Source organism: Rhamphochromis sp. 'chilingali' (assembly GCF_963969265.1).
Source record: "Rhamphochromis sp. 'chilingali' genome assembly, chromosome: 18".
Classification (NCBI taxonomy): Eukaryota; Metazoa; Chordata; class Actinopteri; order Cichliformes; family Cichlidae; genus Rhamphochromis; species Rhamphochromis sp. 'chilingali'.
Window position 1 is genome coordinate 28,831,941 of NC_137945.1, and position 129,377 is coordinate 28,961,317.

At 41.4% G+C, this 129,377-nt stretch overlaps 1 protein-coding gene and 1 long non-coding RNA gene across 14 annotated transcripts; both read left to right on the forward strand.

Moving 5' to 3' along the window:
• Nucleotides 1–21,670: 21,670 nt before the first annotated feature.
• On the forward strand, nt 21,671–100,910 carry svila (supervillin a). 12 transcript variants are annotated; one of them, XM_080866017.1, is made up of 42 exons: nt 21,671–21,756; nt 27,519–27,583; nt 56,138–56,201; nt 58,535–58,626; nt 60,190–60,253; nt 60,351–60,484; nt 60,563–61,292; nt 65,288–66,157; nt 66,617–66,784; nt 67,361–67,395; nt 69,388–69,452; nt 70,054–70,190; nt 71,079–71,174; nt 71,607–71,913; nt 73,304–73,793; nt 74,869–75,028; nt 76,854–76,986; nt 79,441–79,494; nt 81,022–81,093; nt 81,628–81,684; nt 83,006–83,171; nt 83,677–83,760; nt 84,423–84,509; nt 85,041–85,218; nt 85,313–85,485; nt 86,270–86,425; nt 87,409–87,545; nt 88,204–88,348; nt 88,428–88,573; nt 88,738–88,913; nt 89,168–89,321; nt 89,435–89,714; nt 91,633–91,787; nt 91,921–92,026; nt 92,130–92,337; nt 92,417–92,550; nt 96,672–96,827; nt 98,312–98,455; nt 98,621–98,742; nt 98,855–99,010; nt 100,134–100,154; nt 100,471–100,910. In XM_080866017.1, the coding sequence occupies exons 5-42, from the start codon at nt 60,246–60,248 to the stop codon at nt 100,555–100,557; spliced, it is 6,687 nt and encodes a 2,228-aa protein (XP_080722143.1). In that variant the 5' UTR covers nt 21,671–21,756; nt 27,519–27,583; nt 56,138–56,201; nt 58,535–58,626; nt 60,190–60,245; the 3' UTR covers nt 100,558–100,910. The 12 variants fall into 12 exon arrangements, with proteins under 12 accessions (XP_080722143.1, XP_080722146.1, XP_080722145.1 ...); XM_080866020.1 differs by lacking the exons at nt 21,671–21,756; nt 27,519–27,583 and adding an exon at nt 34,613–34,779; XM_080866019.1 differs by lacking the exons at nt 21,671–21,756; nt 27,519–27,583 and adding an exon at nt 35,408–35,575.
• Nucleotides 100,911–105,334: 4,424 nt separating this feature from the next.
• Nucleotides 105,335–109,784, forward strand: LOC308386057. Of its 2 annotated transcripts, XR_013969702.1 has the most exons (4): nt 105,335–105,467; nt 105,541–105,711; nt 107,809–107,940; nt 108,052–109,784. It is a non-coding gene; the product is annotated as an uncharacterized lncRNA (long non-coding RNA). The 2 variants fall into 2 exon arrangements; XR_013969703.1 differs by lacking the exon at nt 108,052–109,784 and having other exon boundaries at nt 107,809–108,040.
• Nucleotides 109,785–129,377: the final 19,593 nt, after the last annotated feature.

Sequence of the window (129,377 nt, forward strand, 5' to 3'; positions counted from 1 at the left end):
TTTGGTGAGTGAGCACTTCAGGATTAGTAGGATGTGAGAGAAGATTTTGGTTTCTAACTGAAGCAAGCATCACTCAACACTTCACTTCTCTTCTCTTGCTTTGTTCCTCCTTGTTTCCACTCCCCTCCTCTCTCAGCCGTGTAAAGCCCCGGCTGAAATGCTGCCTGAACAGCAGCCTGATTCCAGATGTGTATCAGGCGATGGTGGTATAGTGGTAAGCATAGCTGCCTTCCAAGCAGTTGACCCGGGTTCGATTCCCGGCCATCGCAGCTCTCTTTTTGTCACAGAACAATAATGGAAGAAAGTCATTTTATATCAAAGATAAGACAATATGTGTAATAAGGGGATATTCCTTAGATCTAATTTCATAATCTTCTCCCATCATTACTACAGTGCGTCATTACAGACCTTTATTACTTCAGAAATGCTTTTATTCTGATCACTCAAGCATGCTTATATGTCCCAGCCCCTCAAACAAGTTAAAGCTATGGCAGTCTGAATGTAACTCACCTGTATGAAGCTTTAGAGCTGCATATATATAATGCCAGAGAGAGCAGAACAGTTACTCTTATGCAAAACATTAAGTCACATGTCAGTCTGCAGTGGTCACAATCTACGAAAAGTGGTCCAAGGAAGAAACAGTGGTGAACCAGCAACAGGGTCATGGGTGGACAAAGCTTACTGATGCTCATGGGGACCCAAGGCTGGCCTCTGTGCTGTGATCCAACAAACAAGCTGCTAAAGGTCAAATTGCAGAAAAGTGTCATGGTAATTCTGATAGAAAAGAGTCAGAATACACAGTGCATCACAGTTTGTTAGTATGGGGCTGCATAGCTGCACAGCAGTCAGGGTTCCCATGGTGACTCATGTCCACCAACAGTAGCGCCAAAAATGGGCACGTGAATATGAGAACTGGACCACAGAGAAATGATGGACCAGGTGGCCTGGTCTAAAGAATCACTTTCTTTTTTACATCAACCTGGATGGTTGCATTGCTTACCTGGGGAACCCCTGGCACCAAGATGCACTAAAGGAGGCCAGCCATCAGGAGGCCAGCCTTGGGTCCTGTCAACCATATGGATTTTACTTTGACACCTACCAAACCATTGTTGCAGAGCACCTTGCCATGGACACAGTATTCCCTGATGGCTGTGGTTTGAGGAGCACCACAATGAGTTTGAGGTGTTGACTTAGCCTCCAAATTCTCCACAGTTGAAATCCAATTGAGCATCTGTGGGATGTGCTGGACAAACAAGTCGGATCCACATAGGTCAGTGATCCCATCTCTCTTATTTGTTGTGCATCTTAAACTGCAGAAATGATGTGGCAGCTTATATGTTGGGTTCCTTTGACCCATGAACATAAGGAGAGTATCTAGTGCAATACAATAAAAGATGAGAGGAAAACAGCAAGTGACATGATTACATTTCTCATTTGAGGCATAAGAAATGCATTGTGTTAGCTCTCATAACAGGAAGAAACTCTGAATCCAGCACACTGCTGTCATGAGAAAACTTGAGCACTTTATCAGCAGATCCCTCTGAGAAAGGATAGCCTCGACTGTATTCAGCAGATCTCAGGGACACATGGATGACCCATGTGTCCCTGAGATCTGCTAAATAATTTAACATTTCAGAATTCTGCTCCTTTGTAAATAGGAATTTTAGTGTCATGATTTCAAATAGTAAATAAATACTTTACACCTACTATGTACTGACACAACAACCTGAAATATGATTTAAAGAACAGGGTGTGCCATTAAGAAGAAAGCTAGCCTAGACCTTCTAAACAGATGACACATGCCACCATGTAGCCCAAATTTACGAATGAGTGTTCATTTAATGTTTCAGCAGTGCTGCCCTAATGCCCTTGCTGTTTTCTAATGTTCTCCTTCAAAGAAAAATAATTTCACTAAAAGACTCCTTCTCCTCAGGGCTGTGGACAATAAATGTTTTTAGATATGTGGGAATCTACACAAAATGAATCCAGCTGGAATGATTTGCAGCTCTACCTAATCTTGTGGCTGCCATTCAGGAACATACCTGATGTAAGCATAATACTGTGCAGCAACATTCAAGATATTTAGCACAGTAGCACAGGGAAAGTTCTGAATGTAGCTTTTTGCAACAGACATGGCCGCCACCATAACGTAGTTTATGTAGATTCAGTCTCGATAAAGATCGGACAAAAACAGAGTCACGTTGTCGGCAGGATTCGAACCTGCGCGGGGAGACCCCAATGGATTTCTAGTCCATCGCCTTAACCACTCGGCCACGACAACTTATACTACGTCACCGTCGTGCATCGCTTGTTAGCTCAGCCGAGCATTAGTTGCTAAGCCTCCGTATATCCTCTGTATATTTATTGAACGTCTAATACTTTTTTAGATGAACATCATAAACAAACATATAATGAAATGATAATGGAAGATTAACTCCAGAGTTACTAACAAAAGTCTATATTTGTTTTCTTTTTGCTCCAAAGGTAAAACCTGATGGATGCGGGGTTTTAACATTTTGTTAAAAGTATTTTTAATGCCGATATTTCGATTTATTTGACAACATTGTCGACTATGTATGTAGATAAATACGAAATAAAGAAAGCGCAGATTCCTTTGACTTCCAATACCACAAGATGGCAGTAATTCACATTTCTTAAAAGGTTCCTTTGAAGTACACACAGAACGTCAGATCAAGTATTTACAAGTCTTCCAGAAACGTAAACCGGAGAGCTTTACAGTGTGAACATCTCTCTCATAAATACTACACATCAAGTCTACAGTCACTGTCCAAAAGTGTGTCAGTTAACTCTGAGATCACTTACCTGTTAGTTCTTTAAACGGATGTTTCAAGTTCTCCAGGAAGAACTTGCAGAATTTGTATAGTCCAGTGTCACATATAGAAGTTCAAAGGCTTCACAACCTTGATTTTGGTATCTAAACCGTCATTATATAATGCTGATTATTTTACACAGGTTGCGCTTCTTCTTACGTGTTGCTTTTGTCTATGTTGCCTGTTTTAATAAGTACACTGAGAACAATCCCAGTTCCTTGCATGTGTACACAGACAGGATTCTGGTTTTCATTCGGTTCTTATGTGTTTATACAACACTCTGCATTTAATCATTACTTTTTATTCATTTCTGGCTGTCTTCCACAGGGTGTCGTTTGTTCTGTCCTCGTGCCCTCACTCGCAACTGAATTCCACATTAGATAAGAGTAAGACCTTGAGATATGTAGAGTAGATGGTAAAGTGATTAATAATAATGCTGGCTGGCTGCTCAGAGCTGAGATTGGCAGTGTCAGATTTGAGTCCTAGTCCTGGATATCGGTGTTGAGTAAATGTCATAGGATTACGAGATGAGAGGGCATATGTGGGCTGTTTCAGTTGGGGATAGATTGCAAAAATGTATCCCCAACTTAAACCTCAGTAAAAGGTTTCAGAACAGAGATGTGTGAGCCTGCAGGTAAAGCTGAGCTCGGATTGCTGTTTCACATGGTTCAGTAATTACCACAATTTAGCAAGAATTCTTCCCAATAATTTTAATTTATGATCCACTTTTAAGAACTCGAAACACTGAGGTGGAAATGATCTTACCCTCTAATAGTGCAATCAAGCTTCATTCAGTCTCCAATAGGTGTAGAATGATAGCCTCCACCCTTCTAACTACACTGACATTTGTGGGGATGTTATTCCAGATGTAAATACAGCGCCTGGGAGGGTTGTGAAAATTAGCCATGGCGAGATGTGAGGATACACCATTTTCCTCCAAACCACGTGGACAGCAAACAGCTGGCTGCAAGCTCTGTTTTTACCGGGGGAGCGGTGATGTGGAGGCTACCACAGGAAATCTGTATTCCTGTTGACAAAAGGATGATAGTTTTTATCCAGCTTTAATGAGCTAAGTGTCTCTTTGGTTTTTACACAATATGTGTCTGTCTGCACAGCGTTTCAGCTCCAGTGTGCGTCACTTGACCAAAAAGATCCAGCTGTTGTTAAACCGCTGCGGTCTATCCACAGAGGAATTTTACTGAATGTTTCCAGCGTCTCAGTAAGAAAGCTCAAAGATCCACTGCTCTAACTAACATCCTCCTCCTCCTCTACACCCTCTGTCTCTCCATTGTGACCAAAAATCAGAGAAAAAAAGTAAGCATTGCAACGCTAAGACTGTCGCTGTGGCAAGCAGTATTTTTTTATTTGCCGGACTGAAAGAGTAGAAAATCAAGAGTGAGAGGAACATCTGGCACAGATCAAGCGAAGAAACTGAAGAAAGGCTCTGTGTGGATTTTCTGGAATGAAAATTTCCAGAACAGCCTCACTTGAAATGACATTGCAAAATTATTTGAGAGTTTTGGGAGCACACAGTGAAAAACATGACTTCACTTTGGGGAAGGTACGCCCAGATGAGCATCATGAATGCCTGGCCAGCTGAGAGACTTTGTGCTTTGTACCATCACCAGCTGCTGCATTCATAAGTCCTGCATAACAGGCCATTATTTAGTAGGAAGCCTCCTTTTGCATCTGACCAATTATGTAAATTACCAAAGTATATACTGTATGGCAGTGGAAAGGAAAACTGCTTTTAATTATTCAGCCTGGATAACAGTTGGCCATAAACATTACAAGGCCTAACCATCAATTATGGATGAAGGTTAGAGACCTGAGTGGCACCAGAGCTGCTTTGAGGAGACGGAGTGCTGAAGGTTTATCCTGTCAAAACAACAGATAAACCTGTTATATATATATACATGTAAAGGCCCATGTATTATGTTGAAAAGATATCAGCCTAAGTTTAACTGGGCTGAGTTTTACTTTTGTCGTTATACAGATATATACCATGATGGTGCAGCGACTCAGTGTAACCTTTGAAGTGAGGAAGATTTGTCTATTCCTGTGACAGAGGTGGCAAAAAGGACCCAAACACAGGACTCACAGACAAAAACAAAGTAAATGAAAACTAACATGTAATTAGGGTTGAAAATGAATGAATAAAAGTTGCAAAATCCACAGTGGCACATACAATATATTGCCAAAAGTATTGACTCATCCATCCGAATCTTTGAATTCAGGTGTTCCAGTCACTTCTGTGGCCACAGGTGTATAAAGCAAACAAGTCCAGACAAAGCTGATGAGTGTTCAGTGAGTCGATCTGGTCATGGGGCAATGCACAGGAGCATTTCTGTGGGTCAGCCTGAGCCAGGGAGCACTGAAGACCAGTTCAGAAGTTTGACCCAGAGGATGAGCTAGGTTGAAAAACCCTTCAGGCAGCAACCCACAGGCTGAGCATAGCAAACAGACCTCTCTGGAGGGCAAAGACCTCTGGGGCTGGCCCTGTTTCCAGGCAGCATCATTTCTGTCAGGCCAGGCAGCTGCAAGGTTTGGTACTGAGTTACTGCTGCTCAGACGAGGCTTCGGTGCTGGACTGCCACAGCGACAAAGAGGAAAGTGGAATTTGCACAAAAAATAATAGAGAAGGGATGTAAAACTAATTTTACATCGTGGGCCACATGTGGGGCAGACTCCAATTTCTGTCAGGGTAAAGTTTAAATACACATTTAATCTCTGCAAAATTTTAATATAAGACAAAGAATTGCAACATCAATAGTATGTCTCAGTTTTTCTGCATGATAAAGAAATGGTAGTGTAGTAAATGAAAGAAAGCTGTCAGCACAGCTGACTGGGCTTAACTTGTATGTAAATGTGCAAAATGACAGAAATCTATCATTAGATTACTTTTTGATTGTTGTGGATGACCACAGGGGAGCGCTGTATCTATAGGAAAAGCTGGAAAACGTGAAAATACAGCTAAAAGTCCACAATTTATGTCTCCCTTACATTTTCCAAAGCCATCCAGTGGGCTGGACTGGAGTCTTTGCAGGGCTGATTATGGCTCCAGGCCTTTTGTTGCTACCAGAATATAAAAATAAATAGGAAGCAACAAACAGGATGCAAATACTAGAGACCACTGGGGAAGAGAAATAAATACAAACCAGTACTCCAAATGTGAACAGAACCAAGAGAAGAAAAGGATCCAAAGCTAAAGGCTAAAAATCCAAACAACTAAACTGAGAATACAAAACTCAAAACCCTGAGTCCAAGACACAGGACCATGACAATTCCTCAGTTATTGTTAATGAATAAGCTTTGAGGTAAAAGGTTAAAGAATTCATCCAGGCCTGCTGCGCGGCTACTGAATTCATTCAAATGAATTCATCTTGACAGTGTCCACATTTTTGCACGTACAGTATGTCCAGTGTGCACAGTAAGCTACTGTTGATGTGTATCATGTGTTCGTGTGGGCTGAACGCACTGGAAACTGAGCTCGACTGACCACAAGCAAATCCTTCAAGTTGTTGCCATGTGGTGATTAAACCTGGTCTTCTTTTCCACATAACTGGCCGATTACAGTCATCAGCAGGTTCATCGCATGTCCTGAGTCTGCCTGCTGCACTCCAGAAGTCCTGTTCCTCTGAATCTACGAGGGTCGTGCGTATGAAACTGAAAATGCTGACTTTAGAAAAGAACTTTTATGGGGACATGAAGATCAGAGCAGGCAAAGAATTTATCTGAAAGCTTTCTAGCCGGCCTGCAGAGGACTGAAATGTTGTCTGTGCTGACCACAAAGTTAGTTTAATTAAGTTGCCATGACAACTGCGACCTCCCCCAGTATCCTCTTTGCCCAGGGAACAGAGAAACCACAAGTTTGTAATCTTTCCCCCAAAGCCAAACCTTTCATTTACTTAAAATAATTTGTGTTCCCATTCCAGCCAGCTCACATTCCCAGGGTGTCAAATACTGCTGTTCTGGCTGTATCTCTGCTGTTTCTGAGGCATGTATTTGTATCTACATGTATCTGTTTTGACATCTGTGCCATAACTCACCAGATTATCGCACTCCAATCTAATGACTTGGCTTCTCGTGTAAACGCGCTGGGTAGCTTTACGCATCATTTTTTCACATCAGGGAAAAATTTTCCATTTGTTGAACAAGGACAACTGTGACACACGACAGCACGTCGGCATTAGAAATTCCAATTGTACAGAAGATAAACGATAAACTTCTTGAAAACCAAATGCCAAGCAAAGCCTGCCTTGTGTTACAGTTGATGGAGATAAATATTCAGTCCAGCAACAACAGGCGTCTGCATCCTTCAACATCAAAAGAGCCACTTTAGTTCTTCCTACCAAACAACGGGAGAAAAAGAGCAGCACACGCAGGTGACAGGGGACATATAGTATGTATTACCCTAGTTCTAACCCATGGCAGGTTGCTGACCACTGAACTAGGACAATGCGTAAAAGCAATACCTGGAATCAAGTTACAATAAGATTTTCAGAGTTCGAGAGTGGCTGTAGCTCAGAAGGTAGAGCATGTTGTCTGCTAATCAGAAGCATGCATCCACCTGTGTGTAAATGTTAGATAGAAACCACTAAGGCATTGCAAAATGAGGTAAGCTAAGTAAAGTGCTTTTCTACTCAGAGTAGAAAAGCACTATAAAAGAACACATAAAGCTACCAACAACTCAACAATCTGGTCTCCTTTCAAAAAAAATTGGAGACAATAACTCTATGAATTATGGCTTCAGCAGCTTCCAGCATCAGGCAGATTTTACACTTAAGTTAAAAACCTTTCCACTTGTGCAGACGTTTATTTGCCTCTTTTTACATGTCCCAGTGTGCATCAATTCATGATTCACATTTGGTTTGAAAAAAAAAACACTTCCAAAGAACACTTGGCTGTCTGTTAGCTTTGATACACATGCAAAATAAGTACTCTGGTATATTTACATTGACTATAAATAGGTTGTGATCAGTTGCACCACTCAAAGTCTACTACAAGTCTATGAAAATGTTTCTAAAGACTTATTATTCTTACAGTGTGGACACTGCTGTGTGTCATGACCAGAGAAGCTTTGTTATAAATGTATGGCAGCAGTGGGGTTGAGAAGAGGAGAGGATGGATGTACTGAGAGGTGGGAAGGAGTGAGGTAGTACTAGTAAATCAACATAATCACGCTGACAACAGGGGCGGATGAGTTGGATGACTGCGGTTGTAGAGACCACCCTGGATCTGGCAACCCAACAGACAGAGTCAGTGACCGAGAGGCCGGGCTACTGCTGTGTCGCTGACAGAATCTGACAGTGACCGAGCAGCTGTGGTGCCACAGAGGTTGGGTTTCTGTTGAGACAAACACTCACGCGCATAGAAGCCGGGGAGACATAAACTAGGTCACACAAACAGGCAAAATAAGACACAAACAAAGGCACAAAATAGCTCCAGGCAAATAGATTAGTGCAACTATACACTATGTCTATGACTCTTTCATTTATACGAAAAAACACAAGAGCCAATCGGGGCTTGGGAAGCAGCAGATGATATTTCACTGTAAGGAGGTAACTGAGATTTATGTTTCTCCACAAGGTGTCACAAGTACAGACATGGTACTTCTTAATTCTCAGTTAGATACAGGCTAAACAGTCTACATACCTTCCACCTTTAGTAGCATGTTCCCAAACATTTGGTCTGTTAGTTTGTCTCATTCAGGAATAATGCAGCACTTGTACAGTTTAATCAGTTATGCCAGATTTGTAACTGTTTATTTTGGGTACAATCCTTTACACTTGTGCCATATTTGACTATTTCAGACATCACAAGCTCTAAAAAGTATTTTATAAACACATTACGAACTCAGGATTTTTCATAATTATTTTAACTTGAGGAGAGGTGTAGATTGAAGTGATGATATGTTGCCTGGGGTTTAAAATTACACAGAAACATTTAAAGCATTTTGGAATTTTCAGTGAAGTAATCATGAAGAAGGAAATCAGTCATGAAACCAAAAGCATTTTTGTGCCAGGCTGCTGACATGTCTATTACCTCCGCCAAGGAGGTTGTGTTTTTGCTAGCATTTGTGTGCAGGCGTGTTATTCTTTCTGTCTGTAAACACAATAAAGTTATGAATAAATTCTGATAAAATTTTGTGGGGGTGTAGAGTCGGGGTCACATTAACAATTTTGCCTTATATACACCAAGGTCCTCAAAAACTGAAAAGAAAAGTGTGATAACTTGGGAACTCTGAAACTCTAAAAGTGTTGGTGTGTATTGTCAACATATTTAAAATACTATAAGTATTTAAATATCATGTCACACTTGACCTCTGACCTTTCCTTCAGGGTCTAGATTGGAGGTCAAAGTACTAATAATGCTAGAAAGAGCTATTTAAAAATCTATTTCAATTCAATTTTATTTATATAGCGCCAAATCACAACAACAGTCGCCTCAAAGCGCTTTATGACAATAATAAAATGACAATAAGTTTTCACACTGACAAGAACATGCTGGCCTTGGATACTTTTCTCATTTGTATGAGTTTATGTGCGTTACAGTGATACTTCAAAACCATACAGTAAAATGTGTTTCTGAATATTTATTTATGAAAAAAAACAAACTTGTGATCAAAAACCTTTTTCATTTATTATTTATTACTAAACATTTAAATGAATTATGCTAAACAATGAAATGAATGCTAAACATGTACAGTATCCACATGAATGAAAAAATGAAGTATAATAAAATGGGTTTCAACAAAGCAAACAAAAAGCCTGCCTCAAGTGGTCATTTGAGGAACTGCACTCATGTTATTAGCTCCATGTTGCGATACTGTATGTTATCTTGTCTTGGAGTTTGCTGCGAATTCTGCAAGACTGATGTTACAGTTTATTTACTAGGAACATTTGATGTTTCTTCTTAATTTCTGGTCATTTTCTGACTTAACACCTGCCTTACCTTTAGGCCCGCAAAAGAGAAAACAAAGCCTCTCATTTCACAGGCTTGGTCTTCACAACCATAGAAATACTGGATTACACACATGCAAACACGTTGTTTTGATAATCAGCTCATGCAGCTGTCTTTCACTTGTGTTTCCTCCCCGTTTTCCTGTTCTCATCTTGTTATCCTCTCCATTCCGTCATGTTTTCTGTTGTCCTCTGTCTCTTGCGTGCAAAGATTTGCATCAACACAAGTCTCACTTGTAAGCAACAGGAAAATTGTTTTCTGTTCCCTCTTTAATCTGCACAGCCCGCTGAGCTGTTGCATTATTTATATGTTTGTCATTATTCTCCCTTTGAGCCCCAGAGGCACACGCTTTTCTCAAATATTGTTCATTTTTCCATGTGACTCTGGCAAGAGAAGAATACCAGGCGTGGTTACACAGATACTGATTGACTGTGGCATGGAGAGTTACAAAGGCTGAAAAGGTTGTGTACAATGTAGCAACGGGACAGCTAATTAATGCCATCCACCCATTTGCATAGATCAGGCTGAGAGTGTATCCAGCTGCTACTCGTTAGTCTCCAAAAATTTACTTTAAAGGTAAAAACAAACACACTTTCTCATAACTTCTGTGCTTATGAAATCGATTGTGCTCTATTTGAGAATAGGCCTAATATAGTAGTTTTAACCGTGTATTGGTTAAACAAGGTCTTCTGCCGCAATCACCTCTCAAAAGTCTGTGATTATCCGTGAACCACGACCTTACTTAAAGTGACTGCACATTATATCATCCGCTCCTTCCAGCCCACATCCCAGCCATCTCACATAGTTTGTTGTTACTTCACAATAATCAGCTGCAGATGTGAAATTCTCATGGCCTGGCCTCATCGCAGGGTTGTAATCTTAGAAAAACACAACCTTAAGAAAAGCCCTATGACATACAGTTTCCTTAATTCGCTAGCACGTAGGACTCACAGTTTTTACACCTGTTTTTCATTTCTACCCACACTAAAGGATGACATATGCACTATGATTCGTCATGCTAACTCTGACGCAATACATCAAAGGGCTAACAATCATGTTTAACATAGTACAGGGTCTGTTATTAGCCAACTAAATAATTGTGAAAATCACAGTACTAGAGCAGCATTCAAAGCTGAATCAGTTTATTATTAATGCACACATGAAAAAACACAGTTATGTATCCGTTCTGTTTAAGTCTTGGTCTTCACGTAATGCGTACAAAATGTAATCCAACAAATGCTATCGTATCAAATTCTTTCCTGTTTGAGTCAAATATTCCACACACAATTAGTTCAAATAGGACTATTTTAATGCCACTCAAACTTTTGATCTCACAGATTAACGTGAAATGACCGCAACCTCTTTCAAACGCGTTATGTGCTGGTGGCATGTATTGTTTTACAATTATGTTGGTACACCACAGAATAAAAGGCAGTCAGTTCACAGCATTGTTGTGGTGGATGCATGAATTCCCTGGTGGTGATGCAACATAATAAAAAACAGTTGTCAGTAAGAGGTGCAGCATGCAAATGCACGACTCACACCTTGGAGAACTGGGTCAAAATCCCTTCTGGGGACGTAATAATTAGGTGGAAGCAGTTTTTACTGTTGGGTTTGTAGAGGTTTGGGAAACAGAACCATTAAAGTGTGGTCATGTGAGTGAACTGATTTCCACAGCGCAGGCATGGAAGTGTGGTCTTTTCATGTATTTCTGAGAAAACAAAACATTTTTAGCAGATACTGCACATACTTATGCAGCTAGCAGCTAGTTAGCCTATAGTACTTTATCCTCTTGGCTGACTGGCCTCTTGATTGCGTCACATGCTTTCATAATTTCTGAGCCTAATTTAATAAGGAGAAATGTGCTACAGGAATAGCTAACAAGGATTGATACATTATTTTTTCACCATCAGCCTGTAACAGTGACAAACTGATTGATTAAAGACTAGGCTACCTAGCCTAAAGATCAAGCAGGTTTAGCTATCCAACAACTTTTTCTGCATATCGAGTCAGAGTCATGTATAGTCTGGAGCCTACCCAGTATATCATAGGCTGAGATGAAGGGCACAGCCTGGACACTGCATCTTTACCAGTCAATCACAGGACTAATTGAGAAAAAGAAAAGTTTTCATGCATAGATTTAGAGTTAGACAGATTTAGGCCTTGAGAGAGCCTTCACAGGCACAGGAAGAAGAACATCACACAGAAACACCACAGCCACCTGGATTCAAACCCAAGACCTTGATATGAGGCATTAGTGCTAACCACCACTCTGCCATGCTGCCCAAAGTTAAACACTTTGCCTTAATCTGTCAAAGACGCATGACTCTTTCTTCAGCCGGCTGGTTGCTATCTCCTTTTTCCCCAAGGCTATGCTAATATAGCCCTGTGATATCTCCAGCTTCACATTAAAAGCACAGATACTATATAAGAAAGTTTGTGAGCTCCTATTAAAATTCTCTACAGGAAAGTCATTTAAAGACTAAAAGTTAAAGGCCCAGAAAATCAAAATGATAGATGTTAAAAATATTTAGTAAAAGTTACTTTGGTGTAAGGGCCTCCTGCTTACACCAAAGTAACGAATGCTCTCTCAGTCAGATTAATACCCGATCAACTGAACCATCTCTTTCAATATATATGTTAAACAGTTATGAAAACATGTTGGGAAATAAAGCATTTATGTTATAGTATTGGGTCAGTTTGATGCACTTTTATGTTTCAGTACCACATTATTTACCTAATTTTCCATTAAAACAATTCTGAAAGTGACAAGTTGAATTGGATTTTTTTTTCCTGCACCATCACCTCGAACCAGTACTGTTACCAAAGGCCATTGAAAGCATGCAGATGTAATTTGTAGGGCTTAATAAGTGGAACAAATTTATGGGGTCAGTCTGGAATTAAATCCTAACAGCCAGTGACTTACAATAGGTCACTTCCACCCCCTGCCTTTATCCTCCAGTCAGTGATATAAAGTGGGTACATTCAGAACCTTCATGGAAACAGTTAAGGAATCTAACAACATCCGCATGTATTCCAAAACTGTAAGTATTTTCAGGCTTAAATAATGTCAGATATGCAGGTTATTGGCTTTGATTTGATTAATGAGATTAGATTAGAGCTTTATGTTAAACTCTCTTTCTGTCCCAATTATTCTGCATAGTTCAGAGAACATAGTGAGTTCTCTAATCACTATAATCACTGTTTACAAGATCTGGGTCAACATCATGATAGGGTCATGACATTGTAAGGTCATAGTTTTAAAGCAAGTTCTCATGGAATTGCTAAACACATAAAGTATCTTTATGAATAAATTATAAATTCACACAAATTTAAACATTATGCCATATACAACTTTACACTGCTGACCAAAATATTAATATTAATATTAATATTAATAATAATAATAATAATAATAATAATAATAATAATAATAATAATAATAATAATAATAATAATAATAATAATCTCTCTTCATCACAGGGCCAGAGATTGTTAGTTTTGTTGCTGTTGTACATTTGAAGGTCTAAACTCCAAAAATGGAAATGGTTTGCTGACAGCATTTTGGCTGGAGTCCATTTAACAAGCGCATCATTTATGTGAGAACTTATCGTCATATTAGCAACCAAGCTATCAAGCTAGCTGCAACCTAGATGGCCGTGTGTTAGCTTATCTGTATGTTATAAATATATAAATAAGTACATCACTTGAATAAATTGTGTGAACCAGTTAGAATGTAAACTTGCTATAATGTTAGAGCCAGGTTACTTGCTAGTGGGTTAGCCATTGGGAGCTAAAAGTCCATCCATTAAAAAAAAGACTTCCATTTTCACCATAGGAATTTCATATATAGGAAGATTTATAGTACTGCTAAAGTCTTAAGGCACATAGATGTAATGATTTTTTGGTATATGAACCAAATAAGCTCAATAAGAACTTTTGCCACTGATTTTGTGACTTGCAGAGCTTCCAAAGCAATGTGGTGCCTTTTGCAAGCTCAGGGCAAACAAGTTACATACAAAACCTTTTGCTTATTTTTATGTTTTAAAACACAATAAACATCTTAACTGTGGCAGATTCAAACCTTTTGATGATTTTTTAGGCACGTATCAAAGTTAGGCTAAGTTCAGCTTGCTCAGTGTGTTTGTTCAGAGTTACACTATACTGCATACAGGCTGTGGCTGAGAGCTTGATATATTATTGCTGCGCAAAACTAAACTGTGAAAATGTGTTGTTCTTCTTCTAAAACATAAAGAAGGTCAACTGGAAGACAAAGTTCTGAGCTACACAATGTGGTGTGCAAACAAAGCTCCACTAAAGTCCAAGATGACACTCATTAGAGTACATCATCGGCCTTGAATAACATCTCATTCAGGCCAACTTAGGCATCCACTATAATTTAAATGCAGAATATAGATTGCACTGGGTGAATTTGTTTAGCTTGAAAAAGGCAAAATGTTGTACCTAATGGTGGGGTTTTTTCTCTCGTTAGGCCATTGCCTGCTCTCATGCCGATGGAGGTCCATCATCAGGCATACTGATGATGAAGAAAGTTTTCTTGAAATCTATTCCTTATATAATTTCTCTGTGATAACCATTATGAGTCCTAAATGCTGCATTTTTCTCCACAATAGGCACAAAAGCTTCTGCTCTCAATCGATATTTTCGGTGGAAATTAAAAGCAATAAAGGGTAAAGGCCTTTGAAAAAACATGGCTATAAGGTAAACAACACTGAGTCTAGTCCATCCAAAGATACAACAAAAGGGAATAAAAGAGGTCTTGTTAGTGTTTCTGAAGCTGCCAGAGTACATTGCTACTTTGACCTCATTACTGGGGGCTTACTAGTCACGGGGTTGATGAGGGGCAGAGCGGCACAGTTAAATGCCCAAGAATGCATACTCATTTACAATGCAGCAATGAGACAGACCCACGCAAACCCAGCTCGACCATTGCTCTGAAACCTCCCAAACATGACTATATACAGCAAGGGCCTGAAACATTACTGAATAACATGCAAGGCTATGAACATAAGAGCAAATACAGTCTTTGTATTTCAGGTGACTTGTTCAGATAAACTTTCAAACTATAAAGTGGCTGTTTAACTCATCACAGAGTTTTTACTGGTGGAAAAATGCACAGTGTTGGTGCATTAAGTCTGTAACCACATGTTATCATCAACATGATGGGAAAGAGATCTCCTAACTGTGTCTCTGGAGTCACATTTGAAAACCTCGCATTACTCTACTCTTTGAAGCCTTCCCAGTTTGGTTGGATGTCCTGACATACATTCCAAGAGCCCAGTCTTATCATTTTTTCCATCGTAGCCCATGGTGGGCCTTTTTGAATTGGACTTATCCTTTCTGGTATTACATTAGGTGCAAAACTGTTTTTGTGTTTTTGCTTTTTTCACTTCTTTGAACCAATGGTCTGGAGGGCTTCAACCATGCACCCAAGCCTGCTTTGAACCATGAAGATGCAGAAGCCTGCTAGTGGAACCCTGCCTCTGCCCAAAAAGCAAGAAAATACCCTGTTGTTCAAAAAAATCTATTTTTTCCTTAAATCCAAAAATAAAAGTGTTGCATCTTGTTCAGTGGTGCTTGTGTTTCAGCCTTCCTTACTTCGGCCATGTCCCTGGGTACTGAGCATCTTTGCTTCTGGAAGCTATTAGCTACTTCAAAAGACTGTTACAATTTTTGAGCTATCTGTGTCCATTATGTCCCCTTTTTGACCCATTTTGCCTGAAGTAAAGAAGCTGCCTAATAACAGTGCACACTTTGATATAAGATGTTCAGCATTCTGGGCCACATTACACAAATAAATATCACCGGAGAATGTTTAAATCCAACAAGTATTGCGGTTTATGTAGCTTGGAGTGAAAAAATATGCATAGAAATAAAGACGAGGTCAAAATACTCACTTAATAATTTTGCACAAAGTGTATATGCCATAAAAGCATTATGGCCCTGCCTTGCCTACTGTAATAACACAGAAATAGGTTATAGCCTTCATTAGCAACTTGGAGTTAGCGAGAATAGCCTTGAGGTACCTGCAGCATCTGAGACAGTGTAAGCCACCTGCAACAGATCAGATGTTTCTGTACAAGTGCAGTTATACAGCGTTTTTTTAAGATATTGCATCTAAGCAAATTTTTGTACCATTTCCTGACATTGCATTTCCCGGGAAATGGTCACAGTTGTATTTTCAGAGGATTACATTTTCCAGGATTAATCCATATTGTGTCCAACTTGAAAAGCTCTGAAAGTTTCCTGTGAATTTGTGAACTTCTTAAGCATATCAATCTTTTCGACTGAAGGTATTTCCTTCAGTGACACTCTCAGGAAAGACGTATTTTTAACTCCGTTGCTTGTAACACTCTAAGAATGGACAGAAAAAGATCATTGTTCTCTGCATCCGTTCATCCAACGCATGACAAATTTCAGGATGTAAAGAAATGACAGCCTGCAGGGACCACTAGAGGTGCTTTTGACTTTTAATTTTACTTAAGTTTACTTAACTAACATCATGTCCGTTTGGTTTGTCTGATCTTTATAAAATCATAGAAAACTTCTTTGGAGGTAATTTTTTTTAAATCATAAATTGTTTCTTAATTCTTTTGCTTTGACAAGATTTTGACAAGATGTACAAGATGATGATGTTTTTCAGATGGCTTCTACTCAGCATGTCTCTGTTTTATGTAAAGGCTGAGAACATCGAGGTTACTCAGGCTGTTCAACAGATGTCAGAATCATGTGTGCAACATGACAGCCTCAAAGGTCAGCTGGAGCCACATGTGGATCTTGTGGAGTGAGTGCCAAATGGAATTGCCATCAAACCAGTCCTGAAGTGCTGGAGAACCTGGTTTTGCTTATAGACCATAACACTCCGTATTTCTGTCAGACTAAAGGGTTACAGTTAGAACAACAATATGGATCTTGTGATATGCTTTCCCACCATTAAAAAAGGTAAAATTAGTATTACTGGCCTTCATCTTTTTCCAAGAAACAGTGCTGGTAGAGTGCACACACATGCACACAAAGGTGCTCGCTTGAAATGCAATATGGCAAAAGGGAAAAAGGGGGGAAGCATTACTGTAACCTAGATGTACTGTGATAATGTTTTGTGAAAACAGCTTCAACCCTGGTGTAAACCTGGGGAGCTGGGGAAGGGGGAGAAAGAATTCCCGTGATGGTTGGTGGTCCTCTTACAGACAAAAATGGACCCGGTGGGTTGTTTTTCCCCTGAAGCTCTACTGACAGAAGGTAGGATTCTCATATTTGAACGACTTTGGTTTGTTAAAATTAAAAGTAAATACATTATTTTAAAAAGCAGAAGTTTACACTGAATATTTCACTGAGAATATTTCACTTAATTTGCTGTGGCTAATTATTTCCCCACCCTCAGAAGTAGTAACACAAGCTTCTAACTTAAACTTTCTTACTTTCTTACATTTTTTAAGGATTTTTTCAACAAGTGGAACCGATAAAGTACATAAATCATCTTCAGATTGTTTGATTTGATTTTAATCCAAGTTTATAATTAATGTTAGTTTAGAATTTTGATTGCTGCACCATTTATACCAATTTGGTATGTTTCTAAAGTCCCATCTAGTCTGAGATCAGGCTTAAGTATTGCTATAACTACCAGCTGGACTGACATAAAATATCCACCAATAAATGCTTTGCTGCTTTTAAAATGTTTGAACTAATGTTTTTTTAGAGACCTCAGAGATTAAAATCCCAGGCCCTTCATTTAGCAGCATTGTTTGGTCTAAATTTTAACCCTTTTGCCATCCAAATACCTGTTTTCCATTAAGTTATTGCTAATTAGCATGTTAGTATAGCGCACATAACATGATATTTACATGTTATCATTGTTCTAAGCTTGTTAGCATTTAGCTAATAGCTGTGCGTACGAGTGAAAGCTGTTTGCTGGTCTAAAGTCTTGTGTCTTCTGTACCTTTTTAGGCCATTTTGAATACAAGACAGTAGTTCTTCTACAGTGTTGGGTCCCTGGCACCCCCTTCAGGATAATATCACACTGTTTATGAAAGATGGTAAGGTACTGGGTATAAATACTCGGTCTTTGCCGAGTCTTGCAAAGAATTTAAATTTATTACTAACCTAATCTGACACAGGAGCCATCTAACCAGACAAAATATATTATATCTTTTGAACAAGATATTAGAAATAAGGCATAGTCAGCATGAAGCATGTCCAGCTTATTAAGTAACCATTTGCACAACTGCTTGATGGACCCTAGTCAACCTGTTTTGATTATCAGGTAAATGGTAAATGGCCTGTATTTGTATAGCGCTTTTACTAGTCCCCCCTAGGGACCCCAAAGCGCTTTACACACCCAGTCATCCACCCATTCACACACTGGTGGAGGCAGCTACAGTTGTAGCCACAGCTGCCCTGGGGCAGACTGACAGAAGCGAGGCTGCCATATCGCACCATCGGCCCTTCTGGCCAACACCAGTAAGCGGTAGGTGAAGTGTCTTGCCCAAGGACACAGCGACCGAGACAGACCAAGCCGGGGCTCGAACCGGCAACCTTCCGATTACAAGGCGAATTCCCAACTCTTGAGCCACTCATTCTTTCGTCAATAATTAGAGAAATCATATAGGAACAGGTGCATGTACACAGACTTGCCTTACTGAATAAATAAATATCACAGCTTCACTAAAAGCTTAAAATTATATAATATTAATAAACTGTTTCCTAATAGTTTTTATATGGATGATACTGTAATATTAATATGTTTAATGTGTCCTTTTGCTCTTTCTTTCTCTCTCACACACACACACAGTTGTTGTTGTCCTCCTTTCCTTTTTTCCTTTTTTAAGCACCTCTTGTACCGTTTCTCTCTCGCTGTCTGTTACTCATATGTAACTCACGCTCATGATAAAAATGACTCTTTTGTTATCTGTCCACTTCAAAAAGGAATGAACACTTTTATGTTTGTATTTTTGTCAGGAAAATGAAAAAATTAATAATAATAATAATAATAATAATAATAAAGGCAAATAAACTTCCTCTACACTTGTTTTTCTTTTTTTTTTGCGAGGGGCAGCACTGATGACTGTCTTCATTTCGGTCCGGCCAGAGTTTGGGCTGATTGTGAGCTGTTGTTACAGCTGACCTCTGGATTAGCTCACATGTTGTCTTGTCTCAGCAAGTTTAACGTTAACTGCTTCATGTCTATCTGAATTGAATGGATTTTAAAAAGTCAATTTTCAAAAAGGTTTCGCATTCGTCCTTGGCTAACCTCATTTCTACCTGGTTCATTCTTTTTGGAAGTAGTCAATCAGCGATAGCTAGATGAGATTGGGAAAAACTACTAACCTCAGCATTGCAGGGCAGGAAGGGGCAGGTGAAATATGTGAAATAACAAACATACCCAAGATTTTCTTTGCTTCTTTTCCCCTTTTGCCTCTTGGATGAGTCCCAGACTATGCGTGAGCCCCTGAGCATGTTTCTTGAATGTCCATTACATAATCTGGCCAATGCAGAAAGTCACCCTTCAAACTGAACAGTAAACTCTTTAACTGTCTTTTAGTACAACTGAACTCCAGGGAAGACAAAACTGGATCCACTTGGACTCTCACTAAGAATGACATTTCTCCTCATACATGAAAGCCGTTAATGTAAAAATTCACACAAGCTGATGTCTTTCGTGAACTGAAGAATGAGCCAGAGACCAAAACGGTTTTAAAAATGTCCACGTTTGCCCTCACACTGGATGCTTTAAGAGCTGCAGGTCCTGGCACTTTGAGCAACGTGCCATGGGAGCACATCATGGCATTCATCTTGATTCACCACCTGCTGGGACCCACTGGAACAGATTTCAACATAAGAAGCCTTTTGAAAAAACCAAAACACAAAAAGGCTATATCAGATGCCTTGCGTTCAGATCCATCCACTGTTTACTGAAAGCAACCTGTTTCTAATCAGAGAGAACTAAGAAATCATCTGATATCAGCAGTGACAGCAGAAGGTCACTTGGCAGCCTTTGCTCTGTCTGTCTTCTGTGTGTCTGATTTACAGCTTTTATATAGCTGGTGGCATTTATGGAATGCTCCATTGAACATCATAACTGTAGTCCTTTTCAGCAGCGTGAAACATCTTTGGTAGCGTTTCAGCATCAACAGAAGCTTTATGTATGAGTCCTCCTTTGTAAACAAAGAATCTTTTCTCTTTCATGGTTAGCACATAACTGCAACAATAAGACAGAGAACTGCAACCACAATTCTGCATAACTGGGAATATTATCCTACACTGCAACCAGCAGCTCAGTGTTTTCCATATGGCTGCTGGAGAGTTTCATGTTTACTACAGGCTCATCAGCAATTCTGACTGCGGTTGGGGATCATTTGTTTGCCATTGGCCTGTTTCCCGTAGCAACGTGCCTCAAAACCTGCTGCTGCGCAGACCATTCAAAGGAGGCAACACGAACAAAGAGCAGAGGTGACAAGTCAGTCAAACAAAGTCACATGGTTATCTTTCCACCTCAGCAACTCACATCTGATGGAACACTTTAAACCTCCAAATAATGTATCCTCTCTTTCAGTGACAGCAAATAAAAAAAAACCACACAGACCTATTCACCTTCAGCACTTTGCATTTTACAAGGCTGTTAAAGGATGGAGTCACAGAGATAGCAGCGGCTCAAACTGTGGTCACGCTGAATGTTGATCTGGCCTTGTTTTTAATGGAGGGGACATGTGGACAGTTAACTCTGCCATTAGAGCAGAATGGTAATTGATTGTCCTTTGATCTCTTAAGTGCTTTGCTTTGTGTTTCGTGCATGTGTGTGTATTAGAGAGATTGCTGGCATACAGGCCAAGCAATGCTTCATGGAGAATGAGGAGGAAGTAGCGGCTTCACTTTTAAACACAGGCGCACCAGCGACAGATGGCATGCACTTTCACATTGATTCTGAAGAGAAAAGTAAATGTGCTGTTTGAAAAAGAACATTCAGAGTCAAGTCATACTGTAGAGCTTAACCAAGATACTGAGTTCAGCGCTAATGGGATGTTGCCTTCAGAATAAAGTCCAAAATGCATTGTTTATACTGTTGTGCTAAGAGTGACAATAAGGGACAGTATAACAGTGAAAACAAATAACAAAAGAAAATAGAAGTCAAGAAATAAATATATTTTGTTTGTTGCTTATTTATTTCATGTACAAAATACATTTACTACACAAGGGAAAATATGCTTTGTACCAGATTTAGCTAGAAGCTAAATTCCACCTGTAGTCTCTGGATATGACCCCCCTGTGAGATACGGTTTAAATCTATTAACAGAGACACACGTGCACACAAGTACACAGACACAACTAATTGAAAAAATACAAATATGAAAATTTGTATCTTATATATAGAAAATTATATTCAAATTCAGCTTATTGCATAGCAGAAAGCACTTATCAGAATTAAATGAATGCCAACAAAACTACTAAACCACTAAAACCCCTTTTTTTTCACATTCCGAGGCGTTTTCAAATTACTTGAAAACATATTTCAGGCAATAATTGCTTTAATTGCTGCGTAAAAGCGGTGCTACAGTCTGCCTTTTATGGTTCCTATCAACAAAATATTTGAGTACAATACCCAAACGCTCATCAAATCGCGATAATGTTCAGAAGAAGAACTGTTTTAGAAGAACTGAAATATGAAAGCAAACAGACGCTTTGTTATAAGTGTATGTTTGGTTGGCCAGTGTTGGCTTTTCCTAGTTCCAACTATTTCAATTAAGCTTTTATTTTGAAAATCTCCTGCCGGCAGCTCTCCTTGTAGATGCAGTGGGCTTGAAGTGAAGGCGTTTACAGAGGGCGGCGGATTTATGCGTGTGAGTGACAGTCTGTGCGCGTGCGTGTCTCCGGGATATTAACAGAGTTTGCGTTTGGTGGTGCTCTCACAGCCCTTTAGAAACAAGCTCTTTCACCCGGGACAGCGTCGGTAAGTGAATGCGACTGAGTGTTTGTGCGTGTAAACTGAGCTCGTGCGGCTTTCTAGCTCGACAAAGAACTTAAAACATCGTTTGAACTTGGCCGTTTTTTCTCAGAGCTGCAGAATAAGTGGAGTTTAAGAAGTTTGAAGGCTGTCAGCGCGATAACTTGTATCAAGACGCGATTGGAGCTAACGTTTGATATCAGTTCTTGAGCGTCGGTGCTTTAGTTATTATTGTGGCTCTTTATATAATGTATTTAAATGTGGGTGTATTTTAAACATAAAGCGGTGTGGCATTTATCACGTGAGCCTTGAAACACTGGGTCGCGCGCGGTACGTACATCCAGGTGAGCCCATCCTCTCTACAGGTGGAGGAGGCTGCTTACATTAGGCGTCACCATCCACACATCATTACAGGACGGCAATGAGGCTTGGTTTAGACAGCTAGTGAAACTAAAGACCCGAAGCTTATGTCACGGTAGACATTTTTCTTTTATGTTGCCATGTACTATGACACCTAAGATCGCTGCAGGGAGGCCGACACTTCTGTATGGAAGGACAGCAAAGCCAAGCTGCGCTGAAAACTCGTATATTTCTGTGTTGGTAACTTGTACATAGCCTGCTGGATGGACCTTTAGGTTTTGCACCAACCAGTACACCCCTGACTTTCATGCAGCATGTATGTGCTTACATTTAGAGAAATGGAAAAAGAAACATTTTCTCTTCTAAACAGTGTCATCCATCATTGGACTGCAGGGTAGTAACAAATGTGCTTACACACTTGGATAAATGCACATTTAGTCAAATTATATTACACACTTTAGACAAACCCACACCCACATGCATACACAGAGTAGCGTCCAAGTGTATTTTATCCTTTCCTCCTTCTTTGGCCCATAGTCTGCTGCTAGGAGTCTGCCAAAATAGATAACCTGCAGGTAATTAGGAAGGCTACTTCTGTGTTCTGTTTTCACTGTTGGAAATGGAAGTTAATCAGCAGCAATTCCACTTCACCAAACTGATGTGAGATCAGCAAACGCAGAGGGATCGTGACAACCCTGTGCTTACTCTAATAGCCACAGAGTGGACTGACTGTAGACTGAGGTGTGAATTTTGAGCTTTCCCTGTGCCAAATTTTGGTGCTTCCCTCCCTCTGTGGATCACATTTAACGTGACCTTTTGTTGATCCTTTTAAACAACAAAAGAGTTTGTCATGGCCCTGAACAGGAAGCTTTTCCCTTTGTTCATGTTGCCCTGTCTACAAATTGATGTGTAGCTTGAAGAAGGTAAGATCCATCTCAGTTTTGTTGCTGTTTTTTGGGACACTGGCTTCATAATCTTACGTATAAGTGGTGGCTCATAGCTTTTGTACATGCTTCTGTTAAACTGGCTCTAAGTCCACTTAAAAGCTCGGCCTTCAGGGCCCCTTGCCTTTAGCCTGCAAAAGAAACAATGTCCTAAAAGTATAAGGAGAAAGAACTCTTGATCACTGGTGACGATACCTGGGCATGTGTAGCTAGTGATTATTATCCAGAGACTTTTAGAGAGACTCATATCAATGAGTGATCACGGTGGTGATGATTAAGCCTCCGACCTGTTGTTGGAGGACTTAATAATAATCTGTGGTGATTAGCTGTGTAACCAAGGTGTTAATGCATGGGTCCTGTCTCCACCTCAGACTGCTATTCAGGTGACTCTTGTCACCATAAGACGTTAGAGTTTAACTTTTATTATTGTTGTTGGGTAATATTGTATGTGTTGAACTATTTGTTCAATTATTTGAAGAAGTCATTGTACAATTAATGCACAATATATTTCCAATTTAGATATTGGAGTGGATCTGCAAAGGCATAAATCCTCTGCATGGAGTCTATCCTGGATCTAAACTAGTCTTTTTTTTATTAGTCAAACAAATTTTAAAGATTTAGAAATCTTTTTATTTTTGTGGTCTTTTCTATTCCATGTTAATGGGGCTGACATCACTACACCAGCTATAAAAGTGTTTTTTTTTTCTTTTGAAAAATTGGAAATAGTAATAACTTTACTGCAGTGGTAACACTTTGCAAATCCATCCAGGGGAATAAAATGCACCCTTTGGTGCCGCTGCTGGCCCATGATGTAGGCCAGTGGTGTTAAACATTACATCTAGGTTAGATCTGAGTGAGTGTACAACCCAGTTTGGCCTAGATCTTACCTGGATGTGTGGACTGTGAGTTTCACAAGCCTGATCTAATGTTTGTTTTGTTTTTTTTACCCATCCTCTAAGATTTCACGCAACTGTATTACACCAGTTGTTCTAAATCCATGATCCATTTGTTTTAGCTAGTGAAGTCTGTGGTGTTGTGTGTATGGGATAGTCTGAAAACCTTAAACAATGTAAACATCATCTGTTGGAAAGGTCACAATGTTTTAACTTTTTTATTGGTAATCCTAATTTCTTAAAAAAAAGTTTGTGTGATATTTATGACTAATATTAAAAAAGAGAGAAACAGAATGCATGTTTGAACAGCTTTATGATGACCTATAATTATGTTTGGTTGTCACTTCACCCTCTAGTGGCCTTAGTTATGTCGGAAACGAAGGAGGAAGTAAAAGCCGTGGAATTGAGTATATGTGTGGGGAAGAGTTTGGGTTGGATGGACTGATGATGATGGTCCTTTCAAGCTTTGACTCGTGACTTGTGGTCAGTCTCTGGCATAAACAGTGTTTTTATGTTCACAACCATGCCTTTCCTACTGACTTTCCAAGTTTGTGCTAATTGTAGCCTTGACTACGTTTCTGTTATTGTTATCTTGATCGTGAAATTCCTTCTTTTTCTTTTCTTTTTTTTTTTTTAAATCCCAAACCCATTCCCCTCCCATCAGACTTGCAGATGTTTGGGAGTGGTTATTGCAGCCTAGCGAGTTATCAGCTCAAGTTATGCCATCTTCTCTTCTCCAATGTGGTTTACTTGTGGAACAGCTATGTTTGACTCTTGATGCTGATCAGGAGGATGGTGTGGTTTTTCTCCTCACAGCTCAGTTGGGTCATGTAGGCATTTTGGAAGGGCAGTGTACCTTGCTTTGCTCATTTTTCCTTCTCATAATAACTGAGCTCTAGCATGAGAACTAGTTTTTGAAGTGCAGCTTTATTTATTTACACAGTTAAGTGCAAATGATGACCTATGTGAACTTGCTTTTAGGCTAAGTTTTAATTTCCAAATAGCTGGTATGACTGGGCTCCAAAGGAGATGTGGTTGAGAAGAACGCTCCTCTGGGTCATTGTATGCAAGCACAAGCGCATGTGTGCTCTCAGTTACAGTGTAGTGTTCCCAGGGTCTCCACCTTCTGTGTTTCAGAGTGAGAAGCTGCTAGAGGAGGTTAGTTACATAAGCCTGTTGGGTGTTGCGTCATTGTTTTGGGGGCCCCAGTTCAGAGAGCTGGGGCTGAGACTTCAGTTGGGTCTGATGGACCACTGCCTCCCACAAATCCAACCACCCCCCTCCATTGAAAGCAGATGCTCAATGACTCTCCTGCTGGGAGACATGGCTCAGTATTGGCAATGAAATGAGGCTCCACCTGTAGCATGGATGGACCTTATGCATTTGTCTATCAGTGTCTGTTGATTAGCTGATGTGGAAATCTGTTTCGGGTGGGCTCGGTTGCCATGACATCAAAGAGGAAAACATGCAAAACAGCAATGATTTATAGATCTACAATCCTCAAAACATCCCCACCTCTTTAGCCTCGGTACAAATAAATCAACCTCCCAAACTCTCATAATTATTCATAAAAACGTTGTGGGTCTGAGTTGGTTTCTAGTTAAATACAGTGGTGTTTGAAAAACAAAACCAAAAGCAATACCCTCTGATTGCCCTCATCAAACGATCGGGAGTGGACGTTTTTGCCTTTTTAGTGTTTCTGTGAACTGGATCTTGGGAACAAACTGCACAGAAAACCCAAAAAGAAAAAGTCTGGAATTGTGTGTTTTTAAGTGGCTGAGTGACCTTTTGGGTCTGCACGCATATTATGTTCCACATCAGTGCTCTTTGAAAACAAGCTTGTAAGTAACCCAGAGTTTCCCTCTGCGTGCTAGAAATTCCCCAGACCTGCAAATGTAAGAGCCTCAGGTGTGTCCCAAGTAAGTGAACTGTACTGCAGAGTCTTTGGTGTCCCTCTCCTGCTTTATCTTGTAGTCTGGTTAATTTCTCTCGTCATAAAAATCAGTTCTAAAAGCTGGCTCTCATTACAGTACCCACACCCTGTCTGCCCCCAAGTAACAAATGTAGAGCGTTGAGCAAGAAAAAATGAGCATGGCCGCCTTTATTGGGTGGAAATGTAAATGGTTTGGGAGGATAACGTGTTAGTTGAGTCAGTTTTTAGCAAATTCATGCAAAACACAAATTAACCAAAGTGCTGCAAATGTTTGATTAAAGGCATCATTTAAACCATTCTAAGAAGTTACATTGAATAACGGAGAGGGGTGGATGACCTGATCTGGAGGGCGAGGATGGTCCAGAGTTCCAGAACTGAGAATCCCAGCAGGCTGTAAGAGCCAGTCTGAAAGCTTGCAACTATTAAAAACTGCTGGACAGCAAAGCTAAGCCGAAAGTGTGGCTGATTTAAAAATGGATGGATAACCTGAGGAAAGCTCCTGCAAGTGAGCATTTTTATTTTAAACATAATCATACACTTCCCAGGAAGGTAAGGAACAATGCAGAGAGAGATAAAATGTGTCAGTGTTTGCAGTTTAATAGTCCAAAAATGATGCAGCGTGCACTCACATTAGACTGCTTTACAGTGTAATGGCAGATAGTGATGTTGTATATCTGCCCTGTTGAAACTACAGTGTCCTAAAGATCAACTACAAAAAGTGCCTCTTAGACACTTATCGTTTGTTTGTGGGAATAAAACGTTGTTAACTTGATAATATGCAGATATATTTTATCAGATAAGATGGGAAGTGCAGCAGAAAATAACCTGGTGATCTGTGTCCCTCCTCACTTCTGTTGACTGTTTACTTAAGGGGGGTAATAATAAAGGAACTACTGAAGCACCTTTCCTTAATATTTAGCTTTCATTTTTGCTGCCACTCAACCGTGCCGCATCACTCAATTAGGAACTTTCTAAAGTAAAACTGACTGCAACCTGCGTTCATGTCTACTAATCAGAAGTCCAGCTGTGGCAGTTTGATCTGAATGCAATGCTGAAAGGTGCTTCATTGAATCAAGCATTTAAAATAAAAAACAACAACAACAAAACTGCAGGAATCTTGTCTTGATACGATGAAAGCATAAATGGCCTTCTCAAGACCATTAAAAGGAAGAATGTATTGGGCTGTTCAGGCTGGACGGTGTCTGCTTTGATCCTGACAAATCTTGAAACAACATAAATTTCATGGCATTACCCATTGTGTACTGGAAACTGCTGAGATGCTGTCATTAAGTGCTGTCAGGCACCGAAGCCTGTTCCTCCATATTGGCTGATGTAGGTCATGGAGACAGTGTTGCACAGGCATGTCAGTAGCTTTTGTAATAGTTCATCAGTTCATCTCTTCAAATTCATACTTTTTCTTTTGTCCACAGCATTATGACCTGTTATGTTGTGGAGAATAACCAGATATTTTCACACTTTGTTATAAATATGAAGCTATACTACTTGTTTTCATTTATGTCCGTGCAGTCACAAGAACAGAACACAATGTTAATTTGTATTTGTTCTCTGTACTTGCTCTGATATAAAGTTGAAATTTCCAGCATGCCTAGTGACCGAGTTAATGATTTGTTGTTTCAGGATCAAGTGGCATTGAGAGGTGTGGACGATAGAGGAAGGAAATTGAACTCTTAAGTATTCATCCTGTAAGTATTTAAGTTGGGTCCATTTGCACTTCTTGTAAAAAGCGACTCCTCTCTGAAACTTTGAATGTTTTGTACGATAGAAAGAAATAAGAGGACAATCATGTCCTATATTTCCTGCGATCACCCATGCATGAACCTCTGTGTGTTTGGCTGACCAGTTATTGGTAACCATTTGTCAGGGACATAATAATGTGCAGCAATAATGAGGCGAATGAACGTTGGGCCCTGGCTGTGCATACAATAGACAACTTCTCACTGGTGGCTGCTGTTATGTTATGTTTCCAATTTTCCATCAGTTGATATTTTCCTCTCAAACTCTCTTCCTTTTAATGAGCTTCCAGTTTTTGATGTAGCCTGCAACCATGTACTTTATATTAAGTAATGTTTAATCAGCACAATGTTTGTGATATAATGGGGAAAAAAAGCTGAGATTGATAAAGTCCTTTGAAATATTTGTATTCACATTAATTATGCTGTGTTTTTAAAGTTGCCAGAACTTTTGTTTTTACATAATTTATCTATGCAAAAATAATTCATTAAGGGTTATTTTGTGGCAATATTATATTGTGTATTCAGATTTAAAAAACAAAAACAAATTAAAATGCCCTGGAAATGCAAATAATTGCTGTTTAATTTATACATGCAGACAGTTTGCCGTCAGTCTGAATGTGTCTTTGTTAACGAGCACAGCTCAACTGGCTGCCAGCTCATTATATTCTGGTTATATTCCTATAGTGCAGAGACTAAGACCAAATGTAATGGTTAAATATGAATTTCTGTCTATGTAGACAACTGCAGATGTTTGATTTTATTTTTTATTTTTATTGTTTTTCATAAGTAATTGCTGTCCTGTTACAAACGGATTGCATGTAATTGCCAGCCTGACGCCATTTAATAGCTGGCAGTCTGTCTTACTGCAGGTTTTAGTGGCAGTATTGGTGTGTTTGACAGCCTCCTTTGCAGCTAGAAAATTAAAAAAGTGATCTCACTGGATAAAATTGATATTTGTAGATGCAAAAGGTGAAAAATTGCAGTATATATTATTAAAATACTCAACCACAGTACCGCAACATGTTAAAAGTCACAATAATGTATCGTCAGTGAAGTATTGTTATAATACTGTGTCGTATTCCTGACTCTAATTTATTGTAAAAGACAAAATATTTTATGTTTTTTAAATATCAAAATAAAAACCAGCTCAGTTTGTTTCCCTAACATCCCTCTTCCTCACTGCTTTAGTTTACTGTTGCCACCTTGATGCTTTTGTCACTGGATAGATCCTCTTTATACCCATAAAGAAGGGTTTTCCAATGTTGCTTTACAATGACATCTTGCTCTTCTTGCACAGGAGCCGTCTTTGCCTCTCTCTGCTGTTTCTCTGCTGTTTTAATTGGATGAATGAGCAGTGAGGCAGAGCAGCATGTGATCAGTGCACATTGTGGTGGTGTGGGGAGGATGAGAACCCTTGTGCTGCGTCTAACTTTTTCTCTCAGCCATCATTTTGCACGTAAAAACAGCTGAAATCCCACCATAGCCTTTCTTCATGGTTTTGTTCATATTTGCTGCATTTAGAAAATCTGACCTGATTTGTTCTCTTGCTGGCACTTGCCGGCTTTATTTGCCATTGATTACCACTTAAGCTCTAAAGCTCCGAGAATGGTATTTGGGTCGGCCCTTTTGTTTATAGAAGTTTCTAGAAACTGACCAGATTTATTTACACCTTGGACTACTTCAGATTTCTCTGAAATGAATAATAATAATAATAATAAACTTTATTTATAAAGCACATTAAAAAAAAACCAAGGTGCTTGACAAAAAAATAAAATAAAATAGGAAAAAGGAGATGGGAGGGAAAAGAGAAAGGACCTGGCACGTATCAATTATAAAACCATGACAATTATAATACATAAAAGTAGTTAACAAAGCATAACGGATAAAAATGTATCAACGCACACCAAATATTAACTAGGTGGAAAAGCAAGATTAAATTAATAAGTCTTCAGCCGTGATTTAAGCAGTGGCATAGAGTCAGACGCCCGGATAGCAACAGGAAGATTGTTCCATAAGACTGGGGCAGCTACAGCAAATGCACGGTCGCCCCGAGACTTCAGCCGAGAACGAGGTTGCTCCAGAAGAAGTTGGGTAGCAGATCTAAGTGCTCTGACAGGAGTGTGTAACCTACGAGGAGGACAGGCCAATGTAAAGAGAGTTGCAATAGTCCAACCTGGAAGTCACGAATGCGTGAATAAGTTTTCCAGGTCATTATGCGGAATATAGCGCTTAGCCTTAGAAATGAGGCGCAGCTGATTAAAACTAGACCTCACTACGGCAGACGCTTGCCAAATTTAAACGAGCTATCCAGTAATATGCCCAAATTACTTCCATAATCAGAAGGGGAGCTAGCAAAAGGCATCAGAGCAACACACAATTGGTCGCGGGGGATTTTACTATCGAACACCACGATCTCAGTTTTCTTTTCGTTCAGGACAAGAGTATTACTCTTGAACCAATCTTTAACCTCGCATGCATTCACAAAAATAGTGAAAAGACATAGCAAGATCGTCAGTAATGTTTAAATAAATCTGTATATCATCAGCATAGCAATGAAGAAATGAAGCAAGCTCATTTAATGGCCCCAATGGCACAACCTACTCAAAGACTTGTAGCACTGAGGCTCTTTTCTCATTGTTGCCTGTTTTCTCATTGCTCATTTTACTGAAGCTGAGTTAAAGGTGAAGAAGACGAATGGGTTACTGAAAAGCTTCATATTTCTCTGCTAGTCTTTAACAACCTGGAGGAACTGGCCCTGGCAGCCTGTTTGGTTTTTATTGTTGGCTTCCGGCTGGCCTCGTGTCTGTTTCTCCCCATTGCTTTGTACCTCTGAGGGGAGCCTGGCACATACAAACAGTTCCTCCTCTGGGCAGCTGGCGTTCTCTCCTGTCCACATGGATACCTGTAGGATTTAAATCGCATCAACCAGTTCGGATTTATAGTGTCTCATCCTGCTGTTGTAGCAATCATGGTTGTGAGGGTAGGCAGAGCTTATAGTTTCTTATTGGTTCTTCCAAAGCAGTTATCTAGGTAGTTTATGTTGATAATTCAATATTTTATTATTAATTAGCTAGCATCGTCTCTGCCATTGATGGCCAAACTTTCTGCTGTTTATGTTGTGCGTCTTTGTAGATGTTACAAAGATTGAACCTCAGTAGCTGTTGTGTTGCCATAATAGGGTAGTATGTTGCCAAATACACACACACGGGCTTAAGTGGCCTAAATGTGACACTGAGTGCTTATATAGAGACCCTCATTGAGTCACACCAATGTTTTATTTTTATTTTTGTTGTTACAAATAATCAAATATATTACAGTTCTTTTTTTTCTTAAGCGTGATCAGTGGTCCTGTAATCTAGTGTAGTTGGAGAAAAGGTCAAAGTTATTAATTGTACAATATTTTATTATGAATATCAATTTGAAAATCATTTAAAGAGAACTTTTAAAAAGTTTACAGTGTATGCTGCCAGAGGTCTTAGAAAATAAATTGCGTCAGAGTAAATGGGTAATTTTTAAATCACACACGGCAGTAAAGCGGCACTAAAGGTTAGTGTTCCATTTTGATCACTTGTGTAGTTTTATTTGGTTAATGTTTATATATTCAGACAGCTGGAATTTGAATGCTGGCAAGTTTTAAAGGTGGGAATCTTCAGATTACAACCTTCCTTCCCACAGAAAGTGAACCTGGCTTTAACCTGAGATCTGCAGTAACAATCCAGAGTTTTTCAGAGGCTAAGAAAACACGTGTAACCCTTTAAAACCCTGTGTTTATTATCCAACCAGTCACTCATTCATTTTCTCCCACTCATCCAGTTCAAGGTTGTGGAGGGATTAGAGCCTACCTCCTTTATTGTAGGCCAAGAGATGGGCCAGACTATTGCACAGCTAAAACAGATAAACCACGCGCGCTTCTATTCACTCCTACGGCCAATTTAGAATATCAATTAACTTAACATGTGCATGCCTTTAGTCTGTGGGAGGAAGTCGGAGTACATGGATACAAGCAGGGAGGACTTGCAGACTTCACACAGTCTCTAGTCGACCAGTGGGTTTGAATCCAGAACCTTCTTGTTGCAATCTTTTGTACCACTTGGAGGCTAATTGTGGTGAATTTTCCCACACGTCTAATGAAGGGTGTCATTTTTATTATCAATCTTGACTATATACAGTATAAAATATGGGTCCTATCTAGTAAGTCATACTTGTTCCTGGGGAGCAACTCCCAGGCTGCCCTTTGTCACCCATAATTTTTATGGACAGAATTTCCTGGCATAGTCAAGTGGCATAACTCTTGTTCACGAGTGAGGTGAAAAGGGAGCGGGAGATCGACAGATGGATTGGTGCTGCAGCTGCAGTGATGTGAACATTTTACCAGTCTGTTGTGGTGAAGAGAAAGCTGAGTGAATAAGTGAAGCTCTCGATTTACCTGATGAGCTGAAGGAGGTGGCCTGAGGGAGAGGGTCTGGGCTTCTTTGATTAGACTGCTGCCCCCGTGACCTGGCCCTGGATAAGTGGAAGAGGGTGGATGGATTCCTTCCTTCCTATCTTTTTATATTGCCTGCTGGCATGTTGTTGATATTACATTCTCATCCATATAAGGTAAAGTGCTAACGTATCAGCTAACAATAGCTAGCTTGGTTAGTAAGTCTTATTCATAAAGTGTAAAGGAAGAATACACAGAGACACGTGGAATTCTTAGTGCGAACTAACACATTAATAAAACACTGGACTTCAGTCAACAGAACTGAAGTTTCTGGAGCTTTCCATACGACACAGTCAGAATAATCAACTGAGAAAAGGCTTTAACAGTGTTTGTGCCCATACAGTTTAATCGTGGATGTGGTCTTTTCAGAGACTGGGTGTCTGGCTCCAGTACACCTGTGGCTATGATGATGCCTTACAGCTGGACGTTTGGAAGCTCATGGGTAATGACTCAGATTTTGAGTACCTACTGGATTCACTTCATGTTTCAGCTCTGGAGGTTGTCCACTGGTCTTGACATTCACTGTGTTTTGCAGCTTGCCTGGTTTGGTGGAGGTATACATTATTTTTCCCCTCTCTTTCTGAAACAAAACCTTTCGGTTTAAGCCTTTGGATGAAGTTGTTCTTTGAACTGGAAGAAACATTGTGGAGTTGGCCTTGTGAACCTGAATCTGTGCATATTTGAGTAGCAGAGGAGTCTTTGCTGACAGGTTTGTTACAGCTTCCTGCTGTTTGCTTAAACCATAATTTAGTCCTCATTTTCCTGAGTTCCTTCAGTGTCCATACATACACGGACCCACCTCCAGGACAAATAAACACTCTCTCCAAATCCACCGACACGGTTCTCTCCATAAATTAGGAGTATGTGTATGTTATGTGTCTACTGTACATTCTTATTACGAAACCTTTTTTTTGACATTCACCCATCAATTTAACTTCTCTCTTTCTCACTTATATAAAATCTGTGTGTGTGTGTGTGTGAAACTTGTAGCTCGCAGTGCTGTGTGAGATAAATATGACTCATGCTGAAACAGGACACTCTCTATGACAGCAGGCCTGAAACAAGAAAGAGGTTGCAGTTAGGTCATGTCAGTTGTGTCAGTTCAAATATTTGAAATTAGTTATACTTAGTCAGAAACGAGAGACCAGACGCAGCTGAGTGAGGTCATGATGTGTGATGTTACCAGGTGCTTCCAGGTGCTCCCATCATCACCCCTCCTCCTGTCACGTCTAGGCAGTTAGGGCTGATCAGAAGTAGGTGATGACTTAAAGACGGAGTCATCACTAAGTGCCACAGGCTGACAGACAATATAATCATATGGCACATTGACGTCTGGGGAAATTTTAGATGGCACTCGTCATCAGAAAGGTTGCCTACCCCTGTTTTATAGGAAAGCATTTGTGCAGAATGCCTGAGATGGCACGGCCACGTGGCTGTATGTGTAACCTTGATGCACAATTGCAGAGCTGCTGAAGACTTCTGAACACACCAGTGATACTTGTTTATCCATATTAATCTGATGATGCATTTCCTGCTGGTTATGTTGAAAACCAGTTAGGTTACCAAGCGCTATAAGAATCAGCAGCTGTAGTAGATTTTAAAAATTACAGTTTTATTTGTTTTCCTTTCCACATCTACACACTCTCTTGTTGTTTGATTGCCCTAAACCAGTCTTTACTTGGGCTGTTTGTCAGCTTAGTCTGAGATGGTTACAGCACTTTTTCACAATATTCATTCTCCCTTAATGCTCTTAAGTCAGATTTATTTGGGTTTGCTGCTCTTGTTGCTCGCTGTTTGGCTCACTTTCTGTTCCAAGCAGCAGGCAGCTGCTAAACCCTCTGTTCTCCGCCCAGCGAAAGTGGAGCATTCAACCTTAACATAGACAGATGACACTGCATTGAAGACCAAACCGAAGGTCCAAATAAAAAATGTTCGTTTATGCCTGCTGATTGCTAACTTTTTAAGACTTTGATGATTACTAACACCATGCTCTTTAAACTGACAGCTACACTTATAGAAGAAGCGATATTTTGTTTTTATTTTTCACTTCTACAGATTTTATTTTATTTTTTAAAGTTCAGGATAATGTAAAAGATGCTTGTAATCATATTTAAAATGCGTTTGTTGCTTATGGCTGTTGGGCTGCGGCCATATGGGAAAGTAGCGGCCTCTGAGCTGTTGCTTTTTCTGGTTTATTGTTCCCCTGTTTGAGTCATCAGGGCCGCTGGAAGGAATGGAAAGGGATTCCTCCCCTTCCTATCTTTGCCGGGTGACTTGGTCTCCCCCCCCCCCCCCCCTTTAATTCTCGTTCTTTGTTGGAGCTGATTAGGACAGATTCCCATTTCTGTTTATCACCAGCATGATGTCAGGCACACACTCCTGGTTGTACTTCCCCTGACTGGTTTCATAGTGATCCCTTCCCAGAAGTCTCACTTATTTGCTAACTGTTGCTGCCTAAGCAGGTCAGCACTCGTCACCGCCTGTTTTGATTTGTAAGCTGTGGTTACTGGTGAGCCACCATTTGATTCCACACTAGTCTGTCCAGTCCTAACCTTCTGACAGTCTGACACTGTCCTGCTTCTTTTGTTTTCTTCTGACTGGATATTTTTCCTGGAGACAATCTGTTCATAAAGAAAAACTGGAAGCAGGGGAGCTATGAAAGGTACAGCCCACTCATCATGCTCTGGCCAATCATTTACTTGTTATAGCTGCTCTCTCTCTCTCTTTTTTTTTTTTTTTTCCATTTTTGTCCCATTTGAGCTGTATGATTGCTCTTGTGTTGGACATATCCGCCCATTAATGTCCTTTGAAAGCCCGTTAGTCTAACTGGGGGCCCAAGCGGCAGGCTTTGGTGAAAGAGGGGTCTGGTTAGTGTAATGTCATTTCTGCTGCTGCCAAGTAGACATGTAGGTCAGTGGCAGTGTAGGATGATGAAGGCGAGAGAGAAGACTGGAGTACAGCTGATAGACACAGAGGGAGCAGAGGGCCTGGAACTGTCATCGACGGTGCTGTCAAGATAAGATGTCTGCTGTGTAAATACAGCTTCGGGGGAAAAATGCATCTTTTTATGGTCATCTCTTTGCTTTTCTTTGCAATTTTAACTTTTAATCAGACACATCTTTTTTTTACCCCCAATTTTTTTTCCTTTTTGTTTGACCCTCTAACTCCTTTATCTGCCCTCTTTGAAGCTCTTATCAGCTCTTTGACTGTCTATTTATGGCCACTTAGTGACACCTTGAAATCTTGTGCTGCAGTATAAGGTGCTCATGGAAGGTCTGGACCTAATGCACATTGCACTAGAAGCTGAAAGTAGAGACTGTGAACTGTTTAACAAGAGAAAGAAACTTTGAGTGTGCCGACTCATCTGGATGCTTACTGTGTAGTTTGAGAGAACAGAGCTGTGTTGAATGAAGGTTCAAGCTGGGCTCTGATGGGCATAAACAAGCAGCAAAATCGAGGTGAGGTTTGAAGTTTTGCCGTGTTACTGAACATGTGAATAGTACATGTCCACCCACTTAATTTTTGTAGACGGAGCATTTGGTTGCAAAATATTTGGTGTACTTTTTATTCAGTTAATGTTTTAGATGAATTCACTGGATATTATGTATTTAAAAGCTAGACGTCTAGGTTAAAATAGATTTTGAAACTTGTCACTTTTCTGGAAAATTAGCAAACATTTGGGAGATCCAGCTTTTGCTGGTTGTTCTCATTTTATTGACTTGTTATATTTGCTCATTACAAAAGTGAGACAGTGACTTTTCTTTCCTTAAAGTCTGAATGATATTCAGTCATGGAAAACAGTTGATTCTTTAGTTACTTTATTTATTTGCAGTTTATTTCTTGTGACTGTTTACATGTTATCTCCATGCAACTCTTCTCCTAAAGATTTAAACGATCATCCAGGTTTATTTAAACACATATTTTTGCATAATGCTTTAGTTTTGTGCATAAAACCTGGTACAGGGATTCTGCAAAATGATCTATGACAAGAAGAAATGCCCTTCATCAATGTTATATAGAAGTAATGAATGCATTAGAGAATTTGTTTTTCAGCATCACATTGAGACAGGATATTTCTTGAGCTTGGCATGGGTCAGAGCTTTGCTCTTAACAACAAAGGTAACAGGAGCAACTGAGAAATTCAACTGGCAACAACACGAAACATCTTATTTCTACAGTTGTAACATGGTAGGACATGCCCACAATACCTCACCTAAAAGGCGTCCAGAAGGCTTGATGCCCAAACCACTTCAACTGGCTCCTTTCGATGTGGAGGAGCTACTGTGCTTAAAGTCCCCCTTGAATGACTGAGCTTCTATCTGTAAGGCAGAGCCCAGCCACTCTTGGAAGGAGACTCCTTTCCGCTGCTTGTGTCCGCAACCTCATTCTTTTGGTCACTATCCATAGCTCGGGACCATAGGTGAGAGTAGGAATGTTAATTTCTTTTATACTCAGCTCTTTTCACCACAACAGATCTGTTCTGCTGCCCCCATCTGTCAGTCTTGCGGACTTGTGGACAAGACCCCAAGACACCTAAAGTCCCTCATGTAGGACAGTAACTTGTCTTTGACCCAGAGTAGACACTCTACCCTCTTCCAGCTGAGAATCATGGTCTTGGATTTGATTGTGCTGATTCCAGAATCTTCCTTTAAAACAGGAGCTGCTGAGTATGCTCAGACTGCCTGCATGGCTGATCCCCATCAAAGGACATCAGCCAATGAAGGGAGCAGGTTTAATAGTACTCATAGTTCCAGTTTTTCTGCATCCTGGGGCATTGTTGTGGTCTGTTTGCAACTGTTTATGGAAAAACAGGAGTGGAGTGCTTTTTGCCCTGATTTTTCTGTTTTGCTGACAGTTCAGTGTGGTCGGGGCATGTTTGCAATCAGCATTCAGTTCTGACTTAACAAGGGGCTAAATTGAAATCACATTTGCTCCCACAGTTCTCTGCTGGCTTTGGAAGAGCTAATGTTTCTCCAACTGCTTTGCTCTGCTAATTAGCTCTGGAGCAGCTGAACCCCATCGCTCTCAAAGCTCAGAGCACAATACTACAGAAGCTCAAAGCTTGGCCCTGTGCCCACAGCTGCTTTTTATACCAGCTGAAAAAACTTTGAATTACTTTTACGGTTTACCTTTTCACACAGCCATAAACAAGCCAGAAATTCTGGAGAATGAGGTGATGTCAGGAATTAGAAAGCTACTGAGGCCTGTATTTATACTGTGGTTATGCTGCATGACCAGCACTAGATGGTGCTGTTTGCTGTAAAGCTTCAAGCCACAGTGGAAGTATTTGTCTCTGATTCTGTACTCCAAAATATGTATAATAATAATTGTTGTTGTTGTTGTTATTATTGTTATTATTATTATTATTATTATTATTTAAAAAAACCCCAAAAGACATGTAACGTTTTCTCTGCCTACCTACTACATGAGGCTGCCTGTCACGTTGTGCGTTGCAGAGCCCCCACCCTTATCTTTGAGTCTTTGAGTTCCTTCCTTCCTCTAAGTCTGTCCAAAGAGTGGACAGACTGAAAGGAAGGTGTAATAGAAAGATGAAGCTTTCTCTGCTTCTTGAACAGACTGTTTACAGACCTAAGCTCATTACTAAGTCCATAGTTTATGTGTTTGGAGACCAGTAAGATGACCTGAGCTTTTTGTGCGAGACAGACAAAATGCAAATGCATTTGTCTGTTTAGTTTGTGTACACTGGAAGGATTACTGGCCTGACAGCTGAAATTGATCCAAGAGACCAGCAGAGGTCTATTTTAGGGAGATTGAGTGCTGTCAGAACCTCAATGTCAAAGTTCTTAAACCAGTTTTGCCAATGAGTTTATTTTTAGACACTTTCCATTAAAAGCAAGTTAATTTTATGTCCAAGGCGCAAGCAAGGAAGAACAACTCACAACTATTCCATACAGTTTTCTTGACCTCTGCAGCACTATACTGTCTGTAAGAGGAGTGGTACTATTAACTATTATTAATAGTACTATTAAGTGGGAATGTTTTGGAATCAGCAAATTCCTGCATAGATAACTGATGTTTATCAAAGTCACAAACTAATTTGGCTAATAACTCCAGATTTTCTGTCAGGTTTTTATTTATTTTTTAAAACAGGTCTTATCTTAGTTACCATAACAAAATATAGTGTGTGTGTGAGCACTTACTGCATTAATCTTTTTTTTTTTTTCTTTACGCTCAAAAGAATACGCGCTTGCAATTTCTCCAAGAACTACTTGGATTTTGATGTTCCAGTTAAAGTGATGAGGGTTGTAAAGATGCCCTTTCTCATAAAGACTCTAAATCTGTTCTTCTGAAGACAGACTGGTTGTTGTGAACCACATTATTCAAAGGGAACAGATTGAATTCAGTTCCTGCAAAGATTGCATCTGACCTTAAAGAAGTTTAATAGAAGCAAAGAAACTGCAAAGCACACTCAGTAACTCTAAAATGGTAAATGGTTTTTTATTTATAAAGTTTATAAAGCAGCTGCTTTGTTTTCACAGTGAGCAATGAATTCAAAATTTTATCAATAAATTTTAGAGGAGTGTCATGACAGCAGTCCATAACCTTTTTGCTTAGGTTTTTTTTAAAAAGAAGGGAATTCAGGTTTGGGATGGTCAAATCAGGCCTTACTACAACTATGAGCTTTTTTAAGTTCCTAAATTCATCCCAAGTTTATAAATGCAAATTTCGATTACAGTTTTTGAGTGCAGCGTTTTCCTTTGATTTGACTTCTCACTGTCCTCGGTTTAATTGGCCTCATGACTAGTACTTGTGATTTTCATCATTTGATTGATCTGGCCTGCCGCTGTTGGACTGGGAAAGCACCGTTCTAAATTTGTCACCCACCTACCCACCTCTCGAGTTCACGCCTGCTGTAGATCTGGCCACCGCACATGCGTCCCTAAAGGAGGCTTGTAGATAGAAGGTGGGTGGGGGGTATCTGGGCCTGTCAGTCTATCTTTATGCCCCAGTAGTCCTATCCCACAAGCCTCCAGAGCGCTGACCTTCCACAAGGCTTAGAACTGTTAGACCCCAATATCCTGGAAAGACTTCTGTATCCACCAGAAACACTTACTAAGGATCATTGGCTCTTTGATTACCTACATTATCAAGGTATGTTCTCTACGGCTAGTGAAATAATGTGCTTAAGTTACTTTTTTTTTTTAAAGAAGATTTTAATAATGCAGCCAAATATTAGATGATTTTGAGATTGTTTCCTATCAACACCATATTTTTTCAGACTTGCTGTTCTAAAATGTCGTTTTTAAGTGGTGTCGTTGAAATACAGTTTAGATTATAATACAGAGGCTTTATTAATAAGCCGGTGTATTTGAGTTTTTATGTGTATTTGAACTTTAACAGCTTTAAATTGCACCAGTCTATACATGCCTTCTTTTAACAGCGACTTGTTGCATATCTTATCTATGATTTTTGTAGAAAATATGTCGGGTGGGAGTTATTCAGTGATTTGTTTTATCTGTGTACGTTTCAAGCAAACTAATGGCCTGAGTGAGATTTTGAATCTGGGGGGCTGGTGAGCTCCTCCATGTGTGATTCATTCAGTGGTGAGTGACTGGTTGGGGAGACTACAGTTGCTCATTGTGCTGCACCTGCTCTAGCTCCGTCAGGACACACAGACAGAAATAGAGCCCTGCCTAACAGGGCAACACACACAAAACATTTTACACAAGCTTTTCCGTTTATACAAACCCCATCTTTAATTATTACTCATGACGAGCTTTAGCAGTGTTCTTGAGCCAGCTACAGTCAAACTGCCTGCAGGTGGTGTGTGAGGAAGTCTTTCTTAAAAATAATTTTCATGGAGGAAAAAAAACAAAATAAAGAAAACACCCAAACTATTTGGAATGAAATATTCAGGCTTCATATACAAACACTCCTGTATACATCATTTAGTCAGAAAACCCAGAGCAAAGGGAGTTATTTTTACCTCTGCTCCAAAAATACACGAGCCCTGGTTCACAGTCACTTAATTGGCTGAGGTCTGATCTGGTTTCCGACTTTGAGGAAGAAGGGAAAGCAGAGCGGTGACGTTGTGACCGTCTTTGGTTACACATTGTCAGTGGTTGACTGTCATTTACTTTTCTCAGCTGTTTGTCGTGATGTCAGACTTTCTATGATTTCACTGGCTGAGATCCAAAGCACCTAATCCAGGAAGCGCGTGTGTGTGTGTGCGTGCGCGCGCGTATGTGTGTGAGAGTATTAATGTATGTGTTCTCTCATCTGGAGAACTTGAGGCAGTGTGATTGTCTATCATTTCCTTCCAGCGACTTGAGTTCAGGATCTGATGGCTGGTTTATCTGTCAGGATGGATAGTGTGGTCCTGTGCTGTTCTATCAGAGGACATAATAAATTTGACTTGGACCTTTATTTAAGGAACAGAACGAGCCTTTATGAAGGGTTAGTGTTGTCCACAGCTTTATTTTAGCCTGGACATCCTCTTGTCATTAGCCGGGGTTCACTAAACCACAGGACTGATGTATTAAATAGTACTTAGAATAGCTTAAGCTTTGTTTTGTTTACTGTTCTGTCATTACAGATCAGCCTTTAACCTTGTAAGGTTCCTTCGTTTGACATACTTTGCCTTTGTCAAATCACTGGATCAGCATGACACTTGGCTTCACAGGTCATAGCTTTACCTTTCCATTGTCTGGTTAGCCATTGAATATTTTTAAGGAAAGTGATGATAAAATTGTGTAAAATGCCACTAGGAGTACACTGGCTTCCTGTGGTTTGTTTATAGCTCCTTCTGATCTTTCTGTGACTTTAAAAACTTTTTAAACACTGAATTAGCACTGTGCTAATGTGTCCATGTAGCAAAGCTGTGTTGGCAAAGCACAAAAAGTATCTCTACCTTTTTAATGTTTTAGTCAAACACTGGATCATCAAAATGCATAGATTGCATCTAAAGGATGGGCTTAGCACCAGTTGGTTAGTGAAGACTTACCAGGCGTTAATCCTCCTGACCAAAATTTACTAACTGACCTTCCTTCAGTATGATTGAGCCCATAAAATCATCAGGGAAGTGTTTGCTGAGCTCACAGAGTGAGGGATCCACAGACTGTACAATTCTTTTTGTAACCAAAGCAGTCGCCCCCTACTGGTCTTTATAAGAATGCTTATTGAAGGCACTTCGGCACTGGCTTCACTTTATGGAACCACGAGCTTAGTCCATGTTTGTATATTGTCTATGGTACAAAGGATTGAAATTTGGTACGGTCATTTGGAGAAAGTCCTCTGGATTTGTGTTTATGCTTGCATTTTTTTTAACCATGTCTCTGTAACATCTCACAAGGTCCTGGACTTTTTGTAAGGAAGTACATAGAAAATTCAACGAGCCACAGATACTTCAGAAAGAGAAAACTTAAAAAAATATATACTAAGGACAATATGCATAATTTGGAGAGATTAGAAAGTTTTGTGGTGCTGAAAGCTTGTTGTTTTTTTTTTTTTGCCGTGAAGCCACTTAGATGCATATACACCATTCTTTACGTAGCAGCCAGAGTCTTGCAGGACGCTTATTAGTCTTTGTGATCCCTTGTGGTGACTCTTGTTCATTTTTACTCCTACATGACAGCTTTTCTTTTATTTTAAAATCACAAGCTCTGGGTCTGATATCTTATGAATGGTGATTTATGGAGCGCAAGTAATAGCATGTAGGAGGTAAAGTATTTGTCCTTGGCACTGACCTCAAATTTTGGTTTTGGATTTGTTCTCCAGCTGAAAGCATAGTCATTTGTGATTTTTGTTACAGTCGTGTGTGGTTCAAATGTTCAAATCAGATTGTGTCATTGAATCCATGTCCCATTTTGGCATGAAGTCTGCCTGGATTATCTTGAAACATTAAGTGTTAGCTGCAGCATTGAGCTGTGGTGTTGGATTTAGTAGATGAGATGTAGCTGATGTAAAGTGAGGGTGAACTAACTCTATGAGAATGTACTGCCAGCACTGTATTGACAGTCTATCCACAAGTCTATATGTTAATGAAGCTCAAGAACTCCTCTTAAACTGATGTGAATGTTGAAAAACTGGAATCATCAGGTTTGACACTAAGAGAAGACATAATTCCCTATGTTCTGTAAACTAGGGACGGATTGATCCGATATCTTTGCGATCCTGGATTGGATCAGTGAGCCCACTGATTGAGCCAGTCAGTGGGGCTTGGACTCTGTTAATTATATTTTCTGTTTACTCCAAAAGTGTGCAGGTTGCTAGCAGGGAAGCTAACACATAATGGAGGAATGCAGGAAGTTTGTAGCAAAGGGCCAGTGGAAATATTTGACATGTGCAATAACTTTTCTTTGAATGTTTGCAATCGTTTTTAACTGGACTGCAAACTGTTGTCAAGCAAGTTGATGAAAACCTTGGACACGTGTTGTTGTTTTTTTTTTTTTTTTTTGTTTTTTTTTTTTTTTTTTTTAAAACGTCTTCATTTAACTTTAACTTAACCCTGTTACTCTCCAACATTTTCTAATAAATTCCAGTAATGGTATATATTTTTTCGATGTATTTATTTTTTACATTCTGTTATAAAAAGTTAGATCAATTCTCTTCCTCAGAGATATAAAAATGAATGTAACCCTACTAATGGATCTGCACTTGGTATTGGCAGATACCTTTATGCTTCATGTATCTGCCAATCTTAATGAATCTGGAAAAAGTTGGGACTTTGCATCCGTGCTTGAAATGCTTTCAAGGTAAAGCGTTGTTCTTTTTTTTAATCACCATGTAGAAGTCAAACACGGGGGCTGACTTGCCACGTCTGCTTTTGCTGGCCAAGACATGACGATCACTGCTAGGAGAGACTATTTAGCAAAATAGTTGAGTTTATTTAGGTATTTCATTGCTCTTAGCTGAGTACCTGTGCCATTGATAATGTTTATTCGGACATAGCAGAGCTGGACTACCAAGCCCATAGTTCACTGAGTTCCCAGCTCTTAACTCTGGAAATAATTGCATCTTGCCAGGCACTGATCATTGTAGCTACATTTGGTTCCCTTTACCAGTGGCAGCCTCCACTCTGCTGGCTCGCCTCACTCTGGGTTGAGACATGAGCTTTCCTCCAGTATCTCTATCCATACCCTTAAGCGTTCCCATCCTCCAGGATGACAGTTCCTGGGAAGGTGTCCATGGCGCTTGAGGGTGGAAACAAATTCTCTGGCAAGCAGAGTTGATAAAGAATCTTGGTTCTGTAGCGCTCTCTCCTCTCACCAGATGTGCAGTGTTTATCACTCTAAAGCACACACGTGTTTATTTAAGCGCTCAAAGCTGTGTGTGCGGACGCGTGTATGTGTGTACGCACGCTGACTTGGGTATAGATGTTTCCCCAGGGCTCAGTTGGAATCGGGTAGTTTAGACTTGTTTCAGCTTTGCAGGTGCATCACATGCCTCGTGGGTCACATAATCATTGAGGAGCAGATGGCTTATATAATTACATATTAATCCTAATTGCAGTTACAGGTATGGAAAGCGTGTTGTCCACTGACTGTTAATATTTTAGGTACTTAATCACGGGAGGAAATAATTCATCAAAATTTGTTGAGGTTCTTTTTTTGAGTTATGTTATTTTCTGGATAATTTATTCAAAGTAGACTTCAGATAAGCTCACATTTATTTGCAGGTATTGGATCTGCGTTTGGTATCGGCAGAAAGAGAGAGCATATTTTCATATTTCTATACTGGCTCCTCTACAGTGGCTCCTTGTTAAAAATCAGAATTAAATCTAAAATCCTTCCCCTCGCATATAAGGTCTTAAATAATCAGGCGTTATCTTATCTTGCTGTATCACCCCAGTAGAGCACTTTGCTCTCAGACTGCTGCCGTACATGTAATTCCTATGGCATGGAAAAGTACAATAGGAGGCAGAGCCTTCAGCTTTCAGGCCCCCTTTGATAAAGCTTATAGTTAGGGCTGGTTCAGGTGACCCCAAAACCTCCCTGAGTTACACTGCAATGGATCAAGGCTCCTGGGGGCTACCCATGATGCACTGAGTATTTCTTTTTCACTCACCTTTTTATTTATTAATTTGTTTGTTTGTTTGTTTAAACAAAGATAATTAAAAACCAAAATGCAGAGGAAAAAACAAACAAGATTAACAAAAATAAGGGATGACATTTTTCTAATGGCTTTATGGGAAATTAAGGTAATTAAATTATTTTCCACCTCCGTCCCTCTTAAAAAGTAATACAATATTAGAACATTAGTTAGCTCATGTTTTAACTCTGTGTTGGGCCTAGAGTTGAGTTGCTGGAGCACTTCAGAGACAATGAAGTCTGCTTAAGACCTCTTATCTGTGTTATTCTGGGAAAGCTATGCTGAGGTGTTTGTGGGGGGTTTTCTGGGGGTTAATAGAGCACTATTGCCAGAGAAGGTCAGCGTTGCAGGATCTATTTTCAGTATAACTGTAAAGTTTCAAAGTCCGTTCAGAAAGCAAGTTGATAACGAAGTTTTAAGATCTTGTCCAGGAACGTCTTTTGAAGTTTGAGGTCTGATATATCTGACCTGAACGGCTTTTCAGAGCTCAGGTATCCCATAAAGTTTCATATTTGAGTCAGCTAGCCAACTTATGTTAACACTAGCCCTTTTAATAGGAATACATATGTTGGGCTTTTTTATTGGGTGAAAAATGTTTAGAAACGGTTCTTCAGTTCAGTCCTTTTATTTCACACAACCCACCCACCTTTAGGGAGCAGTTGTCACTTCTATACAATTTATGAATGTAACTTGCTAAGCGTGCTAGCATTGGATGATAAATTGGTACACCACCATCTGGTCTAACTATTTTCACTTCTGGATGGGGTAGACAGCCTAGCTTCAAAGTTGCATCACAATTATTATTTTTTTAAATATCTGCATATGTTGAAAATACTATACCTTGTTGAAGGTTGTTCAAGTACCTCCCTTTTTAGGAAGTAAATCATAAACAGAGGGGGCATGGAGCTCTCACACTCATTGCTCATACTATGGAACTTGGATGCAAGACATTGCAATGACCTAACAATGTGACATTTTCATATTGCATAGAAATGTGTGCAGATGCTATGAAATGGCACAGCCCTACTTCTCCATAAAACTGACGTGAGGCTAATGTTAATGATGCAAAATGAGTCCAGAAACCATGATGGGACAGCAGTTGTGGCTTTCATATATATTATAAAATATAACATTTCTAGGCACTCCTGTGTTTTAGTTGAAGAGAAGACTTTAAACCTTGTTTTATCATATTTGGGTGGTTTTGGCATTTTATTTTAGATACAGAGCTGTTCTAAGAAGGGTCAGCAGACCCAGAATCACTGTGGGGTTACATTTATAAGAACAAAAAATTAGTGATCATGGAGATGGGGATATTGGCATCAGTTCATGAGTGTGAAGTTCGTCTGATGATTTAAAATGGTCCAAATTAAAGTAGTCATAAGTTCAAAAACCTCCAATAAATTCAGCATCCAGACTGGGAGAGGAACCAAACTTCTTTTAAAGTAATCGCTCTATATTGAGATCAAGTTGTCAGTGACATGTTGCAAAAACCTTCTGTCTTAACACACTATTTGAAGGTCAAAGGGCACCTAGAAGAATCTGTTTGCATCATACTGAAAACCCATCATGCCCAGTAAAAGACATTTAACAACATGGCAAATGGAGTTTTATCCTCAGCCTCCCCTCCTCTAACTCCCTTCACGTGTGCATATGAATATCTTTACCTTTCATTCGGCAGCCCCCCTATATGGAATTTATGACTGTGATGCCGGGGTTTGAGCTCTGTTATGTATTTGCAGAGACAGCATGGCCACATGCACTGGAACCGTGCACTGCTCTCTGGCCAGACAAAACGGATATCTTTCCTCGGGGATGCTATAAATCTGGACTTTATTTCTAGGAGCACTGCAAAAGAGCCCAGAGAAAGAGAGTACCTTGGAAAAGCTCGCTCTTTTCCCTCTTTCTCCACATTCTCTGTCTTTAGAGAGGTTTTCCAACCGGGAATGTGATGCAGCCATTAGGCACTTCTCTCCTCGCAGACACGTTGTGATGCCTCTCCACACAGGGGGTCATTCTAAGTGCAAACATGTCCTATCTGGAAGTGTTTATCTAATAATGACCCCATGACTGGCTGCACATGTGAGCTTGTCCAGACTGAAACAACGTCCACCTTGAATGTGAACATCTGGGGAATGATGAGTGGTGAGGTGTGTCTCTGCTATTATGATATTAAGCACAAACTTCTTCACTCTCAGTCATGCTAAACTTCAAAAACGTAAAGTGTCTTTCTCACAGTGTTTAACGCCTTAACCTACCCATACATCCTCGCATTTTAACAACCGACTGCTTACGTACCAAATGACACTGTTTGTAGTACATATTTAAAGTATCTTGGGTAACGCAGCTTCATCTGAAATATTACTTTCATAACTTTAACAGTTAAGCTACTTTTCTTTTCATGCTAGTTACATTTCATTTGTTTTCATGGCTTAAGCTATGAATTGATTAGCTGACAATTTAGTTGTTTTCAGTTTTTATTGCTTAGGCTTTACTTAGGCAAACTAGCAGAATGACTGCATGTGACAATTCAACTTATTTTAATACTTGCCCTTAAAGAAAAAAATACTGTGAATTATTTACTATCATTCCAAGCGTCAGTATTGAGCTGTCACAATCTCTGACCATACCAAAAGCTTTGCACTCACACTGAATGCATGCTTATTTTGGCATAAACCCATCATCCCTAAGCTTTGACCATCAGAACAAATTCTCACTTCTCTCATATAATAGATGAGTTTTGATACTTTAGTGGTTTCCTCAAAAAGCTCTCGTTCAATAGAAACACAGTTGTAGTCAGACATTTACATACCCTCATCATGGGCGTCAGTGTTTTTCTGTGTGACAGCAAAGATGTCTTAAATTTCTATGTTCGCTGCCATTTGTTCCAGTTTATGGTCTCCATTCAACCATTCGTTTACGTGTTGTAGGCTGGTTTATAGTCTGCATGTGAGCATTTACAGGAGCAAACGCAAGCTCCCACAGAGTTTCTAAGGAGAGTAAATGGGAATTGTTTTCTGTGTTTCATTATAACATGGATTTAAAAAGAGTTTAAAAGAAGTAAACACAGTGAAATTAAGCTTAAACACTGATTTTTAAATTAGGTAATCAGTAGCAGGCTTAGGTCATCTGATTTGTTTGAAGTATTAAACAATACTCTGTTCACATTCCCCATATTTGATGAAACAGCTTTTAAAAATCTTTTTCTTTTAAAATTATTTTGTGTGCGCTTGTTTATACAGTACTGCGTCATCCTGTAATCCTGCCAAGTAAAATCTGATTATCCACCACAAAGACGAAGAAAACAAGAACAGTGCATCATTGCAGCAACCTGTAAAGTCTTGCCCACCCTTGGCACTGAAGACTCATGATTGATAATAACAGGGCAGAAGCAGTCTAGTGGTTTTGTTGAACTGATGTCACCCCTAAAGCCGATGAGTCAAAATCAAACATTACATACAAGGCAGACATCCAGATGGGAGGTAAAAGTTTTTCTTCGTCATTAGTACAGTTGCCACACACATTTAGAAATATGTGTGGGTGGTGTGTATGTGGTTTTGTTTTTTTTTTTCTTTTTTTCTTTTTTGGGGGGTGGGGTGGGGGGGGTTAATATGTTGGCATTAACGGCAAGACAAATGGCTAAATGCACATAATTAAAGTGGCTGGTTGACTTAAATTAAAAGTGCAAATTAAATAAATTTCTGCATGTTTTCAACAATTTATTGAGAAGTTGCTTAAAGAGGATTTTGGTTAATTATTCAAACCCTCTGACCTTAACTTCTGTAAACAGGTATGAACATACAGAGACTGTAGGCAAGGACAATATTGAGTGATATTGGTGATTATTCAGATTTAAGCAGGCTTTGGTTGCACGCATTTGTAAACGCTGAATGGTGGATGGAAACGGATAACTGCCTGATGCTGTAAGCGGACCCACGGTGAGTGGATGAGACTAAAAGACGATGCTTCTGTTAACATATTCTTCTGATAACCTTTTCAAAAGGGGAAAAAAAACATCCTCAGACCATTGATGGTTAAATAATTTGTTTTTCAGCACGAATCATTGCATAGTTTATCTAAAGTATATCTCCAGCCTTCATACCCTGTTACTGAAAGTACTGTAGGTATTTTTGGTCATGCCATGTCGAAGCTTTGAGAGTGCATGAAAGGCCCACTGATATGTAAAAGGCAGAAAGCTGAGGGTTAATTAAAACTTAGGACCTGAAATCTCACTTGAACAGGGAAGTTGCAGAGTGGCCTCTAGTTAAACAGCAACACTCATAATATTGTCAATGGGTGTTTCTTGCGTTTTGAAATCCCCATTTATCAGCAGTTGTGATTATCAGTAGCTAAAGGTCAGCGGCCAGCTTTGGCTGATAGTATCGGTGTCCTCTAGCTCCTTTATCTCCTTAGGTAAAATTCACTTGTATGCAAACTCATTCATTTTATGAATACACTGCATCAGTTGTCAGGTGTCTGTCAGTCTGCGAAACTACTGACATTGAAAGTAACACTTTGAGCGTTGCGTGCAGGTAGCGCTTTCTCCACCCACTCAGCCACGGTGTGAACTGGCAGCTCTGTGATGGATGTGTGCTTGTGCGCCACTCACACGCTGAGCCAGATGAGCTCATCCTGGAGAGGGATCCAGACATGCCACCTCTACAGTTTACACACCATCGTCAGACAGTCCTGTTACATCTTAGCACACCTTTATAGTCCAAGGTGGTGGGAAAAGGCTGATTTATGTTCTTCGTCAAATGTTATGATGGATGCATGTTTGTGCTTTCGGTACAGTCCAATAACCTAGTTTAGATTTGCAGGAAGTTTTAAAAGAGCTCCATTGAGATGAATATATTTTAAAGAAGGTGGTTTTTATTCCCCCCCCCCCCCCTTGACACCTTTCAGCCACTGAATTGAGAAACTGACATTTGTGGCTGGTTCCATCCAAAAGATCTGCTTTATGTTGACTGCTGTGTGTTTGGCGCTGACAGCTTTCTCTCTGTGTGCTGCAGAAAGATAAGATGCATCACTCCCCCCCCCCCCCCCCCCCCCCCCCCCCCCACAGTATCTTGTTAAAGGCACCATCAGGCACTGTGCCAGCCTCCCTGTAGTGCCCTCTCACTACAGTGATAAGCATGTCGTTGTCACATTGACGTATAGGTGAGGTGTGTGAGTGCAAGCACATTTGTCTTGTTCTTGGCAATCACGTAAAGCATATTCATACAATAGAATAGAATGGGTTTCTACATGCCATGACTCACTGTGTAACATTGGTGTATGTGGGCTTGAATCACACAAACACGTTTGATTAGTGTGTTAAAAGGAGAATTGTGGGGATATCAATAAATCAACCTAGTTCTCTTCCCTTTGCACCTCTTATTAGTTGTTCTAGGAAGAAGCAAACTGTTGGTGTAATGGTAACATTAGTCACGAGCAGACACATTTCTGTTTCCCCCATTACAGCTCGCACGCTCCTTCGTTCTTTTCCTGACTTTGTTTCGCTCTTTCTTTCGTACCTTCTCTTTGCCCTTCCCAGCTTTTTTTTTTTTCTGCCTAGCTCCATGCTGTTCCTTTTATTTTGTCCCTGCTGAGAGATGACTGGAATTTCTCATCAGACTGAGAGGGTCATTTGAACTTTCTCGTCTTCTCTTCCTGCCCTCATTATTTCCACTCTCGTTCTCCAGACTCCGCACTATTTCTCTTCCCTCCCTTTTCTGACGCTCTGCACCGGTTTCTTTGGCATCCCACTCGAGTGTGTGAGCCAAGGGAAGGCAGTGCTCTCGTGGGACTCGCATAACTATCTCTCTCTCTCGTGCATGCACAGTTTTGCTTTGTTTTTTTCTCTCTCTCTCTCTTTCTCTTCTCTGAGGCTCACTCTGAAGCATGCAGGACACTTTGCTCCAGTCTGCAGTAGAGAAGGGGCCTAATTTTGCTCCCTTGGCTAATGAGCTTAGCCCATGCTGAGCAGCTTTTAGACCTGCAGGTTGTTGTTATTGCGGGCACCGGTTAGTCCACATTGGTTGGTGAGAGGAGCCAGAGCAGAGGAGTGAATCTGAGAAGAGGTGTAGTGCAGCAAAAGCTTGAGCACTCCTCTGTTTGCCTGTCAGGACCACCACTGCTTATGCTGGTACTGCGGCTGGGACATCTTTCTCTCTCCCCCTCCCTCCCTCTATCCTGCTTCTCTCTAATACTACCTGACTCGCCTCTCCCTCCCTCTCTGCCTGTCCCGGAGCACTGACGGAGTACTTTTGTAGTTGCATCACTTCTCGGTCAGCTGTTCTGTCTTCCCGTGTCTTTCACTTCTTTTCTGTCTTAAACTCTCACCTGACTCTGTTGCCAAAATGTACCGGAATCCATGGATCTCGAATTACCTGAGTCACGTCAAGTTCTGCAGCCAAGGTAAGTGCAGTGACTTAGGGCTCTGCAGCTCAGATTTTGTAGCTCAGGCAGTGAGCTTGGGGACAGGTTACTCTGGTTTGGGCTGTTGGGACTCTAAGCTCGTAGAAGTTGGCAGGCAACAAACCGCAGACTCCCTTCCTCTCTGCTCACTGTCCTGCTTTCCAGCCAGCTGTCCTTGCACTGCAGCTGTAGCCTCCAAGGACACTATGTAAAGATGAGGGATTCTTAATACTGCAGGGGGCTGTTTTATGTAGGAAGCTATTTCAAGGCTCCATACCTACTTGGACGTTTGAAAAAGTAGTTTTATGGATGTGTTGTGAAGGCGTATATGGTTTTGCACTGAATTAAACAAAATTTACTGACTTTGGATTTGGGTCATTAGGAGTATTCAGTAGGTTTTTTTTTCTTTTTTTCAGTCTAGATACAGAGATAGATATGGAGAAATAGAGATAGAGATGGACACAGAGATGCTGTATGGATATGATCTGTTGCATAGCACTTAAGCACTGTGTCATAAGAGAGCAGTGAATAGCTGAGCTCAGTAAGCTGTTAAAGACGGTCTCCATGTGCAGGGAAAAGGAGAACCTGGTAATCAGGACAAAGTAACTATTTTTAAGCAAGACATGGGGTGTTGCAGAAATATCTACTTTCAACATATTTTTGTACTTGACACAATTTATTTGACTAAATGTTTTCACTACACATGTCCTTCATTTATAACAGCGAATTGTCAGAGAAGCTAGTAGTGTCTGATCTGTCAGTATTGTCATTTATAAAAGTTGAAAAATGAAAGGGTCATTGCATAGGTTGACCAACAGAGGGCACACTGCAACTTCACTGCTGGCAAAAACTTTGTTAAAATTTTTGCTTCAGAACTTGAGTTTCTTGTTTAAGGTCAGCTCTTTCAGACGAAATTTGTGAACTGGACAAGAACAGCATTCAGTGAAAAGCCAGCAAATACATCGCAAAACGCCATTTCAAAACGACAACCTCCTTAAAACAGGACCTTCTTGCTGTGCGGCAACAGTGCTAACCACCGTGCTGTCAATCATTAATCAACAATTTTGAATTCGAAAGGTTTGAATAGAACGCAAAGCTTGGTCTAGTGCTCTAAATGACCCAATTATTCATGGCTTTGTAATATATAAATGTCATATTGTGTATATCAGAAGCACTGGCTGACGTCCTGACAGGTACAAACATGTGAGAAGTACTGACATGTTTGTACCTGTCAGTACTCGGCATTAGAGACAATGTGGCATCACAGATTAATATTATCAGTGTTGAGGTCTACGTTACAGTTTTTGCATTATTTCCTTCACCCCTGTTTATACACCCACTGATTGGCCACTAGTTGATACCTGTGTTTGTCTGAATGCATCTCATTATATTTTCTAACTGACACCTGAGTGTTTAGATCTGCTTGTCTGTGTTAAGATGGATGTGAATCTGCAGCAGGTGGCCCTCAGTGTCAGGCTTTTATGTGAGCATACAGAATAGTCTTGTGTTGTTCGGAGGAGGATGTGCTTTGAAGCTTGTTTGAGGAGTTTAGGTTGTAGAAGTACGCTTTCATTCAGACTTTGCAGCTGAACTGCTTTTATAACCATTAATACTAGTGTTTAAGACCTAATTGGCTTATTGTGGCATCCCTGTGCTTAGAACACTGTTTGGTAGCAGTGGCCTCACCTAATTTCTGTCTCTCCATCTGTTTTTTCCCCCCCCCCCCCCCCCCTCAATGCCTTAATTCTTAAGCTCCTGTTAGTGTGGAGGCTTTAGTTGCAGCTTGAGCCTCCCAGCACACAGAATCGGTGGGCAACTGGAAAATTGGTGGGGGGTGCTGAGACTTAAATGTCAGGCACTTCAGGTGTGATGTAATTCATACAGATAAAGGGTGGTTACTTTTGGGCCTGCTGTAATCCCAGGAATCAAAGTTAATCCTGGATCGTAAATTAGACATATGGTCAGCCACTGATGCCTCTTTGGCTGCCACACTGGGTGTATTGTGGGTTAAGACATGGAGCTTTAGCCTCATGTTACTGTCAAGTTTATCAGAGCCTTTCCAAAGTTAACTTAGCTTCTTTGTTAACAGACAGTGTTATACAACAACCTTTGATACCATCACATAAAAGGCTTGTACACTTCAGAACCTCAATGACACTCCACTGAATCGTGAAATGATTTTATCCTCATGTTTTATCTGCATCAAGCTGCCTTTACAGCGTCGTCGACACACACGGGGCACAGTGCTGAGGAATTCCTGGCGTATTCCCTTGCGGCTATAGCAGCCATAGTGTTTCTGTAGATTACAGCCAGCATCAAAGGCTGTGGGACATCTGTGATCTTTGTGGAGGTTTTTATGCCTGTGTCTGGAATGACGAATGAATTGAGGCCCTTTCTGGGAACCGTGGGGATGGTGGTGGAGGGTGGTGTCACTCCTGATGGACCACATGCCACAGCATATAGAGTATATGAGGTGTAAAAGGAGTACAGGTCTGGTTTGTGAAGAATTAAGTCTGAGACTTCACAATAGCATAAGACGGCTGCCCCCAAGGGTAAGAAGGCGTGGGTTATTTTTTGCAAAAGCAGCTAGTTAAACTTTACATCTGGTTTTGTTTCACACTATAATTTAAATGGAAATTAAGATATTTTTCAGTTTTGTTATTCCTAAACATTTAAATCCACTGACCACTTACATTATAGACATCTGAAAAGCATGAATGATGCCAAGAACAATTGGGGTAAGGTGGACGAGTACTGAAACCGGTGTGCTTCATAACACGCGCACGCACACACTTTCATATCTTAGTGAGGACATCTAATTGGCAATGCTTACTCTAGCCATGAAAAATTAATGTCTAACCCTTACCTTATACCTAACCATAACCCAACTGTAGCCCTGGCACTAAAACCACATTTTGAGCCTCAAAAATGCCTTCGAACAAGCCTGATTATTATTATTTTTTTATTATTATTTCTTATCCAAATGTTAGTAAATTAACTCCTTTATTCTCATGTATTTCCAGTTTACTCATTAAATTAACAGCATTAGACATCTTTAGATTTCATCAGACTTCACCTCCTTTAACCTGGCATTCATGGCTCCATGTGGGTATCACAGTACAGAAAGATGAAATGGCGATGCAATATTGTGGATGTTTTTAAAGTAATCTTGTGGTTGCTGTGGCCGTGGTAGTCTGTATTAAAACACCCAACAATTTGTATCAATTTAGTATGGTTATGTAAAAGATAGCATTAGTTGTGGAGAAAGGGTAAATGATCACTTTCTTTCTTTATTTATGCTTCTTGAACAAGCAGTGGGATATAAGACACACGTTGGCTTTTTACCAGTAACAAAGGTTTCGATTTCACTTAAATTACGAGGAGTTGTAATTGTTAGCTCTGGATAAATGTTGTCTTTCACTTCACCTCAATTGTCTCCAACATGGCTATTAGCTGTGGTCTGTGGAGCTCAACAAAGCCTTCACTTATTGAAGAGTTTTGGAACCTAACTGTGACAGTTGAGCCCAACACAGTCACATGTTTAGTTTGGCATCTGGACCAGAGCTGGAAGGCTGCCCTCCAGTACAGCAGTCTAATATTCAACACTACTTGTTTAAAGAAGGCTACATTTGTAAAGTCATCCACATGTTAAGTGATACTGCTTCGTGTATCATCAATATCGCGTATTGCTTTGTAGCTGACGTTTGGTCAATAGTGGTCATTCCATTGTGTAGAAAACTCTCTATTGCATTTATTTATAGCTTTAACTCAAAGTTGTGAGAAGCTTAATTCAGGACTGTCTCATTTTCTATTGCTAATGGAAATCTCAACAACTGTAATTTAAAAAATACTAGGTGCAAACCAAATAAACATATACAAGATGAATTAGACATATAGCTAAGCTTTAAAAAAAAAAAAATACTGTTTGAAAGGAGAAAACCACCGAACACGAATGCCTTACCGTTTCAAGTGTGAAGCACGGTGGAGGGAGCATCGTAGTCACGAGGGAGCAATGGATTCAGCTTTTTATAGGAGAAAACCAGGATATCAGTTCTAGATCTGAATCTCGGGGAAAAAATGGAATGATGAAAACACTTTGACCCAAAGAGCACAACTAAATTAAGAAAAAAAATGGCCTAGTCCTGACCTTAATCTGTCTGAGATGATATCACAGAAATATCAAGAAATGATAGCTTCCTCAACCTTTTGCTGGTCTCAAAAATTAGATGTTCAAAAGTCTGTTACTGCCAAAGATTAAGTTGCAATTAAGCTTGTATAAAATCTAAACTTCATCTATGTGTGATCAGTAAAGAGACTTTATACCTGCTTGAATGATGTTGACTTAATCTTTTTGACTCTGGTCAAAAGAAAACGCAGTCAACTCTGAATAAGATTATCATTCAAGGCTCACTGTGTTTCAGCAGCCCTATTCCATCCAGCTGAAACAATACTCAACTACCCCTAAACCCATACCCGCACACCACCTTCTCCAAATAGGCCTCCTTTCTTCTCAAATGTCTCAGATGATGTTTTGCTTAAGTAGGAGGGATTGAAAGCATCAACCCAAACATCTTTAACAGGGACTAACAGATCTGGAATGGGGAAGGGAGGGGCGGGGGTTAGTTTGGGGTGGGTAGCCACTGGGGAGATGTTAGGGGTTTGGGTGGAGCAGTGGGCAAGTTTAATGGGGTGGGGGGATTTGACCTTGAGGTGATCTCGGAGGGGATGGAAGTAGGACCACATGTTTCTCCCAAAATTGCACAGCTCTGGCTACTCAGAGGTCCAAGTGCAGCCAGAACCGCACGTTTGAGGTTTAGAGCAAATAGCAAGCATAGATGTTCCCTACAGGGATGTGTTGCACAACTTGGGTTTCTCATGAGACTGTTGTGATGTTTAATACCCACTAATGCCCCATTTTGGTGGGATGGGGGGGTACTGAGGCTGTATGTCTCTGTAGGCAGGTGTTTATACCACATTGTTCCCGTGTTTACCGACTTGATTTTTCTTCCTAATACACACCAGACTGTAGAAAGTTGGATTGTGTATGTAATTAGGTTTTATCATACATTATGCTTCTGATGGCTGAGGAAACTATCTGTGCTCTCTGTATTCCTGGAGGGTGCAGTGTAGAAATGCTACCCAGTGACAATGATCCCATCTGCACTGCAACTTTGATGTGTGGTGAAACTGCACTGTACACAGGCCGTCAAACGCTCTGATGTATGATCTCATGCACAACACATAGACTGATGCTTAAGAAGGAGACGGTGTGTCTGAATATAAATGCAACAATTGTGTGTGTGTGTGTGTGTGAGAGAACTAACATAGACTACTTATTGTGCGATATGATTCAGTGGGACAGGTAGATTGTTTTCCACATTGTTCGTTTTCTCTGTGGAAGGCCTCTTAATTAATGTGGTCCTGTGCCAAGGAGCTGCAGAGAGAGCTGCTTCACGTTAACATGCCTACGCTGCTCTGATCATCTGTTCATCTGAAGACACAACCCCGGGTTCAAAGTGAAATTAATGGACCGTGGAACATGAATAAATGTTACTCTTTTCTTCTGTCCACAGGAATTGGGAGTGAGAACCCCATTAAACTAAGCAATCCCAGATTGCTACAGAAGAGAGCATTGAGGTAAGATGTGCAAAAAGACCTTTAAAAAGTAAAGGTGCTACTTAGAAATGTAGCAAACAGGCATCATGCTCCTGCAGGGGAGCTCAAATCCATGACTGATAGTGTTTCCTTGTGTTTGTGTCAGGTATGTCATGTGTTTCGGATCATTGTAATGCTGAACACTGAAGCCATTTCTAATCAAACACCTAGTACTTCATGGTGGATGAAATTCCTTTGAAATTCCAACAAGCACTGGTTGAAATCCAGCCGCAAACCATGACAGACTCTGAGTTTTATAGGTAGCTGTATCGATACTGTTGTACTTCTTCCATACTGACAAAGATTTTGACCTAAAATTTCAAATTTGTATTCATCAGTTGGCGCAGGTTTTCAATCCAGTCCTTGTATAGTTTGGCATACCTCAGCCTTTCCTTCCTGTTTCCCTTCCTTAAGAGCGTTTTTTTGACAGCCATGCCTGAGGTTTCACTGAACAGTGAAGTGGATCAACCAAAGGGCCAGATGCATCGCTCAGGTCCTGTTTTAGGTCTTTGCTGAATTTATTTTCTTTTTTCTTGTTTTTAAAGGGCATACCAACGCCATGCTAGGATATGTCACGTGTTCAGCTAATAGCTCTCACCTTGTTCCTGCAAAAATGCTATTTTATGCTTGTGCTATCTTGAACATTTTCATAGATTCAGGTCACGAAATTAAAAAGAATGTGTTTTTGCCACAGGCTAATGGTAACAAATTGTCTAAATAAATAATTAAAGCTCGTTCTTTAAGTTGTCTGTTATCTAGACCCAACACTGGTTATCCCTTAAGTTGGGTCCCATTTTATGCTCTAATGATTCTTAGGTCAGTGTTAAATGGCTCAAACAAGCGTTCCTTTGCGATGGTCGTGTAGAAGGACTGGGCTGAAAATGAGTGAAAAAGCAAACCAAAGTGCAAAGAAACACTTTAAAAGCCTCGAGAAAGAGTGAAGAATTTAGCTGAAGGCACAGTGCTGTATGCAGAGTAGTTACTTTGAATACTGCAGAATTGCTGATGGTAATGCACAGTGAACTGTAAGAGTTGCACCTTGTCTGTTATCAGGGGTTCCTCTCATTACAAATCCAGCACCGTAAGTCAACCTCACGACCAGGATAATCTTTTTCCTTTTTCCATGTTTTGTTTGCTTACTCTTCCCATGCTATACAATAAAGAATAGGAACAATGACATTGCACAACACTGCTTTACTTGTTCATCAATACACGCACTTGCTGATACAGACTGCTGCACATAAACAAAGTGGCTCTGGCTCTCTTGGAGACGTTATTTTCTTTTCATTCTAGAACTAAGAAGCAACCTTCGCAGTGGTCTCTCCCGTGTCCCTCTCCTCTCTTTTCTCTCTCTTTCTATGATCAGAGCTCCACATATAAACACCTGTGTTCTCTTCCTCATACATGAATCACATTAAAAAATATTCTCTTTAATGTAAATTTCTTTATTAAGACAGTACTTCAGATGGGTGAGGAACTAACTTGTGCTCAATAATGTTGTTGGCTGTTTGTCAAATACACCATCAGGCCTCCTTATTAACACTCTAATCTGTGAAGTTTCCTTCACTACACTTATAAGACTGTTGGGCACATCGATGCCCAAAATCTGGGTGTTGTTTTGTTTTGAAAGCACTTTGCATGCATGGTGAACATATCTAAAGATGAAGAAGTAGTGATGAAAAGAGATGTTCCTGTGTTGTGATGAGAAAGGATCCACCATATACGCGTGTATCAGGGTGTTCACAACTCCGTGGTTTCTGTCCCTTACAGCAGCCACAGAGTTCAAGCGAGTTGGGTTTTCCCAGTTCTTGACTGTTTCCTCACAGCAGTAATCTGCTGCCAGCTCTTTTATAGCTATATTGCAAATTTGTGGTTTTGAATCAAATCCATAAATGACTTCAATATGTTGTTTTGGGGGGTTTTTGTGTTTGTTTGTTTTTGTTTTTTTTGAGAGACAGAGAAATTTGCTGCATATCTGCGAGGCTCGGGGTGTTAATGGGTCAGAAATGTCTAATATCTAGATGAATATTTGGAGATGGAGAAGTTGATGAAATTTACAGTCTCACTTCCAAATGCACAGTTCGGATGATTAATTGCATACTTTTGTAGCTTCATCCGCAATCCACTGACTGATTAGATTCTTGACCACCTCTCAAACCAACCACGCTTCTAGCAAATAGTTCAGTGATTTGTGTTTGATCAAATTCAGATTGATTCAGTGAGCCCCTCACAACTGCTTACAATGTAAACAAATCCAGTTTCCCACAGCTCAGCCCTGTTTCAATAAGAGTTGGTATTTTTTCTGCACCCCTCAGCTTCCAGAAAGAATTCTCCTGTGACGAAAAGGACGACCCAGCCAAAAGCGCCAAGGATATAGATGTTAGTCTCTTGGCCAATCTCCCCAAAGGTGAGTGAAGTGATTTTTATTTATTTATTTTTTACTTTTTTTTATTATTTCTTGCTGAAAATGACTCTGACGTTGTCAATGTTCCCACAGTTTTTCAGAGTTGCTGTTGTGTAACAGCAGCTTGTTTGCCAGGTTGGAATTAAGTCAACATTTGTGTAAAACCAGTTTTTCTACAAGGCCCAGCTTTGCAAAATGTTATGTATGAACTGCTGTTATTATGCTGCACTTGTTTTCTTGACAGGGTTTATTTAATGTAAGTTCCAATAAAGATCCTGTAGTGGTTCACACTGGAATGTACACATAAGTTTGAAGACGCTTTTGATTAGCTGTTTATAAACTGACTCATGTATAAACTCTGTGGACTTTTGTAACATAGTAAGTAATCAAATCAAAAGTAAACATTTTGAATATGATTTTTGATTTTTCTTCATTCACTAGAGAATACGTGTTGAATATTTGAAATATACCTTTTCTTAAAAATAAAGTACAGAGAAACGGCAGTGATCCTGGATTAGAGGAGCAGAAGTGGGTGGATGGATCCATCTTTTTATGTTGTGACAAATAATTACAATAATTACAATCAGCCGTTTCTTTGGTGAACCCATCACTCCACAGATCAGCTTCATCCTACTCTGCAGTTCTTACAATACAATGCTCTGCATTGACAAAGTCAAAACTATGTTTTTTCTTTTTTTTATGTAAATAAATGAAAGGCAGACGTTTTTGCCTTGGCTGAAGTATCTCTGAAGTGAAATGGTGAAATGTCAGAAGCTTTCCTGAGAACAATCCTTGAAACTTGGCAAACCTTTGTTTTGGAGGTTTCTGCCATTCCGCTCCATTAGATGGGGATCATTGGTGTTTGGTAATTGTTGTTGCTATAGATTCTGGTAAGATTTTAAATAACCAAAGTCTGGGCAGCCAGATTTAGGTGCTTCCCAGCTTTTATCGTTGATGGGTTGAGAATTTTTTCCCCCCCTTTAGAAATTTTCCTGTTTTTGTGCCTTGTTGCAATCCTGTCTTATAAGATGCAGACGATCCTGTTGGTTTTTATGCTGACATTGACTTGTGTAGTCTATATATATAGACGGGTGGGTGTGCTTTTGTAATTTCATTGATTCATGGGTGGACTCAAACCAGCTTGGACCACTGATAGAAGTAAGACGCATCCGAGTTCATAAGGGCTCTTAAACCAGTGGTCTCAGGAGGGTTTATTCATGGGGTTTTTTTCTGGGGTTTTTTGTTTTGTTTTGTTTTTTAAATAACATAAATTGTAAGTTGGTTTTGTGAGATTTTGTGTCGATTAGTGGAAAATAGTATTTTGGAAATGATTCAGAAACATTAAACATATAACATCAATGATTTAATCAAACTAACATTTTATGATAATATGTATATGTGAGCTCAGTGGTATGTGTTCATATTACAGATTACCAAAGCATGTCTACAAATATTTCCTGTGAGCCAAAATCTATCCAAAATTTGTCATCTTAGACCAATTAAACATTTAATTAGATCTGCTTATTCTGTACTGATTTTATTGCTTATTTATTTATTTTTGTTAAGTCTCTGAATTGAGGAAACTATTTGAGGGCATTACCACAAGCACAAGTGACTTGGAAATGAACAGGTGAGATAATGATGCATCTATAAATATGCTACAGTAATAAAGATAATACTACATAGGATAATAATGTGTAAAGATGACTCTTCCCTTCTGTGCTTAGAAAGGAGCGCATTGCTCGGCGCTTGGAGGGTATAGAGGGTGAAGTACATCCGTCTCTGCTGCCTACCTTGGTGGCCAACCGGCTTCTGGAGGAGGACACTCCACGATACACTAGGGCCTCTGACCCCTGTGCTGGTGAGACAAGAACAGTACTACAGATTATCGTGTCTCTTTCTACACAACAAAGACATGACTTGTTTATTCTTGCACCAGTTACCGTTCAGCGTTATGGCATGGAGGGATTTGAAAGCCCAGAAATGCAGTTGATGGCTCCAGAGCGCCAGTCCAGAGCTCGATGCAGGCCTGAGCCTCAGTCCTTCATCCACACTGAGCCAGTTCACATTTCGGGTCCGACCAAAGGTGTTCCTGAGTTGGAGTCCAAGACTGAACGCATCGCCCGCTACAAGGCAGAGCGGCGCCGGCAGCTGGCCGAACGCTACGGCATCTCTTTGGATCAGGAACCCGACTTGGACCATCACTCCCGCTACCCCCGCTCTCACAAAGAGTCGGACTGCTCAGAGAGACGTAATAGAGGGGAGCTGGTGGGAGAGGAAGGCAGAGATATCACCCTAAGTGCTTACACCAGTACCTTAGCTACTAGCCCAAGGGCAGGCCGTTCAGCTCCGCCACACGGCTACCCGGACCCAGGCTGTGATATTGGTCACACCAGGGTGGAGTTGTTCTCAGAGAGGGAGAGGCTGATGAACCTGGAGAATCAGCGCAGGGCCGCTCCGCCTGAGCCTCCATCCTCCTCTTCATACATGGATGTGACATCATCGTCCTCCTCTGCTAAGGTGCCTGCAAAAGACTACACAGTGACTGGCATACCACCCAGTTCACCCAAGCAAGGCAGGCACCCCTCCCTCTCCTCGCCTAAACATGGTGCGTCTCCTGGTGACCTATTCATTGAGCAGCAGGCCCAGAACGTCCTCAGCAGACAGGGGTGAGTGTTTTGATCTCATCTTTGTTTTTGTTGGGGGTAGATCTTTTTTTATTTTAATAAATCCATTTATACATAACAATGGTAAAATACACTTTTGCTAAAGTTTTTGGGGTACTTTAACTGTTTTTGTTTTTGAAAAAAGCAAAGATCAAATTTTATACCAAAGTGTGCAGTACTCCCTCTAACACAGCAACACTCTCAACACAACATGGAATAAAAAAGGTCAGACGTCACTGCATTTGCAGAAACATAGATGTATCCATGTTTTTCTGCTGGTAACTGAGACACCATTGTTAAATTGTAACAATGGTGTCACAACAAGATTAGCTTGTTGTGACTTGTGGAGGGAGGAAGACACATTGTTGTAGCAAACCGTTTTCTTTTTTTTAAGTTTGATTTGGTTGAAAATGGACAACCCTGAGTTTTCTACGTGACTCCAGATTTTTGAGGGGTTTCATATTTTACTTTATACATAAATTGTCCCTTGTTTCGGGAGGCTTTTTCTGCATTAAGCTCCCAAGATCCCCTTCACATACAAACATGGGGTTTGAACCAGAACCAGAACTTTAACAGCTGTTCACACTGCATTGTGTTTAAAGGATGGATCCATCTCTCCATCTATTTCTGTCACTGTTGCTCTGTTCGTTCCACATGTCCAAGGTCGTTCTCTTAGCAGGACTCTTGTTTGATACAAGGTCATGCAATCCGAGCTCATTCTGGAACAGACCAGCTCCCACAGTCACCTACAACTGGGCAGATTAGTCTGCCTGTGCTGTTCTGTGCTGTATGTTTATTCTAGAGATTTCAGGTGGATGTCTTGAAGAACAAATTGGGGTGTTTTTCAGATTCACAGAGGATCTCTTACTAAGTTGTAGATAGTACTTTAGCATGTGCACCAAAATGATACACTGCATTTGCCTAAGGGGAGGGATGGATAACACTGTCGTTGTGAGTCCATCCTTTAATTGTATGTTTAAATGGTGGCTAAAAGGACAAAAATGACACCTGAATATTAAAACACCTGAGCTAGCAGCTCTTTAGAGGGGACGTGCTAAGAGTTGTTTCAGCTCCACAACTGTTGGAAAAGAGAGAATCAGTGTATGCACCCCTGTTTCTTGCCCAACCCAGATCATGACCAGGCTCCAGCCCTGCACTGTTCCACTGCAAACAAACATATGAAGGTGCATTCCTTGCTTCTACATCCGTCCGGGACATTATTCCCAATCCATCTGTGTTCCCCTCTGCATCGCCCCCTCTTTCTTTTCCTCAGTTTCCCTCTCAGGTTTCAAAACTTGGCCAGGTTGTATGTGTGTCCATGGTGCAGGGAGGGTGTTGTGTTACTGGGCAGCTCAGTGTGACTCCACAGCTACATCTCTGACCCACAGCTGGGTCTGATCAAGACCAGTGAACCCTGAGGAGAAACAAGCAAATAGGAGTGTCTCCGCTCTCCTTTTTCATTGGATGTGTGGGAGACTAACATGAAATGCTACGTTTTAGCTCTTGTAGTGAAATGTTCAGAGCAACCCAAATGTCATCATTAGCAAAAGCTTGATGCACTTTTATTCCAGCACGATCATTTTCATCTCCTTTATCAGCATTGAAACTTTCTGGAACTGGTGACAGAAAATAATCAAAACAACAATTAACTGTAACGGTACTTATATAGTGCCTTTCCACAAAGTTGAGCACTCAAGCTCAACAAATGAGTTTCTACTGCAAGTCTCATGCATTCTGGACTTGGAAGAGCGTGGGATCAAGTGACCCTTCAGTTTGTAGACCCACTCTACCACCCAAGCCACAGCTCTGCAAACTAAGTGCAGAGCTGCACTGATTATCCACTAACAGTTTAGTTTAGTTTGTTATTTTTGTAGTAGTATCAAGTTGTAGTGTTTTCCTAAGTGCTGTACAATAAAGTGGATATCTTAAGGATTTTAACATCTTTGCTTCACAAATGGCGCTCGCTGCAGCAGTCCAACAGAATAGCCTCATCAAAGGTGTATAATCTACAATAAATCACAATACGTTTATACGCAGATGATAACTTATTATTCTTACAGAACCACAAGTGTCAGTACTGGAAGCTAGCAGTTTATTCAGTAGACTGTCTAAGGTTTCTAAATATTCAGTCAGCTGGTCAAAATTAATTCTGTTGCAACTATCGATTTGCTTAGGAGTTGAAATGTTTCCACACAGAGACATGAGGCTTGCTATAGTTGAGGAAGAGCCAAACTGATTGGTCCAGTCAGAAGACTATCTGTAATTTGTAATCTCCAGTTACTCAAGTAAAACATTTCTACCTCATGACCTGCGTCAGGTCTGTTTCCCCACTTGAATCCAAGGCTAACAGATATGACTTTGTGTTGTGTAGTGAGCTGTTAAATTCAGGTTCTTGTATCCCTAAAAAAGAGATTTGCTTCACAAACTGATTTTTGTTTCCTCCCTTCATTCTTCAGTTGATCTCTTAATGTATTTATAACTGATCAACATTTTTTCCAGTTCTGCTGAACTCTGATCTGTGCTTAGTGAAAAATTCACACTGTTTGCCTTTACTCAGCATCAGAGGGCCAGCATGACTCATCTGGCTCTGGTGGAGTGAGATGGCATTTCCCTTGAATATCTGCTTCTGCAGATAAAACCTCAGCTACAGAGGCGTACATTTAAAGAGCCCTCTCTCCAGATAGCATCAGTGTTATCAACAAATGAGTGTATCTATAGATAGCATCTATGTAATAAGATCTGATGTAATATAACTGCACTATCTGACCATTGGTCATAATTCAACAAGCCTTAAATATGAGACTTATTATTCATATTTTTACTGTGGCAATTAAATGTATCGTGTGGGAGTTAAACTTGTGTTCTTGGGATTGTGCTGATTGCTAAACTCAGTGTCTCTTCAGTCAGTCTTAATGTGAAGTCAGTGGAGTGTGTAATATAGTTTTGTCTCGGCTTATATGCTTCAAGAAAAAGACCTCAACACTGAATTCAGACCCAACTGCCCAGTCAATCACGTTTCCCATTGGGTTTCTCTTGGTGCAGTGCAAAGACGAAACTTAGTACTGATTGGTTCCTCCAGACTGATGCTGAAGGCGACACCCACTCCCTCATCAACTGGCCTTCAAGGTAGACAAAGGCTGGTTGTTTCTCACCCCCAGTTATCATCTACCATGTTCCCATTCATCTGGACCAACCCTTGTGAGCTGTGCTTTTTAAACAGCAGCTCATTACAGGGCTCCAGTTTTTTAAATATTATTATTATTATTATAAATTTCTGTGATGATGCTGCATTTACTCACTTAGGGTCCTGAGTTGACCGGCAGGCGACTGTTTAATAATCTCTGCTTTTGAGCTCTGGACGTCTGCTGAACAGTCATCCTCATCCTCATTGTCACCAGCTCCAGTCCCCTTGGCTTCCAACCATAACTTCATTTCTCACTCACCTTTTGCTGTGTTTAGCTTAAACCCCATTTGGTAACAGCTGTGTGATGGATCATATTATATCAACAATGACAAATGCTCGTACAGTATTGCCTTTTTAACAATTATGCTGTCGGTGACTGGATTTGTGAGTTGTGGGTGTTTTGTTTTGTTTTTGAATACTTTCTTCAAGAATCAGATCTTAGTAAGAATTTAACCATTATTGCCAGTGTGAGAGAGAGCCTGGAAATAATTCTAAACCAGTTCATATCAGGCAAAGATGTATGTTGGTTTTAATCTGGCTTGTATGGTATGTTTATGGTTTTATGAAATATTTGAGTCAGGAAGACTAAACATCTGAGCCAGTATTTATACTGGTCTTACATCCAAATATAAAATCTGCATGCTTTGTCAGTGTCCAGCCCTAATGTCAAACAAGAGGCTGAGCTCCTCCTTTAGTGCTCAAAGGCTGACACACAAAGGATCACAATCAAAGTCATCTTTCTGAGCTTCTATGAGAGCTATGCTTTGCCTATTGATGTTTTCCAAATGTTAACCAGTCCTTTGTCTCCCTGAAGAATCAGAGTTAGGGAGAGGCTTGTCAGGGAGGAGGGCCGCCAGAAGAGCCCAGAGTTCGGAAATGTTACAGAAGGCCTAGTGTACCGCAGACAATTTCAGCACCAGCCCCAGGCTTCTACACGCTACCACGCAGACCCACTAGGCCCACAGCAGGCCTACTCCCACCATCATCCACAAGTTCAGCACAGCCAGTCTGGTCCACAGGGAGGGCAAGAAGTTGGCAATTACCCCAGTTATTTGTCCATGACCTCTGGTTCTACATCCAGAACTGGGCAGCAGCAACAGCAGGTGGAAGAGGAACAAGCTGGTGAGGCTGAGGCGGTCAAGACAGAGGGCCTTCTGAGGAGCAGAAAAGCAGTCTTGCCTTCACAGATCCGGCGCAGAGAGAGGAGCACTGAAGACCCATGGAGAGGGCGAGGTGAGGAGGAGCTGGTCGTGTACAGGATGCAAAGAGAGGCTGAAGCAGAGGAACCTGTTAGAGGGGGACTTGGAGGCAGACCAAGACGGGAGGAAGCAGAGTATACCTCCTGTCTGCAGGCGGCGGAGCGCCGACCCAGAGAGCGGGAAAACGCTGATCGTGCCCACAAAAGACCGGCTGCGACCCACATTGAGCCCAGAACATCTCACACAGGGCCAGGAAGTTCCAGCTCCACCACAGCTCTGAGCCGATCCGTGTCTGATGCTGGAAATCAACAAGGACCCAATCAGAGGACCTTGCAACACCAAACCAAGGAACCCCAGGAGGTCAGAGAAGGAGAAAGTTTGAGTAATGGAGAGAGTCACCAGGACACCAGGGTGTCTGTTGCACAGCTCAGACATTCCTACATGGAGAGCACCACCACTCCTCCAACCAGCCGCAGGAATGAACTGTAGGTGGTAAAATGCTGCATGGCCTGTACTCGCTGACGCTTATTACCTAACATCATCTGGCTACTCAACGACTAACAAGCAGCTACGTCTGGTGTGATGCTAACATCCCAAGCACAGTGGTTCATTTAATCTGTAGACATGGCATACATGCATTAATTTGCTAACACTAATCGTCCTGCAGTACGGTGTTTGTCTCTGCTTTAATGGCACTGTGAGTTGTTTGGATACTGCCTGGAGCTCGTGTGTGTGTGTGTGTTTAAACTGTTAAAAAATCTGCATGGGCTTGCTCATAGGCTCGATTTTAAAAACCAGAGGTGTGGTTGAATGTTCAACACCTCTGCTTTTAAACAGTTTTATTTTGCACCATGTCCCTCTCTATTTCTCCCTGACAACTCTGTATTCTCTCTTTCCTTTGGGTTTTCTGTCTGTTGATCCCTCTCCCTGAATGGCCCCTCCAGTGAAATGGAGGAGTGCAGGGCACTGACGGGCTACGAGGCCCCATGGAGAGGGGAAAGGGACAGGGGGCGCAGGCCCCGGCAGTATATCTATCCTGGGGAGAGTAGAAAGACCTCTGAGAGGTTTAGGACACAGCCCATCACTTCTGCTGAGCGCCATGAAACTGATAGGTACTGCTCTGGATTCAAGAATGCACAGCTGAGTGTGAAACGCATGCATGTTAAAAGAAATCACAACTTTGTTTAATTTGGAATGCAACGAAATGTTGATTTTAGTCGTGACCTGTAATCAAATATATATATTAGTCTCTACCAAGGTACCATAGTCTTATCAATATCATCACAGTGAAACAGGCCAGTGAGAATAATGCTCACATATACAGACCTAAACACCCTCCCTCTCCTTGATTTTCATTCTAACGACATTAGCAAACAAGGAAGCTTAAAGGCCAAAGGTCCCTCTGATTGGGCCTTGGCAGTGGTCATCACACGTGACCACAGTGAGGACGCATGAATTGGCCTTTGTCAGTAATCAAGTCCCGAGACCATGGATCAGAGCAGACTAATGTAATGCTGTCTAATTCTCTAGCTTGGTCTGCTTTCTCTCACATTTCCAGCATACCACAAACTACTGCTTTTCTCAGCACGCCGCTAGCCTTCTAACCACTCGCCACTGATTTACTCACCTTTTTTATTGTTATACATAAGCTTCGAACTGATCACCTTTTTCTTTTTGTGCTTTTGAAGGTCTTGTGTGAGTTCAGACTTTGCTTCTACTGAAGGTAAGTAGTTTTTCTCACTAACCTCAGATTTAGATTTTCAGAATACAGTAACAGTAAGTAGGTATAATAATAAGTAGATATAATGCTAGGCTCATTGCATCTTATTTTCTACTCCGGTATAGATATCATACAACAAAAGTAAAGCTCATGAATTAAAGTAACCACATCTAATATTTCTGTAGACATCCATGTGGAAATGCTGAATCACATGGACATTGTTTCAGTTTCAGGGTTTTCTTGGTTAATTTTACATGAGAGCCAACTTAAACGCTACACATTGTCATGCCACAGACTGATACAGCACAGTTTCTTTTATAATTCTTTGGATGGCTGCTGAGATCACGAGGATGGAAAAAGAATGCAGTTACATTCATGCTTTAGTTCAACTGTCTTTCCATTTATATCTGCTCTGTATCATAACTGCATAGGTTCATGTAGTAGTATCTGCAGTTCAGTGGTCAGTGACTAACTATGAAAACAGCATTACTGATTATTTACAGCTGCACTCATCTATAAGTGAACAGAATGAGTTTTCAGTGGCTTCAGTAATAAACACATGGATGGAGGCCTGGTGACTTAAATCTGGTTTTTTTAGGTCGTCTTTATTTTATATGAAAGCGTGATATTTTGAAGTGGAGTTTACAGAGTCATTAATGGTGCTCACAGTAGCATAACATCACTGTGGCCCCGCTTAGGGCAGAGCCAGCTCATCTGCTTCTTATAAACATGACTTGGTCGGGATGCTTTGGCGAGTATTATGTAGGCCAGAGCTCAGCACTGGAGTGTCAAAGGGATAGCTGTTTAATGATGTCATGGCATGTGTCTTGCAGAGAATAAAGCGTGTATATTCCTCACACCTGTCCATCTTTTTATAGTCTCCTGAGTGACTCCAGTGACGGGTTTAGTGGTTTGTTTGTTTTTTCCCTGCCATTAAGCCAGATGGTGTTAATAACGATTGATAGGTATCACACAATAGTTGTCATACTTCTGTGTGTTAAATAATTAGATTATTGGGAAAGGTTTATCGAGCATAAATGTACCTATCATCTTAAGATGCTCTTCTGTTACCATTTTTATCCAAAGCTAGCTAGTGCTAAAGTGTTCAGTTTCTTTTAAAGTGACTTCAGTTTTTTGCATATTATAATAATGTCAGTGTTACTGCATAACATTCTTTTTTTTATTGACCTATAATTTAGTAAATATGTAGACTAAAGCAGGATCTTTAATCAGCGACTAGTGACTACAGTCATTTGAAATAACCACTGTTAGTACATTTTAAACTAGAGCAAGCTAGCTAATTAAGCTAATACTAGCTTAACGAGTTTGTTCAAATTGTCTGCCTTTGAAATGTCCTTACATGATGGCAGTTTAATGCGATATTATAAGTATAATGCGTTGTACATACTGTACAGGGTTGAACTAGCACTGAGTTCGCAACAAGAGACTGTGTACGGTCAATAAAACTCACAGATTCGTAGCCATGCAGAGCTGTTATTGGGGTGAAGTGGTGGGCAAAGGACTGAAGTGACAGCTATGGAAGAGGAGGATATTGTTGACTGAGGAGGAAATGAGGGTTACTTATGCAAGAAGCCTGGAATGTGTTGGTGTTCATGGAGAAATAAAGAGTCTCTGTTGTTTCTGTAAAGTCGTACCCCGTGGTTTCAAGGACATTTGTTGAAACCCTTGTTTTTATTTTGTGTACTCAAAGTGTACACTTAATAGAATCATTAGTGTATGAATAGAAATATATGTAAATAATCACATTACAAAACTTATTTGCTCTTTCTGGCAATATAATTTGGTGTTTTAGTGTCTTTGGCAGAAAATTTAAGTAGTGTTTTACAGAGTGTCTATGGTAGCATAAAACAATAAAATATTAAGATAAAAAAACCAAAACGTAAAACAAAGTATAGGTGATACAGAGAACTGTGAAGCAGAATTTATGTAGTTAGAACTGGTTTCTAACTCTAACTTTTTTTTCCTTTGTTGCAGCTGATGAAGAGAAGCTAGATGAACGGGCCAAGCTGAGCGTCGCAGCTAAGCGCTCTCTCTTCAGGGTGAGTTTTGACTTCAGCCTGTTGGGCATCTTATATTGTCTGAGTACGAGCTTCCAAGCTGAGGAAAAACTTCATTCCAGTTATGGGTACGATTGCAGACTCTGGGATTAATAAAGTATTCTGATTTCAATTTCCTGTCCTTCTCTTACTTTGAGGATTTAGAAATTTTGATTGCAGATGTGAGTCACAACTGAGCCAGCCTTATTCCTGAAATGATTTGTGCCATAATTCAGCGGCTTCTAGAATCACTTTTAGCAGGAAGGAGTTGAAGGAAACCTTTTCTGTATGATCGTGTCAGGCTCTCACGTTTTTGTGGAAGAATTGTGTCTCTGTCCTCTTCAGTGTTGCTTCAATCCAAAGCCTGTTCATTTCTCAGCCTGTAGAGTCTCAGATGTTGCTCTTATTTCATATGGAAGCAGTAAGGTGCAGGAAGTTTTGCTTGTTCATTTTGCTTTAAAAAAAAAAAAAAGCAATTAAATTTTTTATTTATTTATTTAGTTGCAAGATCTGCTAAGGATCAGAGAAGGTAAATACAGTTTGTGTAATCAGCTGTGTTCATTTCTAAAGATGACCAATGTTTACCCTAATTATCTCCATCCAGGAACTGGAGAAGAGCGTCGATGGCGGAGCTCCTAAACTGCGGTCCAGGAATGCTGCTGTGGACAGGAGACTAAGACGGACACAAGATCGATCCAGAACTCAGCCGGTCACAACTGAGGAAGTAGTCATCGCAGCCACGTAAGGCTCTGTCACCTTGTTTGATGCTATGTAATGTGAAAGACACCTCTAACAATAATAGGGTAACTTACTTTCTTGATAGGCAAAGAAAAAGTGTATAATTATATAGTTCTATCAGGAAGAATGACTAAATAAATGTAAGCTTGAAAATGAGCCCATGGTGAGTACAAATGTGACACAAGAAAAAAGTACGTCTGGTCCTTTTACTAAGAACCTTCTGATTTTTTTTACTCTGAAAATGTTTCACATGTGGGTTTTTATTCTCATTACTTTAATTTTTATTACTATAATAGTACTCATTTTAAAACCTTTCACAAAGAAATGTTTCTGGAGACTATCTAAAAGGAGCAAAAATGTTAATCGCTCAGTATGATGAGAATTGCATAGTTCCGGGGCTATAATAGCAAAACCTCAACCCTCCTCCCCTTTTTGTCACAAGCTGTGGCCGGGGAATGACCACTAAGACTCCATCTACAGATCTGTGTGTTCCTGACAGCACATATCAGGTCAATAAATCAGAGGTGTAAAATCTTTAAGTGCATTAAAGCAAATACATGCACATCTGTTCTATTTGAAAAGTGCTCTAAAGGGAAGTTCTCCTAGATTATCAAAGCGGAACAAACTCAACTGTGCACTTGTGTGTAGACATCCATCTGTGGAGAGACCTTGCTGTGAAGATGAAGTTCTAGGGTGTTACCAGTTTTTGTAGATTTAAACTTTTCTTTCTGCGTGAAATTGTTTCTTAAAGAAAGCTGTGCCTCTGACTTTTTCACTGTCCTCACATCTACATGAAACTTTAACCACCATCCTAGTCCTCATGTTTGCACCTTCCTGTCTTCTCTGTCCTCTGTGTGTGTATGACTGTGTCCCTGTCCTTGACCACTGTAGCGCCCCATCTCACGTGCCACAAATGGTGTCCGCTCACGCTGCCGTAGCACGCGTCCCTAGCCCCACCCTAGTTTACAGCACTGTCCCACCATACAGGTACACAGCAGACGTGTGTGCACGGATATGTATGCTCACATCGAAGTGCGGTGTTTGACTAACACGTTTGAGTCTTGGCTGCTATGCAGTTTTTCTTCGTTCACTGTGTTTTAAACTATAGGATTGAGTTGCTGGTAAAGTTCTAATGCACAGTTTTAAGGTTTGGTGCCCTCATGTGTGATCGGAGGAAACTACATGAATTAATTGCTAAGATAGGACGTCTGGGTTTTTAACTCACTGCTTGGTGAGCATGACTCACCCTGCATGTGTAGCAAACCTTTTTGGCTCTGTGTTGGCGACTTTTATTGGCTGTCAGAAAATGCACTCTCTCTGACATGCCACTCGCTGGCTTGCATGAGCTCCCCACAAGCTTACAGAAGTCTCCGTTTTCTTCTCCCTCTTTGTCTCTTGGATGTCTTCTCCCCTCCTCAGCCTGCAGGCATCCTCACAGCAAAGTGCTGTTGCCCATGAGCAAGTGAGGGAGGCCCGGCGGGCGCAGGATACCAAGGAGATCCGGGGCCCGACGCAGACGTCTTCACTAAAAGAAAAAGATACAAAGCAGAGCGAGACTCAGGAGGAGCCTGACCTCTGCACCCTCAGCCTGGCTGAAAAGATGGCGCTGTTCAACCGGCTGGCTCAGCCCCCAACCAGGGTCACCCACACAAGAGGGGACACGCGGCAGCGGAGGGCCAACGCTCGCTACCAGACACAGCCCATCACACTGGGAGATATGGAACAGGTGGGGAAGCAGCAAGGTCACTTTGTTTCTCCAGTGCTTCGGTTCACTGGGAGAAGACCTCTTAACTTTGCTTTCTTACTGTACACATTCACTCTGTTAGTGCCACACAATACAAAGGTGGAGTATAAATGTAGTAATAATGTGTCATGACTTACTCGGTCAATCCAGTGTCTTATGCACAGAGTACGTGAATTAATATTTTTAGAGAACACAAGAGGAAAAGTGAAAATTCTGTTAATGAATATAAATGATGATGTAACTAAACAGCTGCTGTCCAGCTCTGGGAGCAGATTGCTGTTTAAGGGTAATGAATGTTAACAGAGTTTCAACTGGGCATGGATGGAATCATATGACAGAATTATTCTAGTGTTCACTGAAAAATGAAGAAATGTGAGAGCACCGAAGTGATGATATATGGAAAAGGGAAAAAAACATTTAAAGGTGGAAAAATTGAGAAGTTGCAATGATGACATGTTATCTGTTAGTCAGTGGGTTTGCAGGGGTTATAATTAAACTCCTGCTACTAAAGTAGAAAATCCATGAAACAAGAACTGCAGCATGCTGGTGTTTCTGCTCCAGGAGCTCTCAGACGTAGACCTCAGTGATGAGCAGGAGCTGTGTGACAGTCTGGTAGAAGACCTACAAGTAAGCTTCCTCTGAACAGTCACCGACCACCACTTGCCTGCATCAGTGGAGGCTGACACAGCGGGAGCACTCTTCTCAGAAATGACCGTCCATTTCTGTGAACAACACGCTCTGTGTTTTCTTTTTTGGCTCGTCTCCACATTGGTGTGATTTCATTCTGAATGTACGTTGCATGGCCCAGCTTGTGATAAAGCTCTGAGTCATCAACCCCAGTTCAATAAAGAGGCGTGGATGGATGAAGCACACATATCAGCGAGTCTGTGGGCTTTAAAAGATGTCTCTGTGACAAAGAAGAGGGAAACCAAAAGCAGTTCAACTCCCATCTACAGCCACAGGGGTTGAAAGTTTGATTGTGGGGGAAGTATGAGAGAGAAATTTGAAGCAAAAGCGAGTTAATGGATGGATACATGTTGCAAGTTTCCTTGACATGGCTGCTTTCTGTTGCTTGTCATTTGTTCCTCAGCAGAAGTGCCAGGTTAGTTCTCCTCTATGGATTATGAACCCAGTTGTTATAAACTGAAAGTGTTTGTCATGCATTGTGCGTCGGCGGCTGCTGGCATGGCTTTGTGATGTGGGCTGACCATTAAGAGAGGCTGCTGTGTGATGCCCAGGAAGTGCACTGAGTCAGGCAGGCTGTGATTAGTCAGCGTTATTCTCTCGATTGTTTGTGTGTGCACTTTGCCCGAGCCGTTTCTCAGCCTCTGTAGCAAACTGACCCACTTCTTTGTCTGTCTGCATTACACAGCTTCAAAACTGCACAGGCTCTCGGTTTGGACACCACCTATCTTCCTCGTCTTCCTCAGCAGTCAGAGCAGGCGGGACGGTGTCCAGTGACCACGCCGGAGACATCCACATATCCACTGCAGCCTGCGTGGAGCCCACCTATCCCAGCTCTGACAGGTCTCTACCCCCTCGCCAACCAGACGGCCCAGTCGGGGGGTCCCAGGGATCCTCAGATCACCATAGGCATCACATTTTGCCCCAAGGGGAAGACCAGATTGATCTGGGAGGGGGGAAGAGGAAGTTGCCGTCTCCTGAGAGAGCAGTCAGGCAGACAGCACTGCCCCAGCCCCAGAGTGGAAGAGAAAGGAGAGAAGAGGAGGAAGAAGCAGAGGAGGAGCAGCTGCAGCAGCGGCCAGACAGTGCGATAGAAGAGGAAGTGCTGTGGAGCTCAGAGAGCCACAGGCTCCAGGACAGCCAGGAGCAAAGCCAGAGGAGCAGGGCCACCAGCGGAGGTAAGAAAACAGCAGGAGGAGGAGCTCAAAAGCATCAGTCTGCTTTTTATTGCCTGAACTACTCTGCTGTTTGTTCTGTCTTTACTGAAGTTTATAAACTTGCCAAGTTTACATTAAGATTTGGGGAGAATGATAACTGTAACTTGTCTATATTAACATTCAACAGCGATATGTGTTATAGACCCTGAAGAGGAGAAGAGGATGGATGAATGGCTAGATGCATATTTCCTTTTTTTAGTAACTGGAAATATTTGGATCAGAGGGTAGTGCTGTGGACTTGTAGGTTAAAGCTAGCAGTAGGTTGTTATCTTGGTTAGTAAGGTGCACCTGCAACTTAATTTGGTGTTAAATGGGAAGCTTATTTTGGTTAGCATGCAGAGTTAGTGTTTCTGGGTAGAACACTGGAGTTTAACAGAAATAAATGAAAAAAGTGAAGCTAATCAGAAGACTAAAATAGGTTTTAAAAATTTAAAGAGCAAACTATGCTAACAGTTGGTATCGGTTTCCGTCAACAAGTTCTAATCCAACCCACTTCCTGTGTGTCTGAGTGAAAATGTTGAGTTCAGACTGTGGTTTTCAGGCTTCCTTTGTATCTGAGCACTGCAGTAACACCGGGCCGTTCACTGTCTCTGTGTCAGCATGTGGCTTGTCAGAAAATAGAAATCAGTCAAACTGGAACTGTGGAACTTGTTTCGGGGCAGGGGGAAGGAATAGTGCGTTGACCTGAGTCTCCAGTGTGGGTTGTTTGATTACAGCTGTGGCAGAGATGTTTAAAGCTGTGAAAAGTGTCTTTGCTGCTTCTCACGAGGTGGACGGGATTATTTCGGTGAGCATGAAAGATGATTGCTGCGATGCTGCTTTGAGATGCTGAGTCTGCACTGTGACACCTCTGACTGTTATGTTAAAGGGTTTACACCCTACACAGCGATTCTTAGTTAATGTATTTTCCTCAAAAGATCATACAAGCGGTCACAGTTAATGTTTATGGAGTTGCTGCTGAGTTACTGATTTTTATTTATTTATTTATTTTCTCTCCCCCTCTCCTCTCACTATTTCTGTGTGCTCACACTCACAGACCTGCTGGAATCAACTGTGGTAACATCCAGAGCAACATCTGGCTTCCCCGAAGCAGCAGACACAGACAGCAACACACACCCAGCTGACCCGGTTCAACCTGAGCAGGGAGACGAACTGAGCGACAGGATGATGGCCCGACACATGTCCATCAGAGAGAGGTGAGCATGGAAGTGTGCTAAGATAGGATTTAATATATATTTACTGCATGTCTGACCATATTCACGTATTGCAGAATACCATTTACCTGTTTCTCGGTAAATTAATCCTACAAGAGCAACGCAAAAGAAATCACAGTTTGCTCTGCTAGCTACATGTTTTTTTTTTAATTCATTAACAATAAAAATAAGTTTAAATGTCTTTGTTTTTTAAAGAAAATACATGTATTTCAAGACAAAATGCCGTGGTCACTGAAAACAGGCGTCGGTGCATAAAAATGCTAAATGATTAGGACCAATGGTTTCATTATTCATGAATGGTCATCAGTCATAGCACATTTGTGATCAGCTCTTTTACTTTTAAATTAAGAATGGATAAAATGTGATGACTCAAAATTACATCATGAGGGCAAAGAGGGAGGAGCTTTTAGGGTATTAGAGGGTTTTTTTCTTTACTGTTGAGCTTCCTGGGATGAAGTCTGGAGTATTAACAGAAGCAAAATGATAAAGAAAAGAAATTATAGATTTTTTTTCATTACATTTCATTGTTGTTATATAACAAAACTAAAGCTGAGTATTGGATTCCTGAGCAAATCCTTACATAAGTCCTGTTATGTCATACTGGGATAATTGAGCTGTTCGTGCTAGTTGACTGGCAGACATAGGACACTAATCATGCTCTAAACTGACTGATGATATAATAAAGTTGCATGTAAACTGGTGTTAAAGCCTGTGGAGTTTGTACTAGTTATTGTGCTTCTCGTAAATCTGACTCTTTGACTATGTTTTGACTAATTTGTGTCGTTCCCACGTTCAAAGCATTTCTCTGGAGCAAGGGTCTGTATCCCAGATACAGCTTGCAAGTTGGACTGAGTGCTGCTTTCATCCTGTTTTTGCATTTGCTGTGTAGCCCTGGGGGCAGAACAGGACATTTCCTCGCTGGGTCACAGAGGGGTGCTTGTGATGGGGGGGCAAGTGGGGCACAGCCAGGACCCTGACCTCTTGCATATATTGGTCCTGTCTGCCCCAGCTCACAGATGAGAGCTCAATAATTGAAGCTCTGTTCTTGCTCACGTTTAGGTTTTTAGACTTGTCGAGTACTTTAAACCTAATCCCAGTTTTCCTTATTAAAAAGATGGAAAAATTCAGGGTTGAGGTTTGAGTTGCTTTCCCAGCTCCTGTTACACTGACTGGCTTCTCTAATCAATGTTTATGTGTAATTGGATCAGAGCTGTCATTGCTCTGTCTGTACACTGTTTACTTCTGCAGCTCCTAAACGACATGCTCGCTGCCTCTGTTTAATGTCTGCTGTCTTCTCATTCATAAATGTAGAGGAGCATGGCTGCTTTTTGTTGGCTTTACTATTGTGACAGGTTGGGCTAAAAGCTCTGGGGAAGTAAGGTTTTGTGTTTCTTCGGCACATGTGGAAATAAAGAGTCTGCCTGCAGCTGCAAACTCAATGGCTCTTCATTAAAACCACAGCGTGTAGTTGCTTTTGTGCCATCCTTAACATACAGTTTGTCATGTCACGTTTGACAAAGTGTCTCAAAATCATCTTCATAAAACTCACCTCTTAAACAAATTGCTCAAGTTTTCCATAAATGCTCTGGATTAAATTTGAAAGCCTAGCCAAAGTAAGGATTTGTTGCGGGTTTTTTTGTTTTGAAAAGTGTCCTCTAACTACAAAAAAACTCAACTGAAAAACATTATTTATTATTATGAGCGCTTTGAGTACTCCGGGAGAGTAGAAAAGCGCTATATAAGAATCAGTCCATATACCATTTATTTGTATGCTACAGCTCATGATCCTCTCCCCTTCCCCACTCAGAGTCGCCTTGTTAAAGAAGAGTGGCGAGGAGGACTGGAGGAACAGGATCAATAAGAAGCAGGATGTGGTGAAGATTGCTGCAGCAGAGCAGAATGCTCAACTCTGGGAGGTGGAGCAGAGCTTCAAGAAGAAGGTAACCACCTGACGTGAGCACCCACTGCTGAATTAGCACGTCAACAGAGAAGCCTGAGGTTGTCCCTTGTATCGCTCATGTTTTTGCACGTAGTCATAGCAGCATGCATTCATGACTGACTCTGCTACTTTGTGTCCACAAGACCTGAATGCAGAAGTGATGCAGTGAGTTGGTTAATTTGATTTGATCGACTGTGTCGCATTATGAAAGCAAGTATTTAATGTGTCAGCCTCTGAGATCATGCCGCTCAGTAGGTGTTCTCGATCTTCTATTGCTGACGTGTACAGAAAGAAAAATCTGATCAAAGACTGATACCCTTTAAACAATCACTTCTGTAGAACAGAGCTACAAGGAACATGGTAACAATTTTCAATATCTCTAAACAGAGAGGTCGTGTTTTTGTCTGCGTCTTTTGATCTTTTTCTCTTTTCTCTGTTCTGTCTCAAGCAGCTGTTGCATGTTTTTGTTCTTGGACTGTATCAAGAGATAATCTGCATGTCTTCCATCCTGGCAGTAGAATACATACTGTGGTGTCTGGATCAGTCACACAATACTTCATGGGGCATGCTGTTTTTATTTCCTAAATATGGAAGCCTGCGGCTGCCACTATTCAATCATGAACATTTTTTTCTTTCCTTTCTTTTTAGTATACTAATTTTTTCATACGTCAAACCTTTAAAATCCAATTTGATTTTAGGCCGAAAATGCATAAATGCAGTGAAATTAAACGCACGCAGTTCAAATACTTGGGTAACTTTTACGTTATCCCAACATTTTAGCTTATCAGATTTCTAATAAATAGTGAAACCCTATTTATATAATAGTAATATAATCCCAAGGCTGACAATCACAAATGCAGTTTTGCGTTGTGATGAATCATTTCTGGAGTAGCAAAAGTGAAAGCACGCAGGCTATAATATTCATAGGGCCACTCTTCCTAAGCTGTTCACTTAATTCTGATTCATTTAGCCCCGCTCGAATGAATGTATTACTACATGTAGCCATGTAATAAACTATACATAACTGTACTTGTGATAGTATACCTGGTACTTGAAATGGATATCTCAAGTCTCTAAATAAGTTTTGGGGGGAGTTGACATAGAATAATCCTGCTGTTTAAGAGTTTTATTTTGCATTATGACGATAAAATATTAATAGAACAAACGTGAAAATTAATCAGTCAGGATTTAATCTCATTTGAAGGGTGTGTGTATATAAATGTAGAATGTAAAAAACTTGAGCATCTTGGAAACAGTAGCCAGTCACTCATAAAAACTTGGAACACATGATTGAACATGAGTATTTGCAGCCTTTGACTTCCAAATTTTGAAGTTTTGCCTCATGTATGTTTTATACTTGTTATGAATATTAAAGAAGCTTAATTAAGTTGGATTTTAATCCTATTTGTTGCCTGAATGACTCACATACTGAGATGGCTTTCCCCTCCAGAGAAAAGCTGAGAGCACTTTGTAGAGTTTAACTTTTCTCTGAGAGTTGAAAAGTATTCAAACTGTCAGCTACATGTGAGTGTTGTACTAACTGAACTGTAAAATGTAGCCTCTGTGTTTAGTCATGCTAGGCCTTTGTTTCTAGTTAACTGCATGTTACATGTAAACTTTCACTCTTCTGTTTGTCTCTGTTTGCATGTCCTTTACTTTTTCTTTTTTAAAATAAAAAAATAAACCTGATTTCTTTCCTCTGCATGTTGACTGCGTTTCTGTTTTTGAAGGAAGGGTTAGGTCAGGCACAGGACACGCACCTCTCTGTTTAGACATATTCAGCTGCCGTGGCACAGCTGTTTTTGTTTCCAGCAGCTTATCAAGGTTTGCTCAGCTCGACAGCTTTACACATACATATTTTCATTTTGGGTTAGTAGTTTGTTTAAGGTCAGGAAGTACTTTACCTACGTAGCTTTGATTCATCGTGTGCAATCAGACACACTGATTGAGGAGCTTTTTCTGGGGGGTTTTTTGTTTTGGTTTTTTTAAAGATATGTCTTAATCAAATCAGGGAAATCTTTTAAGACCTAATCAATTTGAAGTGATGGCTGGGTCCAGGTCAAGGGGAAGGGCAGTTGATGTTTTTCATCTTGTTTCCATCCTCCAATTCATCCGAGCGAGTAGACATGATTCATCAGGTTTCCTGTTTTGAATCGAAGAAGTGCAAAACTACAGATAATGCAGATACAGAACCGAGTCAGAGAAAAACGGCAAGTAGAGCAGAATAAAGGCTGTTTGGACAACTTTGCTTTTTGATGGACTTTGTTTCTTTTTACTTTACACATACTACAAACTTGATATTTACCTAGAAATTAACCATTCGCCCGCGTGATAAATGTCATACCTGGAGTATAGAATCTGTAAAGACTCACAGGGAGCGGGAGTAATGTGCTTTGGCCTGTGTGTGAAATGAATGCTGGGAACTGTCCCTTTTTCTTTGGCTGCTCGTCTGTAGGATGATGAAGCGATGATGATGATTGACGAGTTTGCTGTGTCCGACCAGCTTTGGGTAAGGCCCGTGCAGAAACCAAACGTGTGTGCACGTATGTGTCAAATGCATTTAGTTTTCATTTTTCCATCTTTAACTTTGTTTCCTGTTGAAAACTCTTAGCCTTGGTGGAACACACAGAGCTACGTTTGTGTGTCTGTTTGTGGTGGTACTGGTGGTGGAACTGCGTGTGGGTGTGTCTTAAAGACAAATTGTATTAATAATCATTCTGATTGTTGTAATTATGCTGTGTTCCTCATCCCACCACTGCTCATCAGGTTTCAGATTTATAATTGTGTTAGAATTTCCTGTTCTGTCTTACACTATGAATCTAATTTAATTGAGTTAAAAATTTCCCATTTATCATATTGACTTTGGCACGCAACCTCTGCTTCTCTAATCGACTCACATTTATGACAAATGTTTCTTGTGGCGTAAGATTTGTCTGAAAGTTGGTCTAAAATCTCAAGAGTCAGTTTGGCGTGCTTCAATCTGCTTCCAGTTTCATCTCTGTTCCAGTGGTTCAGGGCTATGGCTTTGCATATTAATGTGGCTGCAGGGATTTTTTTATTAATTTATTATTAATGTGTATTGTTTGCACAATGTGTTTGTTTCATTGGTGGATACAAGTAACAAGAAAGAATATAAATGATTAAAAGTGAGGAAAACCATCAATAACCACTAACGGGGAAATTTTTAAATGGTAAAAACACAAACATGACATAATTCTTTAAATTCAGCTTATGGTACATCAGTGGAAAAAGTAAACAAGATGTCCATGAGAACCATATTGTGAATCTTTTTTTAAACCCTCACTGTGAAGTTAACCAGCTAAGCGAGCATGTTTGTGCACATACAGAGTAGAGCAGGCAGCTGTACGTCTTGGGGAAACACTACTGAGGCAACAGCGTTTTGGTAATTAATGAGAACCATTCAACCAAATGAGATCAGATTGTCTTATACACAATGCTCACCCACAACACTTGAACCAGACTGAATGAATGGTAGTGGTGGATAACATACCCGACAGGTTTGAGTCTAAATAACTGCTGTTGCATTTTGTTGTAATGTTACAGCAAAACAAGGTTTCTGCAAAGTAACTGAACTGCACTTTAAATTAGATCATCTCTTTCTTTTATTGTTACACTCCCCTCAATATGACACAGGCTAGAATACCCTGACCTTTACTTACTAATGCAAGTCAAGCTCCTCATCAGCCCCTCCCTTGTTGGTCATCTGGAATGAAGACTTTCTGTTGTAAGTTTGGAGCCTCTAACCCCAAACTGAGATCATCCCAATGCCTCGTCTGTGACACAACTTGTTATTTCCTGAAACCCGTTGAAAAATCTCCAGAGCTGCAGAGTTCATTGTACAGTTGTTTTTGCAAAGAGTCTCACACTACATGTAACTAGAAAACTGATACATTAAAGCCTTGTTTCGCATGATGCCAGTGTTTCTAAAATCCCAGCGACACCCCTGCAGCTGCTATACTCCTGATCATCCCCTTCATGTGTATGTGTACATTTCCTATTTCTGTGGCTTCCATAGGAGCCAGTGTTTGCTGCTACTTTCTCTACTCCTCCTGAGCCTCCTTACAATGCAACCGAATCAGCCAGCCAGGTAGGACGTGTCAACAGGTCTTGCTGCCTTGCATTGCTTGTTGTACTTGCTCACACACCTGCTTCACTAAACTCACACATTACAAACCCTATTCTACAACTTTGCTCCTTAACCACATCACTGTGGTTAATATGCATTATTAATGTGTTCATTCTGAGGTTCAGAAATATTTGGACAGTGGTGGAATTTCTTTAATTTTTGCCTCTGTACACCACCATTTACTTTTGAGTTTCTGAAAAACTGAGACTGTATAAAAATGTCCTTAATGGTTAATTAATGAACTGGTAATTGGTGAATTAGAGCTGAAGTCTGCACTTTTTGATTTAAAATCCACTGCGGTGTATGGGAGGCAAAACCATTCAGGCACTAGCACACTGATATTGATATAAGTCGCACATCGTTATCAGCACAGGGCCAGCATGGCAGCCCCTGCAGCTTCTCGTGCTTGTGCAGAGCTTGGATCTTTTCTTCCGTCTTTTCATCCATAATCCTCATCTTTTCTTACCTTCCTCATCCATCCCTCTGGTTGTGAAGGCCATCAGATCTCGCAGACCCGTGCAGGTGGATGAAAAACACCCCTGGAGACGAAAGGTGACCCTTTCGAAGCTATACACAGCTTTCTGGGCAATTCCTCCCCCTCCCACTCACCGCTGGCAGCCTCCACACAAACACAGCAATCAAAGCTCCAGCACCATGAGTTGCAGTCTGCTATATTCAATAGACTTCTTCCATTTTACTGTCACGAGTTACTTTAAACACCCACACAGTCATGTGTCATTTCTTAATATTGTTCAAATAGAGGTGAATGACTTTAGCGCTGTGTGAGGCAAAGATTTTCTCATTTTCTCTGTGTGTACTCTTTGTGTATTTGGGCACTTTGTTGTTTATGAATGTGGGAAACATTTAAACACACAGACTGCAAAAGATGCAGTACTGTGTCCATTTTGATGGGTAGATTTTAGTGATGAGTGCAGTTTGAACAGTGTCAAACTCAAAGGCCACACTCAAAAATGAGAATCACATCTGGCATTTCCCCAAAATGTTGTTGGTTTTTGTCCAGATAAAACCCACATCCAGGCATTAAGAAGTCCATACAAAGTTAACTTAATGGACGTGCCATTTAGCCCAACAACCTCGCTTCCTCACCTCACAGCCCTGCTGACCACAGCGTTAATCAAAAGCCTGAATATTACAGCTACTAGGAGACTGGAGGTGTTTATAAAAATCATTGTCTTTACATTACAGCTTTAACAGAGCAAGTTAGCTGCACTGTACAGTCGAATCTTCTGGCATCAAGTTTCTGTGCATAAACGCCTGAAAGCTGTGAATAAACTGCAGCTTCTCTGCAGTTTTCGTCCTTCTTCATTGCCATTTGGATCCAACACATATTTTGCGTTACAGTTCAGCAGCTTTCTGCAGCGCCTCTACGACTCCAAACCTCTGCTGCCGTGCAGAATAGAAAACTGAGTTTATATCTCAGCAAATGGATCCGTGGGTCGATGCCGAGAAGCATTCGGTCTCCCACGTCTCTGGAGACTTTCTGACCTTGTTATCAACAGTCTGTTTACTTCCATGAAAGTACAGGAAACGCTGTTTAATTTGGCGTGTGACTCCAAATGTGGTGCTTAATGATCGTTGTGCAGCTTCAGCTAAGCAGGGTAAAATTTATAAATAGTCTTAAAAGATTTTGTGACCACATGACAATTTGTAAAGGGCCATATTTGTCCTGTGGGCTTTGAGTTTGTATAGCAAGCACTTTTATGAAGGACATTTAAATAAATGCAGGGATGTGATGGGTTACCCATTCACAAAATGCTCCCTGGAATGCATCGCACATTACAAATGATGCAGTAAGGCACCTGAGAAGTGTTCTCTTACACTTGACACTGACTTGTCCTCCCTCTTTTCTCAGAGGTTAGCAGAGGCAGAGATGGAGTCTCAGAGCATCGAGGCTCACATGTCCATTGAGGAGAGGAAGCAGCTGATCGTGGCCCGAGAGGAATCCTGGAAGTCTAAAGGCCACGGAGCTGCCAATGACTCGACCCAGTTCACTGTGGCTGCACGCATGGTGAAGAAAGGTCAGAGGGCAAAAACGCTCACTTTCCACTGGCATACCTGTGCTCGTTATGCACTGCTGCAGAGCAATAAAGAGTTAACGTCAGCCTCAGCTCTGTGTCCTGAATGCTTAAAAAAAGCTTGCTCCACAGCTAGCAGCTTGGGGAGAATGACTCTCGTTTTCCCTCCATCAGGCCAGAGTAGCTGCTCCAAGGCCTTCGCTGAAGCAGAAATGATTTAATGGTTGGAGCTTTCCGCATTAGCTGTGCACTTACCCTGACGTGGCAAACGATGGACAGTTTCATTAACTATTCCTGCTTATTATTCCAGAGCTCTGTAACATACAACACATGCAAAGACACCCACACCTGTTGCTTTCTGTGTGAACCTACAAACTGATAGTACTGCATCTGCCTGTGAAACTATGAAAACAAATGAATTTGTGTTTTTACTAAAATCACAAACAGCCCTTCCCCTTCAGATTGTACCTGAGTCATCACATGTATATGTACGTCTCTGTTGCTGCAGGTCTGGCCTCCCCTGCTGCTCTTCAGAATCCTGTGCCGTCCAAACCCAAGAATGGCAGCATTGCCATCTCTAAACCACAGGATGGTCAGTTGCACTTCATTTCTGTGTTTCCCTGTTAGAGCATGTCACCCTGCTTTCATGTTAACAGATGGTTTCAGGAGGGTTTTTCAGGACTTTAAGAGTTCAGCCATTGCTTAAATCCGATTTAAATTAATGACGCGACTTTGTTACCTCGTTAGCCTCTGAGCTCATGTTGCGTAGGTGCTAAATGTATACTTTTGTGTTATTCTGTTTTTGCTTTTCTTTCCAAAGACATGGAACAGATGTCTGATACTGAAGGTTTACTCTTTTTGTCTTTTTTGCCATTTATCACGCCGCTCATCCAAACCACCAATATCACCAACACTAATGTGACTCGTGTTGCTGTGAGACTTCTATTGGCTTGTAAAGCCTAATAGAACGTAGCCCAGGGGAAGGCAATCACCTGGACTAATGTGCATGAGTCTGAAGTGCTGAAGAGTTCACATTTGGAGGCCTTGGAAGTGCTTGTGACCATGTTTAGATTTACGGCATTGTGACTGTAACTTTCCATTATACTCATTATTCAGTCAACAGAAGCAACATTAGTCGTGACATGTATGAGCAGAACCTCATGTTGCTTTCCTTTTCACCTAAAATCAAACACTTTGTTGGCTCTGTCGTGCGTGTGTGTGTGTGTGTGTGCGTGTGTGTGTGTGCGTGTGCAGAAATCAAGGCCATGCCAGATCTGAACCTGGAGTCAGACATGAAGCTGGATAAATTGGAGTCATTCCTGGGCAAGCTCAACAATAAAAGTGAGTCCTTCACAGACACGAGTATTAATGGTGCCTGCTTACATGTAGGTATGGAAGCTGATAGCTGCAGAAACTATCTTTTCTTGATATCATTAGACGATACAAGTGATATCAAACTATTTTCTACAAAAGCAACATTTGACATGGAGCTGCTGCAAAACTGTTCTTTTTAAATATTGAAGAACCAGGTAAACTTTGATCTTTTCACTCGGACGTTTCTGAGTGGGCTTGTGTGACAATCTGATCCATATTCATCCCGTGCAGGTCAGCATGCAACCTGTAATAGAAGACAGTAGGCCACAGCTAAACCATGTACTGCGGACTGTGTCTATAGCATCATGTTAGACACCTAAGATAAATGAAAGTCAATTTGTGTAATTATGATTAAGATAAAGCCCTCACACAGAATGGTTGGTTGTTATTAGTGGGGCTTGTTAAAACACCAGTTAAAAGTCACATAGAAAGTGAATAATTTCCATTTTCTGTATTTTTGTGGTTTTTAAAGAGTCGCTTCTTTCTGTCTGTCCTCAGTGTCTGGACTGCCAGAAGCAACCATCACAGTGACGGAAAAGAAGGTAAAGGAAGTGATGACCCTCGAAGACGAAACTTTTTCCAAGTTCTACCGCCAAGTGGAGGAACTTCCTTCCGTCACCAACAAGCTGGAGATAGATGACGACTTTGATGCCATCTTCGGTCCCCAGGTGCCAAAGTAAGCTCTCGATGCCTGATGTGGTTTTGACTCATCACTGAGGGTGAGACTTGTTCCTGTTAACTGTGACCCTTTACCGCTGACCTCTCTGCAGGCTGACCTCAGAGATGGTACAGCACAAGCGGGCGGTGCGCCCAGCACGTAACGTCCAGTCATCCAGGAACCCTCTAAAGATGCTGGCTGCCAGGGAGGACATCAGACACGAGTACACGGAGCAGAGGCTCAACATCGGCCTGCTGGAGAGCAAAAGGATGAAGGCTGAGAAGAGTGAGTGAGGATGGATGAGGAGCAGCTGTTTAAAATAATATACAGTCTCCTTGACGATGCTCTATTTGTCCAAGCACCAACAGGTTGTTGTAATTTATCATTCCTGCGGTTGTTGCCAGGCGCATTGGACACTGCCATTCCTACTTTACCCTGCATGTCAAACTGTGCCGTGTTGTGGGAGGCTGGTGAAATTGACAGATGCACAAAGAGGCCAAAAATCTCTTCTCTCTTCTTCCCTGTGATGTGTGCATTCATGTTATCAGCAAATGCAAATATCTTGCCCCTTATATTGACAGAGAGATGTATTGACCAATTGAGTCAGTGTTTCTATGGAAAAAGAGGGCAATATAGCATCACTCTCATATAGAAAGGCTCACTTGTATCATGCACTCTAAAAGCTTCTCCACTTGCTTTGAATGAACCCACGCACACCGCTTTGGGATGTGAGCAGACCTGCATGCGTGTCCCTTTCCTGTTATTGTGCTGAGCAGTCCTCGGAAAAGTCAGCTTTGTTTACGAGCTACACGTGCACAGCAGCTTGTTTTGACTGTGAAGACAAGAACCCACACTCTTTGATGTGTAACATCCTCCTTCACCTCCTCTCATAGCATTAAACCTTTAGTACCTGCTGTAGTGAGACACAGTAGAGCTTTGTGGTCATGGCTGTGTGTACTGGGTGGATGTGTCTTTGCTGTATAAGAATGAAGAGTAATAAATTAAAATTGTTGTGTGTATTTCTTGCAGTCTAATGTCAGTTCTCTGTGCTCTGCTCTTTTTCCTGCAGTGAATAAGAACTCTGGTTTCTCTGAAGTGGCTCTCGCCGGTCTGGCCAGCAAGGAGAACTTCAGCAGTGTCAACCTGCGCAGCGTCAACATCTCAGAGCAGATGTCCAACAACAGCGCTGTGCCTTACAAGAAACTAATGCTGTTGCAGGTCAAAGGTCAGTTAAAGATACTGGAAACACTGCACTAAATGTACAGAAACACCTACCCTCACAACAGGAATAATTCTACTTTTCTTTTTATTCAGTCCACTGCACCATATTTGAATACTTTTGTTAAAAGCGAGGACAATAGCTCTTTGGTTTTTGCAGTTTTTCAGAAATTCTTTGATTAATGTGCTGTGATTCTGCAATGTTTTAATTCAGGTTCACATTTTAGGCTTAGCACTCATGCAGGTTTATTTCCATTAATCCCACATTTAAATCTAGCAGCATCTTGCTAAGATGCTAAACTCTGTGCTGCCTGCTGAATGTTATTTTGCCAAAGAAAAATAATAAAATACAATAAAAACAGTGCAGCTAGTGTAAAGTGGAAAAAAAATTCCAGGCAATAATTTGTAGTACCGAATAACAAGTTAATAAACTGTGTGTGCTCAGTATTTTTAAATTGCAGTCAGTGAGTCTGTAGCAGCTGCTACAATTAATCGTTTAAGGAACGGAAAAACAAAAACCAGTTCACACAAAGCTCTGGAGGATGCTTCTTCAAGAGTGTCCTTTCCAGAGGACCGGAGGATATCTAAAACTGGAGATGAGAGCATGTCTGTGCATCTCCTCCTTATGTCTGTTGGTGACAGCTGTGGTTCCAAATCATTCTCACCAGGGTGCCTCACACTGCCCCAGGCTGATCCACTCCTCTAAAGCCTGCTGTCTGTAATGCAGAGTAAATCCTCAACACTGGGGTTACTGTTTTGTTTGGAGGTTAGCTGTCCCAACCTGATGGTTGGTAGATGGTAGAAGCCAAAAGCGTCCTAAAATCACAAAACTCTAACAAATATTTGTTTTGCTGCCCTTATTTATTTGCAGGAAAATTAGAAGTTAATGTAGATAACATACTTGATGAAGTGGTGAGACTCGCAGATGCTTGCCCTGTTACTGCAAGTACAATAATGTGACGATCTGACTACCTGTCTGTGTGAAACCAGGCCGCCGGCACATCCAGACCCGACTGGTGGAGCCGCGAGCATCCTCCCTGAATAGCGGCGACTGTTTCCTGCTCATCACGCCACAACACTGCTTCATCTGGATCGGAGAGTTTGCCAATGTTATTGAGAAGAGCAAGGTGGGTTACGACTCAGAGCGCTGCAAAGCAGTGATTACAAAACGGCTTATTGTTGGTATGCTTAGATTTGAGTACAGTATACTTACTGTTTGGGAATTTACAGCCCTCTAAGAACTGAAATCATGTGGTATAAGGGTCTCACTGCTGCAGGTGGGACGGGCTTCAAGTGCAGGATGTAAACAGTGTTAGGAGGAAGCTACAGTGGCATAGCTCAGGAAGGTGTGTGTGTGTGTGTTCTGATGACCTTTTAGCTGAATAAACTAGTGACCTAAATCTGACACAAAGGACTGTTGTGAGCCGGTGTCCACAGCTTTCATGGGGTTGTTCTAGTTCACTTCATAAACTTTGGTACTTTATATTCTAACAGTTATTTCGTGTGTTAATACAAGATATTTTACATTGAAATAAGCGGAAAAAATCTGCCAATGGAACAAGTGAAAATCCTCTAGTTTTTCTCTCGTTTCAAGATTCACCGAGTGAAGAAGTTTCTATATCTTACTGGAATGTTGCTTTGTAGCTGATTTTGTCTTATTTTAAGTGTAATGAGATAAATTTTGACTAGAAATGAGATAAATATACTTGTTAAGATGGAAGTGTCTACTTTTTTTATTGTGTGTGTGTGTGTGTGTGTGTGTGTGTGTGTGTGTGTGTCTTTCAGGCTTCAGAGTTGGCCAATTTCATCCAGAGCAAAAGAGATTTGGGTTGTCGAGCCAACTATGTCCAAGTCATTGAAGAGGGCATTAACACAAACCATGCTGTCAAGGAGTTCTGGAAGATCCTGGGGGGGCAGTCGAGTTATCAGTGTAAGGATTCAAATGTGAAAAACTCCAAGAAACTGTTTCAATAAGATGAAATCCAATGCCTCCATGTTTGCTCTTGCAGCTGCAGGAACGCCAGATGAAGATGAGCTGTACGAGGGCGCCATTGTGGAGACCAACTGCATTTATCGCCTGATGGATGACAAACTGGTCCCAGATGATGATTTTTGGGCCAAGATGCCTCGCTGTTGTCTGCTCAATCCTAAGGAGGTGAGACAAATTAAGTTAAAACTGTTGCAAACTGTAAATCCATCTCAAATCTAAAATAAAGTTTTAAAATCATGTGCAAGCATGTAAGATTTAAAATGACTTTTGGCTCCCTCTAGTGGTGATATAAATGCTCTGGAGAAAACACCACGTTCTGTTTTCTGCAGGTTCTGGTTTTTGACTTTGGCAGTGAGATGTACATTTGGCACGGGAAGGAAGTGACTTTGGCGCAGAGGAAGGTGGCTTTCCAGCTGGCGAAGCACTTGTGGAATGGCACCTTTGATTATACAAACTGTGACATCAACCCACTGGACCCAGGAGAGTGTAACCCACTCATACCCAAGTATGGAAACACATACTACAGCTTAGATGCATGGTTATGTACAGATATTGAGAATGTCAATCACAGGAAGTCTGCATACACATGGTGTTTTTGCCCTTTGTGCAGAGAGCTTTAAAGAGATGGTCATGTTTTCTCTTTTACTTTCTGGTCTAAGTAACGCCTCAGAAATTAACTGACATTGCAGGAGTGTGTTTCAGGCATCTTCATTGGTTTTAATAATAATGCACTATACACTGTGTCCGCTTCGCATGTAGAAAAGGCCAGGGTCGCCCTGACTGGGCAGTGTTTGGCAGACTGACTCAACACAATGAGACCACCCTGTTCAAAGAAAAGTTCCTGGACTGGAGCGACTCCAGGAAAACTCCCAGTCCTACAAAAAACAGCAGCGATCACAGTACTGATCAAAAGGTATCAGCAAACACTTTATTCTACCTACATCCTCATTTTTTGTTTTTGTGGGAGTAACATGCTTCAGCAGATTCAGCACACTTATTTCTTTCTTCTACTTCAATCCCCACCAGGAGCAGCCCACCCGTGATCAGCCCAGTGCGTGCAATACCTCACTGATGCTGACCCTCCATCAGACACCCGTCTGCACCATTCTGGATGGCTTCAATGTGGGCCGGGGCTACGGCCTGGTGGAGGCAGAGGAGTGGCGCAGCTACGAGATCAGCACTCTGGCAGTGGAGGTCTGGCACATCCTGGAGTTCGACTACAGCCGCCTGCCGCGCCAGAGCATTGGCCAGTTCCACGAGGGTGACACCTATGTAGTGAAGTGGAAATACATGGTCAGCACTGCTGGTGCGTACTGAGCACATATATTCATGTAAACCTTGTAATTTTGCAGTAGTTGATGAACTGCATTCCTAAAGGACCACTTTAGTCAAAACAGACTTGTTTGTGTAGATTGTGTCCAATCTACCACTTGTGCAGGGATGTGTTTAGAAGAGTCAATCATTCAAACCGGCCAGCAGATGGAGTTGTGGAGACAGTATATCAGGCATGTTTGTTATAATTTCTTCATTTGTATGCAGAGTTTGCACATAATGTTTTGCTTTTTCCACTGCTAAAAGTTGTCTTATTGAGTGAGTTGTAGTATTGACTACAATACTGATACATTTATTTCCAGTTTACCTAAACCACAGAACCACAGGATCCTTGATTTTATGTCTGTTACTGCAGATCTAGGCCAATTTAACCACATAGCACATCCTCTCTGACTCAGAGTACTTCCAAGAACACCAAAGTACACCTTTGGGGAGGACTGTTGGTGAAATCAGTTATGTACCACGCAGCCAAATGTCTGCAGATTCAGTGAAGCTGGCTCAGCTCCTGCCGCTGCTCTTGACTTGTGAAGCAGAATACCACAAACTCCAGTTTTATGTTACAGATTAGACAAACTAAATGCTTGTTAGAATACAAGAGGGGGAGAGTACAAGGAGGAAAGAAAGAGTTGGTTTCACCACTGCTGTGATCAGTTTTAGACAGCCACAGAAAATCAGTGGTTATGCTGGACCTGTCTGCTGTGTTTTAATTGAGTAGTGCTGTGTCTGGTGCCATGGTGGTACACTACTGTTTTTTCCCAATACTCAAATTCTGTTCTGTCAATTCTGTAATACTACTTGTATATTATTACTAATATTATCGTGTAAGCTACATCCAAAATTCCACACTAACGTGCCGTTAGCATGTGAGAATGGTATGAGATTTAGTTTGTTTATAGGGACCTTTTTCAGAATATAAGCAGTAGCAAAGGTGATGGTCTTAATCTCTCATACAATCAGTCTGTGCTTTGTAGGTGGGTCTAACTATGGTCTATACTCTATTCCAAGATCAGAAGAATTATGTGACAGTCGGTCTGTGATATCTTCGGCTTTGATCAAATGTCTATAAATCAGTCTCACTGCTGCGCAGCCTTCTTGAAATACCTCAGAAGCATATTTGAGCGGTTATGTTGAAGCAGCATCTAAATGAACTCTAATTTAAACGTCCACCAAGACATAAAAACCAGATGTATAAAATCACCAGCCACATCTGATTAAAGGCTGCTTGGCAGCCTTTGCCTCAGAACAGGGTTTTAAGAAGCTTTGTTCTCCTGGAAGTTGTACTTCCAGCGGTATCATTGCTGTTGTGGAATTCCCCCCAGATGTCGATTCATGAGCACCAGGTCTCTGTCAAAGAGTTTTGGAAAAGGGCACAGACTAAAAAATCGATACAGAAACAGACATTTAAATTTGACTTGTTATTCTGTTACATAATCTGCTATATTCTTTGTGGTTATTGCCTAGCAACATTGAAAAGATTGAGACCACACATTACCCAAATGACCTAAAATTGGACTCTGCAGAAAGCTTGCCAAGTTCGAAGCAGATCAGACATTTATTGATTTATTAGAGAGCTCGTTTGTTCATTGAGTCACACACCAGCTTCATGCCTGCAGATACAAAAACCTCTCATCAGCTCAGAGATGACAATCATTTCGGATCTTCATAACTTGAACAGGATTTTTTTTTTAATTCATACCGTAGATGGATCTACTAAAATTCTCAGGCGAGTTTGAATCCTGATGACTTTAACCTCAAGGTCAGAGGACCTAGGATATCCACATTTATATCACAGGTGCATCTACTAGGACACTGAGGAGCAGCATGTATGTTCATGAATCATGGTTTTGTGGCCGTGTGCAGACACAGACCTCAGATGAATGTCTCCCTTACAGTTGGGAAGAGACAGAACCCGGAGCAGCTGAAGACGACAGGAGCGGGGAAGGAAAAGTGCTGCTACTTCTTCTGGCAGGGCCGCAACTCCACCGTCAGCGAGAAAGGAACATCAGCACTCATGACGGTGGAGCTGGATGAAGAGCGTGGAGCACAGGTACAACAAGAGCGTCTGAAAGACCAAGTTTGCATGGAATAGAAATTTGTTTCCTGCCTTTCTTAGTCTACAGTTTCATTTTATGGGAGTATGATTGCTTTGACATCTTTTGTTTTTTTTGGGGGTTTTTTAGGTTCAAGTCCAGCAGGGAAAGGAGCCTCCATGTTTCCTGCAGTGCTTCAAGGGAGGGATGGTCATCCACTCAGGAAAGAGGGAAGAGGAGGAGGAAAATTCGCAGAGTAAGCCTACTACAGTGGACAGCTTTTAACTTCTTTGTTTTAAACACCTCCAAATAACTTGGCCATCTCGTTCACTTCCGTTCATCTGCCCTCTTTGTCTCAGATGATTGGCGTCTGTACTGTGTGCGTGGGGAGGTGGAGGTAGAGGGCCATCTGCTGGAGGTCGCCTGTCACTGCAGCAGCCTGCGCTCAAGAGTCTCCATGGTGCTGCTGAGCATCAGCCAGGCCCTCATCTACCTGTGGCATGGCTGCAAGTCTCAGGTGCACACGCGGGAGGTGGCGCGCACTGCTGCCAATAAGATCAAAGAACAGTGAGTGCAAACCTCTGTTTTCCACTTGTCAGGAGTTCAGTTGTGACCACGTAGTCTGACACACTCTGTTTTTTTGCAGTTGTCCTTTGGAAGCCGGCCTTCACAGCAGCAGCAAGGTCACCATCCAGGAATGTGATGAGGGAGCAGAGCCCACGGGCTTCTGGGAAGCCCTCGGGAGGCGGGACAGGAAAGCCTACGACTGCATGCTGCAAGGTGGGAACACTTGTCAAAATTCTCCTTTCCAAGTAAAAGTCCTGCATTCACAATTGTAGAGAAAGTACTTCACTCATTTCAGGCATTTCTGAATAGTATCACTAGTAAATATGATATTCTAAGCTTAAGCTGTGGTGGTCAGTGTTCAAAGCAGGATTTTAAATCACACTTTAGCATAAAATAATGCAGAATAGCATTATAATATATAATGCTTTTTCAACTCATGACGACAGAGATTAGATTTTCAGTCTTTTAAGCCCAAAATTTGTTCCTGATTACCTCTAAGGGACCTCTAAAACATCAGTAAATAAATTATTAAAGGCAAAAATGCTGATTTGCTCCTGGAATTACTGAGCACATGAACTCAATATTCATCTTCACTGAACTAGTAAATATCATATCTGTTCAGAGGTTATTCCCCTGAAAGATATTTTTAGTGTTTTTAATTAACCGATGGCTTTTATTACTTAGTACGACCAAAAAAAAAAGAGTAATTTCAGCAGTCAAGTGCAAATCTTGATCTATAGCAGTTTTAATACTTAGAAAAGTATAAACGACATAATAATGTGCACAGATGATACGGATCCAGATCTGGGAAGCTTTGGGAAGAATTTAATTTGTGTAAGAGAGCAGAATTATTTTACATCAAACCTCCAAAAATGCATGTCATTCTGTAATAATAAAAACTGGAAGTCATCTTTTTTTGATGTTAAGAAAATATCACAAGCTAAACACTTAATGCAGATCCATGGACTTATTTTTTTCATCTGTGCCTGCAAGTCCAAACACTGCAGCCTCACATAATATTGTTTCTTTATTGTCCTGTTCTGATGGAGACTACGGATAATATTGTTAAATATGACATTTATTGTGGCCATGAAATCATCTTCTTGTCACATGATACCATAAAACGGTAACAAAATGGCAACGGCACTCTGGCTGCTATTAAGTATCAGGATTAGATTCTTGCGCTGGTGCAGGTAGTCCTGGGCATCATGTGGTGAGAGTAAGCAGGCAGTTCCTGGAGGATAAAGGAATTGACACCATTGACTGGCCCCCACGCTCGCCTGACCTAAATCCAATAGAACATCTGTGGGACGTTATGTTGTGGTCTATCTAACGCCACCAGGTTGAACTCGGGCTGTCCAGGAGCTCAGTGAGAGGCTGGGCCAGATCTGGGAGGAGATCCCCCAGGACACCATCCATTGTCTTATTAGCCACATGCTCCAACGTTGTCAGGCATGCATACTAGCATGTAGGAGTCATACAAACTACTGAGTGCCATTTTTGAGTTGTTTTCAGGCTGTCTTTGATTTCAGCTGTATGTAGTTTGATGTTGTAATTTTCGTTTCCATCAAAGGATGTGGCATCCTTTTGTTCCTAATACGCAGTGGCGTGTCTAGAAAATTTTTGTTGGGGGGGCCAGGTAGGGGCACAGATTTGGAGAAGGGTGGCAGATTTAATTGGCAGATAATGTTTAAAAAAAAAATTCTACCAACCCTTAACCATAATTCAATAATCCTATAAACCTAATAACCAAATGCGCTTTTAACTCTTATTAGAATGAGATTTTAACCACTACGGTGTAAAGTTTTTAGATACTGCGTTGATAAAGTACAAGAGATACAATCAGTGTTTTGTCAGTGTTTACTCAGCATTCAAGGACAGCAATATTTGCATAGTATTTTTACTGACATATACTGCACATATGTTTTGGGCAAAAACATTTTTGAATATTAAAATACGAACATTTGTAGCAAACAATTGACAAATTAGCCAATGCCAATGCAAAACTTTATCTGCCTGTTAAAAAAAGAAGATAATCTTCTCACAAACTGGTGTTTGATTTTGAAACAGGAAAAAAGTGGGGAAACAACTGAAAAGACTAATATTTGAATAAAACCTGAAAGCAAGTAAATACTTTCTATGCTGCCTTATGGTAAACTTTGGTAATATTGATAAAGAACAACACTGGCTGATGATGAAATACATTCAGCTGGCATGGTGACACTGCCAGTATTAACCTGCAGGGCTGGACTGGGACAGAAAATCGGGCATTTTGACTACAGACCGACCCACCAGGTATTAAAGCCATAAAGCCTTTGAATGAAAACAAACCCTGTTGTGACAGTGATGTACAGTCTTTTTGGTATATGTATGATTTCTATACATTTTACGTCAGATAAAAACTTTGGTTGTAAGATTTAGATAATTATTTAATAAAAGCTAGATATTTAAATTGAGAATAAGAAAGAAAAGTATTTCTTTGTGCCCCCTTTCCCTGTTAATGCCCTACCTGGCCCCCTGGCAAAACTTTGCTAGACCCGCCCCTGCACAGTTACCAGCTGTCAGCTACATAAAAAAGGATCCTGGTGGGTGGTCTTCACGTTTCCCTCTCACCAGATATCCAAACCGACATCATGACCAGCAGCTTTACAGCTGTGGCTCCAGCAAACATCAGCTGATACTAGAAATTAATATTAAATAAATTCTAACAACAGCCGATCAAGCTTAAACGTGCTGCTGTTGTTTAGCGCGACATCTGCTGGTTTCCTCTTTCTGGCGCAAAGTGGGCGATAAATAAACAAGAGAGAAAAGCCGATCAGCTGATCATCGATCAGTTTCATGATTGAAGTAGCAACAGGAGAGGCAGGATGAGAGAAGAGGCAGCTGTGCAGCGTAAAGACAGAATAAATCCAGCTTTGTGTCTTTTTCCATTCTAGCTGAAGTTCGGGACAAACTGCGTCTCTTCTCAGCTCAATACGAAACGCGTAATATTTTCTCTGATTGAGGGACCATTCCATTTTTTTAAGGAGCCGTTGGCAACTCTACTAACTAACCTTATGAATAAAATAAAGTTCACTATCAGTAACATCATAGCAACCGAACAGCTGTATAAAAACTCCAAGCTGGCTAGAACGCAGTATGAGTTATTGCAACTGACAGTAAAAAGTCAGCACAACGAAAATAAACTCCACCTAAACTTAGTTTATATCTGACCCAGATAGACTGCAGGTCATAACTTCTTACCTGAAGTTCAGTTCACCTGACACTCGGACTGGCGGCTGCCTCGGGGCTCTCCTCCTGCCTCCCCTTCCCTCATCCACCTGCTGCCTCTGTGGAAGCCCCGCCATAGCCACCACCAAACAACTGAGTCATTTTTACACATCGACCTGCATCTGGCCAATCCACCACCTCTCATTGTTCATGCCATTACAAAAAAAATAAAAAATAAGTCAAATAAGCCCGATGGCCAGTCCAGCTATGTTAACCTGCAACCAAATCTGCAGCTCCATACAGCAATGTTACGACTTAGATTAAATCTTATAACTCATAACTCTTATGTTAGCTCCCCTCAGTAGCATACTGTCTGAAATATTCCACGGCTGCAATAATTCTTTAAGTGTTATTTTTTTCCTTGGTATTCTAATTTCGCCGAAGTTTACTAAACTCAACAAACTTAATATTACTTACCGGGACATTTATTCTGTCCTCATTTTCTTTCACCGAAAAATTGTTTCCTGCGGTGCCGTCTTTCTGCTTGGCTCTCCTACCTTTGCTAACGTGATGCACATAGCGCAGAAGCCGATGCTGCATTCACTTACACTCGGATATCTGAGCGTCACCGTGAAAACATAATCGGACATTTGATATTTGATTGAATTTTATTGTTTTGCCTTTGGGGTGGCACCTGGGGTGGCCAGTCTGGTTGGGGGGGTGGCCTGTGCCCCCCCAGGCCACCCCGCTGGACACACCATTGCTAATACGTAACCTAGGTTATATCGGGATATGATCAAATCTGATGTGATTTCAAAGTATTCCTTTTATCCATTTATTTTTTGACTAATATATTTGTTTAAAAAATTTTCAAAAGCAAAAACCATTGAATGTATCCAGCTATTTAAAAAAAAAACAAAAAACCACACGAATTACTGTGATTTCACAGCTGTTCATATAATTCAGATTTTAGATTGTGGTAGAAAAAACATATTTAAGCTCTGTGTATTAGTACAGTATACAACAAAAACACAGCACTTAAGTAACTGTACGTATTAATTCTTTTAACTTTTTTCAGCTGTAAATTTGTCATTTCGTTGTCTGTTTCTCCCTCTGACCCTCAGATCCAGGCAGATTTAATTTCACACCTCATCTGTACCAGCTGAGCAGCAGTTCAGGAGAGTTTGCAGCTGTGGAATTTCTCTATCCCGCCAGAGATCCCAAGCAGGTCAACTCCATGCCCTTCCTACAGGAGGACCTGTATGCAGCTTCCCAACCAGGTACAGTAGACACACACGGTGTCTGCACTCATTTTGAAGCAGCTTTAATCTCTTAACACAAGTCCAGAGTTTTCTTGAAACAGGTTTTCAGGCTGAACAACAACTTTCTAAATGTAGTTGTCTATTGAGGGATGTGACAATTAACTTGTGCTCGAGATTTTAAGTTTGCTGATGTCATCAGCTGCATCCAGAGTGCTACAAGTAAGGGTCGCACTTTGGACATGGTTGATAAAGTATTTTTAATATGAAAACAGCTTTAGAAATTCAGCTAAACTCAGCAGAGAAGACCAAATATTTTTAATAATTGAAAAAGAAGTAGAATCTCAAAGGGCGGTGTGATTAAGGATTAAATGTTTGTAATGTCTGCCAGAATCACTTCCCTATAACTTAAAGTTACTTCCATAACTCCAGTTCTCAGAATGAGATGCATGAGACCCCTCACTATGGGGTGTGACTCCTTGCATGGTTCAAATAAACCATTTATCTCCTTTAATTGGCTGCTGATTGGTTGGTGACCACAATAACCAACTACCATTAAGTAGCTTGCACTACTATGCAGTCATTATTCAGGGTAAGCACTTCTTTTGTCTTTTTTGTATCTTTTTTCCTGTCGTCCTCCCCTCACCCCCAGTTGGTTACAGCAGATGGCTGTTCCCCTGTGAGCCTGATTCTGACAGATGTTTCTTCCTGTTAAAAGGGAGTTTTTCCTTCCTACTGTTGCGAAGTGCTTGCTCAAAGGAGGTTGTCTTCTTGTTGGGGTTCTCTCTGTATTATTGCTGTTTGTTTTTGCCAGAAAAGCTTATCTCAGTAGTAGCAGTAAGGGCACAGACCTGAGCATTGCTTGAGGCTACACTTGGAGCAGAAGCGTCCCATCGCTGGAGACTTTTCAAGCAAAACAAGCAGCCCTGGTGTCTTTACTCGATACTTTGTTCCAACGCACAGTTGAGCCCAGAGGAAAGAGGGTTCAGTCACTGCTAGCTGGAGTGATAACAAGGAGGACTGTATGTGATGCCTGGCATTTTAAACTACCTTACCATGCAGCTGTCTGTAGAGAGTTAAGCTAACTAGCCTGTTTAGCCCTCGGTTGGGAGATGATCCAAAACAAGAAGAGTTGTTTGAATAATAACAGCGTAGTGGTGCACGCTAGTTGGTGGATGGTTCTGTCCAACATGGTCATTGCAATCACCAGCCAATCAAGAGTTGCATGAGGACATAAATGCTCGTGAAGGGATACAGATTGAGGCACATCCCATAATGAGACATTGAAATGAATGCTAGGAATGACAACTTTAGTGTGTGCTGAGAGTTTTCACCAGAACCAGCAGGTCTAGGTTTTCAACTGTTAGGACAAATCCATCAGTCATGTCCAGTGCTGCACTGAACAAAAATGACCACTTAACTGAACACTTGAAAATCTGACAATGAAGCATACCAGATGTGATCGTCTTTTTTTTTTTTTTTTTTTTTTTCCACCTATTTATCAGCCCTGTTCCTGGTGGACAACCACCATGAGGTGTACCTGTGGCAGGGCTGGTGGCCTCAGGACAGTGAAAGCACTGGCTCGGCCCGAATCCGCTGGGACTCGGACAGGAAGTGTGCCATGGAGACGGTTCTGCAGTACTGCAGAGGTATTCCACTTTCTTCCTAATAAATATACAACCCATCCAGTAGTTGTGGACACTTTTGCTAAACCAACCCCAGGATCTTGGAACCCAGATAAATAAATGAAATCTTGGTTGTTAATGAAGGATGTTTGCTTGTTTTAAAATGCATTTCTTGCGTTTTCTCCTCAGAAAAGAATGAGAAGAAGCCTCCCAAAGCATATTTGATCCACGCTGGTCTGGAGCCACTCACCTTCACAAACATGTTCCCCAGCTGGGAGCACAGAGAGGACATCGCTGAGATCACTGAGAGGGTGCGTACTAATATCAACATATGAAGCAAATAGTGCACAAGTCAAAGACTCACATACAGGTCCGTCTGGATATCAGCTCAAAAAAATTATGTTGTATTGTTTTGGTTTCTAGGAGGCAGAAATTTATCATCAGATTATTCTGGTGGAGGATGTGTTGGCCCGGCTCTGTAAGACCACATATCCGCTGGCCGATCTCCTAGCTCGGCCGCTGCCTGAGGGAGTGGATCCCCTCCGCCTGGAGGTCTACTTGTCTGATGAGGACTTCCAGGTAAAAATGTCCAGTGTGAAGAGCCCGTGATTTATTTAAAGGTTGCTTCGTTTTAGAACTGATAAATGACTTGTCAAAAAGTCTCTAAGAAAACATTTTCCAACTAAGCTGACAACAATCTTTTTTTGTAAAGTTGGTCTGTGTTGGCTTGTGAGTTAGTTGGCTTATTTCAGTCAGAAGAACAACAGCCTTGGGTCGATTTAGGTCACCACCATGAATCAAATTACTTGCTGATGTCAGCCCTCCACTTTTAAATTTGGCCAGAAGGGCTTTATTAGCTCTAGCTTCCCTCCAGCTAATGATGGTCAGCATTAATTTACCTGGTAACTTGGGCATTACGAGCTAACCGCTCTGAAGCCACATAAGTTTGTGTCCTCATAGAGTTTCTCTGGACTCTGTTGTGCCGGTCACAACATAGATTGACTACATCGACTGTAGTCTAGTTTTAGAATACTAAATGTTAGTATTCACTACTGTAAAACACTGTAAGAGAGCACAAGACAGGCACTTAGGGAAGGAGCGGCCTTTTAATTTTCCAGAAAATCTGTCATAGGAGGTGAGGAAGCACCAGGAAGGAACCTCAGTTTTTTTGTTTTTAAGTTGTTTTAAGTTCATTCATACATAGGCAACAACAGGTAGTACAACCTCTACTGAAGTGCTGCATACAGTACATTAAGTAGTTGCTTGTTGTGGTGAACCAAGACAGGATCGCCTCCTAATTTTGCAGCTCAGTCAGCACTTCAGGGAAATTGTCTTTCAAGTCATTGGTTTGGTTTAATGACCCAGAATGTTAGCAACCTTCCCCAGAGCATGAGTACTGCTGTTGCACCTTTTGATTCTCCATCTTATCCTCTCTGTTTGTCTTTTCCTTATCTGTGACTCTCAGCTGAGGTCATGCATCTTTGCAGCCAGCGTGTAGTTTGACTTTTTTCAAACAGCTGGACAGTGTATGAGTCAAACGTTACTTCTCACTTCTGTTTGTTTTTTAACGATTTTTCTCTTGTTTATTCCTCCTTTCATTCCTTCTGACTCTCCAACTTCTTCCATTTGTTTTTAATGGTGTCATGTTTCGCTCCTTTTGTCCCTTCATGAACTTACCTGTTTCACTGATTCCACCCTCCAGGGTGTGGGGGCTTATGGGAAGGTGAGTTGTCTGATTTGGGATGTTCACTCCTTGTTCAGCATTGTCACCCATTTTCTCTCCTTTCTAACACCGTGTTTCTACTATAGCATGTTTGGTTACAGGCTGTTCACTCACAACTCACACGCGTGTGAACTGAATCCTGGAGTTGTGAGCACTTTGGAAAATCGAATGCGTCTTTAACTTCACTGATGCATGAATGTGTTCAGATGTTTGTCACGCACAGTGCAGGCTACAGGACTGAGTACTTTGAGTTTGCGATCAGTGTGTGCAGCAGAGCGTCGTGTCTGTTTGATTCTGAGTGTGACTGATCCCACAGAGAGCCCTGGAGATGAGCAAAGAGGAGTTCGGCGCTCTGCCTGGCTGGAAGCAGATGAACTTGAAGAAAGCCAAAGGACTTTTCTGAATGATGAAAAACTGGGCGCTGCTGATGTCATCAGAAAACTCAGACTCCAAGGGTGGGGCTGCCTGGGTGTGTGGGGAAAAGATACTCCAGTGTTTTGGTTGTAGGAGAGGATTGTGAGTGGATGCATGTTTTAATGGCAGTCATGTAAATTCCCACTCTGTTAATGTATGTACTTGTGTACTTTGAGCAGGAGCACCTTACACTGTCAGCCTTGCAGCCATGTTGGTGTCGGCAGGTCTGTCAGCCTGCTGAACTCCCTCCACATGATACTCTCTGCTATGTATGTCTGTGCATTAAAAATAAATTATATTTATATTACATCCATGTAGAATGTTTTTTAAAAAAAAGAAAAATCTCAACAGATATTGAAAACCTAACAAAATAAAGTGTATAATAAATGTTGCAGAGGTTTGTGTCTCATGTTCCAGCTGTACAGATCACCATTTGCTGTTTACTGATCAAATGAAGCTCTTGATATGAATGACGGTGTCATTACTGTGGGACAGATACAGACCTGATTAAAGGCAAACAAAGGATGATGATGAAATGTTTGATTTTTAATTCTTTCAGTGTATAGTGCCTTGCTTTGTACAGTTTATATACAGATCCTAGTCTGCATTTTGGAGACTGTTTTGTGATATAAAGATGTATTCTAGAAATAAACCTGGAAAGTTTGATATCTGAACATTCTGGGTTTTTTCATTTTTCTTTCATCTTTTTCAGCTGACCAAACAGACACTACATGCACTCCAGTTTCCTGTCAAACCCTTGTGTTTTTGGAGTGATCCTCAACTCACGCGGCTGATGTCGCAGTGGCCATGTCCTTCTTTGATAGTGAAAATGATTTGTCTCGCGTAAACATTAAAGTTCTGATTTATCCATTTGTCTGTGTAAGATCTGACCTACTCCCATGAGGTTCATTGACATCACAGGGAGAGCTCGTTCACTTTTGTGTGGTGATGGTGGTTTTTGGATTTAAAGCCGGGCATCGATTCATGCCTGTATCTGGGCCCAGCACTGACCAGCGGTCATGTGAGGAGTATCTGCTCTATGGAGCTTCTCACCTGCTGGGTGCAGCTTGGCTCCATGCTTACTCTGAAGCTCACAGCCTCTCTGTTTGAACAAAGAGGACCTACCTTCATGCATAAATGAGTAAACTGTGATTTTAAAAAAATAAATAAATAAAAGCCTTTTAGCTGAGAAGTCAGTTTAGTTCCAACTAGTTTCCATCGTTTGATTGTTATAGTGAACTGATTTCATTACAGTGATTACCACTTATTGCTTGTTAAAAAAGAATAAAAAATTTTTTTTTTAAAAAAGATCAAATTACTATGATCTTTGGAAATTACTTTTTCACAGGACTGCGTATAGTCTGTGTCGGGTGAAGCCTGATCCAGCTGCCATAGGATGAACGGTGGGGAACACACTGGACAGGTTTCCAATGTGACACAGGGCTAACACAGAGACAACCATTCACAGGTCACCTACTGATGGGAAGGTTGGTGGTTCGATCCTTGGCTCCTCCAGTCTGCATGTCAAGTATCCTTGGGCAAGATACTAACCCCAAGTTGCTCTCCGATGCTTCCATCGAAGTATGAATGTGTGTGTGAATGTAGTCAGAAAGCGCTAAGTACAGAGAAAATGCTTGTGAGAATGGGTGTGATTGTGGCATGTTGTATAGAGCGCTTTGAGTACTCCGGGAGAGTAGAAAAGTGCTATATAAGAATCAGTCCATTTACCATTTACACCTATCTGCAATGTAAAAGCTCCAAGTTCACTACACATCTATGGGAGGAAGCCAGAGAGAACACAGACAAAACCCAGCCAGTAGGTGGATTTGAACCAAGGACCCACTTCCGCCATCATTAAATAGTAAATTTCAAAAGGAACCTCCAAAAGTTGATTCTGTTCATCTGGACGTAGCATTTTGTGGGAGAAACGTTTTGGTGTTCGCTCTGTGTTGTAGCGTCCTGATGACACCCAGTTTGTGCTCCAGTGGATGATGAGAGTCAAACCTTAAATGCTGATCCGTATGTGTAGATTTACGGTACACGTCAGCTTTTAGATGTCCTCCATTACTGACCTCCCAGCCCATTGTCCCTTCAGTGGGCTGGTTTCAGTCATTATGCAAATGTACTGTTTATAAGATTTGGGGAAACCTGCAGTCAGCTGAGACTGAAGAAGTCACTTGGATGAGTGACGAAACGTTTCTCCCACAAAACGCTACGTCCAGATGAACAGAATCAACTTTTGGAGATTTACTTACCTGGATGATTGAGAATACATCAAGACGTTTCAAAAGGAATATTTTCAAAGAAAAATGAATTGTTTCTGTTAAATATTGTTGTTTATTAACTGACCTCTGGTGTCATGTCTTCTTTCAGAAGAGGTCTCAAAATTGTTATGCATACCAAGCTAAGACTCTTAAATCAGAACTCAGAGTGGTGTTGGACTGTGTGAGACCAGAGTGTCAACCGTTCTTAATCAACCAGCAGAGGGCAGTGAAATACAAGTTTCTATGAGTACAGAAACTCTTGGGTCTGCAGACTTGGATGTGCTCAAATATTATAGAAAGGAGTTAAAGAAGAGGTTCCCAAAGTTTTAAAGCCAGCATGTGACTCGTCCAGTCATTTGTCTGATCAGAGGACGGCAATTGAAGTTATTATTTCTTCCTTTCAGACAGTTTTTCTGCCATTTTATATTTTTCTAACAACAGAGTGAGGCGTTCCTGACGCTCTTTGGCCTCAGCTGTAGCTGAAGGTTCAGTCACAGTTTGAGTTTAAATGGAAGCAAAGTGGTCTTGTACTACATCATGTAATGTGCTTGCATATAGCTCTAGTCTTACTGAGCAGTTTTTTCCTACACCTGAGTGCTTTCTATCTAACTTTCCTGCTCCGATGAACACATCAGAGAGCAGCCAAGGATCAAATCACCAACCTTCAGTTTAGCAAGTGACCTGCTCTACCTCCCGAGCCACAGCCAGCCCTAAATTAGTGTTGTCACCTTAGTTTCTGTTAATATTATTAAAGAGGGCTGAGACTGACCGAGGACGCTGATGCTAAAGATTCTGAAGGTTTAGGATTCTGAGGCAATACTTTGTTTGCAGTCTGGTGATGCTACTTTCACCTAAATAGAGCTGCTTACACAATGACAACTCGACACAGAGGTTGTCATTGTGTAAGCATAGATTATGTCATGCGCACAATGGAAGTTTATTAGAAACAGGAGGGAAAAAATTATGCATTATATTTTTTGTAACTCTTATCCAGTTCAGATTCTTTTTTTTCAGATTTCTTTTGGGGGGGGGCTTATCCTGCCACAGAGGGCGACCTGGAAAGGTTCTAGCCTGTCACAGAGAGAGATGATTTAGAGTTGTCAAACGCTATGTCGTTCTACACAGGGACCAGATGGGGGACTCAAACCCAGGACCTGCTTTCTGTGGGTGGTGCAGCACTAACCGCACCACTCTCATGCCAAACTAAGTCTTTGCGTTTCTTTTCAGGCTTTTACTTTTTTCATCTTCCAAAGACAAATTAAGAGGAAACGTTCCAAAACTACGAAGATGATAATCCTCAGCACAGCATTGTTCAGAAGAAAAAGATCAGATGTATGTCTTTAAATGAAGTCGGGGGCACGTCTGTCAGAGTCTCCTGTCACTTTTGGTCTGTATGGTCTCCATATGGCACCTTTATGGACCCCTCTATGCCCACCTACACCGAGTCGCAGGTGAAAGCTACAATCAGCTGTCCAACCTGTCAAACATTGCTGCCTAATTTTCCAGGCTGTCCTCCAACTCTACACATAAACACACACACACACACACACACACACACACACACACACACACACACACACACACACACACACACACTAAGAGCTCTCAGATGTTCTCAATATCAGCTGTTGGCCTGTGTGGAGGAACAAGAGCAATTAGAGGGGAATTTCATGCAATCACAGTAGAACAATATACACAGCAGGTTTCCACCCATCCAACAGCCTGCCTAGAAACAGCAACAAGAGCGAGGAGAAGAAGAAGAAGCTGCCGCCTTCTCCGAAAAGATTGGCAAGGTTCTGCGTGCTTCTCGCTGGTTTTCATCTGCTCGCCCTCTCTTGCATGCTAAGTTGCTGGATGCTGAATCGCTGTGTTACACATGCCTGCTCTGAACTCCTCTGGCCTGCGAGGAGTTTGATGTGGCGACCCGGTGCATATCCACCCACCCGCTCCTCCACATCCCTCCCCTCTGTGTCTCCTGGAAGACAGTGGGATGCTGCTGTGCACCCTGCAGGTGTGTGTGTGTGCACGAGGGTGTTGTATCTCGTTTTTTGACTCCGAGCCCAGTTTCTGAGCTTAGCTCCACCAGCTTTTCTTTGCATACGACCCCTTTACAGAATGCAAGACATGAATGCAGCACACTCAGATGCTCCTGTTGTATTGTGGAAAAATGAGTGCAGTGTCAGTGTTTGAAACTCCTCCTGTATTTTCTCTTTTCTGATTGGCCAAATATTTAGACTTTTCTTGCCTCCTGATGATTTTATGCACTAGAACATTTTCCCAACTTACATCATCATTCATCAGCTTCCTGTGACGTGTGTTAAATGTTTTTATTTGGACTGAAATGTTCCAAAAGCCCCGTTAAACATTTATGTGTCACAGTAAACTCAATAAAAAAAAAACCCTGCTGCTAAGTCTGGGGATTTTGAGCACATTTCATAGGCAGCGTTTTACCCAGAGGACAATGCTGTCTTACAGGGTCTGGTGGGGGCACCTGCAGGTCTCAGACAGCGGCTCCTCCTCCTTTAGGCGGAGTCCGGTTGCCCCTCCCTGGCTGACCACCTGTGAGCAATCGTGCCAGCGGTATATCAGACCTGCGCTCTCAACCACTCATCGCCTGAGTATCTGCTATTCCCATGTTAGTTCAGTAGAGCATCCTAAACCTTGTCTTAACGCCGTGTGATGACTGACCTGTCTTTTCTTGTCCTCAGCGATAGCACCCGGAGTGGAGATCTTGTTCCCCTCGCTCCCGTCCTCCTGGACCTGGGCCGCCAGCTGCTTACACAACGTGGCCTGCCGGCCCACCGCTCACCTGCCTGCCTCCCCACGCCTCGACCGCTTCCGGGTTTTCCGCTCCACCTGTCCCCTCCATCTGAAACCAAGTAAGGCAATTCAATTCAACTGCGGAGGATTATTGGTTGTCTGCTGGATCCCTCTGATCGTGATCTCCTCTTGTTCCAGTGCCCCCGGCCCCTACCTAGTCCTGTTTCTACCTCCCCGCTGTCCCCGCTGTTCAGCCGTCTCCTAGAGGTGTCTAGGTCGCCCTCATTATCACCGACGAATCCTACGCGCCACTAGTGTGGTGGCGTCGCTTTGTGTTTCACCTTTGTTTACCTGTGGGCGGAAATAAATCATTTGTTTTCTGTCACCTCGCTTCCGGGTTGGTTTCTGCGCCTGTGTCCATCCCTGTTCCCTCGTGCCGTTGAGCCGTGACAGTAAGCTTGTGTGCTTGTTTCAGACAACAAGAAATATCTGTTAAAAAAACTGTTGTTTTCAACTTTATGCATCTCTGCAGTTACAAAGAAAATATTGCTTTCATAAAATAATGCGCTCAAATGTTGTGCCAGCTTTTAAATGAGCCTACATTTTGCTAATTGTCCGAGATGCAGATCTGCAGCTACATCCGTGCAGTTCCTCAGGTGGCCACTTGGCCCTGGCTCTAAACGCAAGTCAGTCTCCAGACTGCAGGATACACATGCAGGATTTATTTAAATAAACTCCAACGTTGAAAAGACAGTAATAATAAAACCATGGTGGAAGCCATAAACCCACCATGGTGGTAGTGTTGACTTTTTTAAATGTGGAATTGCAAAATCAATGGGTGCTACTTCCATTTTTTTATATACAGTCTGCAGTCATGACCTGAAACCTGTTGCGGTTCAAGCACAGAAAAGGCAGAAATCTAGAGCTCTCTCTAATAGACTTGCAAAGCAATGGAGGCCTCTGTTTGGGGTTCATCAACATAATGTAGTCTGTCATTAGGAGCTGGTTTGCTTCCCTTTTAGGCCGCTTTGAAGAAGGTCCACAGGGTCCTGGGTCCAATTCCAGTCTCTCCAGCCTGGATATAGAATTCAGGGGAATATTATTTTCAAGCATGTGAAAGCCAGTCGGATTTGTAAAATGTGCCCTAAAATCCACAAATATGTGTTCAGATGTAGACTGTGATAGAAAAGAAAACATTTGATTAGATGATGAGAGAAACATTTGCTGAGAAAAACATATTCAATGAAAGCACCGGAAGGCATTTCATTAGGAGAGTGTTGCTCCATGCCGCCACATTAAAAATATGAAAAACTCTTAATCCACAGAAAGTGACTGTGCCTGTTTAAAAGCGGCACCGGGTAAAGGTGAAACTGTAATGTTTGTGATTAATTATTAGATTATGCAGAGGGTAATTAAAATATCAGTCAATATTTACTGGGCCATATGCCATGGGCGCTTTTGCAGCCATGACTCGCCTGTGAATTGTAATAGCCCAAACAGGAGGTGAAAAGCACCCTTTGGCGGGTATCTCCCTAATGCTCTTACCCATCTGTCGATGCTCAGCCCGCTGCCGCGTTAACATAATGTTTTGTTTATGATAACAGTGTTAATTCAACACAGGCTTAGGTGCAAAGTGGCAACGGTTGAGCTTTACCGCCATTTATTCCACAATATTTGCATTTGGCAGGGAGCCTACACCGCGCCACTCCTCCCCTCTCCTCCTCCTCTCCTGCATCCACAGAAGATGACAAGCAGCAAACAATGAGTCCAAACCGGGCTTAGCACATATTCTTCTGCATGCTGCGCAGCGTTTCTATTTATGTGTGGATTACTACTTGCTCTGAGCATCACAGCACATATGTGTTCCTCCTCTCTTGTTTTTCCTTGCCTTGCCTTTCCTTTCCTCATTCCTCCCCTCTCTGTCTTTGGGTTGGAAAAAAACCCCTAAGCCCGACACTTCCTGTCCAAACTCTAAGAAAGCCACTTCAAAGAGTGTGAGCCGAGATGATTTATGGGAAATGAGTTTCAGACAGGAGACTTTTTCTCTCTTTTCTCGTGCCCTGGACTCTTAGCGGTAAGCTCTGCTTGTTAACCCAGATTTAGATCTCTACCCTGATGGAGCCCATAAAAGTGCTGTGGATTTATATAATGTGGAGCGTAGCCACGTGCCTCAGGTCGCCCTCACTCACTGCATCTCTTCCCTGTCTCCTGACCAGACCTGGACAATCTCTTTTAAAGGCTTGGATGGAGGCTCTGTACTACCTGAAGCTCCACAGCTGGAGGAGAAGAAAGAAGGGGACTGCACACCACATTATGAGATCTACAGGAGTTTAGACTTCATTCCACAGGTTTGGACTTCCTCTGCACACGTTTCGAGTAATAGATGGGACATCAGACAGACATATGTGGGTAATTATAAGCGCTTTTTTTTTTTTTTTTTTTTTTTTTTTTTTTCTCAGTTTGATGGTGAAAATCTTTCTAAAAAAGAAGAGACTTGACAAGTTTTATTCTGAAATACTCACCGCTCCCCCACTGCACACTTTATAGTATTTATGAAAGAGTATAATGGAACAATATCAGCTACTTGGAAGATGAATTGAAGAGACTGACAAAACAGAATCGGGCCTAAATAAACGTCATAATTTCCTGGAGGAAGTGTGTGAACAAGGACTTTACATAACTCAAGTCCTTCATTTGAAGATTCCCCCATTTGGTTTTCTTGTTTACAAAATTACTGTTTGCATTTACTGTCACCATAAGTCATTATTTACATCAGGAGTTCACAAAGTTTTCAAGAACATCTGGGTGTAAATGCCCACATCAACATTATAAGTGTTTTTTAGTGAGTTTATGCTAGGTAGGATGTGACCATATATTCTGCGATACATTATGCTCTATTTGGTTACATTTTTTCAATTCAGTTTTCTCTATATAGTGCCAAATCTCAACAGCAGTTGCCTCAAGGCGCTTTATATTGTAATGTAAAGACCTTAGAATAATACAGACAAAACTTAAATGGTCAGATGACCCTCCTAATAGCAAGCACTTTGGTGAGACAGTGGGAAGGAAAAACTCCCTTTTAACAGGAAGAAGCCTCCAGCAGAACCAGGCTCAGGGGTAGCCATCTGGCACAACCGTCTGGGGGTGAGGGGTACTTTTTGGGAGCCATGTTGATATATTAAGTTATGAATTAACTGTGATTAACAGGGTTGCACAAAAAGTTATTAAATTTATTTTTTTCCCCTTAACAAATGAAATCATGATTTAAAAACTGAAATTTGTATTTCTTGGGTTATTTTTGTCTAATATTACAATTATTTTGATGATCTGAAACATTCAAGTGTGAGAAATTACCAAGGCGGTAGCATATTATCAGCCCCTCTATCACAACGGTCATATCCAGCAAGTGGAATATCAGCCACAGTGCAATCAAGGAATCAAGCAGATCCCCACCACCTAATCACAGCAGGGCAGGGAAACCAGGTGATTACCCTCTCCGTCAGAGGATAGACTTTAAAGTCCTGATGCTGGTCTATAAAGCTCTGAATGGTTTAGGGCAACAATACATCAGTGACCTCCTGACCCAGTATGAACCTTCCAGATCCCTCAGGTCATCTGGATCCGGTCTTTTATCAGTTCCCAGAGTCAGAACCAGACACGGAGAAGCTGCATTCAGCTTTTATGCTCCTTATATCTGGAACAAACTCCCAGAAAGCCTCAGATCAGCTGAAACACTCAGTTTATTTAAATCCAGGTTGAAGACTCACCTGTTCTCAGCTGCATTTGAATAAAGCACCAAATCCACACTTTAAGCTTAAATTTCAAAACTTACATTTAACTACAGATTTTATCTACTGTTCTGATTTTATCTGTTTTGATTTTATATACTGTTTTGTTTGTTTATTTGTTTGTTAATTAGTTTGTTTGCTTGTTTGTTTTAATCAATTTTAAATCATGCTTTTTATTTGTTTTTGTTTCTAATGTCTCTGTAAAGCACTTTGAATCACCTTGTTGTTGAATTGTGCTATACAAATAAACTTGCCTTGCCTTTGCTTGCTGTCCCACCTCTCAGCGTCACCAACTCGGTACTCCAAAGTAGTTCCTTAGAGGAGTCACTGAGTGGTTATGATACCATTTCACAATGTGCAGATTGGTTTCTCCAATCAGCAATCTTTTGCTCTGAAGAACCACATCCTTCTTTCTTTATTTCAGCATTTCCCATCTGTTGCCACAAACAGTAACAGTGTAATGAAGTCCCTGTTGAAGTTGACACTTGTGCACCAGTTGACTGAGGCCAGGCAGGGGGCAAGATTGCCACTTTCTTCCACATTTGGTGGCTCAGTGGTCAGAGTGGGACACCGTCAGAGCCCATATTCATTGGTAGCTACTGGGACACTTGGCTGGTTTGTACCAAAACACATGGTTCTATATCGCACTTTTCTGCTCTACAATACGCCTCATTCACTTAGGTCCTTTTTAACTCTACACCTCAGAGCTTTAGCTTACACTCGCACATCGATGGATGCAACTTGGGGCTCAGTTTCCTGCCCAAGGATACTTTGGCAGTGCATGCCAAAGAGATACAGGTTGGTAGAGGTCAATCCCTGGCTGCTCCAGTGTGCAACTGGAGCAGCCAGGGATTGACCTCTACCAACCTGTATCTCCACTACTGCCAACCAACTTCTACATAAAAACCTCTACTTTCTGACCACCAGCACATGTATAACAGTACCTAGGTGATTTGTTCGCGTCACATTGTGTGGTATATAGATTTGGCTGCTCTACTGCTGTTATAACAAGTCATGGATGACTCATTTGCACTCCTTGTGCTCTACGTTATATATCAAAAATCAGTTTTTGGATAGAATAAAGGTTGATGACTGGCTGACTCCAGATTTAACCCAAAAAAACAACTTACGTGGTGCTTGGTGAGATGTTGGCATTCATTTCCCTCTTATGAGGCTCCAGCTTGTGTATGCTACATCCTGTGTATAATTTCTTTTCCCTCTGCAATTGATGGCTCAAAGCACAGGTCTAGGTCAACTTATTCCCTTCACCAGGGTAAAGAAGTGTAGCTGCTGCGTGAAGAATCTGCCAATCAATCAAAAGTATCTTTTTAAAGCTGCTCCCCTACCACGCTCTTCATCATTACGTGTATTCGTGTGTGCGCTTTTCCAAGTGTTCAGCACACCTTCAAATCGAAAGCCTTTGGACCGGAGTCAAGAGACTGCCCTCCCACCACCACCACCACTTGGCATCATTAGAGATCTGATCCTCTAATCAACACCAACAAACACACTCCCATCCTCCTCCTGCTCCTCCATCCTGTGGCCCAGCCCCGGGCCTGGCAGCCTGCTGTGGAGAGCAGACGAGTTGATGTTTGAGGGGGCGGGGGTGGGTGCTGCTAACCAGGTGGGTGATGATGAAGGCAGAGCTGGCTGCATGCTGGGTGGTGGTAGTTTAGTGAAGGGGAGTTCGCTAAAATTCCAGCTCAGTTCCACTGACATACACAATGGCTGTGCCTGCTTTCTGTTCAGCAGCTCGCTGCACAAGTTATTTTCTGCTACACTTGTAAGCCAGAGGTGGATTTTTGGATTTACGGAGCAGGAAGAGGTTGCTTGTGTCATAAAGAAAACACGTACTGGTCAGAATTTCTTTCTTTTTTGAAGGGAAGGGGGGGGGGGGGGTGTCAGGTGTGTAATTTGAGACAAACAGGGACCCAAACACAAACACAAAGCAGTGTAACCAAGAGGAGCGAGTGACTCAGCCTTAGGACTCGCTGCCTCAGTGTTGGGCTCTCCAAACCCCAAAGCTGGGGAAACAAAAACACCTCACTTTTCTCTTTAGTTCATCTCCAAATGTTGAAGTGTGTAATCCCTGTCCAAGTCCTCAGCCACGCTGCAGAGTGATGAGGAGACAAGCTGAACGCTCTGAGCCCCCTAACAGCACATTTCCATCACTGTTATGGCACAGTTCAATCTCAGGTGACTAAGAGACTCATTTAATATCCCACCTCCTCTCTCTCTCTCACACACACACGCAAACACACACATACAGCTGCTATCTGGAGAGCACGAGAGCTGCAGTGTGCAAACATCTGGCTGATGTCTGAAGCGTAATTAGCATTTAATAAAAGAGGCTAATAAGGACTTACTTTGAGTAGTGAACAGCTGAACAAAATCAGTCAGAGGAGGACATGGACAGGCTGGCGGTCTGATCTGACTGATAAAATGTTTGACCTACAAGCTGCTCCAAACTTTCTCTGTCAAGGGACTCAAAATAAAATGTTATGTGTTGGCAGAAAGAATGCAGTCCGCAATGCAGGGTTCATATCATTCTCTGGATGACTTTAGCCATGCTGCTGGCAGTTGATTGGTCAGCCACTTCTACTCCAAGGATATGTCGTCCCTCAGCTTTGCCACCAACAGGTTGGCGTTTGTGGTAATGTTGTGTTAAACCTTGTGTCTTATGAAGTCTGTACACTTCTTTTAAGCACTTGCTCAGCAGGCCTTTATTTACCCCAAAAATAAAGGCCTTTGAAAATAACTTCAAATCATAAATCACACAATGAAACCGGAAGATAATTAACATGTTTTTCTAAATGTTAAAAAAGTGTTAAGTCTTTGTCCATGGAGTGGACACTACACGGTCACCCTATTACTGTAAATGTAAACTGTACTTTAGTACCATTTATGAAATTTAGGTGTTACTGTTGTTTCTGTTATAGCCTCACAGTCAGAACAGTTAAACCATTTATCTCTGATGGCCTAGTTGAAGATCGTGGCTAAGAAGCTCCACTGTGATGACCGTAAGTGGTGAAGAAAACAGAAGGTGCATCGTTTCAATTTAAATAAAATTGAAATTTAAAAGGCCAAAATTTTCCTGAAAAGACAGGTTAATGACATAACTGTTGAGTTAGTGGGTGAATGTGAGTTTTAGACAGACTTTTTCCTGTACCAGAGAGCTTTATGTGAACTTTTTGGTGATATGACTACAGAAAAAACAAAGTGACTGACTTGGTGAACTATTTAGAGTTAGTATTCCAGGACAAACGTAGTAACCTAATTCCTTTTTCAGCCATTGTGTGGATACAGTTCCTTAATTGAACCCTGTGCTTTCTCACTCATTTGGGACAATCCAGATTTTCAGTTTAACAGCAACACTTCACTTTACAACATGGGAGCAGAAAGGAATCTCACGTCTTCATCACATCTTTCATGGTAAAAGTTCATGTCAGCCTCTAATCTGTTCCAAAGATTTGGATTAGACAGCCAAAATATTCTCTACCACCTTACAGTGAGCTATGAGTGTGTTCACCCGTGGCTTGAAACAACTCAAAAGCTTTCCTCTATCTCCTCATTTGTGCTTCCTCAGTGAGACAACTGCAATTAGTCTTCCAACCAAAAGAGCTAAACCCACACTCACTGCTTCAGCCATTGCCAAGAAAATAATACTTATTATTAGAAAATCAAGCAATCACTTAGCATTAATCACTGGTTGAATAATACCAATTGAAGAAATATTAGTGAAAAGAGTATCTGCCTCCTTAAAAAATTTATTACGTTTGATTTGGCCGACTGTGCTTAGTTTGCACGTACGGGCCCAGCCGTGGGTCTGGTGGGCTTGTTTTCACCCCCTCCCTGATTTCTCTGTAGCTCCACCCCTTTCTGGTTGCTTTCCTCTGCCTCGCCTCTGTGACCGCAACTACTGCAGGAGATGTAACCGCCGGTCATAATTCATCGGTTACTTTCTGTCTCTCTGGAGATTCCCGGGTGGATGCTCTGGGCTGCCCTCTTTCTTCCGCTGGTGGGGGCGGGCTAGAGACTCCTCTGGGTGCCGGATCTGTGGGTCTGCGGGAGGATGGGGGGTCAATGACTCTGCCTCTTCTTTACTATCTCTCAACGGGTTGGTATGACCGCACCTGTCTCGCTTCTTTTAATCCACAGCACTAGTGCACTGACACTGACACATACGAGTCATAACTATACTGATGCAGAGCAGAATACGACTCACTGTAAGTGGTGAGGGTGGGCTGGGATGGTGGTCGGACTATCTGCGACTGCCTCGTTTTCTCCTGTTCCACCTTCCATCAATTTTAATGCAACTCACTAAACCACTTATAGGTGGGGCTCACACCAATCAGGCATGAGGAAAATGTACTTAATTAACTTTAAGAATTTATAGATGTCCCCAATCAGGAAGCTGGATAACATACATGATTTAAATATATATTTATCCAATTTTTTAAAAAACTAAAAAACTGCTTTTGGGTTGGTCCAGCTTGGTGTGAGTCCTGGGGGTGGGGGCTGCGTCGACCGCCCGGGCGGGGCTGGATTAATGCAGGATATGTCAGGGGAGACTGCCAGATCCTGCCAGTTCTGTCTGACTTGGCACTCTGGCTCCCCACCCTTCCCTTTTCCTTGATCTGCCTCCCATGTTGTCATGGGCTGGGTCTGTGACCCAGTGTTTGAGTTCTTATATATTTTGGTATTCATTTGTGCCCTAGTTTAGTTCATCTAGTTAATTTCGAGGTTGCTGTTTAGTCCTTTGTTTCTTAGTTGTTTGTGTCATCTCCTCCTGTATTCAGGCTCCCTGGTCCGTGCGTCTACCTGTCATGCGTCATGTCTGTGTGGTTATGTTCAGTTCAGGTCACGTCTAATCCCCATGTTTCCTGTTTTACTTTGAAAGTCTGTGTCTAATGTCAGTGTATGTAGTTTCACTTTCCCAGTCCTGTCATTAGGTTCATGTGTATCATCTGTTCCCCTCATGAGTTTCCACTTCCCTTGATCATCCCTTATGTGTATTTAGTCTCTGTGTTTCATTCATTCAGTCTGTGTCGCGTCGTCTGTGTTCCCACCTCCATGTTTTCACGGTCAGTCTTTGCAGTTATCACCATAGTCTCTGAGTCTTCTTAGTTTGTCACAGTACTAGTTTTCCCAGTTTAGTTATAGTCTAGTTTAGTCACGCTATCCCTGCTTTGTTTGTACACTTTGTCTTCAGCCATAATAAAGGCTCGCTTTCTGTTAAGTTCACTCCCGTCTACGCACCTGGGTCCATCACACACACCACCACACAGCCTGTCTCCGCAGACCGTGACACATGTATTGTGTTGGCCTGTGTGATGCATTCCCTCCGTGCCCACTGTCCCGTCCCTTCACCCAGCTCACTGGGTTGGGGTGAGTGCCTCTCGCTTCCACGATTGGTCGGGGTCTGAGGCCTTTGGGGGTGGGCTGTGGCGCCTGGGTCGTGCTGGCCGGTGCCCCGCTTGGGCTTCGGGTCTGTTCGGTGTCCCTCAGCTTCTGCAGTGTTCTGGGTCCTTACTACATCTGTGATGCTGTGCTGGTGGACACTAGCTCTCCGTGCAGACTTTCATACATGTTTCTCACACAGCACACTGATGTTCTCGGCTTATTGGTCTTTACTATTGTTTTCCAGACTAGGGATTCTGGGCTCGCGAGTTCTCATCATCAACGCTCTTTGTTATAATGTTTGTGTTCCAGTGACTCGGGTGATCTTGATGGGGCTGGTGATGCTTGAATGTTTGGTTTTTGGGTCTCATCAGGGTGCACCTTTAATGGTGCGGTTATTATGACATACTGACACAACCTCACAAATGTGCAGCTTCTCTGTCTCGGGTCCATACATACAGCTAATGGACTCAGGGGATAATCTGCAGGTGGACAGTGCAGCTGTCACAAACAGATAAACAATATGACTGTGTAACACAGTAAGGGGAATTGTTGAAAAGAATATATCAATGGGCCAATAGGCTCGACTATAGGAGCACAGGGGTGTGTTCAAATGAGACACAGAGACAAGAATGTAACTCAAAAGAACCAGCCAACTTTAGTGACATAAACCATAAGGTTGACAAGCACAGGTTAAAGACACTTTACAACGGTAGAAAGGAAACTTACAAAAATTAAAAGAAAAGTAAAACACAAACTACTAAAGCAATGACTTGGCCAAGTGTTATTTTTGGTTTTCAATGTTCGGGTTTCAATGCTCGGGTTTCAATGCTCGGGTGCACCCTAGTAACCTGACTCCTTAACTCTTATAGAAACAGATTACACAAATCCAATGTACATTCAAATGAAAATCTCACACTCTTTTCACATGTGGAGAATGCTCTACACAACAGCTCATTATTTAAAGTCCCAAATAAAAAATGTCCAAGGGGTAAAGTCCAAAAAATTCCCAGGGTGTGAAAGAGAATAGGGATGAGAGAATGTCAGTCAGTGGTCTTATGTATAACCAGCTGTGCGTGAAACTGTGAGTGATACAGTCCTACCACACCGCAAGGTGCAGCAGATCATCAAGTGGAAAAGAAGCGAATCTCAGTCTCTCTAAGTCCAGGTGGGAAGGCTCGCCATCTATTTCACCGGAGGAATCCACCTCAGGAACAATTCAGCATACAAAAAAAACCTGACCTTACTTCTGGAAGCAGATTGAGATGAACTTCCAGGCAGTTGATAGCAACCAGAGCTAACAAAGGCTAACAGTTTAGCTCCACGCGGTACTTTTTAAAGTCACCAGAAAAATGCAGCATTTGCCTGCTTACTCACTGTGGCTACTTTTAACATGAAAGGTAGCTGATAACCAGTGAACTTATGTGCAACACAGTTGGTTGCAACTTATATCTAATACTTTTTTTCCAGCTCAAAAGCTTCAGTCTCTCTTTTCTCCTGCCAGCACGCGACTACCTCCACACATAGCAGCAAACACAGAGCACGTAGGTGGGACATACAGCGGCAGACTGCTCTCCCATTGGTCAAAACATACTGGGACCTGTGCATTTCGATTGGTTGGGCAGGCTGTCCATCTCTCCTCATATCAGTCCTTAAAGTGGTACCCCCATTTTATGTGGGTTACAACTGTGTATTTAAAAACTAATTCAGCGACTGTGCAGCTGCCAAATGAAATCTTTAAATCCATAACTGCTCTACAGAGTTTATTCCATCATGTTCTGATTAAACTAGCAATCACACGCTATTTAATGCTACTATACTGCCAATAAAAACAATCATATTTATAGTCTGGCATCAAATGACATCTCACCTTTCAGTTTGTGCGTGCATTGCAATCCTCTGAAACACATACTGTAAGTCCACTGCAAACCTGATCCTGTCCACTTCCATGTTGTCCCCAGGGACCTCATCCCTGTTCTTTGTGTTGAGCTCAGCGTGCTACCTGGCCTGCTGTGTTCAGTGTGTGTCTGTGTCCTTTCCACAGCCTGATCACTGCTGTGATTTATCCTCAGTTATAAGGGCCAGAACACATAAATGTATATTTAAAACTTATAAACTCCTACCATACATAAAATGATTAAAGTCCCTATTTTGGTTAACTCCCTGCCCACCCACCACAAATGGGTTTGATTTGTCAGTGCAAACTAGATCCAGGTGATGTTCCACGCTCTCTTCCAGGGCGGCAGTCGATCAAAAACAGGACATGTTTGAGTTTAATCAGCTCTGCGACAAACCTGGACACGCCTTAGACTTAGAAGTGTAGTTTCCCAGCGCACTGTACTGAGCCATTTTCGACCTGAACTCAATGTTGCAGCTTAGAGTTGTTTTATTACCACCTAGTAAGCACTAATTCAGCCAGGGATGCAGAATGATGCAAGCCAAAGCAATCCGCTGAGTGTGGGTAGCTTTCATCGCATTTCCATTCACCAGATAGCTGTGATCCTGCGCTGTCAGCTTTAAAAAGCTTATCAGCAGGGAAAGCACAGCAGCAGCGTTGGACTTGAGCGACTTCGAATTAAGATGTTACTTATTTTAATTGTACTGAATGTTTTTTCTCGAAGCAGTTAATTTGTTCCCTGAAAAGCAGGATTGCTTCTCTTAGGCTTCCAAATTTTAGGTTGACTTGATATCCCTGACATTTTTTACCATTTTAAAATCTCAAAGCAGGAATATTTTATCCAGAAACACATTAAACTCTGCTGGTGTTAGACTTTTAAACCTGCAAGAGTTTTTTTATGTCTCGTTTTCAAAAAGTCTGTTAACGATGGATACATTTTTTCAGCTCATTATTTTGATTGTCAGGATTACAGCTTTACTGTTTTGGTTCATGTCTCTTCTAATTTCCATAAATATCCCACATTTAATGATTTATATGAATATCACAATATTAATATTGATAATATCTAACATCCTGCTTTTAAGATTAGGCTTTAAACATTCCTATTATTAGAGGTGGATCAGGTGACCCTGACTCCTCCCTTATGCCGGGACTCCACCACTCTGCATTTAATCATTGGTTATTCTTTTTCTCTGGCTCTTTTCCAGCTTCCACAGCCTATCACTCCCAACTGCTCATGGCAGATAGCTGCCCCTCTCTGAGCCTAGTCCTCTCAGAGGTTTCTTCCTGTTAAAGGGAGTTTTTCCTTCCCACTGTTGCCAAGTGGTTGCATATAGAGCAGGGGTGTCCAACTCCAGGCCCCGAGGGCCAGTGTCCTGCAGGTTTCAGATATGTCCTTGATCCAACACATCTGATTTAAATGGTTAAATTACCTCATCAATGTGTCTTGAAGTTCTCCAGAGACCTGGTAATGAACTAATCATTTGATTGAGGCCCAGGGTGAGATCTAAAACCTGCAGGACATCGGCCCTCGAGGCCTGGAGTTGGACATAGAGGGTAATCTGATTGTTGGGGTTGTCACTCTATGGTTATATTTGGTGTTTTTAAAATAAAATTGAATCAAATTGAAATTGAAATTGAAGAACATCAAGCCCCTGAAATCAAACGGCAGCTGTTTTTGGATTCTTTTCAGGAATTTTAAGAAACTATACCAGAGCTTATTTTTAAATATTTCATATATTTGCACTGCAGGAAGAAGGTAGTTGGCAGAGGCAGCGTGATGCTTTGGGCGATTTTGGGAAACCTTGGGTCCTGCCATCTATGTTACTTTGACACATACCACTTGCCGAAGCATTGTTGCAAATCATGTATACCCTTTCATGGAAACAGTACTCACTGATGGCTGTGGCATCTTCCAGCAGGATAATGCAGCCTGTCGCAAAACAAAAAGGGTTCAGAATTGGTTTGAGAAGCACAACAATGAGTTTGAAGTGTGGACTTGGCTCCAAATTCCCCAGATCTCAACCCAATCGAGTAACTGTGGGACGGTGCTGGACAAACATGGAGACCCCACCTCACAACTTACAGGACTTAAAGGATCTGTCGCAAACATCTTGGTGCAGATACCACAGCACACCTTCGGGGTCTAGTGGAGTCCATGCCTCGATGGGTCAGGGCTGCTTTGGCAACAAAAGGGGAACCAACAAAATATTAGGCATAGGGCATCATGTTGTGTCTAACTAGAAGACTGGCCAGAGAGCACATGCTCCGTCGATGTGAGTGCTCACTTGTGCTGTTTCAAAGACAAACAGACAAGAGCACAACACGCGATGATCACATCCAGCACTTACTATAAAGACAGTTTTTAAAATCTAAGCTTTACTTTTTTTTTTTCCATTTGCATCTGTAAAACTTTACTTCAAGTCTGAGCTGAACACATGCATGTACAAGTCCAATTTTATAACATCACAGCTAGCTTGGAAGCCAGTCGTAATCCAGAAAGCAACTTAAATAAACTCCCAGCAACACATCCACCTACTGATACCATATCGGACAGATTATTGTTCAAAGCAAAGTATTTTTAAATGTTTTAAAAGATGTCTGGAGGGGATCTTTAATGCGCGCCGCTCACCTCAGTCTAAATGGAGACATCCTGTTTCACAGGAAGGTGTCACTCACAAATTATACAGCTCGCAGTAATCAGGAATCGGGCCAGCACCAGCATCCTCCAGAACAGATCTTCTTTTTTTTCCCGTTTTTTTTTTTTTTTTGAATCTTACTCTTTCTGTAAAACAGTGTGTATACGTGTGTTTTGACACCTTCTACTAATTCATGCATTTGTTATTAGAGCTGTCCATCAGTGTGTAATTAGACGTTTGCCCTGAGAAAGATCTGATGATACATCGTATACCATAAATACTATGCTGTCATGTTATGAAGGGAATAAGTCACGGGGATACATTTCCACAAACATGTCAGTCAGTAGAAAAGCTGTTTAATGAAAGATGACAGAGAGAACTCCTCAGGCAAAAGAAGCAATAGCATACCCAAATTAACATAAGCATCATTCCAGTTGTCAAGCTCGCTCCCCACTTTACTGGTATTTTTAAGTCAGGATAAACCTGAGGAATGGAACAACCATTAAAACAAACACTGATTCTGTTTTCTCTGGCACCGGGCTGCATTTCACAGGGAGGGAGAAGAAAAAGAGAAGAGAAAAGAGGGGGAAAGAAAACAACCACGGCTGCTTTTCTGGCAGGAGCATGAGATGCGGTGGTAGAGAGCCGAGAGCGGCATCTCGTGCCAGCACATCCACATGTCATTTCTGTTTAGACACACCTTGGAGAATGTGACCTCTTTCCAAGCCTGGCCTGGCAAGGGGTCCGCGGTGATGGGAAGGCAGAGCCCCGGATTGTGGTGAACCTGTGCCAGACAGCTGCCTCCCACCATGTGAATACATGCGTGTGCGCACTCATGACTCACTACATGCAAGGTATGTGTGCACTGCAACTTTGCAGCTCAGTGACGTTGGTTCTGGCACGCCAGCCGCTCACTGGCTCCACCGCTCGTCTGTGATCTGTTGGTTGGCCCCGTTGGTGTCGCCACCACAATCTCAGCCCAAAAATCCCTCCTCCGTGCCAACGTACCCTAGGTTTCAGCTTTTACTGAGCTTGTTGGGGGCAGAGTTGGCGAGAGCGAACACACCACATAGATCACGGCTGTAGGGGTACAATAACAGGTAGCCGAACCCTCCCTTGCATCGGCTACTACGGTGTATCAAGGTGGACACAAGGACCAGCCGACCTCAAAGTTGATGGGTAATTTATTTATCATGACTTCATAGAAATCTGATCAGTTTGACTTGCTGATGAAAAAAAAAATCAACATTTTATTGCTGTGTCTACAAAGCTTACTTAAATAGTAAAATGACAATACATTAATATTGCTGTTATACAATGTAAATCCTTATATGAAAAGACCCTGTTCTGAACTGGGCCTCATTTACTCTACGTCTTAAAAAATGGATAAGTCAGACCTGAGCAGTTTCTTTTTTCGCAGACTCTCTCAAGCTGAATTCTGACCCATTCCTAATCAGTTTCTGTCTCTTTTTCGCCTTCATCTTCTTCTTTAAACCTTCACTCATTTGCACCTTATTAACTTACTCTTTGATTCTGTCTCCACTGTTGCATCCCGAGTTTCTCCCTCTCAGCCCTTCTTTCACTGTCTGAGATCATGAAGCTAATCTTTTTTTCTTTTTAAGTCTCGCACGGCATCGAGAAGTCCCGGTATAGTGTGATTAGGAGCCAAAAAGTTAATATGCTTTAAAGTTAATTTGAAACAGGTCAGCAGCAATAACAGGTCTAATCAACCGAATGGATAAAATAATGATGTGCCAAAATAAGTCACCGAAGCGCTCAGGAATACAATCGTTCCCAAAAGAACATCGTGTTTAATAGGAACTGAAACTAGTGATTGAGACCATAAACTCATCAGGAAAGTGTTTACTGAGATCATGAATCAAAAGAGACACGAGCTTTTCCCACAGACTTCTAAACATCCAGACATCTTTCACAGTACTCGTAATTAGAAAGAATCCAGGATACTGCACTTCCTCACTGGTGTCACTTATACATCTTTGTGATGTTATAGACAGGAGATATTCCCAATATGGTCGAATCAGGGACATATTATAATATTAGGAACAAGTCAGTGTAGCACATCCATGGACAGAGCCTGATCAGTGCTTTGTTTATGGCTTATTTATAGTGAGTCACAAATAGATTACGAGTTTTACAATTTTACTACCGTTTACATTCGCTGCCCCCATCTTGGATTGAATTCTTAACTCGGGATTGGTGGGTTTTCTTTTGGCTTTCCGAGTACAAATTCCTAGTTGAAGGGGCTTGAAAATTCCGACCAGGAACTGGAACAAACCAATAGTTCAGAACTGGGAGTACAGAACCCCGACCAATCAGAATAAAGATTAAAGCTGGCGTAACTAGAGAGCGACCTAGAGGGAGAGAAGCTAAAATGGCATGTTTTAAATTTAAATGGAAAGGCCTAGACCAAAGAACAGTATAAGGCAGGATTATTCTGAACTGGGAATCATGCAAAGCTACTCTAGCTGTTCTAAAATCAGGCTCTGTTTGACATGCAAAATAAACCCTTTGACGGGAGGTTGTCATGTAAGGAATTAATATACAATTGAAAGCCACACAGGGGAAAAAAAGCTTTAAAAAAAAGAAACCATTAGTGAGCTGAAGAACAAAGGAGCTAACAGAGAAGGAAAATGTTTTCCCCAATTTGTTCAGTACTGCTTCCATAGTATTAATGTGTTTGTGTATTTTACTGCTGTCTGTTAACTGGAAAGCAGTTTGCTCGACTCTGTCGTAATTTTTAAATAAAGTTGGATTGGATAATTTAGGTACTAATAGGGCCTTTTTATGAATACAAACACTTTTGTAGAGTTTGAGATTTCACCCTGATGCCAATGGTAATATTCCTAAGGGGAAGCGTGTCACACATTACCCATCACAATAGTGGATTTAAGGCGGCAGCTTAGCAGCGAGGGGGCACCCAGGTTGTGTCGAGGCTGTGTGGAGACAGGGAGGGGGGATGTGGAGGGGTTGAGTAGACAGGCATGCAAAAAGACACTCACCTGTGTACGGCAGGGATAAGCAAGCCGACAGCCACACAAAGCACAGACACAGCAGAATCCTACTCCCTGCTCGCCATTTGGCCTCCGGCAGTGAGGGGTAACTGAATTACAGCAGCAGCAAAAAAGCTAATCTCACTTCCTCTGTGGGGGTCGCGCGCGTGTGCACTTGTACGCCTGTCAGTGGGGTGTCGCGAGCGTTCATTTGTGGGTCCACGCGTATTCGTTCAGACTCAGCATGCACTTTGGAAAGCGTGTCATCCCGACAGTGAGAGTGTATGTTTACTAGATGAAGATGAAGGCCCACATCCAACTGTCCTGCAGGCACCAGAAGGTGAGCCGTAACAGAGGTGAGGAGCGTGCGAGCATGCTTATATGTGTGTGACAACTCGAGTATGCATGAAGCTTGTTTACATCGTCTGAGCATGTGTCCACTTGTTAAAGACACCCGTACCCCGTCCCCAACACTCAACTTGAGAAGCTATCGTCTAACATCAGGCAGATACAACCAGTATTTGCAAAGCCTCCGCAGACTCCCAGGAAACAGATGGAAAACCTGAAAAACGGATTAAAATAGTGATTTCGAGCAGGCTCTGTTTGCTTTGAGCCGACTAACATACTCTTGTTGTTGGCTGTTAAGTTCACAAGTTAAATGTTTTTTGGCAGGCAGGAGCAAAAAGCAATGATAGAGTGTACAGTTACACCAGCTGACACAGCTGATAACACCAACATGAAGCACCTGTTTAATGAGTTATTTTGTTATAGCGAGCGCTGAAAACAAAGTACAGCAGAGGTTGATGAGAACAGAATGTTAATAAGAATCAATTTTCTTAAAAGCTTATCCAGCTTAGAGTGTGGGTGGCTGGAGTCTGTCCCTGTTGTCACAGAGCGAGAGGCAGAGTACACCTGCGACAAGTCACCAGCCCGTCACGGATCTAAGAAATCAAGACACATGGCCCCACACTCTCACATCCTTAGCTACACTCAATGTAGACTCACCAGTTTACCTAAGATGTATGCTTTTGTACTGTGGGTGGAAACTCATACAAGCACAGGCAGAAGTTACAATCTTCCCAACCTGATGAATGGCGTTAATTTAGCTAATCAAGCACCAAAGTAACCTTTGTTAGCCTCATGGACATTTATTTTTTTTAAAAGCCTTCAAAATCAGTAGGACTCATTCTCAAAGAACTACAACTCCCTCTTGCATAGTCTCATGGTTAATGGGTATGGAGCTGAAGTTTTAAAAATTACAAAAATTTGTGCATAACACATCCCACACCTGTGTGATTTAGCAACAGCATGGAGCCGTTTTGAATGGAGAAACAGATAATGGTGTCCATCCGTCTCTTCCACTTATCCTCGTCAGGGTCGCAGGGGGACTGGATCCTAGCCCAGCTACCATAGAGCGAGAGGCAGGATACATTCTGGACAGGTCACCAGTCTGTCACGGGGCTAACACATAGAGACAGACAACCAGTCGCACCTATTACCAACTATCCCCACTAACTGCATGTATTTGGACTGTGGGAGGAAGCCAGAGTACCCGGAGAGAACCCACACAAACATGGGGAGAACATGCAACCTCCACACAGAAAGGCCCCACCAGGTGGTGGAATCAAACTCAGGAACTTCTTGCTGTGAGGCAACAGTGGTCATAATCGCACCACCGTGCTGCGCCAAATAGTGATGTATTGTTTCTTTGGTGTTAAGTTTATTTTGGGGGCAATTTCCCTTTATTCAACTGTTTGGTAATGAAGAGCAGACAGGAATGAGAGGGAGAGAGCAGTAGAAGACACAGAGTCCAGCACCACACTTTAGACTCAAAGCTTGGCTGCTGTACTTCAGCCATGTGGCACATGGACACCTACTCAACCAGTGAGCTAAAGTTGCATCCTGTTAAACGCATTTAAACATTAATTATAAAGGGGAAAAGAAGGGAAACGTAAGAGTCCACCAGGGTTTAAACCTTAATGAATTACTGCTACTTTTGTACCGAGGCCTTGCTAATGTATCTCCTGCCGAATAATTAACCAGGAAATAAATAAAAGCCTTAATAATCCAATCCAGTGAAAGTTTGTTCATAGTTAAGAAGTCTACTCATTCCAGTGCTAAACATCCTGCCCAGTATTTAAATGGCACTTTGAAACCACTCTATGTACTTATATTTACCTCTGCTAACACCCATTTTAGAGCCAGCAGCACAGTCTTATGTACTAACCCAGCGGACCCCAACTCCGGGCCATGGACCGGTACCGCGAGAGTTGAGGCTGAAATTTGAGGCTGTCATTAACAATGACAGCAGAAACAGGAGAACTAAACCTGGATGGCTTTAGATAGAAAACATGTTGTTTTGCAATTTGGACAACCAGTTCTCCAATGCAGCACATTGGAAAACTGGTTGTCTTAGTGCACACAGAAACCTGAATGGTTATCATGTCCTGGTGTCAGATAAAACACAAAGTGGATAGAAATACATTTTCATCCAATCTGCAGTTTCAGGTTGAGGCCAGCACAGTTTCACTATCAGCTTTTCTCAGAAATAAGAAAGTAGTAAGCCTAACAGTATTTTGTATTGGTATAGAAATGAGAAGAAAAAAAAAGAAAAACACCTAGACATCTGAACCAAACAAAACGTTCCCCTGAAATATATTTATCATTTGAGGTCCAGCTACAGTCTCAACCACTAATTCTCTCAATCATCTTCACCTTTCGGAGCTCTTTGTAACACACGTGAACGTAAATAAATAAATTCTACTGCGCCTTAGTCACCGTCGGTCAGCGGGATTGAACTGACTCACAGAGGTGAACGAGTTACACTCAGAGTAACGTTATGTTTTCTCTGGGTGTATCACAAAACAGAACTAAAACAGAACAATACGCCTGAGGCATGACTGGCTGACTAAAAACTTTGCATCCTTCCACTGGTGTGTAGCTGCACGCTGGATACCTTTCATCACCCTTTCTCGGGCATCCAGTCTAGGAGCCATGACAGCCAGTTGTGTTGCCGTTTCCCCGTCTTCCTCCAGCAGCATGTTCAGAACCGGCGGACCGGGTTAGGCTGGAGCCCAGGTTCTCTTCCAAGAGCCTGAAAAGCATAGCGTGAGTGTGCGCCGTTCCACTACAATCCTTGCGGTAGTTTTATCTTGGCTTTAGTGTGTGATGTGGTTGCGATGCGGAGGTGGAACACAGAGAGCCCGTGTTTGTCTATGCTTGAATGCTTTCTTGTGCGTGTTTACATTTGTGTGAACATTCTAACATGTGATGTTTGCTGCTAAATGTCAGCAGCTGGCGGATTGCAGACAGCAGCGAACACCACCTGCACTTCAAACCATCTGACTGGCAGGGATACAGTTGGCCAACTGACTGACGAAAATTACACTGTTGTAGCACAAATGTGACAAGGACTAGTTACAGGTTACTTCTGAATAAATAAATGAAAAAAAATACAACAAGTTAAAGTCAGTTTACTCTAACGGGGAGCTGACGCCCCAGTTTGTAGCCTGCATTAGAACTTTGATGTTTAGTGTTTGATGCTCTCCCTCTTTTTTCCAAGTAGGTACGGTGGCCCTGAAAGGTCAAATGCACTGCAACTTAAGAAAACAGCAGCAAATAGAAAAATGCTTCACACAAAATAGAGTGGAAGTTGAATAAAACACAATAGAAATTAAAAACAAAATGCCACAAAAGCTCACAAAGACTGTAAAGTGATTGACCAGCTGAGAAAGTGACAAGCTAATAGTAAACAGCTGACTGCAAACACGTATCTTCAGTATTTTACACAACACAGATGACTCAGTGCAATACTCTGCATGTTCTGGTTTTTGTCACTCACGCAGCTGTTCTGTCAAAAACACGCATCCCCTGTGTTTTGTGAGTTTTTTCCTACTTCTGTTTTGTTTTTTGTGCTTTTGCAGCACTTGTTTTTATAAAGTTGCAGTTTATTTGACCTCTCCTACATCAGCTGGATGCACTCGGAGGGGCCAAAACGTTAAGCTCTGTCCCAAGGCCAAACAACAAAAGTACAAAAAGAAAAAACAGTCCCTCTTTTTGATTTTTTTAAACTGAAAGGTGAATCTTTGTCGGGGGAAACGTCGCATCATGATTTAATGCTAGGCCAAAAGTGCTGCAAAGTCTTCCTGGAGGTGAGCTTGTATTTATGAACCCGCTGGGTAGATTTTTAATTTTTTTTAAATGCCACACACACACATTGCGTTTACACTGGCTACCATCCCACACTATCCCATGTGTTTTACCTTATCCATATCCAGATACAGATCTCTTGGAGAACAGGGGGCTGGATCTGAGTCTACATAAACAGGGCTCAGATTCACTGAACTGAACAATTAAACAGTCTGCAGAGGTAATAATATAGCGAGACTCAACTACAGCTTGTTGCAGACTCTTAAACAGCATCGTGGGGCTATGGTGAATCCTTGTTTGTCCTACTGTGCTATATGCAGGCTAATATGCCATAAAGCCTAAAAGGTGAAATAATCTGAGAATTGTTTTAAAAGCAATAAATTAAACATCAGTTTGCACATATGAGTTTTAATTTTTGCTACATCTGACATTTTGGGCCAATTAATTAAAAGGGGGTTATAAAAAAAAAAAAAATCACACTAATCATGTAGACGTCTCAAACAGGGTTAAGCAGTAAAAATGCCCATGAGCCCTCAGCACTGTGAGCCTCTAATGGGAAACAAAAGGGCCACATTCACTTACTGTTGAAAGCAGTTTCCTTGCCTGGGTTTTCATGCATAGAAAACACAGACGTTGACCTCCAGTCTCCTCATCAGCAGGATGAGACCGCTTATCATATGCTTCCACCTGAGTCATGCTTGTTTGCACTGCTGGTCATTTGGACAGAGTCACAGATCTCCAATCTGTTCGACCCATTCTCAGGCCAGAAGGTGAAACTAATGCTTGCGGATCAACACTACATGTTTCTCAGAATTAATTTCATGTGCATGAGAGGCTGTGGCAGATATTATTTAACAACTATGATTTCAGACTTTAGAAGACACCAAATAATAATAATGGTGCATCTACTGTATATGAATTTAATAAAGAGCATCCTCAAAACTGAGTGTAAATACTGGGTAAACTGTGTGATGGAATGTATCTGAAATGACACAAATACACACTGGAAGGATGTATTTGTGTCATTTTTATTTGTCTCCATGCTATAGATGTAGTGTTTCCATTCAGTTTTGTGTACCATGTCACTCTTAGCAGCAACTGCTTTTCACAACATACAAATAGTTACCAAGAGCTGCTTTATATTTTCTTCTGATTCTCATATTAAATCTTACAATTTAATTTTATTCATTTCTCCTTTTTTAAGATAAAACAGTTTTTACATTCGCACTTCCCTTCTCGCCGGTTGATAGTGGGCTTGGAGTGCCGCTCACAGCCTCCTGTGCGTTTCAAACAGCCAGACTGAAGGCAATGAAATCACCAGAGGAAGAGAGAGCTAAATCCTGCACGATAAAAACGTCCTCTTAATCTTACCTTGAAAGCCACGACAGAGGGGAGCCTCCCCTCGGAAGGAAAAACAGGCGGATTATTTCCATTTGAAAGAACATGCCAAATTACACAAACGTGTTTTCAGCCGCTCTTTTCAAAAGTGGCAACAGATGGAGGCCGGTCGGCGTTGCGAGCGGGTTGGAGTTGACGGTCTGCCGCCGCTGCGTTTCCTGTGTGTTCTGGAGTTTATCAGCACACACAGGTAGCCCATGAATCCATTATACAGAGCACAGATCTTATTCAGACGCACTCTAAAAAGAAACGCCTGCCCAGGTGTGTGCTGTCTTTCAGATTTTTTTCTTCCTGTTTTGAATGCAGACTATCAAGTTAAAATGTAGCAGCTGCTGCATAACTTATCTCTACAGGAGTTTGGAACAAAGTGCACCGAGTGATTAGACGACTGAGGAAGGAAGTTGGGAGCTAGGTGAGTGCTGCAGGAGATAAATGGAAGCTGGAGGTTTATTTTAGCTGTTGTCAGATGGCCAAAACATGGGAATCTGAGAGCTCGGGTGCAATACTGACTGAGAACAGTGCTGTTTCCTTTTTCTCTTCTTTTTTTAAACTGACAAATCCTCCAAATGCTTGGACACCCCTAGGTGTAGATTTTTAAAGCAAAAAGGAATAAATACAAGGTCTGCAGCAAACACACACCAAGGGTACTGTGATGTTGGGTTTTCTGTGAAGTGTTTATCAGACAAAATCCAGCCATAGAAAAAGAACAACACAGCACTGTACTGAAATTGTTATAATACATATTTACCAATGAAAGCATTATGATGTTGACATCGTCTATACATAGGCTAGAGTGTCTCTTACAAAGTGAGAGACACAGATCAGATTATTACACTGAAGAAACTCAATTCATCTGTCTTTTAATCAGTACATGTTAATGTTTAACATTCACACTCCACATTAGAAAGCAACCTAGAGTTCAGTGTCTTGCCCAAAGAAACTCGCACACGCAGACTGACGCAACTATTCGTAAATAGCAGATACTCTGTACCTCCCAAGCCCAACAGGCATGAACAGGCAGCCTCACTGAGGCTTCTCCACATACCCAGACCTGTTTGTAAAACAGTAACCAGCACTTTTAAGCCATTTACATTCATGTATATCTAGAATTCTCGTTTGTTTATATGGTGAACTTCATTGTCAGACTGTTATAAATATTGCTTCTCTGTTCCTGATGTCAGCATCATAAACCCAGTGATGGCACTAGCCAAACATGAAGCTAATTAGCTCAACTATGACTGAAAATGTAGAGAAAAAGACCACCAGGGGAGGACACAAACACTGAAATGTTTGCTTGGGCTCTAAAACCCCATGGAAATACTTTGTCTGCCAAAATCCACAGGATGTGACGACTGAGCTTGTTCCCCGTTGCATTCCCTCGACATCTGTCCTCCACTTCCAGTGACAACAGTTAGCATAAATAAGTTTGTTCCAAACGTTAGCAACAAAGCAGCTGAAATCATTAACAGCAGTGGTCGTTTGAGGTTAGGCAGAGCTCCTTTA

What these genes read in the sequence shown, in the direction of transcription:
- svila (XM_080866014.1), top strand. Translation starts at nt 50,507, where the DNA reads ATGTACCGGAATCCATGGATCTCGAATTACCTGAGTCACGTCAAGTTC. An exon ending in CTTGGCCAATCTCCCCAAAG is followed by an intron (nt 58,627 to 60,189) that starts GTGAGTGAAGTG and finishes ATTTTTGTTAAG; the next exon opens with TCTCTGAATTGAGGAAACTA. An exon ending in CACTGGGAGATATGGAACAG is followed by an intron (nt 71,914 to 73,303) that starts GTGGGGAAGCAG and finishes TGCATTACACAG; the next exon opens with CTTCAAAACTGCACAGGCTC.